Source organism: Chlamydotis macqueenii, chromosome 1 (assembly GCF_036417535.1).
Source record: "Chlamydotis macqueenii isolate bChlMac1 chromosome 1, bChlMac1.mat, whole genome shotgun sequence".
Classification (NCBI taxonomy): domain Eukaryota; kingdom Metazoa; phylum Chordata; class Aves; order Otidiformes; family Otididae; genus Chlamydotis; species Chlamydotis macqueenii.
Window position 1 is genome coordinate 78,741,157 of NC_141556.1, and position 144,179 is coordinate 78,885,335.

General features: G+C 38.5%; 1 protein-coding gene across 1 annotated transcript; it reads left to right on the forward strand.

Moving 5' to 3' along the window:
* The first annotated feature begins 585 nt into the window (after window positions 1-585).
* On the forward strand, window positions 586-103,822 carry ATXN10 (ataxin 10). The gene is made up of 11 exons (XM_086757745.1): window positions 586-710; window positions 7,320-7,511; window positions 10,584-10,666; window positions 30,965-31,061; window positions 32,003-32,167; window positions 45,147-45,227; window positions 50,974-51,139; window positions 56,032-56,140; window positions 58,874-59,043; window positions 87,056-87,119; window positions 102,998-103,822. Exons 1-11 carry the CDS (start codon window positions 586-588, stop codon window positions 103,180-103,182), a joined length of 1,437 nt encoding a protein of 478 aa, XP_086613871.1. The 3' UTR covers window positions 103,183-103,822.
* Window positions 103,823-144,179: the final 40,357 nt, after the last annotated feature.

The following is a 144,179-nucleotide window of genomic DNA, read 5'->3' on the forward strand; positions in this document are numbered from 1 at the left end:
TATGCTTTTTGTTTGAGGGGCTGCTTTCAGGTTCCTTTGACTGTCTATGCTAAATTCAGTTTCATGCCAGTTTAATGAGGCTTTCTGTAGTATCTGGCCATGTCTTTTTATCCTTGGGAAGCTTGATTTTTTCCCCCCATGTTAACTTTTCATACATATGTTTAGAACATACTGAGACACATATTTGGACCATTTAGAGGCAGGTATCTCCAAAGGCGGATGGGACAAGTGGAACGCCGACTCGGGGCCTGCGGTGCACAGCCAGCCTTCACCCGGCTCCCTGAGAAGAGCCGAGGGGCAGCCCCGACGGCCGCTGTGGGCCCGCGGAAGGAGGCGGAACTGACACCTGTCACCAGAGTTTATTTTTCACGGGGAGGGGGGGAAGGCAAGGTTTACGCCTCGTGGACCCACACGGGACACCACCACACCACCCTCCCGCGCCCCGACAGGCAAGGCAGCCATTTTACCGCCGGGCCCCGGGCCGGCCCTGCGGGGCGCAGCGCCTCGCCGCCCGCCCGCTGGGGCCGGGCCGCCGCCATTTCCGCGCCGCGGAGGGGGCGGAGCTGGGCTGCGCCGGGGCAGGCGATGGCGGCGGCGGGAGCGCTGCCTACTGCGGTAGCGCGGCTGGGGCACGCCGTGGCGGCCGCGCCAGAGGCCCGGCTGGAAAGCGTACGGGCGCTGACGGCCCTGTTCCGGGAAGCGCAGCCCAGGTAGGAGGGAGGAGGGGCCGGCCGCGGCCACGTGGGCCGGGGGAGGGAGCTCCGGCGGCGGAAAGCGGCGGTGCTGGCGGGCCCGGGGTGGTCCCTGCGGCGGGGCGGCCGCTCGCCCGTGTGCGTGGAGGCAGGGCTCACCTTTGCTCCCGGCGTAGTCCTGCCCCCCGGGGTGTCGGCTGCGAGCTGCGCTGCGGAAGAGGGCCTCAGTGCCCGCAGAGGAGCGGTCGGGTGCTGCCGGTTCTTGCTGTGAAATCTTTGCCCCCTGAGGGCTCTTCGTGTGGGACACGGGGGTCGCCTGTGGGGTCGGGGCCAGTGGGGGTGACGTGGCCCTTCTCCCCTCCGTTCCCCTGGGGCGCTGACAGTCTGCTCGCCTCCCTGGGCCTGTGGCAGGCCCAGGGTAGGGGAGGAAGGCACAGTGTCTCCCAGTCACCTCTTCTCATTGCCTGTGTGACCCAGCGGGCAGTAAGGTTGCAAATGACAGCAGTTGCCCCCCTAGGCAGGTACACTGGGGTGGGTTGTAGCTGTGGGAGTAGCTGCTGTGGGGCAAAACACCTCAGCAAGTCCCGCAGGGCGGCTAGGAATGAGTAAGACGTCTCTGTGCAAGGCCTTGCTGGGCAAGGGTTTTGTGGCCGTGCGAGGCCGAGGCTTTGGGACGAGGGTGGTGGTTGTGGGCCTTGGTGACTGAGGGCTTGCATGGACTGCGGTGGCTTCAGTGGGCAGAAAGATTGGGTGCCTCTTAGCTTTAAGATAGGGAGAGAAAGCATAGGGTTCCTGCAGAAAGCAAGGGGCTGATATGGAGTGCTGCTGTTCTGGTTAGGTTGAGGGAACCTCTGCAATACCGCACAACACTTGACTTTGGTAAAGGTTGGTTGGGCAGAGGTTCAGCTGCGTGATTTGGCTTACAATAACCGTTTCCACTTTTTGTGGGCATGGCATAGGCTGGCGTGAAGCTTGTGTTCACTCCTTCTAACAGTAGCTCTGTGAAGGTTATAACACATAAGAAAGAAGAAATCAAACTTTTTAGCGTATCATAGAATTGTGGTGGTGGCTGGGTTTTTAAATTTCCTAATACTGTTTTTTGTTAATTAAATCCACATTTAAAAGTCAGGGGCGTAGGGGGAAGATGTACTTACAAATATTCTCTGGTAATCTCTGTGGGTACAGGAGGCCACCTTCTAGTGTTCTTCTCAGTTTCTCTAGGAAAAGAGGAGGACCTGTGCAAATTTTGTGCTTACATGCTGATAATTTTCTTTGTCTGTTTCTTGTCTTCCTCCCTGAAGCCTCTGCTACTGTGTTTGACAGAGGAATAGATACTCCCCAAAACAGCCAAGTTTTGTGGGTGCAGGTGGGCTGGAAGAGAGACACTGTAATTGCCCTTCCAGAAGGACAAGGCTGTAGTGTTAGTTTACATCCTATAGGATGTGACAGAATGGATATGAGAGCAACTTTGGCAATAAATTTGTCCAATTGTGGAATGGTGCTGTTGAACCAGAAGACACAACACAATGGAAATTTGGTATTTGAGGTTGTGATATTCAGTGACAATTCTTTTGTTACTACATGATTGTTCGGTGCTTGTGGTATCAGAATAATGTAAAAATGTGAGTCCTAGTGGTCTGTGATTCAGAAGCAAGTAAAGTGAGGAAAATAATACCCAGACTACGAGACCATGGCGTGAAATGTGGGAGACTTTAATTCAGCCGTGTGCTTTACTTGAGACTTCCAATGCTTTTGAGCAGATGACCTGATTCTTTACTGCTTCCATTACTAATCTACAAAAGGAAGAAAATGGCTTTATTTTATTACCGGGAATATGGTGAAGACAAATATTTTAAAGGCTTTTTAGGGACTCTGCTTACAGGAGTGGAATTGTATAAGTACCTAAAACATAGAGTAGAAATAGAAATACTCAATTGCAAACTTGTGAATTGTTTGCATAATTCCTGACTAATTTAATGGTTTTTGGAGTCCTGGTCTTTTGGACAGAGATGCATTTATGTTTCTAACTCTGTATTCACTAGGCTGTTACCTTGTACAGTTTCTGTTTTTAACAATCAAGCACTTAGGTCTTACAAGGATTGTTCCAGTAATCTTTCTTTTGGCATGGATACATGAATTCTGACTCTTTGTTTTTACTTAACAAGAAAGTGTGCATGTCTTCCTTGTCTGAGAGCTGGGCTACTTTGCTTCTGCTTCCTTTTGTATTACCTGCAGAATATGTGATGCTGAAATCAAGGACACGTGGTAGTAGCAAACTGTGAAGGTCCTGTCTTAGGCAACAAAACATAGGAAACAGAAGTTTGTGAAATATCCACAGAGCAGTTCTGAATTAATGATGTCAAGGGCTGTTTGCAGTAGAAGGTATATTTTTAATCAAAAAGCTACTTAACAGGCTCTTTGCTAGTTTTATAGATTAATATTTAAAGGTTAGGGAAGTAAAATATTTTCTTTTTCAAAAATACATTTTAAATATGTAGCTGCTATTTTTATCTGTGTGTGAATCTTTATTGTACCGCTGGAAAAAGATTATTTTTTTAAAAATGGTGCTAAGCATTGCTGTGGAACAGTTACCTGAAATCACTCTTGACTGGTTTCTTAACATTAGCTAAACACTTCCCACTCTCTTCGCTAATTTGAGAAATCTTGTTTTTATGCAGAAGGATGATTTTAACTAAAATTCCTTTGGAGTACACAGTCAAATTGCAGTAACTTATAAATGCTTAAGCATGAGTCTCATTTACATTTTAAAATAGCATCCTGCTTTACCAAACAGCCTTTAAGTCATTCCTTGTTCATTTGGAATCACAGAATCATAGAATGGTTTGGGTTGGAAGGGACCTTCAAAGGTCATCTAGTCCAACCCCCCTGCAAGGAGCAGGGACATCCCTGACTAGGTCAGGTTGCTCAGAGCCTCATCCAGCCTGGCCTTGAACGTTTCCAGGGATGGGGCCTCCACCGCCTTTCTGGGCAACCTGTTCCAGTGTTCTATAAATTGCATCGTAAAAATTTTTTTCCTAATTTCTAATCTAAATCTACCCCCCACTATTTTAAAACCATTACTCCTTGTCTTATTGCAACAGGCCCTACTAAACAGCCTCTCCCCATCTCTTTTGTAGGCCCCCTTTAGGTACTGGAAGACCGCTATCAGGTCTCCCCGGAGCCTCCTCTTCTCCAGGCTGAACAGCCCCAACTCTCTCAGCCTGTCCTCATAAGAGAGGTGCTCCAGCCCTTTTATCATCTTGGTGGCCCTCCTCTGGACCCTTTCCAACTGGTCCATGTCCTTCTTGTGCTGGGGGCTCCAGAACTGGACACAGTACTCCAGGTGGTGTCTCACCAGGGCAGAGTAGAGGGGGAGAATCACCTCCCTCGACCTGCTGGCCACGCTCCTCTTGATGCAGCCCAGGATGCGGTTGGCCTTCTGGGCCGCAAAGGCGCATTGCCTGCTCATGTTAAGCTTCTCATCCACCAGCACTCCCAAGTCCTTCTCCTCAGGGCTGCTCTCAATCCATTCCCCGCCCAGCCTGTATTTGTGCCTGGGATTGCCATGACCCAGATGCAGGACCTTGCACGTGGCCCGGTTGAACTTCATGAGGTTGGCACGGGCCCACCTCTCCAGCCTGTCAAGGTCCCTCTGGATGGCATCCCTCCCTTCCAGTGTGTCGACGGCACCACACAGCTTGGTTTCATCAGCGAACTTGCTGAGGGTGCGCTCTATCCCACTGTCCATGTCGCTGACAAAGATGTTGAACAGGGCCGGGCCCAGCACGGACCCCTGAGGGACGCCACTCGTGACCGGTCTCCACATGGACATCGAGCTGTTGACCACCACTCTCTGAGTGCGGCCATCCAGCCAACTCCTTATCCACCGAGTGGCTCATCCATCAAACCCATGCCTCTCTAGTTTAGAGAGAAGGATGTCGTGCGGGACAGTGTCAAAAGCTGTGCACAAGTCCAGGTAGATGATGTCAGTTGCTTGTCCCTTGTCCACCGATGCCGTCACCCCGTCATAGAAGGCCACCAAATTGGTCAGGCACGATCTGCCCTTGGTGAAGCCATGTTGGCTGTCACCAACCACCTCCTTGCTCTCCGTGTGCCTTAGCATGGTTTCCAGGAGAATCTGCTCCATGACCTTGCCAGGCACAGAGGTGAGGCTGACCGGCCTGTAGTTACTTGGGTCTTCCTTATTCCCCTTTTTAAAAATGGGGGTTATGTTCCCTCTCTTCCAGTCATCGGGGACCTCACCAGACCGCCACGACTTCTCAGATACGATAGCCAGTGGCTTGGCAACTTCATCCGCCAGTTCCCTCAGGACCTGCGGATGGATCTCATCAGGTCCCATGGACTTGTGCACCTTCAGGTTCCTCAGATGATCTCGAACCTGCTCTTCGAGTACAATGGGCGGTTAAATAACCGGGAATAACTTTTGCTTGTTCATTTGCGTTTTTCTTTTCTGTTATAGGAAGATACTTGATTTCTGCCCAGAAAGATCTGGCTTGAGCACATTCATTTTCTTTCTTAGCGTGCAAGGGAGAGATTAGGAGTTCTGTCTCTTCTCACTGGTATATAAAAATCAATATCTGCTTCCACATTTACAGTGAGGACAGGCACTTCCTTACGTACCTCACATTTGCTTTGTTAAGACAGGCAAAAGTTTAATCTTTGTATTTTACTGAAAACAGTCTTAGATTTTTTTTTTTTAACTTTCAATTTAATATTAAGAGAAAAGTTGTCACAACAGCCCAGTATGTTTGTGATGCAGTTTGACTAAAACTTCTGTTCTGCTGCATAACTGTAAAAAGAGTAGAAACTTTTCCAGGATCAGAATAACTTTAAGGTGTCCTTTTAATGGCAGAGTCATAAGAACACGCATAAAAGTACTTGCAGCTTATTAAAATTTCTATTTTACCAATTTCAAATAATAGAATGTTGTACAGTAGCACATGTCTTGCTCTGACCACTGACTTCTTACATTTTGAAGTTGGGTCAGCAAATGACCGGTTTCATGTGATAATCCAACACATGATGTAGGCAAATACAAAGGAAAGTGCAGCTGGACTGAGAATTTTCCTATTTTAGAATAATTTCAGTGTTTAAAAACTCAGCTGACTAACAGCTAATCGTTCTGTATGGCATCCTCAGTCAATAGAGAAAACATGGCTTTTGTGTGTTTGGGATGGGGCCTGGCTGGATCTTCTTTTGGCAGACATGCCTGTCATGAAGCAGCAGGAGCTGTACCACTTCTTGTAAGTTGAAAGTTCAAGTCCCATAAATGTCCTTTCTTACTCCTTAAAAAAAAAAAAACAAATTCGAAACTTTTTTCTGGTTATATAAGCTCCACTGTTTTCTTTATGACTGAAGGCCAGCTCTGCTTTTGGTTTTTGTTGTGCCACTGTGGTATTTTCCCCTCAGATTTACACCACTGCAAAATGTAGCTTCCCCTGCCCTTGCTCCACCTTGATAATTCTCATTGATGCTGTGGTTTGGTTTTTTTTTTTTTTTAATGTTTTAGTGTAGATGGAGATTGTGTAAGTGTGTTGATTTTGATCAACTGTGAGTTTGTAGAATAAAATACATATTTCCTAGAGATCTGAAATCTAATGTAGTAATTTAATGATATTTGTGTACATTGTTGTATTTCATACAGTACAAGTGCTCTACCTTCTTTGTAAGTCTACTCCACACCCTAACAGACCTTAGTGTTGGATGCACTGTACTGCCAGTAAGATGTAGACAAACATGAAAGTGTCACTATTGGAGCAACAAGAGTGATAAGAGGCTTAGAAAATGTGCAATGTCTCCTTTCTGAACATAAAATCAGAGGAGAGAGTATGAATAGCTGCAGTTTGGAAACATTGTGTGTATCTGTGTGACAGGTCATCTGCAAATGTACTTGTTAGTTCTGGGGAGTTTGGTGAAGCTACACGGTGCAGCAGCATCAACTCTCTTGTCCATTCGTACATTATCTGCCTATGTGCTTATGGTTTTGTAGTGTTGTATGTTTTGATACTCTAAGAAGTGGTGTAGTATTTTTTTTGTTTGTTTCATTAGTTTTCTGCTGAAGTAGAAGTTCTTCTGTTGAAGCCAAGTTCTCCCTTGGCTTTGATTCACACACTTCAGAATGATGCTAGTGTAGCCACAGGCATTCTTCGTGAACTCTTTCTCCCTCTGGTAAAATTTGTGGCAGGCTATTTTATAACAGAGTTTCTGATACCTTCTTCTGAAACATCTAGTGCTAAATATCTAAAGTGTTCATTAAATCAATTCCTGATTCTTAAAACAACACGCAGTGTCATGTATAATTATGATAGCTATATGCATTAGGGATACTCTTTGATTGTTTCTATATTCCAAGGAGCTGTAGGAATGCTATGGCAATCGGCTCCCTCACAGCCCCTTTTCAGAAAAGGCTGGTGGGATGATTGTGTGCATATATTTTGCTCTTTGTACTTGAAAGACCTTGTATACTAAGGATAGTTACAGATTGAATGAAGAAACATCTTCGAGTTTACAATAAGAAGCATAATTGTCATAATATGATGCTTTTTGGTAGTGGCTTTTTTGTTTGTTTGGTTGGTTTTTTGTTCACTACCAATTTATTTATTTCAGAGAAATGGCAGAAGAAAGTCTGTTTCGGAACCTTATGGAAATCCTGATGAGCACCTCGAGTGAAATTGAGCAGGCCTACAAGGACTCCTGTGGATTAGTAGATCTAGACACCTGCCTGCTGCTCATAGCTGAGTGTTTCAGATGTCTGAGGAATGCCTGTGTTAAGTGTGCCAAGAATCAACATGTCATGAGGTATAGTTATGATCCATTTTAACCCAATTAAAAATATAACCATCTGATGCTTGTGTGGTTTTATAGAGAGATTCTTATTTTACACTGCTGTGTTAGTTGATTTGTCAACTGATATTTCCTGCTTGATGCGATCACTTGAAATGAAGCATGCAAGGAACAAAAATAGCTGACCTATTTGTAGGTCAGAGTTTGAGGCACTGCTGAATAATAGCACAAAGTGTTTGTGTCCGTAGTATGAGTTGATTATGCAAATGATATAAGCCTTTTGGAAGTCTGACTGTAGAACTATGCTTTTTTTTTTTCTCTTTGGTGTGTTTATTTTTTTGGATAACACAATGAATAAGTAAATAGTCCTAATTATCAGTTACAGAATTAGTATGGTTTTTTAAGGTACCTTTAGATGTGTCTGGCACTCATGGCAAAGTACAGTGTGTGGAGTTGTGCATATCAACCCTGATAGATATACAGGTAAACTGATATTAATGTGTTAATGAATAATAAGAAGTCAATTTGGCTTCTTAAGTTATTGAGCCTCTCTTTTGTTGCCTGCATCTGTTGCAACATTGTGGGGATGCTTGGGATACAGCCAGCTGTAGTTAACTGAAAAACTGGTGGTCTACCTGCTGGTTTTTTTTTTAAAAAAAAAAACAATCCAAAACATCCCCTCCCCAAGAACCTAAAACCAATCAACCAAAAAACTCCCCCAAAAACCTTCTACAAGTTTACTCGACAACAAATTCTTCATTGTCTAGTATAATCTTAAAATTTCATTGCTTGGGACTTGTCAAATTTGGTTTTATTGTGCTAAATATAATTTTGGCATCAGATAAAGTCACGACTTCTCTACTGGGGCAGAATTTTGTTAATGCCTCAGAAGTTACATGACTTCTCATAGAAAGCATTAGTTTTAGAATAAGGTAAATCTAAGCTCAGGCTCTTACCTTTTTGTTCCTGGCAGTGCTAGCACTTGTGATCTTGTTGTTGGTCAAGGAAGTGATCTGACAGAAAATGTGTATGCTTGTTTATAAATTTTTGCTGGGTGGATGTTGAGCCAGACTGAGTTCCTTAGCGTAACTTACTGTAGCTCCATAGTTACTCATGTTAACAAAACAGAGGGAACAGAATTGCGTGGCTGGGAGTTGGTAGGTTTGCCCTTTTCAGTACTATGACAAATACAACCTAGTTATGGATATCTGAATTCCATTAGAAAGTTAAAACTAATTTTTACGTTCTAATGGAATTCAGATATCCAACCTGCCTCTCAACAAAACTGTGCTCTGTACTGATTATACCTGTGCTGCATACTTGCCCTCACTAGGCAGTTAGCATAGCCTTGCTCATTGAGGAAGCTGATTGCTAATAACTGTACTTTCCTTTAGACCGCAGGAGGCGGAAGGCCTGTGTGTATAGAAAGTTCTCACCATGTTTGTAGCAGTGAAGGACTCAGTGAATCACTCACCGAATACTGTTTTGGCTTTGTAACAGCAAAACAATTTATGCTGCTTTTAATACAGCACTGGGTGCTTTGAGCCGGCTGTATATTAGCCACATGTCTGTGTTGATTTTAAACAGTTACAAATGCACAACTTCTTTAGGAACTAAATGTCCTGAATAATCGGAAGTTGTGAATGGAAAGAAAATTATGTGCCTTGCATATTGGTTTGAAGTGTGCAACATTCAGATATTCCAAAAAAAACGCCCAAATTACAAATCGTTTGGTCAAAATTGAAACTGGTTGTTTCTAGGAAAGAATGCAAAGATTGTAAACACATGGATTGTGTAACAGCTTTTAAACTATTGGGGAATATGAAGCTTTGTTCCTTCCAGGGTCAGTTTTTCTGCTTTGTGTTCTGTGAAGAAATTTGGGATCTGAAGAAACGGGAAATGTTTTTATTTTAATAGATTATATGTATACCAGTGTGCATTGTATATTTATAAATGTATCTTTGGCTTCCCTTCTGTGTTAGAAGTTAATGGGAAAGAGCACATGTTTGTATAGCAGACATCTGCAGAAGACAATTATTCAGCATTCATATGTGATTATATGATATTTTTCAAGTAATTAATGCATGAGTGTGAAGGTTTGGTGGAGATGTTATTGCCATGTTCTGAAATTTCAGCCACTTGTCTTGGCTGATCTCTTCTCAAAAGGCTTGATCACTGAAGTGCAAATGAGTTAAAAGCTGAAAACTTCATCTGTTTGTGCAGTATTCTTTGACTTGTTTTTTTCTCCTGTTGCATGCACATCCTGGTATACATGTTGTCTAGCTCCAGGATTGCTGACCTGTGGCTGCAGAATTATTTTGGCATTTTTGATTCCAAGTGGCTTGGCTTCACTGGCTTATTTTCGCTATCACCCTGTTTTTCCATGTCTGGAAGTGTTCGAGGTCAGGTTGAATGGATCTTTCACCTACCTGGTCTAGTGCAAGTTGTCCCTGCCCACAGCAGGGGGATTGGACTAGATGATCGTTAAAGATCCCTTCCAACCCAAACCATTCTGAGATTCTACCTATGATTCCTTCTCACTAGAGAAAGGATAGATGATTACTTGAGCATCCCTGCTTCCCCCTGAGAGTTTTTTATGTTTCACTTTGAACTGGCCCTGTTGTTCCTTTGATGGGCATCACTAATAACTTTGTTGGTATTTAAAATCCTCAGAGTTTATTACTAAGTAAGATATGTGGACACTTTCCCTGAACACTCAAACTTCAAACAAAGCAAAGTTTTTACACAAATAAAGCTGTGTAAATTGCAGGAATAACCTGCTAATTTTTAACATCAGATTTAGAAGAATAGCAAAAAAAAAGAGAGGAAAGGGTACTTGGCTCTGAAGGTACTTAGTCCAAAATTGCTAATATGCAGGCTGATGCAGTAAAATGTTCCTTTTGCTTCTGGTGGTAGTAGTGTGGCTACTGATAGTCAGGCACAGTTAAGTAGGAGAAACTGCTTTTTATTTCAGAGTTTCTGAAGGTGTTACAGACTTGCTGCTAGCTTCAGTGAAAAGCCTTTTCACTTTATCTGGATGTTTTTCATATCACGTGATTTTATTTTTTTTTCCCTATTTAATAATAGGAACTTGGGTCTCATATCTACGTCTGTCCATTTGATCAAATTGCTTCATGGGATACAAATCAAAGAAGAATTGTTATTGACTGGTAAGGCTGTGGATTTTGTTAAATATATAGCCTGCACTATATTTTTTTTTTTTTAAGTGGGAAGTCTTGCGGTGGTATGATGTCACCTTACTGATGCATTTTTTTTAATAAATAAGCTTAATTATTTCTTGAATTGCAGTTAAGAATTGAAGGGCCTTCTCTTATGCTGCTTGAAAAACATCTTAGCCCCAAGTCTAGTCCAATTGTATTTTCCCTGAACTGTTCCCTATAGATTGTTAAAGGAAAGATATGTGGAAACGTCTTTAAAATTAATCAGGATATTTGAATTGCAAAAAAGAAAAGTTCCTATAATACCTCCATTCAAAATATGTTGTGCTGTTTTACTATCTTTTTATTTGATCTGTGAACATAGTGAAATTAAGAAATAGTCCTTTTTTATTTTGATGACACTTGAAATAATTTATCTGATTCCAGGAAACAGATTTTGGCTGTCGCTTTTTAAAAATTATTTTTTAATGTTTATTTCTGTACTGTAGTTGCTGGCCAGTCAGGGTAATATCTGCCAAGAACTAAGTACTGTACTAAGTACATTTCCTTAATGGATGAGTGTATTATTTTATTTTCATGCAGTGAAGAGAAAATCTGACTATAGAGTATCCTTCCTCCTTAATGGCAGTTATTGCTACCAATTTCTACTGACCTCATTTCACTGGATATTGAGGCATTTTCAGTAATTGTCTTCACAATCTGCATTTCTCTGTGTGTGCATGTGGAGCTTGATACAGGGCACTGGACCCCAGTCTTTACCATCTGTGGTTGCAGAAAGTAGGGAACATTTGGTTTCTTTTGCTACTTCTATTTCTTTTCACTCCCATTACTTGGATGAGGTTTTTACTGGGTTCCTGTTGCTGCTTTTCTATAATTTTGTGAAAGCAAGTGAAACTACTGTCATACGGTAACTTACCTTCAAACACCTTTATGAAGCTGGGAAAGAGCAGTGAAGTCCAGGATATTGTTTTTTTTTTTTTTTCCTTTGGTGCTGTATTTGGCTCAAAATGAAGCATTTCAGGCATGTGACAGTGTTATGCTTAAGCCACATTCACTCCTTCACCTGTTGCTGGAATCCTTCTTCCAGGGAAAGATCAGTGATGCTAGCACAGTCCTTCAATATGGGAGGACCAGAATTAACCCTGTAGGTGGCAAAAAGAGGACTTGCTCAGTGACCATAAAGAGGAGGAACTGATAGCACACAGGAGTGACTCTTAAGTGGTGTGACAGGGTTGGATGGGGAGGACTGGGAAACAGCACAGAGGGCAAGAATATCCTGCACCACAATTGTGAATACTTTCGTAGAGCTGTAAGAGAAAAGGAAAAGTGATGGGAACTAAAATGCTGGTTTTGCCAGGCCTGTCATTGTCCCTCCTAGGGTCCTGGACAGCAGTGGGCTCCAAAGGCTGTCCTGGGGAAGTGGGCTTCCCACCTTGAGCTTTTTCAAAGCATCAGGAATTGTGGTGTGAGAATACCGCCTTTCTTGCAGAGTGGTGCCTCTCAGCATCTGCAGGAGGGTGAGCAGGATGTACCCCTTGCTGATTACATGCATGGCCAGAGGTTTCCCCTTCAGTCTAGTGGCTGCTGACCCCTCCTTGATGGGTTATCAAGTGCATGTGTTCTGCTGCTGGGATCTGAAGAACCAGCAGTGAATGTTGCTCAACCAAAAAGAAAGGAGGGGATGGAACCCAGTAATTTAATTAACTGCTTCTGACTCATTTTCCTAGCCAGAGGATGTTGTAAAACCTCTTTTTATCGCCGTTGAAAATCAAGAGGGGAGCAGAAAGTTTTTAATGACATTTCAATAAAAAGTGTTTTGTGACTGTTATTCTACATAGCTGTTCAACAAATGAGTTTGAGTTATAACTAAAATTTGATGTATTGATCCAGGACAGATGGTTCGTTTGATACTGTATGTAATATTGATCTCATCCAGAAACATCTGTAGTGAGCATGGCTTAGGTATTCCCTTTATGTTAGTACAACAACAACAAAAAAATTATAGACAAGCAACTTGTTGTACTTTAGCCCCACTCAGGCAGCTCAAATACCACATAGCTGCTCACTCCCTCCCTGCCCCCCCCGCACACTCCACCAGCAGGGTGGGGAGGAGAATCAGGAGGGAAGAAAAAAGCAAAACTTTTGTCTTGGGATAAAAACGGTTTAAGAGAACAGCAAAGGAAGAGAAAAAAGAGATGGGGGGGGGCGGCGGAACAGACCCCCAAAACAAGAACAGAATATACTAAGCATGTCATTCACGGTACAATAGCTCACAGAGCATCCTGACACACAGCTTCCAAGTAGCGAAAAACTCCCTCGGTGCTGTCCCCACTTGGGGATGAGCATGACATCCCTTTGGCTAATCTTGGTAAGTTGTCCCAGCTGTTGTCTAACTAATAAGCTATCCTAGCTGTGTCCCTTCCCAGCATCCTGTGAAAATAAACTCTATCCTAGCAGGAACCAGGACACAAGTGTTGCAATGCCTTGCTGAGTGATCTGATGAACTTTGTTCCAAGTGAGAATGAAGCTAGTGCCTGGAGCTCCAGCTCCTTCTACAGGGTATACCTCAGAAGTGAGCAGTTAGGTTCAACTGTGCATTGGTAGGTTGTACTTTCAAAAGCGAGACAAATTGCTAAATTGGACTTGCGTAGCACTGTTGAAACAAATGAAACTCATGAAATTACTAAATGTTACTGTGTTTATTAACTATATTTCTGCTTCATGATTCTCCTTGTATTTCATACAGGAAATCAGCTCACAGGGCTAGAGTAGCATGTATATTTTATTCTTGCAGTTAATTAGGTATTAAGTGGAATATTTCAAATTGTTAATTTGGATATGTGTCCTGTTTCGTCCTTTAAATGACTGGTTGGATTGGATGATCCCTCTTGGTGTCTGTTTTTATCCTTAAGGTATTTTAAATACCTCCATGTTGCTCCCATAGCAACAAAATAAAACGATAAAGAGGTAATGCTGTATTGCAGAGTGCACAACATGAAATAATGTTTAACTTCATATCCCTGTGAAAAATTCCCAAGCAAATCATTGTAGGCTAAAAAAATTGGAAGTTCCAACATTATTGTATTTATGAAGAAGAGAGATTGAAAATTATTTATGTAGACTGAAAAATTATTTTAACATGTTCTGTGGAATGTTTTCACTCTTTTCTCTATTGGTAACTATTAAGACTGGTAAGTCTCTGAGAGGTGTGGTAATTTTTGCTGGAAAGATCAGTGGATAAATCCAGAAATGAATTAAAGTATATATTCTTTGGCTACTCCTGTGACTAGTGTGGTGGCTCTAAGGGAGGGGATGAACTGCCTGTTCTAACAATACATTAGTGATCAAAGCAGCAAAAAAAGAGGTGCTGTGCAAAGTGCTGTGATTAAAAACTGTTGCTAAGATTTGTTCGATTAAACCCAGACTCCTTTGCGTTTCTAGGAGAAATACTTTTTAAAATAGTTTATCTTAGGCCCAAGTGTTACATACATGGTTAATTTGGCTCCTCACTTCAGTATATTTACTGAACTAACTCTGCTGCAAGCTTTCAGCATATCTCATCTTTTTTTTTTTTTTTATGCTATAAAAAGTTAGATAAATTCCTGACTGCTTGTAATGTGGTTGTCCCAGCCAGCTGTGGAAAAAGCTGCTGTTTTGAGTACGTGATATGGCACTAAGGCAATGGGCCAGAAAACCTGAAGGTGAGTTAGTATGTCTGTCCTGGAATAGCTCTTTAAGGCTTCAGATAGGTTTAAAAATAACTAGTTAATTCATACATCTGGCATATAAAGATTGTCCAACCCCACCTGCAAGCCAGCCATCACTGTAATAATAATCTTTCTTTTTAGTACATATATTAAAAGAACATTTTGAGATTGCTGTTTGTCCCCACTCTTCTCTTCTTGCTTCCTAAGTTAGTTTTAGTTGTATTCCATAGCCTAGTTTCTCTTCTTGTAATTGCTTACAATACATAGTAGTAATTTGTCCTGAGTAATTCATATGCTGTAGTACTTAGAGAAGGGAACCTGCTGTAGGGATTTGCATAGTGAAAGCCAACAGCTAGATGAGTGCAAGGGGTTGATGGGCAATGATGCTAAACAAGTGTTTAACCATTTGTAGCCCTTCTTCTGGGCAGTATCAAGACTGATTTATGTCAGTTAAGTCACACGTACTTGTAAATGTGCTTTGTTTTCTTGTTGCTCCAGCAGTCCTCACTCCTTCGCTCCGCAAGAGATAGAACTTCTCAGTCAAGTAGGTAAAAATTCAAGTGCTACACTTCTTGGACAGTATCTGAAAACTGGACTTCATCTCAGCATTCTTAAAACTGCATGTCCTGAAAGTCTAGGAAGTGGGTGATTGTGTAAAGAGATACTTAACCTTTTAGATTATGGAGCTTGAATATCCCTGGTGGGAAGACAGAGAAGACGACAAATGCTGCACTTCTCTCGCCAGTTAGGAGTTAAATTTGAATAGGGATCAAAGATGCAGGAACTGTACCTATTCATGCAGAAATTCTGCATGCAAGAAGGTCCATAACATTTCTTCATTAACTGATTTGAGAGCACAATCTTCCAAGAAATAGCTAATAAGATACTCAGATTTTTACATTGAGTCTTAGGAAAAAAATTAAGTCTCATCATAGCAAGCTTTTTTTTTTTTTCCCCTGCTGTGGGTACAAAGACCAAGAACACTTGCCAGAGGAGCAGACTGATGAAGCTGACAGATGAACTTTAACTGAACTTAAAGCAGACCCAGATCTCTGAAGAGCTAAGAAGTAGTTCAGTATGTTAGGGATTGCAGCAGACATAGGAAATATCCTTGTCAGAAGCCCAAGTAGAAAATCTCCTTCACTTCATAGCGTGTGTCTTGGTTTGGTTGTGGGATTCTTTTTTTTTTTTTTTTTTTTCCTTTTTCCTATGGCAAATCTTAAGCTTCCCAGCAGAATCTAGCAGACCTTTGGGAAGGTATGTTGAGGTTTGTTGAGTTGATGAATCTTTAGATTCCAGAGTGTGAGATCTGAATTTAGGATTCATCTCTGAAATCTGGAAAAAACAGATAGCTTTGTTTCTCCTTAATAAATTTCAGCAAGGATGAACCTGTTTTGAAGCAAGCTTATGTTCGACAGGCTGTGTCCCATTTGATCTTTTCATTGATTCCCACCCCCACTTCATCCTGACAGAAAGAACTTTAATCTTTTTGTTTGTAAATAGATCTTCTCAAACTTTTCACCGCTTCAAAATATTGCCAGTGCTGAAGAATGTGCTTTGAATTCCATCGTAATTGCTTAAAAAGTATTTATGTGCCAAAATACTTTTCTCTCCTTGAGGATGAAAAGGCATTGAATGCCTGATAGATGCCCTGCGTGAGACAATTTGTTGTGCAAGTTCTCTGAATGAGTTGATTGTCCTCTCTGAGCAGATCTGAGTGCAACTGCACTGTATCAGCTGCAGAGCAATACTGTGCTGTCTATGTGTGCCTGAGAGAGGTGCTGTGAACATCAGGCCAGCATTCCTCAGTTCCAGGCTGCTGGTAATACTTGAGCTAGCTTTAAACCACGTAGCACGGGTATTTTTATTGTTATGCTGTGCTGGTGCCATGCCTCTTAAGTTTTTAGGGGTTTTAGCCGACCAGGATAAGGTGCATAAACATGCATTAATGGGAGAGTATTAACAGCATATGTTACTGTCATGGGTAGTCTTGGAGATCTCAGTCAAAATCAGGGTCCAGGTGTGCCAGCTGTTGTACAAAGGTTTAGGTCGTTTGTCACTCTTAATGTTATGAAGTCCAGAAACATTGGGTAAATTATAGTGGATGTTAACCTTCAATGCTTGAACAAGAATTTGACTTTCCTTCCAACTTTCTGAAAAGTGTTCAGGTGTAGTTAAACTGCTACAGATACTCTACTCAGAACAGAACTGTAAACATTCCTTTAAAAGCAGTGATGAAAGATGACTCTATGTACATTTTTTAATACTTCACTTATTATAGTAAATTGAGCATTTTTTGGTAGGATGTTCAGCAACATGAATATCACCTGTTCACACCTTCTTTCTTGAGGGTGGATATGTGGAGAAAATAGGGAATATCTTGTTTTAAACGTTTTTTAAATACTCCAAATGCCATGTACTTACAAGGGAGCTATAAATGTTTCTTGCTTTGGGCAGAAGAGGAGAAACCCTGTGATACTGTTCAGTTGAAGATGACCACAATGAATCCAAAACTTCTTCAGTGCCTTTTTTTCTTTTTTTTTTTTTTTTTTAACTTTTCTTCTGCCTTTCAGTAGCATTAATAATAACTTGCGTTCATCGTCAGTTAGTGTTCTTTAAGTACTCAAACTGATTTGGACCTGATCAGCTATCATGCAAATTTTCTTTTAGTTAATGAAAAAACAATTGCTCTTGACCCATTGCTGCCTTAGGGGTTGATTGTGATCTGGGAAGAAAGTGTGTTGGAAAGTACTTTTTAATCTGTCGTTGCGGAAGAGAAATACTCTGCAGAAGAAATGGCAATAAGTAACCTCGGAGTTCAGAACTCTGTAAAAATAAAAATATTGCTCCTTCATAGAAATTAAAACAAACAAACAAACAAACAAAGGCATAAGGGTGTGTGTGCTTTAAAAATGAGAGGTAAAGAACCTAGGCTATCTATAGCTTCCAGAGATATTATTTCTTGCAAAAGCCAGATGGGATGGAAGCATTTAATCCTTGATGAAATAACAAGACAAAGACTTTCTCTTGAGGTGTGCAGGAGGAGAACATCACACGACAGAGCAAAGAAGAAGGATACTTGATTTCTTTGTGAAATCTTGAAGATGAAGGCATGCTGTGTTAAAAAGCCACTGAATCATAAGCTGTAGGAGTTCATGTAGTACTAGAAAATCATGTTGACATTTCGTTATGAGAGGTCCCTGAAAAGAAACGGGAAAGAGGAGATCAGAAATTCCCAAGAGCTGCATTGCTGCATAGCTTATCCCTTCTAAAAAGTTGTTAATTCAAAGTAATTTTCAAGGATTTACAGAAAAGGAGATGCGTAATCAAATGTTTTTGTTTTCCCGAAGAAGAACCTGAGTAAAACGGGGAGCTTTGAGTTGTTAAGTTTGCAAAAGTATTCCTGTAAACAAAAATGAATGAACACCAGTTAAGTGATTCAAGTGATTTCTACTTCCTCAAGAGAGGCTGGAAGAAATAAACCTTTCAGTTCTGGCCTCACTCAGTGAAACAAAATATAAGATGTTTCTTTGCTCTAACCTGTTCTTAGTTTTGCACTCAACCATTTGTAAATTGGAATTGCACTGGAAAACTGAGACTGGTTAATTTAGAGGCTATGGAAGAGCAGGGACGGTGACGTTCCAAAACCTGACAAAGAACACTAAATTGATTTTCATTTATTCTTTTGTTCTTTTTTAAATGGGCAGCCATGTGTCCATAACCATTTCTTGGTTCTTGTAAATATTAATTTTATTTTTTTTTTAATTTTCTTTCCTAGAAGGGAATGGCAACAGCAATACTGTTACTTTTGGTCCTGTTGAAAAGATTATATCTTGGCAATAGGAAAATGAGCTAGAAGTAAATACTCGGACGTTTTCAGAATGCATCAGAGGGATACCTTTACAAAACCAGTTAGCTTGAAAATCGGGGCATTTAGGGCTTACCTAGTGACATAGGAGCCTATCTATGGCCTGGTTTTGATACTTTGGTTTTTTTTTTCCTGTACCTTATCATTTGGAATGACTGGTCATTCAGCAATGTATTTTAAATTGAAAGGGAAACAGAGTGGTCAACCATGGAACCTAAATATTCTTTAATGAATGCCAATATTGACCAAAGGAGTCTGTCTCTTATCTTCCATGCTTCTCTTTTATTTCCTGTTCAGTATCTTTCATGTTTCTGTTTTATTCTTTAAAAAATATGCATTCTGCTTTCACTGCTTTTTGTAGTTCTTTAATCATGTTGCATTGAAAGGTTTCATTTCCAAATTACTGCTTGTGTTTTATATATGAAAAATAAATATTTAAAAATATAGCTGGAAAGTGGGCTAAAATAGTAATGTTTTCCTAGACAGACACCATAGCAAAGCAAGTATCCAGAGCTCACCCAATGCATTTGGGAAACTGTTGCTACATTTTGTTGCCTGTAGCAGAGGTCTTTTTTGCTATTTGAACAACAAGTGTCTCCACACAGACTTGGTTATATGGATTTGATTGTAATGTGACTACAGTTGGAGAAGATGTAACTTTTAAATTGTATCTTGGTGACTCTCAAACACAATGGCTACTAAATTTAAACTAGCAGGACTAAGGAAGGAAAGTTAATCCTTCCTCTCTTCCCACATCAATGCCCTCTATATTTATCTCTGGAGGAGGAGGCAATTTTTTTTTTTGTTGGGGTTTTGTGTTTTTGATGGTGGTTTGGTTTTTGTTCTTTTTGTGAGCAAATACTGTGAATTATTGTGCTGCAAATTTGTTGTGCAAGTCATATGTTATGTGCTGATTTACATGAAACAAGAATAAGTGATTATAAAGTTTCAACCATTTTACTTGTTGTACAGAGTCAAAACATCATGGACTATTAAAAGGTGACATTTGTCAATTTAAATTCATATTCATATTACCTTTTCTTTTAAGGGAGAGGAAGTGGGAGTGAGTGGTTCCTGAACAGACGCACAGTCGGTGGGGTTAATTCCCAAAAAAGCAGCATGGAATGAGTATGCCTCAGTTGCTTGGAAGAAAAGAAAATTTAAAAATCTGCACTTTAATTCTTTTTTTTTTATTTGATGTTTTCTTTTGCTTACTGTTAGCATAATTAAACCACTTATGTTTTGCAGCTTAAATAAAGCAGATGCTAATTTAAACAGACTTTTTTTGGCCCTGCAAATAAGGGACAGCCCTGATCCGAAGAGTTGCCAGTTTCCATGTGTGATCTTTACTTTGTCTGTCTAGGCTTTTCGTATGGGGGATTTCTGCCAGTACTTTGTTGCCACTGTTAAAGTAAAAACTATAATTACATTGTCAAAATAATATTTATAGTATTTTCAGGGAATAATTGTGGGAGTGTGACGAATATATTATACTCATCAAACTTTTATGTAAACATAAGCATGAGTTTTTTATTTGAGTTATTGGTATTGTTTTTGGCCTTTGTGTTTTTCCAATCTGTAAAAATAATATTGGGATTTTCATGGTCTTTGTAGCATTTGCAGAGTGTATGCCCTAACAATCAGTTGATACATTATCTGGTAGAAGTAAACTGCTATTTGCACTTGTATTGGGATTCTGGTTTCATGTTTCCATAGCTTAAGACAATCCTGTGTTTGTTTTGAGTTTTGCTATCCCCTAATTATTATAGCTCAGAGTATTTTATTACTTTACCAAACAGGAAAGCTTCAAATAATTGGTTTGTTCTCTTGGTACCATTTGGGGTTGTTCTGGTTTTTTTTGTTCCTTTGTGTTTAGCGTATTAGTTTTTTGTTGTTGGTTTTTTGTTTGTTTGTTTTAATTTGAAAGTGAGTCTGAGTGCTTTTGAAAGGTGTCTGTGAGCATCTCCTAGAAACATTATGCTAGGAAGCAAGTACTGGGTTTTCTAACAGTAGACAGTTGCCGCTTTGCTAGTTAATAATGTAGATGGGACTCAGGCATTCTTGCTCCTGGGTGATGGTGAGTTACCAGATATAAAAATACTTCAGTCTTGCCCTGTACTATGGTTTTAACTTTACAACTACTCTGTCTGGAGTTTTTTTTTGGTGAATATTGCCACAGCTTTTTAATAAACTGTCTGTCCTCATAACATTTATGGCAAAGATTACAGCCATGCAAGCTTCACCCTTCTGAAGTATGTCAACCTGATGCCACCTTCTGTGGGATGAGAAGGTTCTCTTGCTTCTCGCAGTTTCGTTCAAAATCCATTGAAGGATATGGAAAGGCTCTGATTTGGATGGGCTTTGTTCCAGGTCTTTGTTCTTTGACATTTTTTTTTTTTCAGAAACTGCAAAATAGGGGGTCAGCTTTTACACATCTTTCAGCTGTCCGCAGAAGGAAAAGAGCCAAACCTGTACTAAGGCGAGTCACACTGATGAATGGTCCTGAGTATGCAAACACTGAATTCTCTTTAGCTTTTATGTGTGTAGTATTGCCCCTGTCTGCAGTGGTTAACTCTTGCATAGTGTCCTAGGTCTCCCACACTTTGAATTTTGTGTGATGCATACAGGGACAACTAACTCTGCGTTGCTGCTGTTCTCCTGGAGGGGTTGTTTTTCTTCACAACTGTGGTCTGCATGGCTAGTACGGTAAACTATATTTATGTAATACAGCAGTAGCTGTCGCTTTGCGTAAATGGCAGTGTTAAGTATTGTTTTCAGCCTGACACATCTGTGTTTGCGCACATGGCTTGGCTGTGACTTCTGGTGTTAATATGGAAACTTCACACATGCCTTAATTTCTTTTTTCATTTTATATCATCTGGAGTGGAATGAAGTTTGAGGAGATCAAGTTCAGATCCATTGAAGAAGAGCAGCTTTAGAACCAGGGATGCTATTTAAATACAACATATTCTTATGTTAAAGGGAGGGGCTAGTAGTGGGGCTTCCAACTTGAGAATAAAAGCTTGAGGAGGGCCTACATCATCATTACTAAACTCTTTATCCTAGAGGAAAATGTAGGATCTTGTGTCCGAATCCAGTAAGCTCTAGCTTTCTCTGTTTATCCCTTGGTAGTCCTATGGAAGGTTGTTACACTCCCTTCTTACTTAAAGACCTTTTCATAACTGATTGAAATATCCTTCCAAGTTTGAATCCAGTGGTTCTTGATGTATTTTTTTTGACTGACTGATTTAAGCTGTGCTGAGCTGAATTAACTTTCTTTACCGTGGACTGTGAGTATAAAAGTGTATTATTGGAGTGGCATGTTGAGGTATGGTTTGAACTAGGGACTGGATCCTGCCTAGCGACGTTCAACTGTCTGATGCTGTTGACGTGGACAGCTTTGGAAGCAGATTTTGGAATAGTGACAAAAAAGCTGGCGCTTTCCAACAATTCAGTGTTTTTTGCACTGATGATCAAAACTGTCCGTAATACTCATGGAGAATTTTTTTGATTGCTCTGCTGGAAGAGAGAGGTGGTGACTGTCTCAGTCCATGCAAATCATTCTGCTTCTTCTAGGAGAGAGACTAGCCTGAGCTGATATCCTTAAGTTGTAACAATTGTAGATCAATGGGCTGCCTTGTAGGGTTCCCTTTTTTAGTTGCTGATAACTGCTTTTAGGGCAGTGTCTATAGATGTTTTGGTTTTTTTCTTGCTCCTGCAATTTGGAAGCTTTCTAGTACAGCCTGCCAAGATGTTGCTGATTTATGACACATGCATAGTGGTTTTACAATGTGGACTGATATCCACTTGGAGCACAAAGGAAACAGGAGTTTGCTGATGTCTATTTAATTAGAATGGTTTCTGGTTACTTTGGTTGAGGCTAGAGATGAACAGTAATGCCTATATTTCTGTGGACCTTTAAATACAGTGTTCTGTAAGCCCTTTCCTTCCTTCCTTGCTCTTTGCTATCCCTTACGCTATTAGCAAATAATGTCAACAAGTTTCATAATGAGGCAGGTTTCTAATCTACGTAAATATATGTGAATGAAAACTTGCAGAAATATCTGTACGTTTAAGATGGTTGCCATTGGTTGACTGTGAAGGTGTGCGTAGGGGGGAAAGTTCTGTTCTATTATGGATGGAAAGTTTGTTGCCTACCTTTTTCTTTTGATGTAAAGGCTGTGGTGTTTTTACTTTGTGCTGACATTATGTGCTGAATCAGCAGCTGCACAGGGCAGCTCTGGTGCGAACAGGGACATTGTAATTCTGATCATCTTACCTTGCAGCAGCTGCTCAGTGGCTGTTTCTAGCTTCCCTCTACGTCAAAGGCCGGAAGAGGAACCAGTCTTTATCTCATAACCTGCTGCTAGACTTTGGCCAGAAAAGGGCAGGTGTCAATTGGATTTGCCAATTATTTACTTTCTGTAATAGATCCTTTTGTTATTGGCAATGATAGACATAGTGCAGGTCATATGCTTCTTCTGTGTGTTATGGCTGTGGTGGAGGAGAAAGAGAAGAAAAAATAGTTGTAAAGATTAAATTTTGTTCTTATGGGATATGACTATATCTAGGTTGTTTTTATCTTGCCCAGCAGGAGTGTCAGGATTGTAAGATCAAGGTGGGAAGAATGGGGCAAACAAAACTTTTAATGCTTCCTAAAGACAGAGCACCCTAAATTTAATGTACAGAGAAGCAGCTTAGCTGTTTTCACATGTACTGAGAGGAAGTGCCTCTACTAAAGAGTCTCCTGCAAAGGTCCAAGAGTGCTGTAGTTCTTCCTCCAGGGAAAGTGAAGTGAGAAGGGGGTGGAAAAGAACTAGAGGAAGATCAAAGCAAAGAGAATAATAATGTGAGGCATCTGCTTGTCTTTGGGTAAACTGTTGCCTGTTTGAATCAAAATCCAAGTAGTTATGATTACGTAGAAGTTCACCGTGGGGTTCTTCCAACCTTTTGATTATCCTTGCCGTGATACAACTTCCAGACTCTCCAGTTACATGACCATTGTTCTGATGGAAAAGGAGGGGACTATCTGTAACTATGTCTTTCCAGATTCAAGCTGTAAGACTTTTTTTTTTTTTTCCATTCTGCAGTATCCTTTTTGCTAGCAGATTTGATCTGGAAGATAAATACATCATGCCTGTCCTTCACTTTTCAGTAAGAATTTTAGGGAATATTGCCAGTGTAGAAAGGAAAAGGTACGATATTTGTACCAGCAGACATCAAGAGGTTTCTCTTTTTTCCATGCTCTGGACGTACGTAATGTGTGATGCAGAAGGAAGTGTGACAAGGCAATAAGAAGAAGCAAGCTGCCTTTATGGATATAAATAAATAAATAAAAATAAATAGTAGTGCCCAAAAAAGTGGATGCTGAAACTGTTGCTGTACATTAATGTGGATACTCAAGTAAAAATACTAAATATAAGTTTACTTGTTGATCTCTGTCTATTGCAAAACCACCATGATCCATTATTAGCCAGATACAGAATATAAATGGTCCAAGGGAAAAAAAAAAAAGCCTGATATCCTTTCCACTGACTTATTAGAAAAAGATCATTTAGCTTTTCTAGGGAAAATGTAAGCACTTCAGTGGAAATTCTGGTTTAAATGAAACAACATCTGCTGTATGCCATCAAAAATAATTGGAGAAATTTGCTCATAATCTTGGTTAGTATTTTACATGTTAATAATTTTTTTTTTAGACCTGTACAAGGTAATGGTTAGATACCACGAATAACACATAGTGGGTGGCCAGTCATTTTTGTTATTTTTCTTGGTTTCCTGGGATGGTTTAAGTCCAGGTTGAGACTCCCCAGTACTTCAAACTTGCTGATTTTGCTAGAGCACTGTCTTTTAAAGAGACATTGTCTGTTAGATTTAGGCTTAACTTTTAGGTTGATTGAAGAAAAAAATTTTACATCCTAACACATGCAGGAAGCTTATAAATGGAGTTCCCAAGTCTGCAAGCACTTACGCATGTTTTACTTCACATAAGAGAGTAATCTCGGGCATGTGTTTTTGCTACTTGTGGGGATATAAGAGGAGTCCCGTTTGTTATGCCTTTAGACTTTAATAGATAATTTATTGAAAAAAATGAACACACTTATGATGTTTACTTTCTAAAAATAAAACAGTGCAATTAAAATACCAGAAGATAAAGAGAATGGTCTTCTTACTGTATTTAATAGGCCTTGCTAATGCTGTATGAGTTGGAATCAGTACGAAACTGATCTCGCATCGGGCAGTGGGCTGTCAAACTGACTTTTCCTAGTAAATGCACAATTTTTAAAAAAAAATCTACCACTATGAGATTTTGTTAGAACTTAATTTGCATCAGAGGCTAATTTGATGAGTAGTCTGACAGTTTCTTCCTGCTCCCTTCAAATTCACTTGTAACTCCACATTTTTAATAGCATGGTGGGGATTTTTCTTGCCTTTGAGTCAAATTCTCCTTTTTAGTAAAAACAAAGTATTGATATTTTGCCTAGCTGTTTATCTCCCAAGGACAGCGTGGTTGTCCAGTCATTGCACATAATGTTCTGTGAATGTAAATGCCAACTAGATCTTCCTCTAGTTGGCATTTCTGAAGGGAAAGAAAGAAAAAAAAAAAAAGAATGTCACTTTCTTTTGGAGGTGGAGGAGATGAGGAGTGTGAACAAAAACTTATTAAACACAACGTTCTTGGTATTCCACAGATGGTAAAATTGGGTTGCTAGTCTGCACTGCAAGTGCAGTATGATCAAGGTGGAAATATGATCAGTAGCTAGACATTCATTTTATTTACAGAAATAAAATACTAAGCAGTATTTTAATAACTTTAAATGACAGAACCCATATATGTATTGTACATTCACTCTGAGTAGTCTAGACAGACTGTTTTCCAAGGAAAATATATTTTAATCAGTATTTGTGGTATGATTCATGGTGGTGAAGAGCCAAATAACTCTTTTTATGACTGGAAGTTGCTTTAACTTGCAACCACAAGGAAACAAGTCAATGACCGGATGATAGTGGTGGAAACTAACATTTTATAGTAATGGAGGTCTACACCTTCTGCTGAGTTGAAGGTTTTATTTTTCCAGGCATGGCAATATATCACAAAACATTCTGCCGTTGTTTACAAACAACCAAAGCTGGTCTGTGTAATGCCTCCCAGTCCCTAATTCAGATTTGCAAAGCTCACAAGCAACTTCAAAGGTGTACAGGCTGTCAGGAGGCTGTGATTTGGTCTAAGTAGTTGTAAGCCTTTGTGCTTGTCCCCAGTATAGCGGGAGCACGCCAGCTAGATCTTTCATGCATAGTTAATACTTAGCAAAGCATTAAAGAGATATATGCACGTTTGCTAGCCTTATGTTTGCAGTCTGGCAGGTGATGTTGTACGGCTTCATACATGCTTTGGTTGGATTTATTTTCTATCTCTATGTAACTCCAGTAAAGGCACAGGATTGTACTTGTAACTATCTCTGTGCTGTCTGCCCCTAATAAAAAAAAAAAGGGACTATCTTCTTATGACTGTTGTAAGCCTCTGCAGCTAAGGTCAAGCTTTTTCAAAGTGTTTGGTGAGTAAGTTCATGGGCTCCTGTTCTTGACTACAGAAATTGTAGCAGGAATTTAGAAGATAAGTCTGATTATCCACCAGGAAAAAACTCATGTTCTGTAAGGAAGACATTAAAATGTGTATGAATATAAACATTTAAATAATACACACTACAGCAAAATATGTTAAATAACATAACGGTTATGTGTAGCAATCTAATCAGGAAAGATACTGGTGGGGAGAAATTGCAGTTAATCTTGTTGGTAGAGACTTACCAGCAACAAACTTTTCTAACTGTAGTACTGGAACTTTAATAATTTTTTTTTTTAATATTATCACCTTACCATGTGGAGCAGAAGGAAAAAAGTGTATTGTATTTTTAAATCATAATGCTTAAAATCTTTGTCCTAATAACTTCAAGGATTTAAGTTTTCATCTAATGCACAATCTGATTCTGCAAATGACACTGAAATTATTTCTTTCTGAGGAGCAAGACACAGCGTTAGGCCTATGAAAGGTTTGTGTGTGTACTTCAGACTGTCTGGGTAGTACTGAAATATAATTGTTAAATGAAAAGTGTACACTAGAGCATGGTTCACTTAGTGTGTTATCATAAGAGATTGAAAGGAACAAGTGGAGCTATGATCTGCTATGATCTTGAAGGTACTGAACTGCTAGAGTGCATTTAAGCCATCCTCGTGCAGAGCCATAAGGTAATAACAGCTGTCTCACCTTTTGCATGGGATAGCATTGAGCGAACTCCGAAAGATCAGTTTATCTGTAGACAAACATTTAGGTACCAAAATTCATTAGGAGAAGAGTGGGTGTTTCCCTCGTACACATTTCTCTTCTATATAAAAAAGTTATTTTTGTAGAACCTAGAAAGTTCTTCGTAAGTTATTGCAGACTGGATGTGAAAGCAACATGTAATGTGAGTATTTGCATTTGCTAAAGAACATTCTGCTTTTATAGGAACCATTGAAATCTCAATGGGGGGAAAATTTCGGCTCTAGGGTCCATCTGTGTATCAGAAGTTACATCTTAGTACATGTAATTTCACAGTGGTTGACCATCAGGTTAAAAATAGTCTTGTTGACCACACACAGAGTAACATTTTTTAAATTAAAATTTAGCTATGCTGATAGCTACAGAATTATTTGTTAAAGTCAGTGTTTATAGACACCAGCAGCTAGGGAGTGAACTTAAGATGTTATATAAATCAGTCCCATGGAAAAGATGTAATTTGTTATAAGTGTATTTCCTAAATACTATGTAATGCAGCTGGAAAGAGTGGCTGACAATTTTTAGCTTTATAAAGATCTGTAAGTTTTCAGGGAAAAAGTGAAATAGTCTTGTCATCTTTTTTTTTTCCCCTTTCTTTTCTTTTCATTTCTTTTATTTTTTTTTTCCTTCCTCTTTTGAGAAAGCACATGGCTTATTGAATGGATGGCAAAATGGTTTCAGCTGGTATACTATGCAATTAAGTCTGTCTTAATTGGCTTCTGGATTTTCTTGCTTTTGCTGTAAGGACAATTAAGTTGTTGGAGAGGAGAAAAGCAGTATCTGTATTGTACAGATTTCTAAGCATAGTCAAATCATATACTGCAGCAGTCAAGCCAAGAAAGGTAAAGCAAAAAAGAAAAACATGGAACTTGAATGGTAAGAAGAGACTTATGTATTTGGGAATGCATTGCTTCATTTTTATTGTAGCATTTAGATTTTTTAACACATGCATACCTTACTGTGAATTAACAGCTCTAGTTTCATTTTTTGGGGGGATTATTTTCTAAAGCATAAATACCAAAGTATAGATTTCCAATGCTAAAATTAAAATTCACTTTAAATTGGAAGCTTAGTGCTAGGCTAGTACATTTTGTCTGGAATTGTCTTTGGAGAGAAACACTGCATATGAAACATTTGCGTACTCTAAGACTATCGGGTGCACCTGTGGGGTGGTGGTGGTGTTGGTGTTTGGTTTTTTTAAGCATAACCGTGCAGATACTTCTGTGATGTGATTTAGAGAACATGTTGTGATGAGCTATTCTAGTTGTGGTGCTCTAATGACTTTTAATGTTGTTTGGCCATCTTTATCATTGGCTTTCCATCTGTGACTGGTGGACATGGCACGTAGAATCATACCATGGTTTGGACTGGATGGGACCTTTAAAGATCATCTAATCCAACCCACCTACAATAGGCAGGGACACCTTCCACTAGACCAGGTTGCTGAAAGCCCCATTCAAGCTGACCTTGAGTACTTCCAGGGATGGGGCATCCATAACTTCTCTGAGCAGCCTGTTCCAGTGTCTCGCCACCGTCATCATAAAAGATTTCTTCCTTGTATCTGTTCTAAACCTACCCTATTTCAGTTTAAAACTGTTGCTACTTGTCCTGTCACTACAGGCCCTGGTAAAAAGTTTCCCTCTATCATTTTTATAAGCCCCCTTTATATATTGAAAGTCTGCAATCTGGTGTCTCTGGAGCCTTCTCTTCTCCAGGCCAAAGAACCCCGTCTCTCTCAGCTTTCTTCACAGGAAAGGTGTTCTAGCCCTTTGATAATTTTTGTGGACCTCCTCTGGACTTGCTCTAATAGGTCCATCTCTGTCTTGTACTGGGGACCCCAGAGGTGGATGCAGTACTTCGGGTGGGGTCTCGCCATATAAGTCTGTCCAGCTTGTTGGAGAAGTCCCCCTTGTTCAGGTGAATCCTGGCAACTCCCAGCCGACCCAACTTCTCAAAAGTAGATCCATGGTCATAGCAGCCAAAACATGAGTAGTCATGCTTCAGTACACGAACTGTATTTGGCATATGTCGTTGACTTGGCGTCACACTAAGTACTCTGAAATGAATTGTAGTTCATATCACAAGAAAATATATTTTTTTTTTTTTGGTAGGGAAAAGGAGTTAAACAGTTGCAGTGCAGTCATGACAGAGCACATGACTGGACATACTGTGAACTAGGTGCTTTTATCTGTAATCCATGCTGCTGGTGTAGCTCAGTTACCTCAGATATTTGTAGAATCACATCTTTCTTTTGAATTGCTGAGATTCATCACGAGATTAATTGCATGGGGAAATGATGCATTATCAAGACATTCTCTCTTTCTACTTGTTTGTGAATAGATACAGTTAATTTTGTCTCACAGATTACCTGACTACCCATATATTGATTTGTGTCCTCTAGTTAAATGAAAAATGTTAACCATTACTGGTTAAAAACAAGCACTTACATGTAAAATTGTTTTTTTCCCATGGTACATCCACAGAATCGTGACCTTTTCCTGGATCCTTCTTGCTTGTTCAGGACATCATGATTGAACAAGGACAATGTTGGTTGCTTTCATTAATACTAACACTCATGTGTGTGATTAATGGAGAATTTGTAGATATTTATTATCATACTATATGTGTTCATAGCTTTTCATCATTGTTACAGTAAGAATGGCAACTTGAAAAAGATCTTTAACTTTTTTCCTAGTCCGTAGTGGTTTTTTTGACAGCTTAGTCTCTAATGACCAAAGTGTAATTGATAGCTGAAAAAGGTCAAGCAAATTTGAGGTAAATATTGGAGTATAATCAACCAATCTCATGTCCCTCTGAAAGATCTTTCTCATAGTACAGAGATAAGGAGTTTACAAAGAGAAATAATACCCTATTCCTAGGATTTGCTGCCTTGTTAGTTTCTTCTAGCAGGGAAGTATTTCCGTAAAATGACTGCTAGAAAAGTAGCATGCCCATGCTTGCTGTCCTTCAGAAAGATTCTGGCTTAGCAGCGTGGGAACCAGATGGATGGGAGAAGCAGAAGCATAATGACAAACAGAAAATAATAAAAAACTGCAGATGTGCAGGGAGAGAGAACAGAGATCTTCAGAACTAAAGCAGAAAGGAGAAGATTATTCAAAATGCAGTATGGACAGGACATATGTATTTTGGGCTTAAAAATATATATATGGAAAAAAAATGTGAGTATTGCCTAAGCCCAAGTGACCTCATTAAGACTTGCTTGCTTTTTGTTCACAAGAGGATGTATGCACAGACCAGACCTCTCTAGGAAATGTAGCTGCCAGCTAGCACAGCACCTTTCAAAGACAGCTAATTTTATATTTTCAGAACCTGGCAATATCAGCCACTTCCATCTGTGACAGACTGCTGTTTACAATAGCCATCAAACCGCATTTAAACATTAAATTTTAACTTTCTTTGTCAACCTGTTAATAAGGGCCAGGCTACTGAGAGCTGTCAATAGCACCCAAAAAGTGTTTTAATTTTGTGAGGTCTGTGGGTTCATGCTTTTGTTTTTCATAAATTTACATCTTTTGGAGGGCTCTAGGATATTAACTTGTATGATGAAATATCATCTTCCTATATTTTAAGTCTGTATTCAGAGGAGGCTGGAATAAATCCTTTGTAGTAACAGTAGAAATCTGCCATATTAAATTCAGTGTTAAAACTGGAGACAAAGTTACTTGGAGTACTGGCTTTAATTTTTCTAAGACAGAAATCAGAAAGTATTGAGCACATCATCATATTGTATAACAATTTGTCCGGCTAAATAGAATTTAATGTGGGTAGCAAGGAAACAGATTCAGTTCCATTGTTCTGGCTCTACCTACTGCAACAAAATTTTCAAGTTGTCTCTGGCCAGCTTAGGGAGGGTGTGTGGAGAGCTCTCTCAGTAGCAGGCAGAGCTGTTCTTGCAGAGTTCAGGCGATGACAGGCAGCCTCTTTGCATTAATTTAATATGAGAAGGAAAGCCACCTCAGATCTGGAAGAGGCAAAATGGCCACTGCCATGTGGCAGCCAGTGGTTCAGCATGGGTCTGCTTCACTTTGTGCTAACTCTAGCTCCAAGCTTTCATTGATTTCAATCTGTCTTAAAGCTCGACAGAGACAATTAGTTCTTGTAATCACTAGTAACCAATGTTTGATATTCATGAAAGTCTAACTGGGGGAAAAAATGGATTTGTTTTGGTTATAATTCTAGAATACTTTGTGAAATTATTTACATTAGAATAGAGAATGTAAATATTTATTTGTAGTAGCAGTGACATACTGCACCAAAAGCTTACTTGAGATGGATTCTGTAGTGCATAACTGTAATGCTGAAGTTTGTCACTTATATGAAATCTATTAGTGTTTCTTTGAATTCCTGTTAATATATTTTCTGGGGTTTTTTTTCAGCTCTTCGTTGTAGTCTCCAGTTTCTTGGAAACATTGCAGCAGGAAATGGAGATTCCCAGAATAGCATTTGGAAGTGTGCTTTCCCAGATCTCTTCTTGTAAGCATGGATGCGGGTTTTTTCCTAATGTAATTTCTGTGGTTATATTCAAATCTTTTATGCATGATAGTTGTGCCTCTACTAGCACCATGAAGTTTTGAAAAATAACTTTGGTGAGAAAGGGATGGTTGAGGCCATATCCTGTAGGTGTTTTTTTTATTAGTCAACCGCAGGGGTCAGGACATTTTAAAACTTGCTTGTTCTAAACTAACAGTAAATTGATTTCATTTAACAGAAACTGGAAGAAAACTCTTATCTCAAATCATAAACTTCAAACATAAGCTTTATTTCAGAGGTATTTTCAAGTAGGTATACTAATTTCCAAGAACATCACTTTTTCTTAATTCACTTTGCTGCTGTGCAGACTTGTCAGTATTTGTGGATCAGATGGAATCTACAAAAGTGACTTAATCTTTGTGTCTTCCAGTCCTTTTGCCCCTCTCCTAACCTCACCAGAATGTCTTCCTGGAGGTTTGATGACATATGTGTAATGAAATATTACAACAATGTTTTTGTGCTGACGTGTGACAATATTGTTAATGTGTTTGGTCAAATTTTTCATAGTGAGCTAATAACAAAGGCACATTTATTCAATTTGATAATCATTCTGTATGTGTTTTTGGAGCCCACTTGTCAGCACTGGATGTAGAAAGACCTTATGATAATAGAAGCAGATTATTATTATGGTTTCACCCAATTTCTACGTCTCCAGTTAGCTCCAATTTAGCATTAGTTTTATAAATTGCCTGTTAAGTTTGATCTTCAGCTAGGAGTTGGATGTTTTTCTTTGCAGATGACTTCTACTCCCTCTTAGGCAGTGACAAACTCGTATTTCTCTAGAAGACAACAAAGAAGAAGAACTGAATGAGCTGAATGCCACTAATCTGTTTTTCCAGGGTCAATTTTAACTTACTCTCTTAACTCCTTATTTTCTCTTGAAGGACATGCCTAACGTACAGTGATGAGAAAATTGTTGCCTATTGTTGTATGGTCCTGTTCACCTGCCTCAATTCAGAGAAAGTGAGAGAACTACTGGATCCTGGGAACTTGACTGTGGCTCTTCATGTCCTGAAAGTCTACAAAGAGCAGTTGGAGTCTGAGTGGTCGTATGTATCTTTAGATTTTTAATTTTTTTTCCCCTCCTAGGGGGGTTAGGTGTTTTTCTAGTGTAAATCTCTGTATTAAAATGTCTAAATTTGTGACACTGCTAAGTAGTAAAGGAAGATCTAGTTAGAAGTTAGTAATTTGGTATAGAGATAATTTTCATGATACTTTCACTGGCTGTTTTGGTTGCTACTAAAATAAGACTACTTTTGTTTTGTTTTGGTTTTTTTTAGCATATAGGCAGGAATTTCAAAATTATGGTCTGTTGTTTTGGTTTTTTAATGAAACAATGTTCTAGAATGCAAACTAATGTATACTAGTGTGCTGACCTGGGGAGATTTTTAAAATAAAGTTAACACAGAATATAGTCTTACAGACTTAGGTTATTGGGTCATGGTAGGAAGACTTGTATGACTAATGCTTGTGAATACGACATAAAACTTTTTTTTTTTTTTAACAGCTCTGTTGTCTAGTGCAACATGCAGTGATTTTTATACTGAAACAGAGAAGACATTTTGTTTGTGAATCTTGCATGTTTCATTTTCATACTTTAAGAGCACCTAATCGGTGATTTTATTCCATTGAGCTTTTATATTTTTTTCTAATGACCATTCTTGTGAATATTGGTTGTCAGTTACGCATTTGAGAAATGTTCTGCCCTGCATCAGCAAGGATACACATTCATTTAATTGTTACATGATGCATTCCAAGGGGGAAAAAAATATAGTTTGTACATTTTTGTAGCATTCTTTTGAAGGCCATGTTTAAATTAAAGATTTAATTTGGAAAAATTGTCAGGATTTTACTAGTTATTGGGAAGGTCTCTAAACAGAGTTAAGATGATTGAATGAAAAGCAAATGTCATTTAGTAGTTTGCTTTTGTACTGAAAAAATGAGTTCAAAGTTTGTGGCTGGGCTTTTTTCATAACCAGGTCACTTTGCTTAGGACATAAATAGTTTTCAGAAAGCAAACTTAAAGTTCCAGGGTCAGGCGATCAGACTTCCATTTCAAAACTGACAAACTGAGTTTTTAGTTTTGGCGTCTGTTGATGTAAACACATGTGAAAGGTTGCTTTTGAGGTAATTGTCTTGATTATCCTTCATTTTCTTTATGTATTGAAGATATGCTGAAATGTATTTTGATTGTGATATGAAAGCCAGGGAGAGCTGGAAGAGATTGTCATGGTGTTAAATTTATATTTTGAAGGTAATTGCAGAATAAATGCAGCACCGAAATAAATGCTGAGGTATCAATTTCCCCGATCTTTCTAGTCTGAAGTGCATTTTGTTGACGTTACAATGAAAATCTTACTTCCACTATGGATGTTTGATGTGGGTGGGATACAGCCTCTCTTCAGACTAGTCTCAAAATTAAAAAAGGGCAAACTTATATACAAGACTATGATGAAGAAAAAGAGACCAGTAGAAAAGGGTAATCCTAGTCCTGCCGTAAGGCAGTTGCAGAACGTTTGCCCACTGATTCCTGTCAGAACACAGAGGTCCTCATACAGGGAATGTACAAAAAAAGCATTGGAATATCTTCCAGGCATTAAGAAATAATACATCTGGTTTTCTTTCATAGTACTTTAACATTGGCTAGTTAAGTTCTCACTATCAGATTTACAACTGAAAGAAAAAGTAATGAGTTTGTAGTGTAAGTTTCTTGGCATTTTATGCAGTCATCTTGAACCAAATTATACATGGAAATCTTTCAATAATATTGGCACTATTTTCAAGTCAACACAGGTAATGTGCACTCACAAGTGCAAAATCTAAACTAAAACGTGTATTGCAACAGTGCACTATCAAGCATTGATGCATCAATGCTCAACCAGCATTATCTTGATAGTGAGAAGGATAATTCCTTGTTGATTTTTCTGTCTCTTTGTAGCTCTAGAGCCTTTTTGTGATTCATCTTGTATCTACTTCCCCCCACTTCTTGATCCACTTCAGTTGTTCTTCTAATACTCCATTTCTTATATCTCCCATGTCAAGAAACACATTTACTCTCTGGTTCTCTCTCTGTTGTTATTGTGAGATAATATTTGTTGTGGTTGGGGGCAATTTAAATGGGAAAATATGTTCTTTCTTCATATTAGATTTTTGTCTTTTTTTAAAATTACTTTCCATCCTGAAAGAAACTGTGATATTTATATATTAGAATACATGTAGTATCTTTGGTCTACTTGCTGCAGAGAAGGAGGTAAAAAAGTAACATTTTCACATCCTTTTTTAATTAAAAAAAAAAAAAAAGCTGGTCTAAGAGGTTTATTTTTCATATTTTCAGTGGAAATCTTCTAGTGTGTACCGTTCCTTACGCAACACTGATTTAAACAGTCTTTTTTTTTTTTTTTTCATTCTGGTTTTGGTTATGATTTTTTCTTTTCCCTTTCTCCTCTCCTCCAGTTAACCATAGGTTAGTATGCTACACTAGTGTAATGCTTTTATCTTAGACCATACATGCATCTTGTGAGCGTGTACTGTATAGTGTATTTCTGTGTAGTTAAAGGTTTGGAAGAGCCTGCGAAGTTAGTAGTCTTGTTACAAGTAGAACAATCATTGTAAAGTCTTTCAGGTTTTTGTTGGTTTTGTTGGGTTTTTTGTTTGTTTGTTTGTTTTTGCAAATTATCAAGAATTTTTTTTCTTGTTATCTTGGAAGTATTAACACAGCATCTATTTCATAGGCAACAAGTTTTTCTTAGTTTAACTACAGAAGATATTAACTTAATCCTATGAATAGCTGACTACATTTTCACAAGGTAGCTGCAGCTTGTACCTTGGATTCTTTTTTTGCATTTTTCTATAATTTTTCCATTTGTAAAGCACATACTGTAAGAGTGTTTACAAGTAGTACACCTGATGTTACACAGCTGAACCTCCCAGTCTAAAGAGTTTTCTCTCTTTTTAAATTTTTTTTAATTTTTTTTTTCTTCTAGAATATTAGAATTGGTTTGTTTTGAGGGCAGTCTGGAGTCTGAAAACCTGTTACTTTTATTAACACTAATCTCTCTACTGTGAAATAAACATGGATGGATAAAAGTGTGTAATATAAATGATGGTATCTTCTGTTGCTTGCTTGCCTTCTTTCCTTATTTCTGTTGCTGAGCAGCAGGAAGCAAGCTAGCTGGCTCTTGTGCTGACTTTCTTGTATCCTGGCCTACCCGAGCAGCTTTCTCTGCTGATTGTCCGAGTTTAGGCAAGAGCTCTACTGATGCCAGCCATGTTGCGTCTAGTTTCTGTAGGAAACTTGTGAACTTTTCACCACTCTCCATTTACTTGTGTAAAGTGCTGCTCTGTTCCTGTGATCAGACAGAGCAGGCAGTGTCCATAAATGGCTTCCTAACACGTACTTTATGTGAACAGAAAAGCTGAACAGTAAACAGGATTTCCTGTTTTGGTAGAAGTGATGTTATTTACCTTGGCAGACGGAAGCTGAAGATTCTTGTCTTGAATGTAAGAACATTATTTTTATAGCAGTAAGTGAAAAGCTAAGACTTGTCCTTGGGTCAGTGTTGGTCCTGACATGTAGTAATGCTGTCTCTTTAGGACAGCTTTTGAAATTGAGTAGATTTGCATGTGCCTTATGCTGGTGATAGCTGTTCTTTCATTAGAGCCTTCTGTTTCTAAAACTTTTTTGGATATTGAATGAATTGCCATTTTCGGCAATTAGGTGTGTGAAAGACAGATGCAGTCATTGCTGCATTGAGGATATGTTTAGAATAAATTTGGACTCCAGTGTATCGCTACTCTTGCTTTTGTGTCCATTTTTATCATTGCATATAATCTTCCTGGTTTAAACTAATTCTTGGTTAATTACCAAAGCACTTTTTTTTTTTTTTTTTTCTTTCCCCTTCATCTAAGAACTGTGTTACTTTCGATACGGAAGAGTATGTGTGAGATACAGTTAGGTAAAAGTGCATAAAAAGATTTCTGTCCTTTTTCTTATGAAGTCAAAACTAAGCTTTGGACGCCTCTCTGGCTGGACTGTAGAAAAAATATTTTGTCAGCAATTCATTGAAAATTTGGAGCTGTATTTCAGTTCTCACTGAAGTACATACCACTAGGATTGCTTAAACGAATTTACATAGCCGCGGTATTTGCAACAGAGCCAGTATTCTGTTGTAAAGATTTGGGTCCCTTGCGCCACAGCTAACAAAGTGCACAGTAACCATTTTTAAGCGGCTATTACGGCATTATATTGCTGAGTCGAAATACAAACTGTTCTTCTTCCAGAAGGTTATGCTCACTGCTGGACTCACAAATGACTGAAATTAAGATATTCTTACTTCTGAAGTTAAAAATATTACTTAATTCCTGCCCTACCTTCTTGTCTCTCAGCTGGAGCATCCGGTTTCGTATTACATGGAATAAAAAGTGAATGCTACGCGTGTTTATTCCTCTTGGCTGGGCTTTCTTGCTGTCAAATGCTGCTTTTAAGTATTGAAAATCTTTCTTTGAAAAACTGGACAAGTTTTGATTATAGGCAAAAATTCACGATTTTATTCTTTTTTTATTGTGCACTGAAATTTATGACTTAATATTCTTCTAAGTTAGTATCCAATGAATTCCACAAATAAACACTTATGATGCTCAAGTTATTTTTGCAGTTGCTGCCATGAACCATTAGGACAAAGAGAGGACGTCCAGGACAAATATTTGTATTTAAGGCATTGGCTGAACTGTAGTCTCTCCCAGTGGGGTCCTCAGTACTCCATTCAGCTAGCACATGTTGAATTTTCTACTCTTCACCCATCACAGGAGGGCAAGCACATCTTTAAAATCTTTTTTTGGTGCTTTGGCAATTCCTTCTCTCTTCCTGATCCCACATTCATGTGTAGAATCCAGTTTTCTGTCTCCAAGCTGGAAAAGTCCTTAGGGAAAGTTCAAGAGGATCCTTTTTCCAAGTCTGATGCCTTTGGCTTCTCCCTCCAGTCTTGCAGCAGTTCTGTAGGGAGAAGGCTTTGTCAGAGGAAATCTGAGATTATTCTGAGCAGTTCCTCAGAGCTCCTTTTTTAGAAGCAGCTGTTGGTAGCGGACCTTTTGCAATTCCTCTTCCGTCTGCCGTAAAACCCTTTCCCAGTTAAAGAGAGTGAAGGAGACATCTTTAAAGGCAGAATGTAGCTTTCTGGAATTTTCCCGTCACATTTGCCTACTTTTTGAATCACGACATGTTCGGTAGAAGACAAGGATATACTGTCAGGGAAGAGGGAATGTCTGAAGTGTTGGCTATGCTGTCTGAGAGGAGTGGGTTGTGGGAGATAAGGCCTCAGTTTAGGAACTTCTGAATCTAACCGGTGATGGAAAGCCAAGCCATCCACTTTCTAAGCAGTTTTTGAAACAGAGGACAGCTATTTTACAGATCAACATAGCGAGACTTAGAGACTATAGGCGCTGATGCATTTTTAAAATGTGTGTGTAGATTGATAGCATAACAAAAATTACCTCAGAACTTGGAAGAAAGGAGGTAACAGTGCTGTGATGCCCACTTAAGTTTGTTTTCATGAGTGATACACTTTTTATTAAGTGTTTTGTGTGGCATGCTATGAGCTAAGAAATAATAAATTTAAGAAGAAAGTAAGTTCCATAAGGAATGCCCTGGTCAAATTTTGTATTCAGTCCTTATACAATCATACCTGTTTATTCAGACCAGATGGCCTGAGGGCTCATTTCATTAAGCTTGTGGTTATTGTAAGCATCAGAAATACTTCTGTCTTCTGAAATCTGTGAAGTTGCAGAATGTAATTCGCACATTTAATAAATATTCTCTTGATTTAAGAACTGATACCTCGTCCTCTTTCTCTTTTAAAAGCTTGATCCTCTAAACTCCGAGATTTTTAAAATGTTGCTACCTTTGCCATCTTTAATACTAGATGCTGAGTGGCATTTTAAAATAGTATTAATTAACATATATTAGACAATGTATTTTAAAACTGCCTCTAAACTTCTAGTCAACACAGCTCCTGAATTTGTTTCAGGCTAGCAATCCTGTAACCTTGAATCCTAGGAACTCTTCTGAGGCTGTTGCTGCTGTTCTGACTTCCAAAAGCAATGATCTGAGGAGGCAGATTGTGTATCTCCAACTGAGGTTCTTCAAAACATTGCCTGACTGGCTGTATACCCCTTTGTTTTGTAGCTTTTGGCTAAAATATTAGAGCAAGACGAAACTGGAAATTTTTAGGACTGAAAACTATTGAAACGTACCTGTCTTGTCCTGAATGTTTGGATCTGTAGTTGGATTTGTGAAGAGTGCCCAGAGCTTGCTGCTCACAGAAAGTTTCAAGGAGTCTGGTGTTACAGAATATACTTCAAAGCGTATGTCTTTGCGAAGACACTGACTTTGCAGAAACAAGTTAGTTTTCTTTCTGTGGTTTGTTTTATGGCATACACTAATTAAATGATCGTATCTCCGTGACGGTTCTTTGCTGTGCAGTAGTCTTCTGGAAAATGTGTTGTTTTTTGCAACATGCAGCTACTGTCTAGGCTATCAGCTTAAGAATTAATACCTTTTAACTTTAGTGAAAAACTTCCATGCTGCTACAGCTTGGTGCATAAGTGACCATCTGTCCTGTATTTAGTCCTGTGACCTTGTCCTTTAATATAGGCTCCCCTTTTCAGGGGTTGGTTATGATCTGTTGCTTCCAGCTTACTCTGCTCGTGATCATAGTTGTGGGATTTGCATTCCCTCTAAAATACTTCCTTGCACATAGAAAGTTTTTAAACCTGTCAACTTCAGTTCTGTTACTTCCAACCTTTGTGATTTTTTTTTTTTTTTCACTCTTTTAGTATTACTTAGCTCCTTTCTATCTGTTCCCTAACAGCAGAAGATCTGTCTCTTCAACTCTGATTGGTCGTTCTTCTTTATGCATCTTTTGGTTCTGCTTCCTCCACCCTTATGTTCCATCTTCTGTTTCTATTCGAAGGGATGAGCATGGTTTTCAAGCCCTTGTGATACAATAATTTATTTTCTATGTATCTTTCATCTTTCCAATACCTCCGTAATTGTATGCTGATTTAATTATTCTGAAGTGTTGACATATTCAATTGAACATATCATAAACAAGTAAGTACATATACTTACTCCATAAACTAATACTTTTTCCAGTGCTGCTTGCTTTCAACAGCTGTTGCCTACCAGAGGATGCTATCTGGGAATTGGACATATCCTTCCTTTAGAAACAAAGCTGGAATGTACTGTTTAGTAACTGAACTGTATTTCCTACTCAATTTCTATGTGAGTACTACGAAGGTCTGAAGAGCCCTCTGTAACAAACTCCCTTGCAGTTTCAAAGGAAAAAGAAAGCACAAGCAGTACCCTATGTCATATGTGCAGTACTCTAAAAAGGCTTGCCAGGCACTGCCTTTTGATTTTGGGGTTGTTGGGTTTTTTGGGGGTTTTTGTTTTTTTGGGTTTTTTTTCGGTAAAAGGTTTTTCTTAAAACATGCAGAGCGCTATGCCTTAGGCTCTGGAAAATTGCGTAGTCTCTAAAAAGTCCTTGCTCTGTGTTTCCCCACACATCCACATCCACTCCCTCTCGGGTTTGTATTAGTCAACAGCAGCAAAGTATGTTACACAGTTTAGAAGCTACTGTATTTAGAAGAGAAACCAACAGAGAATGCCACATGAGATCTATTTTAGAGTATTGAACCTGCAAACATATGTGTTTTGTAAAATAATTAGGAAAAAGTAGTACAAAATTACATTATAATTTATCCTAACCGAGACCAATGTGTATTCTAAAAGCTGTTTATTTTAGAAATACTTTGGTGGTTCCATTAGAGATGAGAGTATAGCTTGTGTCATCAGTTTTTCCAAGTGTGTGCATGGGGCAGTGTAGCTACTATGGAAAGAAAAAACAGGTTGTATTTTTGATTCCTGAAGAGCAAGGAACAAAAAATCCTCCGTTTTAAAATAAGAGCCATAATATACCTTTTGACTTCCAGAAAAACGGTATTAAGAGTGTGGTCAGCTGTTTGGCATTGGAAGCAAGATTTTTCTGAACATCCACTTTCTCTGTTTGAAACCACAGCTCAATGATGACTGTAAAGATTAGGATGTGGGGCTCCCCGGCAATGCGCCCTTGCGGCCCAGAAGGCCAACCGCATCCTGGGCCGCATCAAGAGAAGCGTGGCCAGCAGGTCGAGGGAGGTGATTCTGCCCCTCTGCTCTGCCCTGGTGAGACCCCACCTGGAGTACTGTGTCCAGCTCTGGAGCCCCCAGCACAAGAAGGACATGGACCAGTTGGAGAAGGTCCAGAGGAAGGCCACGAAGATGATAAAAGGGCTGGAGCACCTCTCTTGTGAGGACAGGCTGAGAGAGTTGGGGCTGTTCAGCCTGGAGAAGAGGAGGCTCCGGGGAGACCTTATAGTGGTCTTCCAGTACCTCAAGGGGGCCTACAAAAAAGATGGGGAGAGGCTGTTCAGTAGGGCCTGTTGCAATAGGACGAGGGGTAATGGTTTTAAAATAGTGGGAGGTAGATTTAGATTGGATATTAGGAAAAAATTTTTAACAATGCAAGTTGTAGAACACTGGAACAGGTTGCCCAGAGAGGTGGTGGATGCCCCATCCCTGGAAACGTTCAAGGCCAGGCTGGATGAGGCTGTGAGCAACCTGATCTAGTCGAGGATGTCCCTGCTTCTTGCAGGGGGGTTGGACTAGATGACCGTTGAAGGTCCCTTCCAACCACAATCATTCTATGATTGTATGATTTTTTTACCTTCAGTTATTTTTATATGGCTTATGGAAAGAAGAGCGGACAGAAACTAGTGTTTCTGTGGCAAAGAGTCTTGCCCATGGGCACAGATCTAAAGGCAAAGATGGAACTCCTTGGTAGAGCGCTTGTTGCTTAATTGGTATGCATGTAGTGCAGAAATCAGAAAATGTTATTTTCCACCCCCCCCCATTATTTGGCTGGCAACACTGTCTTTTTCTCTCTGACAGTTTAGGATGTCCCCCACCCCCTTCTTCTACTCTCCAGAAAGTAATTCTTATTTTTAATTCCAGGAAAGTTGGAGTTTTGTTGCAGGTTCCAAGTTCAACTGTGGTTTTAAATAGTACTGAAAAGTGGAAAAGTTTCCTTAATTGTAGAGATCTGAGTAGCTTCTACTTTCTATTTGCAGTAGCAGTGTATTGGCACAGATTTCCTCAATCTTTCAAAGCCCAGCCTCACACATTTATTTATCTTGTCACCTCTTTCTTCTTGTATATTTTATGGAGAGAGGGGAAGCAGGAAGTGATTGTCTTGCTAATCATGTTCCAGTCTTTTCTTGGTAGCTCTTCAGAAAAATGATTCCAAATTTGTGTATAAGTAAAAATAAATACCTTTTTAGCACCTTTCAGATGTAGCTATCAAATTGAATGAGAGTGTCTTCTGAATCACATAAATATTACAGATAATCTGAACTCAGTCTTGTAGTCCTGAGAGTTGACTCGAGGGACAGTATCGTGGCCTGTAAGAAGGATGTGTTCATTATGAGTAATACCTTTTGAAGATGGAAGGATGTTCACTGTGCTTGATTAAGCTTAGAGAGGAGTGTTGTGATGCTTAATACTTGGAGTTGAACCTTTAAATATGGAAATACATCTCGCTTTTGAGTGAGAAGTGCTGGTGTTTGAGTAGGATGAATCATCTAGTTTCTAGAAGTCTTTGTAACAGCATGTGTGTACCATTTGTTATCAAATAGCTTTATACTTATAATTATTTTTAAGTAATTTTGATAGGGTGCTTGTATTCTTGTGCAAGAACAAAAAGTACTTTTGCTTCTAAAATATGTTCTGGTCCCAAACAATTCCTCATGAGGCATATTGCCTTTTTAGCATCTAAAAAGGCTGGTGATAAGGCTTTGAAAGGTTAGCAGTCTGATTTTCTTCTTTTTTTTTTCCTTCAGAATTTGTATGATTTATTATTTTTGTTTGTTAAACAGCTGTAAAAATAGCTATTTTCTTCTTACTAAGTATTTTGGATAGGGTGGCAGTATTGCAGGATGGTGAAAAATGCTTTTGGTTTTGAGATGGGAAGAGAAGTTTGCTGGTCAAATAGAGAAGCACCATGTCTTTTTCTTCTAAAACATTTGTGGGGATTTTCTTCCTCATTTTCTGAAACCGAGGACATTGTTCTCTAAACTTGCTAATGGGATCAAATCAACTTAATATAGAGCATGATATCTGATAATAAAGTTGATTGCTTATACTCGGGCTTTGATTGGAGGAAGTTTAGCGGTCACTTGGAGCATACTGAGCGCAAATGTAGCTTATACCATTTCATCTTGGCTGCTTCTCAAATTCAGTTTGGTACAATGCAGCCCTTGTGCTATTGTGAAGTCTTTGAACTGAACATCTCCTCCTGTATTTGTCTACTATGTAGGCACTTGATTTTTTTAGGATTTTAGCCAAACAATTTTTTACAAGTCAAGAAAATTGGCATATTTAACACTGTTCATTTGTTACTGTGTTACGCTTGCGTAACAACTTTAATTTTCACCATTTCCTTCACTAAATTACAGTGGTCCTCCGTTTATCCTAGTGGTTCTGCTGTTGGCCCCCAAAGAGAGTTTAAATCTCCTACCGAAGTCTTTTGTGTGCATCTGAAATGCCATATTCAGTCAGTAACCCAAAACTGAATATCTTTTTTTTTATTTCAGAGTTGTGAATGGTCTTATTTTTCCTCTTCTTCCCTGCCCCAAATGAAAAACAGGAGAGCTGAGGACTAAAGATATTAGATATAGTTTGCTACATCCTTGCTTAACTACCACCAAAACTTCCATGCATGATAGCAAGAGTTGAAAGTGCTTTATTCCACTGTAATTCTTCTGTTATCTCTTGGTGATGCTCTTGTAAAATGTGCTAGTGCTCTATTCTTTATGGTACAGTAATGCAGGAAGTGGATAAGGTAAAAGAGAAATTTCCAAGGTGTTACATCATGTCATGAAATTAAAAGGGTAAGAAACATATACAGAATTCTATGCTCCTGTATAAGCAGAAACTTTATTCTGAAATACTGCAAGCTACTCAAGCAGTAGAGATCTAGTCCACCGAACATGAAAGATGTGTGGGAATAAATACGAGAGTGTAGATTCAAGTAACTAAAATACAGGGCTCTTACTTTGTAATAGTAAACGCTAGTGTGCACGTAGGAGCATTACATCTTTTTGTGATAATTATTGATTGATTTCAAACTACAAGGGAAATAGTCAAGATTATTTCCTCAAAGTAATGTTAATAATGAAAATTAAGATTTAAATTCATGCTCCCAACGGCAACATGAAATAATTGGGCTTCAGATTGTCTCCTTAAATGCCCTTTTACTGTAATTCATTGCCAGCTGAAATTTGTGTGTTACGAGGCTAAGTACTGTGTTCTGCACAATTCCGAGTATTATGCTTTTTTCTTTTGCAGCTCCATATAAAAGCCTTTGCTTCAACTCAAATCCTTGAAAAATAAGTTGTTGTTACCATTCTGAAGATTTAAGTGTGGATGGATCGTATGCCACAAATTGTTGGTTCAGGAACTGTAGAAGAGTTCCCCTTGACTGCCCTGTTGATGGTTTGATTCAGTTGTTATGGCTGAGTCTGCGCTGCTCAGTTGGAATACATTTGTGCTGTTGACTTTGGGGAAATCTGTAGGTTCAAATTTGTGTTGAGAAACTCTTGAAGCAATGCTACACTGCCCAGAATGCCAATTTTAAGTTGATCGTTACCTATACTATTTTTGCCCCTTGAACGTGTGTACAAATATCAGTTAAAAAAAGCACAGCATGAAATAGCTTTTCTTCTCCCTCCCCCTTTTAAAAATTTCTAGCTTACAGTAACTGAACCAGATGCTGGCGGAGTCCACAGTTACCATTAGAAATATAATAGCTATTAATCTTTTGAACCTCTTGTTCTCCTAATTCCCCAATTGTCATTGATTATGTGTCCAAAAAATACTTAATTGCAGCTGGAAGGCTTCTATGTCATCTTCCTGTTAGCTTTGTAGTGGATTACGGATACACAAAATAAAAGGCTGTCAGCAAAGTGAAGAGTAGGGAGGAGATGGAGAGTATATTGAAATTGCTTGGTGGTCTTATTATTTTAGCTATTCTTTCTCAGTAGCTTCATCAGCTCGGAGGATGCTCTGAGATTTGACCTGTAATTATTTTATATTTAATAGGTAGACACGCTGTTTTAAAAATGCATAGTTTGGTTGGCATATACCTGTGCAGCGTGTATAACACTATCTGTACTCCTAGGAATGTAATTTGAGGAGAAAAATATTTTTACGTACTTATTTTTTTTCTAATAATGCTGAGAGTAGGTGTCTGGGTTGAAATTAAATGACTAGCATCTGCTATTGACTGTTGTGAATGGTGCTTGGGAAGGTGATCAGTGTAAATACTGGCATTAGCATAAGGGTAGACTGACCATACCTACCTGCCTTGTACAGCAAGGAGTTAGATTTGGTGGTCAGCTTAGGTTGCTATTACACAAGGAGGGTATTTTTTTGTAAGTATTTTGCTGCCTTACATCTGACAAAGAAGTTTCCATTTGCTTTGATGCGGTTAAAATTTTTTAAAAAGATAGATTATTTAGGCGCTTTTGACTTATTGGTGGGCTTAAAAACAGTGTTGTGAGAAGTAGCATAGTTCTCAAGCTTGAAGTTTGGCTTTTTGCTTAGATGCATAAACAATTGTATGAGTGTTTTATTATCTGAATTGTGGTATGCCTTTTATATAACTGGCAAAAGACTCTAACCAGCTTTCTTTTGAGCATTTGAGTAGAAGTGTGCTGAATTTATGAGAAATGGTCATTGCTGTATTAGGAAAAATACTGTGGAACAATGCACAATTATTTTGTGACAGTTTGTATCTGTTAGCAGGTAGGACCAGAAGCATGTCATATAGTCATCTACAAGTGAAAATAACGAGTACTATTTGGAGTAAATGTAGAGGCTGGTTTTGTAGCACCAGTAACACTTTTTTTTTTTTTTTTTTTTTTTTTTTTCTTTAGGTTCTTGATTGTTACAGACCATTTGCTGAAATGTCCAGAGCTGGTAAAAGCCCTCTATGCCAAACTGAGCAATCAAGAAAGGTAACCCCAAAAACCAATGTGGCTTTTAGTATTTAGCATTCCATATAGAGTATCCTGTTCACATGATTGAAAAACTGTGTGGTTTCATAGTTGGCACAAAATCTCTAAATACATGTTTCTATGTCAGTAATGGTTTTAAATTGGTTGGTTAACATTACAGCTTAGCCACAACTGGCAGTGATTTATGTAGGGTTGCAGAATCCAGGTTGGCGCCATTACTCGGTAAAGAAATACTTTTTAAAAAAAAAAAAAAAAAAAAAAAGACAAGATTTCATGCCTGTGTCTTGATTTCATAAGGGCACCACACCCTGCAATGTTTTACAGCTGTATTTGAAATGTCCTCAGCTATTCATACTCCTGTTGTAATTACAAGAAATTGAAAGGAAGCCTTTACTAAAGTTGGAAGTGTATCTAATACTGGTTAACAGAACCTAAAAAATGTAAATGTGCAGATGCCCATGATTACTTAATCTTTTAGTATTTCTGCTGCTGAAAATATAAAATGCTTCAATAAGCCTTCACGTTGAAAGAAACTAGCTAGTTTTCTTTCAAAGAGTTGAGTAAATGTAAATGTATTTGGCCATTTCATCGAAAATTACCATTGCTATAACTGGGAAAATGTTAATTTACAATTGCTTTAACAAAAAATCGTGGAAGATAAAAAAAAAATATTTTAAGGTGGAATAATCAACTTTTGGAAAGCCTGTACTATAATTCTACAGCTACTCCAGCTGCTTGAAGATCTTGTTTATGTATTCAACATGGCTACTTTGTTCCCCATTCGCCCAGGTAATCTCCAAGTTCACCCTATAGTTTTTTTCAGGTGAAAGACAAAGCAGTAAGCAAAACTGTCTCTTAATGTTTTTCTCCTGTGTTTTTTGCTGTACTTAAAGCCACAGTGTTGTTATGAATGGGCATACAGATGCTGAACAGAGATTATAAAGAAACAAAAGGGATGTCAGGCAAAGAAAGAGTATATGATAGGTTGAGAACCATAGATAAAATATCATTAATGTATAGGTATGGGATGGAAAACCGGGGATGGGAATGATAAGATAATGTCTTCCTCCTTTATTCAGGCTGACCAAATGGGAACAAATACAAGCTGTGTGCTTACTGTGCCTGGAGGCAGGGGCTCCTTAACCAGTTAACAGGAAAGTCTGTTTTAAGTGAATGAGCTAGATTTAACTCTCTTGGGGGATGTCATGAATGGCAGTTTTTTTGTATGTTTTTGTAATACCCTTGACAGCCAGGTCTGGGTTAGGGTGTTCAGTGGTACTTAAACATGATATAATCCATTTCTTGAAAGGTCTCAGCTGGATTTGTTGCACAGACCATGCTGCAGATAGTGATCGACTGCATCAACTGAAAGGCTTTCAGTGTAGGCATCATACAGATTGTCACATGCGAGACAGCTAGTCACAGCATATTCACTGAATTTATTATCAATCTCAAGAGTTCTGCAAATCTAACTCAATTAAGTTTTTCAAAAACATAATCACAGTACAGTTATGAATTTGATACTGCTTAATTTACTATCAAACATATGGAAGCGGTGTAGAAACAGTCCTTTTGCATCTGAACTATAGAATAAAACTTTTGCCATGGCATCTTCCGGTATAATGTTAGAATACTTAAGAATACATTCTTTTGAGATATATGAGGAGACAACTTCAATTCAGATAAAAACATTTTGACTGTCATTAACTGGAGGAAAAAAAGTAACCATATAAACCAAAGCATAGGGAATTCATTGTTTCAAAATGAGACAAGGAGCCTTCACCGCAAGAGTTGCCGCATTGGGTGTCCAATAAGGCTGACTAAGTCTTATAAATGAAGAAAGGACAGATGTGGTATTGAGGTGTCTGGGGAAAGCAGCTTGAACTCATGAATATATGGTAACTCTCAGTTACAGTATTCTCTATCATGCATGTTAAATACACTTACTTGAAATGTATTTACTGAAATGAAATTAACTATGCTGAGAAAGTTTGTGAGTACATACGTTAGTGGCGACTCTTAAAGTTGGCAGTTGCCTTAGATAACCAAAGTGTATGCAGTTGCATAACCGCAGTTATTTGCACTATTCACAGTATTCGCACTATTCAAAGAATTTCCTGTAATTGAAATATAGTGATTTGTGATACAGTGGCCATGGTGCATGCCATGAAGTAGTTCCTGTTGTTGAAGTGGATCTGGAATCTGAATTTTCAATTAAAAGACAAATTCCTGACTTCCGGACAACTTTCATTTCCAAACAAACTGAAGCACTTTGGTGTTGCATGTCTGAGTTTACAAATGGCCTGAAATAAATACTGTGATAATATGATGAGCTTTTTAAATGGTATTCTGGCTTTGAAAAGTGTATGATGATGTCAGAATGTCTGCTGTTTCTCCGCAAGTTATTATTACAGAAACATATATCTATGGTACTGAACCAAAAGATTATAGATTCTTGAATTCTTTGCCAGATTTCAGATTTCCCTGCACATGTGTGCAAGTATTTGGCAGAAGTGTTTAGAAAAAGCCTGCTTTGCTTTAATCCAAGTTAGCCTTGAGCATGGCAATATAAGCTAGTGCCTTGATAGTCTTAATGACATTGTAAAATCTTCAAAATGAGTACATCTGTGTTGTCCCTTTTAAGAAGGGGTTTTGCTTTAGTTAACAGCAACAAAAATGCAACTGAATAGCAACTGAATAGCTTCAGGTGTTTTTAAGATGCTCAACTACTTGCAACTTTAGTTTTGATTTTTGTGTTATTTCATGTCAAGTGTTCTCAGTGAATGATGTAGCCGTTGATTCAATTACCAGCTGGGAAATGGACACTCAAGTACTGTAAGTGGCACCGCTTCTTGGTTATGTTCAGCTAGAGGGCTGGTAATGTCAATGTTGTGTGTAGATTTTTGTTCTTGGTAATGCTCACAGACACAGAATAGCTGAAGGTAGCATTGGATCATAGTCCTTCACAAATGTACCAGTTTTCATTCAGTAGGATGCTTACAAGTATCATTCGAAGATGAAAGAATTGAAAATTTTGAGGAAGGACCTAATTTGTCTCATAGAACCATTGCTGTCAGTGAGGTGTTTTGGAAAAGAGAAGTCGGAGTCTCAAGTGTCTGGCTCTTGCTGAGAGGTTATAAACTGGGCAAGCTTGATACAAGAATTGTTTGGAGATAATAAAATAGATATAATTTTACAATACTATTTTTAGACATGCTTAGCAGGCGAAGGCCTTTTTTTGTTTGTTTGTTTGTTTTGTAATAATGACCCTCCAGATTTAAACTGCATTTCAATGTTGTGATTTATTTGCAGACTATAGGAGACAACAAAATGTTTTACTGATGACTGCAAAAATTTTATAGTAGTTGTTCTAAGTTCTTGCCAATTTGGTCAGCTTCAGAAAGAACTGGCTTAAGTTTGACTGGAGGGGGGGGAGGCAAATGGTTGACAAAATTCTTCCTAAGTGGTGTCTAAAGGAAAGGAAGATGACATGGCATAACCATTTCCAAATGGAAATATAATCATAATATACAAAATTATATGTTAGATATTGAACAGAGTGTTGCAGGTATTCATGATGAGACATACTAAAACTGGTACTCGGTTGTCATATCTGTCATACTTAGCTATAGGCAAACAAGTCATCTGAATGGCTAAACAGTTGTGAGATCATTTAAAACAAATGAGCAAATTGTGTGGGAGAACTAACCTGGAAAAATTTGGGTGAGTCTTGGAAGAAAACTGAGAGAAACAATAGAAGAAAGGAATGTAAGGGAACTTGCACCAGAACAAAAAGCATTGCTTTCAGGAAATTGTTGGCTGAATGGCAAGACTTGCTTGAAATTCAGGGGAAGGATGAGCATGTCCTGAATGACTGTGCCTGGAAGAAAACTCAGGAAAACAATTTTGACATGAATGCCTAAAGAGAACAGAAAACTTTAAAATACCACCTGTATGTATTTCCTTTTAATGTCAGTCCTGTTTCTCTGGAAGGATTATGGTTGTCTGAAAGGGCACCGATTATAGTGCAAGAGGAAGAGTAATGCAAAAAATTTCCCTTTTGGCAACAATTTCATCTCACTAATATGGTTTATGGAAGTGTGTGGTGACCCTCCAACTTCTTTGCAGAGTGATTTCCTGTCACTTTTAAATGTGTATTGTTTGGATTATTGGTGCAACAATAGCTGACTGGAATTCTGGTGTGCAGGAGATAATATTTTATTAGAATAATTCCTGTAATCATAAAGTCTGTGAGCAGCTTGTTTTCTTAGCTGAGCATATGCTTGAAAAGCTCTAAACTTGGTAAAAACTGGCATGTAAAATCTAGCTCTGTTTTGGGGATGAATGACACGTCTGTGCACTTAACTTGATTTTTGTATAGTAAGCCAAATCTGAAAGCCTTCGTTCAGTTAGGGATGTTGGGTAACTGGACTCTGGTAGTTTGTAGATGGGCGAGCCTGTGGTACCCAGCTGTAACCTGCAGAACAAACAGAATGACTGTTCTGTGTCGGTGCTCTGTCACATATGTAAGCGAAGCCTGTGAGAGAGGTTACCCATGCTTGACAGCCTTCTGTCTGGAGTCCACCCTTTCCCAAATGTCTTGAGTGCATTTCTGTGCTGCTGTGTTGAAAAAGCTTTTTGTGTTTATTCGGATAATTGTTTCATGCAGCTGTATTAATGACATCGAGGGTTGAGTTTAGCAAGAACTAAGTAGCTGTTATGTGATTAATAGGAGTGGGTTCTTGGAGGTTAATAAAGCAGTGACCGTGCTTTTTCCATAGAAAAAGACATTTCTCTTCCCCTTGTGACAACCTGCTTGGTAAATTTAAAAAAAAAAGAAAAAGCATTTGAACTGTTCCACATGTTTAAATGCCAGTTGTTCCATCTGAATTGCAAATATTTTAGTGAAAGAAAACCCTGAGCCTGCTCTTGAATTCATTCAATAAATAGCACTCTTTCAGGTTGAGAGAATTACAGTGGGACTTCACTAACCCATGTGCTCCTCTGTGCTGGGGTTGAACAGGGAATCTGTAGGAGGGCCTCTGTTCCGTTAAAGTCCTGCTTCCACAAAATACTCCCAGTTTGCCGTAACAATGTGAAAGGATATCAGAAATAAAATGACATTGAAGCTGTTAAAATAAACGACTCAAGTACGTTTTATAGAGCAGCTTCATTATGTATCCACTTACTTGCTGGTTTAATGCACTGAAGAACTCTTAGTAGGTATATGAGTAATTAACTTGGATTTACTGTAGTCCATCTAGTGGCAATTACAAAACAGATGTAAAGAACCAAGTGTGCATACGAATTTTTATTTCCTCTGTTTCTGTTCAGAATTGGTTTGGGGTTGGGGAGGAGAATTAGTGAAGGAGTACGTGCAAGACAAGGGCCATGAAAAGCTGATATTTTCAAACAGGAACTGTCAAATAGTGTGTGTTTATTTTGCTGAGCTTGACAACAGTTTTAAGAGCTGTTTTGGTGGAAACTAAACTTGAGAAAAATATTGACTTGACTGTCTGGCCAGTTTGTGTTAATTGAATGATGAATTAAATTAATGGTGTGCAGAAATAAACCAGCGAATAGCAACTGATTACAAGTGTTCGTAAGACTTGCTAATTTTAAAAAATCAGCTCTGTTACTAGCATGCTAATTGTTTGTGTAATTTTTAACAACTATATGTCCTTATTCTATGGATAATTCTATATGGCTTAGTGAATTTGATTAATACGTTGTTTTCTGATTCTAGAGTTACTTTATTAGAGCTGATAATGGCAAAAGTAAGTGAGAAGAACCCAGTTACCAGTGAAGAAATGAATGTGTTCATGAGACATGCTGACTTCCTTGCAGGCTGTTTCCAAGAGAAATGTGAAGCTGTCCTGAAGTTAACTTCTGCAACAGATGCAGAAGATGAGGTATGATGGATAAAAAACATTATAGTACTACTAGTATCTGAAGTGGTGAATCTTCATTGCCACTATTACCCTAGTTGTGCTTGTGTGCATTGTCAGTTTATATTGGGGAAGCAGTGGGAGAGTTCGTAGGAGAATCTGTAAGACAGCAGGACAGTTTTGCCCGTGTGAGTATGACAAAGAATGTGGTGCTTTGAGATAGAAATAAATCTACAACATTGTTAAAGATCTCAAAATGTTTAAAATGTTCAAGTTGTCACATGTTTGAACGTTTTATTATGTTCTTACTAGGGATCACTTCTATAATTTATTTGGATTGTAAGTTACATTTTATTCAAATATGAATCAAAACTTTAAATATTTATTTTATTTATAGGTGGGAAGCAGCATCTCTCTCTCTTTTTTTTTTCCCCTGTGTTAAAGTTTGTTTGTTTTAAACTTAAATAAGTGATGATAACTTGATGATTAATATATCAAGGTCCCGAATACTCATTCTTTGAAAATGCATTTGGCTGCTTGTAAGGCAGGTGTTCCTGATCTGTTTGGGACCTGGGACATCAAGTTCTGACTGTGGAGAACTGTGGTGTGTGTGTGATTGGCTCAGTGCAGGGAAGCTGTCTGAAATGTATAGTGATCCTCCCTGCAAATGAGAGCTTTTGTTACTGACTCTTCCCCATTTCCCAATGATTTGGGGCTCTCTGGTGGAACTCAAATTGCTCTGACAAGGCGGCACTCCAGGGGCCAGCTATTGTCCGCAGAATCAAGTTGCAGAGCTTGATGGGCTCTTAGTGGCAGACAGCTCTTGTCTCCTGAGCACCCAGACACTTGCCCCAACTCCAGTCCACTTGGAAGAAATCTGTTATTGCTTCAGACTTAATGAACTGGTTCTATTGAGGATGGCCACAATGAAGTCCCTTTGCAAGCTAAATAGGAAGGCTTTTATGGGTCACAGATGGTTTGTGGGTTGCACTTTGGGAACCTCTGATGCGGAGCTAAGTCCTGGATGGCCTTATTTTATTTCCTCCTTTTGAAGTATCTAAGAGTTGCTGGCTACTTGCCACACCATATAGTGCAGTAAGGAGGTTCAGGCTATCTAAGGGTAGAGGTCTTTTCAAATAATCTGGTCTTCTATTTTTCTTCTTACTTTCAACAAGCTGCTTGAAGATCTAACAGCACCTTTGGGAATACAGAAAGCAACTTGCACTATAACTTGTAGTGACCTTATTTGTGCTGTGTTAGGTCATCATATTGTAAGCAGGCAGCGCGAGGTCGTATTGATTTCAGTTCAGTTCTTGATCTCTCTCATGTAGATAAAGTGTTAATGTTTTCAGCTGATTTAGGGATGAGTTTTTGTTTTGGTTTTTTTTTTTGAAAAAGACAACTAGCCATAAACTAAAAACTTGAGAAATCTGTTTTAGTCAAACATAGAATTAGTTAATCACTGATTCTCACTAATTAATCATGCTTGATTTCAGAAGTGTAATTTATTTATTTTCTTAATAAGATGTTTTAAAAGATACTTTTAAAAAAAGTCACATCTAGCTTCTGTCTTGCCAGGTGAACACAGTGGTATGTTGAAATAATATTACCCGATATACATGTAGATGGAAGCATTTTGTTGTTAAAACAAAATTAACCTCTAATAGTTTCAATTTTAGAAACTCTTGACAATGACTGTCATAACTAATTTATTATCAAAGTGAAAAAATATTGATCTTCAAATGCTTTTATATCATAATGTTACAGTGTTGTACTTGCTAATTTTTTGTTTGTTTGTTTAAATGTGCACAAAAATTGTAAATGTGTATTGAGAGGAGCTATGAAAAAAGATCTTAAAAATTGCTTTGTGAGGAGGCGATAGTTGGATACATTAAGAAAAGAAGAAAAAAAAAAACCAAACAACAACCTACACAGTAATCTCTTCTTGTCTATCCAAGCAGCACAACTTCTCTCTCCCTGCCATTTTTTCCCCTCCTGTTTGCTCCATGCTTTTTCTTCCCTCCCTCCATTTTTTTTTTTTTTTTAATCCTGTGTGGTTACTTTCCAAGTATTCTGTGGTTTCAGTTCTTGGAAAAAAACATTTGTTTGGGCCTAGCAGAAGGAGGTCTCTGTCCAACTTGAAGGTGCTGGGACAGCAGTATTGAGGATATTACTGTATAACTTATGATGCTTGACACTGACTTTTTATCCTTCTCTCACATAAATATGGTGTATGATAAGTTAAGTATCACTGGTGGGAAATGTGAATCATTTAATGAGCACAAAAATATAAGTCATAATAACTGAATAAATGGAAAGCAATGACAGGTATATTTTTTTTTTAAAAATGTGTATATATGCATATTGTGTGTATACATTTATTCATAACATATGCCTGCCATGGGAAAAGAGACATTCCAGCTCAAATTCATAAAACTGTTTCATTTCTTACTAGAAATGATAAAAAATTGCACAATTTTTTTCTCAATTATGTAAATATTTTAGTTTTAGCTTAAGAGTTGTACTTAACTGAAAAAAAAATGCAATTGTGCATGTGGAGTCTGTCATGAAAAATGCTTTAGGCAACCTCTGTGATATTAAACTAAACTCTGCCTGGACTCTTCTGTGGCCCTGAAGCTCAGTGCCTTGGTCAGGCTATGTCTGTGCTAGTGAGCTGACTTAGCCTCCAAAACTGGGAAGCCACATTTGAAAACTGCTTTTTGGGAACAGTCTTTGAACTGGCCTGACTCCCAAAGTGTTGTCTGGGTGTCCCATCCACTGTTCAATTTATTGTATGTAGACACTGCCTTTTTTCCCTAAGGAGCCTCAGGTCTTGTAGCTTCCATCTCAAACCAGTGAAAAGCTAATCATATGCTTCTGCAGTGCTTAAACCAATGTTTAAAATAGCTTTTCCGTTATAAGCCTGACTTCAGCATCAGTTTGCTTCCACTAACTTTCAGCCATACTTCCAAAATAAAACCCTTCCCTGCATTTTAAGTTCTTATTTCATCTCTTTATAAGGAACAGCTTTTTTGACTCTTTCTCAAAATATGTTTATTTAAAACCTCTTTAATTATTTCCTTATTTACTCTTCAGATTATGTCCATATCAGGATGGCTGTCAGATTTAAAAATATTTTTGAGTTTGAACAGCATCTTGTTGCTGAACTAAAAAAGGAAGTTTCCTGCTTTATTGCCTTTCTTTTGTACAGGTGGAGGGCAAAAATAAAAAAATAAGGAAAGCTGAGATGGGAGGAGGGAACTCAACCAGAGATGTTTAAACAGTTTTTTGAAAGTAACAAGTTTCAAATGTAGATAAGAATTTGGGGGTTCTTTTGTGCTTTTTAAGTACTCTATTCCTTTTCTCAAATCTAGATGGAGCAGTTGCTGAGCTAAGACAGATGGTGGGATAAGAGAGAGAACGAAATCGTAGCATAAAACCCGGAGAAGAAGTATGTAGAAGACAGTGAAGAAAGGCATTAAATAAAGGGGGGAGTGAAAAAGGATAAGAGTGAGAAAGGAAAAGCCATACCTTACAGTATCTGCTGCTACAGAGCTTTGGAGTAATGAGGTACACATAGCAGCAAGGGCCATTGTACCTTACTGGTGTAATTTATAGTTGCCTACTGATACTTACGCACTTTACAACTGTGAAGCAAATAACCTTGTCTTATGCACAGGTAAAGTGTTAAGTGTATGAGCTGAAGAGGCTTTTGATTAAGCTACTGTCTTGTAACAATGCAAAATGGCTTCAAATTGTAAATACCTGTTTACTTTCTGTGAATTACATTGGGAGTATTCTTAGTTTATAACAGGACAATGACCAATGTGTTCAGAGGCTGGTTTTCTGCTGTCGAAAGCAGTTTATTCAATAAACTTAGGGCAAGAGCTGCACCTCACTACACCTGTGTGAGGAAAAAAATGAAAATGCAGCTTTAAGACCTGGACCATATATCATTTGTTGTCTTCAAGGAGCATAGGAAGGAGCAAAGAATGGATATCATCGTAGTATCTAATTACTGAACACTACTGTTGATAATTTCAAGTATGTTATATTGATTATGGATTTAAAAATACTATACTATTGCTAAGTAAATATCTCTTTGTCCTGGACCAGACAAGACAGGAATAGTTACTGTGACCTATATCTGAGCCTTTTCAAGGCTACTTGCAGTTTACATACCACGCCTTGTGTTGAATCATCTTGCAGTCACAGTCTGGTTCTTGAGCAATATGTGATGTTTCAAGTTATGCCATTTGCTCTTAAGGTAGTTTCTGTAAGTGCTGGATTGTGACTATAAGCACACATCAACATAGTCTGTGAGAAAAAATAGTTCTCTGCCTGAATAAATAATACGCAAATAAAATTGTGTGTCTCATACCTAACCAAAATGCTGCATCTATGATCCCAATCCTATTTACCCAAGAATAATGTAAATTCTCGCAGCCAAAGTTCATTTGACCACAGAACTTTACAGAATTCCTGCGGATAACAAATTGGTGTCTTGCAGGCGGTGTTTGTGTCTTTAAAGTGGGACGCTCCTAGTGAATAAACTCAAAGAAAACATTTATACAGAAATAATTTTCTCAGCTAGTAATTTTCTGCATTTCTGCTTTTGGAAGCTACTGTGTTTTTGTTAAAATTTTATCCCTTATGGCTCTGTTTTGGTTTCCCCGTGATTTTTCAGGGCACATGTAGCACTGTTTGACTGTAGAAAATAAATTATTGCAGTGTAATACATTACTGTTACTGTAGAAAGATGTCCTTGTTTTATATAAATTTATTCTTGGCAGTTTAGAAGACCTGCAAAGATCCTGAGGTGCTGAGAGTTCCCGTCCTCTGTTTAGATCGTTGGTTTTTGTGTTCTTATGGTATCCTTCATAAACCATTTTCAGAAATATAATTTTCTTTTACAGGAAGCGCTGGTTACAATTCGTCTTCTTGATGTTCTTTGTGAAATGACATCCAACAGCAAACAGCTAGAACATCTACAGGCTTTGCCTAGTTTGCTTGAAACAGCCATAGGTGAGTGAAAAGCCACAAGGTTTATTAACTGTTGGCTTGCTCCAAATCATGTTGCTCTGTGGATGAAAACATGTTTTTCACAACTGGTGGTAATTATGATTCTGACCTTTTAATAAAATAAATAAATAGGTGATTGAGTTAATCTACATTTTCAAATATTTGATTTGTTCCTGGAATTTTTCTGCTTCTCTACTTGCTCTGTTGGCTCCAGCTACCCAACAGAGCCTTGATTCAACTGTCAGCAATGCGCTATTTATACAGTAAGAGTTGTGCAAAGGACGGCTACTTCCTATGTTCTTCCACTGGCTGAATGTGTGTGGAAGAATTTCCTCAAGAAGTAGAAAAAGAACTTGTCCATGCCTGTTCCCTTCTGTTTCCCAGTTCCTGAAAACTGAAACGAAGTACAGTTTGAATGTTCTTAACCAAGTTCTGTTTGAAAGAAGATTTCTTCTGCTAAGAAACAGCAAGCGAAGGGCTGTATACAAAATTAAGCTAGGATGGTCCAGAGAGACTCTATCTACTTGACAAGGAAGGAGGAGGAAGTATCCATATACTGACCTGTGCCTTCGTAAATCTTAACACTTTCTGAGACTGATGTATGCCACCATGTTCTGGGAAAACTGTAAATGTATACAGATTTTAAAGAGAAATATGTAGTATTTTGGCTTAAAAAAAAAAAAAGGAAAAGACTGAAACAGCTGTTAACTATGACTGTTTTGAGATTTTTCAGAGGGTCCTTGCTGTAAAAAACAAAACAAAACAAAAAATCAAAAAGACCAGCCAAAACTTTATTTTTGATGACAAGTTCATAGTTTTTACAGTAAGATGACTAACAACAGGATCTATTTTGTGCTTGTGTGTGTGTTTTGAGGAGACTCAAAGTTATGCATTGTATGATCTGAATCCTCATATAAGTCTTTCAACTTAAAATGAGGATTTCAAAGAGCTGCAGATCAGTTAAGTTTAGAAGCCTATAGGCCTGTCCTCCTTTCTCTAGCTGTGTGCAAACTGACTTTTCTCCACAGCTGTCGCCAGGCTAGTGAAATGGGTGCAGGCTAGAACATTGCTACCAAGTGCATCCTACTGAGGTGTCCTCTGGTTGAGAGCATGGGTGACATCCCAGGAGCAGTTGCTGTGCTATGTTGATGTTTGAGAGGAGCACTGTTCTCTCTGGGTGGGCATCATGCACGGAAGGTGGCTGCTTTTCTTCCACCTTTTCCTGTGCCTCTCTTTCCAAGTAGGTGCATTGCTCATTGCATTTTTGTCTTCACTGTAATAAAATTTGAAGAGTTTTATTCACTTTTTTGGTGGCTTTTTTGTTTTGTTTTGGTTTTTGTTTTTAATCCTTTTGTTCAAGGATCCCTCTTAAGTGCAGGCAGAAGGTTTGGGAAGACCACGGAATTCCCTATTATGTGTTTGTGTGTGGGAAAATAATAAGACTATAAGGCAAGGAAGCACACGAAGTGAATGCCATGAGAAGGATATGAGACACTACTAATTTTTATGGATTTACAAAAGCGAACAAATTTCTATTAAAGAAGATCGTGTGAAAGGTATTTTATGATTATGTTTTTTTAGGGGCAATCAGGAGATTCATTGGGTACTCCTGGTTCAAAATATGAACAAATATAAGTGATAGCTCTCATACAGGAGGCCTCTAGGCCCTATTATAGTTTCATATTTAAAAAAAAAACCTACGAAAAATTTAGGCTCTTTATCAGCATAAAGATTTTTTTCTTCTCCTGTATCAGCCATCTGAGAGTGAAACTATAATATGAGGCCCTATGAAGTTTCTTCTAATTTAAGTCCAGGAAATCAAGGGCCCATTCCATGATGGATGTTGTCATGTGTAGAGCAGGAGGAGCATAGGGCTTAATTACAGCCTTGTGCTATAACTTGGTTTTGCTCCATCTTTATTGTTCCAATAGAAGTTGCATGAAGCATTATGGGGACAGTGGCATGCCAGGCCATTTATTAGTATTGCAGGTTGCTTAGAGGAAAAATACCTCTTAATTTTAAAATATAGGTACAGCTTTTAGTGAATTAGTTTCTCAGCTGTATGGGCTTTTGGGTATTCATATGATTTCAACTTTTCTTCTGGGTGTGGTCTCTGTGGAATGTTGTTTTCACAGCTTTTAATTGCCCTTCTCCCTGATTTCTCTCTGGAGTATTGCAGGAAAAATCCTAGTTACTATAAACTAGCATTCACTGTGTAGTAACATTAGTATTTCTCAGTTGACAAGATTATGGTACTGAAGGATTTGTAAAGATGTGTCAGGGTGCTAGATGTACTTGAAATCTTTTCACATACTACAGAGCTAGGAACAAACTGGAGAAAAAGTACTTCTTGGATTAGTATGTGTTGCTGTGACAAGTTTGAATTAAAGGAAGTTTTCTAAAAACTTTGGTTTCAGAAATATATTTACAGTGCCAGAATCTTCAATAGCCTGCAAGTTCTGACTCTTCAAGTAGATACTGAGAGCAACAGCCTTCAATCACTATAGAAATGTGTAAAAAGGATGCAAAAATACCTCCTGACCATGGCACGGCCTCATATACTTATACTAGCACAAATGAAGAAATTAAGAAAACTTTCAAAGTTCTTTTGACGTATTGCTGAATATTTGAAATTACATTGATTAACTTTGAACCTAACAATTAGTAGTGGAGCTTTGTGCAAAGTGATACTAATTTTTATGCCGTAATTAATTAAAATATTCTTGTGTTCTGTAGATACCCTGAGATTAACTCATCTTGCTGGGAAGCAGGCTGTAAATATTTTCACTGCCACACATACTATGACAGGGCAAGAAGAAATTTCACATCCAGCTGTGGGTTTTAAATCTCATCTCATTCGTTTGATTGGAAATTTGTGTTACAAAAATAAGAAAAACCAAGACAAGGTAAGTTTATACATTTTTCTGGCAGAACTCTGACACGTGAACAGATGTGTATGCCTGACTGTGACTTTACTGATGAAAATATGTTGTTGATCTACAAATAGAAATTAAAATTGGTCTTGTAAAGGAGTTACGGTTGTTTGTTTTTTTTCATGTCTCTGAGTTACTATAACAGGTATGTTAACTTTTTAGTAACAATGTGATATGTGCCTGTCTGTCTTTTGCTTCAGCCCTATAGACTGTAAGCCAGTGCCTAATTCCTTTATTGTTTTCACATTTGCACTTTCTTTGAAAAGAAAATGTCTGAGGCTAAACCTCAACTTCAGTTTGAAGGGGAATGGATGGAAATTGTTGCATAAACTTAGTTTTTAATCTTTGATCTAATACTTTTTCCCTCTTCCACCTCTTAAATTTTTTCATGCCACTTGAAAAATGTTGGTCTGCTTCCATCAAATAATTTCAAACTTTATGTTTAGAATTCCTCTATGTAAAATTAGTTTTGTTTCCACAATGAGGAAAAAGAAGGAACAGCATGTTTTTAACTATGAAACCCTTTTTCTTAGTGTGATAAAAGATGTGGCTTTCCTCCAAGTCTTGTTAGACTAATGTAATTTCAACAAGAAAAGCAGTCTTGAAATAATATTGTCTTACAGCTCATCTGAGCACTTCCGAAAATCAAGTAGGTTACATTTCTCATTTGGCCTAAGCAACCACATGGTGTATTTATGGTATCCTCAGCTTCATGAAACCTTTCTGTTTCTCTAGTTCTTCCTTGTGAGTTCTTGTTATAGAGAAACCCTCTGTCGATTCCCTTACATTCCTTTTCTCTTAGAAGTGTCTGTTGTTATGGCAGCCTTGTCCTGGAAGGAAATGGTCTTGAGCAGACTTGTTAATGACTTTGAACAGGGAAATTTGGGATTCTTTTCTTTTCATTGTTTTATTAATTTGAATCAAAGTTTTCACCTGATCACAACAACAAAATTACAAACATAAAAGAAGGGTATATTGAAGAAAGTATAAAAGATATAATGGAATATTCTTACTTCTCTCTTAAGGTGCTCAATGTCAGCAAGTAGCAAAGCCACAGTAATTAATACTGAGCTATCAAGACACTGAGTAATGAAAAATGAGTCTCGGATGGAAGCTTCTGTTTACTAAATACTGTTTTTGTGATTACTTCATTTTGGAGTTGGACTCGATGATGCTTATGCATCCCTTCCAACTTGAGATATTCTATGATTCTATTATTTTGTACTGGTGCTGTCAGATTTGTTTTCAGTTGCTGCAGTGTTTATCAAGTTAGACATTTATAATGGCAACTGAGCATTTTCATAGTGTATGAGGGGAGCACCTCCTTTTGTTGAGTTTTTTTTTATTTGTCTGCAGGACAGAGAAATGGAAAATCTGAGGAATGCTAGCCTCTTTGTCTAACAAATGCTAATATGATCATATAGATGGGAAATATAGTAATGATTCTTCCTTTCCCCATTCATATTATGTTATATAGCAAAGGGTTTTAATATTTCTGAAAAATATTAATCCTGTTAATCACACTTGCATAGCTCTGTCTCTGACTCGTTATGATGTAATATGTGTTTGTGTAAGTGAAATACATTTTTGTGGAATACCATATGATAATGGTGGTGAGGGGGTTGCTTTCATTTTGAAAGGGTTGATTTACTGCTTATTGTTCACTTTTGCTGGGATTTTCAAAGGCCCCTGGAGCAATTAGACATGCAGGCTTAGTGTTTTCAATGGAAGCTGGGTATTAACTTGCCTTGAATTGCCTGCACATAATAGTATTGCTTTATGCTGTCTTGAAAATTACTTAGATTCTTGTGTGTGATATCATGGAACACTATTTGAGTTCTGTGGAAACTTTAGAAATGCCAATATTATGATATCCTGTCTGTACCTTCAGTTTATTTAATACGTTTAAATTAATTCTAATAAATGCACTTGCCATTTTTAAGGCAGTTTCCATACATAAGCGCATGCTTGTGAAGACAGGGAAAGCAGCCCATATCCTTGCACAGATGAGAAAACTAAAGTTTTGAGATGGGAGTGAATTGTTCCAAGTGTTGGCCTGTATCAGACCTAGAACTGCATGAAAGCGGGGTTAGTTCCTGGGTTCCCACATATCTCTTCAGAGTAGTATCTCACAATATAGGTCTTGTTTTATATCCGTTATTGGGTTTACACAGAGTTTATTTTTTATATTCAATCAAAAGTAATGTAATACAGGGTAGAATGTTTTATATAACAAGCCAGCTAACCAATGCATCTGAGAGACCTTGGGCCTTACCATTGACTGCTACTTTTGTGGGACTTACTGTGTCAATTGCAGGCACAAGTTGAGGAAGTGGCTTTCCCTTTAGTTGGTTTAGCTGGTTGCCTGCCATGAGAAGGTCACGCATCACTTGCTTGAATAGTTCTGACTCTTCAGTTAACTGAGGCTTTCACACTTGTTTTCTGTAGCATTTTTCTGAAATTTCCAGTCCCAGTAGATCTCTTTTCCCAGTAACAATGATAATGTGTTAGTACATGGAGTAATAGAACACTAATAATAATCAATAATAACAAATATAGCCCCTGTTTTTATAATATAACCTTAGTGCTTTGTGTTGTTCTGCCTGACTTGTTCTGAAAACGTAAGTAGTCCCCAAAGACTTAGGGCTGGAATGGTAGCTTGGGCTAAGTCCTTTGAGTGAACAGAGTTGCATGACTGTCTTCAGGAGCTTCTTCAAGAGTCAAGTGACAACCAACTTGTTCTCTAGGAGGTGGGTCTTGAGCCAGCCTACACCTCATGCAGTGCGTGCCTCCTGAAGTAGGATGGTGCAGTCCTACTGTATGGGGCACTCGTGAGAGAGTTAAAGCAACAGAGAATGCCTGGAGTGGGAGAATAATTTTAGAGGACTGGTGCGTTGGTTTGTTGGCAGTGGTGAGAAATTATGTAATGCTTTGAAGCAGACAAATATCTTACTAGTGCTTTATTGCTTCTTCACTCTCTGTTTAAAACTATTCTTTGTTTTTAAAAAGCATTCTTTAGCTTGTACTTTGTTAGCAATAAGAATGCATTCTTTACATCTTTTCTTCCTCACAGTTTTGTTTACACTATTGTGATGAGTTCTTAGTCTATCAGGGAGTGGGCAGATGTTTAAGGCGTAAACTGAGATGCAGTTATTAAAATGGGTCTTGTCAGGTTTACTGCCCACTTGCATATTCTGTGAGGCTGGATGGGTTGGTATTTGTAAGAAAAGTGTCTGATAAAATGTTCATTTTGGGCTGATAAATTTTGGATATATGCATGTCCTGAGTTGCACACACTGTCTCATGAAGAGAAGAACAAATAAAAGTGCTGTGCTTAGGATAAGAAGTGTTGAGGTAGTTCTGTGTTGAACCTGCCAAGAGCCTGTAGTGGATGTGCAGTTCTCCTATGCTTTCTCTCTCTGCAGGAAGAAAAGCTCTCAAGAGTTATTGTCATACATGTGGGACAGTCCTGTGGCTGGTATTTCAGTTCTTGGGCCTCCTTCACAAAGATGTCTTGTGTGTTTTTATTAAATATACTGGAAGGAAGGAGATGGGTTCTCAGGCTGAGCAAGGAGTAGACGTTTTGGCTGGTAGTTGATGAGTGAACTTCTCAGAAGGAAAAAGTGAAAATTCCTCCATACTCCCCTCACCTTGTTTGTTGTTTTCATGCCGAGAAGCTTTAGGCACTTATTTTCTACTCTCACTTCTAGAGCTATAAAGTGGTGGATTCAGCCCAGCTCTTTCTGCTGGTTTAGTAGAACTGTTCTAGTAAAGAATAAACCTTATGAAAGAAACCTAATGAGTAAAGTATAGAGGATGTAATCCTTTATTGTAGAAATGAAACAAATACAAAATAGGTCGTAGCAATTAATCTGCACCTCCATTTCTTTGTCGATTTACAAGAGTATTTATTGGAAAGTGAGATGACTAATTTCTGCCTTATTGTGACAGATAGCACTGCTCTGCACAACCTTACTACCTTTCACTAGAACTGTTGTTTATGTTGTTAGGTGTTTATGCAGTGTGACATGTTTAAAATACTTAAATTAATTGCAAGTGTAATCAGTACTTGAATAAGCGGAATGATGTAGACCTTGCTCTGCATTGTTTCCCTTCCTCTCCTGTAAAGAGAAAGGAATTACATAGTCTTCAATCACAGAACCTTGCTGCAGTTAGTAAACAGGAACTTGAAAGGAAGCAGAAAACTTGACAAAGTTTAATTGCAGTGTTTATTCACTATTCACTTTAGTTCAGTATTACCTCTGAGATCAAACGGGGGAATCAGCTGGCAGAACACTGGCATGCTGAGATCAGGCTGTACTGTGGCTTTTTCAGATTCTGAAAGGAAAAATTGTGCTATTTCTGAAAGAAAGGTTGAGCCTAACTTAGTAAGAACAAAGCACTTAGCTTGGGTTTGCTACTGTAATCTGATTGTGTTGGCTTTGCCATCTTTAACTGAGTCTTGTTACTGACAGGATAGGTAGTTAATTGCTACCTGCTTGCTTCATCTACCAATGTGACTAGTATGCTGGGATAGTTTGATACACACCGAGAGATCTCTGTTCCCTGCAGAAGAGTGAATACACACAAGTATATTTTTGAGGTGTCTCTTTTTCTTAATCAGCCTATTAAAAGCAAAACTGATTCCCTGAGGTAAAGAGGGAATACTGGAGCTGCTGATAGGCCCAATGATAGGATACTAATCTTGGAATGTGTGTGTTTCATTGGCAAAGTTGTTCTGGTATTTATATGGGGGAAGAAATTTTAAATACAGAAATTTTAAATACAGAATTGTACTGACCTTTCTTACCTAAATGGAATCACTCTGAGATCAACAATTTACAAGGGTAATTTTTTTCACATGTCTGTTTTTTGTTTGAGGTGGCAGAAATGCTTCCTCTAATGTAATTGTATTGGATTTTGTCAGTGCAGAGTTGAGAAAGGAAGTATTTTGAGAGAAAAGAAAAAAAAAATAAGCTTCTACAGTTAAAGTTAATAAAAATAGCAAGCAACAGATCTGCCTGGATATTGTTTAATATGTTTAATATAGGTTGGAATTTTTTTTTAATATATCTAAGCCAAATTGTTTTATATGAGACTAGCTCCTTAATTTGAAGACCGTTCTGCCTGAAAGAATGAACAAGATTTTACTTGTTTGGAATTCAGTTTTCCATTCTTCTTTTTACTGGGGCAGGGTGTACAGTGATTCCAGTTAGAATACAGTTAGAAAACTATGCCAGCATCCATAGATCAAATTGTCACCACTCAGTTCCTTAACTTAATCTTCTTATTCTGGTGATTATAAAATAGAAAATTTTAAATCAAAGACAAATACCTCGTTTTATTGAACCATTGCCTCTTTCTCACCTGAGGTTTTCAGAAAGACTCTATGACCTTATCTGTGCTTTTTCTTCAGAATTAATGTAACTTCTTAAATAAATTACATTCTTCCTGGCATGGCAGGATTTGGAGTTACTTGCATAAAGAACATCCCACGTTTATCTGCATATGCTGTTGAGAGTGGGAGGAGAGAAGTAAACCACTTTGGTTTCTTCATTAGAAACCTGCATAATTGTAATTGTTATATTCTTCTGATGTTAAACATAAGTCTGAAATGGAATAGATTCTTAGTTTAGAGTTGAGCAAAAAAGGAGGAGACTTTTGGATCTGGATGGTCTGAAGTGGTGAGCTCCTGCACACCTAACTGTAAAGTTCTGAATGGTTTCCACTGTTTGGATGGGGCTATTCCAATATTGTAGCTATCTCTATGTTTTAATGCTTTTCTAGATAAGGACAAGCATTCGGGATGTTGCAGGACTGAGCCCCTTAGTTGGTAAGTTTTGTCTAGGTATAGCACTGTAAGTCAGCAGTAAAGCTTAAAATGGACTTTCTCACAGAAGTGCTTTAAAAGCCTAGATTTTGCTGTGGAACTGAGATCTCTACCCAACTAGTATAGAGAATACTCCAAGTAGAAAAGTGTCTTGTGGTTCAAGAGTATCTTTAATCAGTTGCGACATATAAGGTAACTGTTTCTAGTCTTGGTCCATTATGGATTTTATGTTAGTCTTTAGCTCTGTCACAATCATGAATCCTTAATAAAGTGCCAAGATTTTCATCAAAGTGTTAGACTGTTAAACAAAAGAGAATCATCAGATCTCTAAGTAATGAGTAATAAAGAGTTGGTGTGGGTTGTTTTTTTTTTTTTTTTGCTCTGAGGTCTGAGGTGCATGCCTGATGTGGTATGTTTTGTAAAGTGCTAAGTTATTTTTATAACAATGATGTGATTCATTTGTTGTTACAGAATAATACAAAACTTTATTCTGTTGTGCTGCTTCTTTATAGGCAACAAGTTAATGTTCCCTCTTTTTCTGCTCCTATTCCCCCATCTACTCCACCAATTTTAGGCAATTGATACAGTTGATCCAGCCATTCCTTGTGACTTGTCCAGTTTGACCAATTTAACTTGAAGCCTCGGTCATACAGTGCATTGAAAGTTTTCTCTTGCAAGGAACTTAGATGCACTTAGGTACAGTCAAATTTTCATAGTAAAGGTAATTTTAATAGTGCATAAGCTATTTTTTGTTTAGGTTTTATTTTAAACAGCTTCCAGTTGATATTTAAATTGCATACTACATAGAGACATCTTCACATATCAATCGTCTGGGTAGCCTCACTGATTAGGTGAAGGCTGACATATGCACAGTATCGTGCTTCCCTTCTGGTACATTATTGGCCGACTTCATGTGAAGGATTACCACAATTACCGTCTAACAGATAAAGGAGTATAAAGATCAATCTGTATATTATTATGTTCTCATGAATCATAGGCTGGGACTTAGACCAAACCTTGAATATACATAAATGCAAATTACATTGGTTTCTGCCAATATGAAGATGTCTGTAGAAAGATGATTTTGTGCAACATATATTTGCCAAAAACAAGAACAAGACTTGGGCATTTTGGAGTAGAAGAGAGATTGTGGGAAGAGGATTATTCCTGTGAAGATCATAGTGTTTTAAATTAAGATGTTGGATAGCTCTAGAAATTAAATTAATTCTTTTGATTTATAGTGGAGAGGGAAGATAGGAAAGAAGTAAGATGACTAGATATCTTCTAAGATTTAAAATTAAAACAAGCTGTCTCTACATACATTTCCAAACAGTCAGTACCAACTTACAGGCTTGTTGGCCTGTTCTTGACTCTGAGTGGTTTGTTGAACCCTATTTGTTGTTGAACCCTGTTACCACTGTGGCGCAGGACAGGACTCCAGCCCTTTTTAAAGGAAAGCTCAGCACACTGTTGTCAAACAGCCATCTCTAGACCTTTTTCAAACTCATAGTAATTCTAAGTGTTGAAACTGCATCTGTAGCATTGAGATTTAATGTGCCTGTTTAAGATGACCAGCTCATGGAAAAATACTTATTTTAAGCCAGACTGAAATATAAAAAGAAGGTATTGACTTTTATATGAAAGAATTCTCAAATGTTCCTGTGACTCCTTTCCTGGTCCGGTGGACTGAGTACTATTATCGTACATTTGGCAGACATGAATTAAACTTGGTGTTCACCAGAGAGTGTTTTGTACTGATGCAGGCTTTTTAGACTTGTCAGTTTGCAGAATGGTCTGATGTAGTACATACCTGAAAGATGTATTGTGTCGTAGTCCTCACTGCTTGGAGTGATTTCTGTAATACCAACGTGAGGTTGGTATACCTATACAATGAGGGCGTTACGGCTGTACTGCGGCTATCGCAGGTTATTATTAGTGTGTTACCTCCTTTGTAAAACAGAGGAATGTTCTCCTGGGCTTTGCAGGAACTTTTTTTTTTCAAGAATAGCCTCAAGATCTGTTGGGCAAATGCCCTGGTTTAAAGCCCACTGAAATCAGAAAATGTCTTTGCTTTCCTCAAAGATCTTTGATCAGCCTTGTCATTTCTTTTTCCAGGTGTGTATGTTGAGGCCTGTAAAGATGGGAGGTGATGTGCCCTACTTCTAGAAAAAGGAGTCTAGGAGTCATAACAACTTTTTCTTTCATTTCTCCAGCTTAGATTCAGATGCTTTAGTAAGACTTGGGATGTTAAGGTTCTAGTAGCTTGCAAAATATTCTGAGGTCTTCAGATATTTTGTTGTTGTTGTTCCATATATCCTTCTCAGTTAAGTGAATAGTACTGTATCAACCAGAAATGTTTCTTGATAGTTTACTAGGAGGTGAAGAACTGAGTTTGTTTAGGGTACTCAAAGTTAGGAAAACTGTCACTAAATAACCACCCTCTGATGTGACTAATACAATATTTTAAAAAAGGTTCAGAAGACATACTATACTCTGTATTGCAGGAATGGGCTTTATCTGTGTTTCCTGCTTTTTGCCAGAGTTACTGATTGCTGGGGGCAAGACCACCATATGTGGAAGAATGTCTACCTTTCTGCATAGTTATTCTCCAGCTCAAGTCTGAGCTGTTAATCTAAATTCTTTCCACTTTTACTGGTGTCAGATAGAAGTGACATATATTTTTCCGTTACTGTAACAAGGAATTTCATTAGTTTTCTATGTTGTTTTTCGTTGTTCTAACCTCAGCATGAACTTTGAGTTTCCCCACCTTTTCTTAACTGCCATCCCACATATGATTTCTTTCTTTTTTTTTTCTTTTTTTTTTTCTTTTTCTTTTTTTTTTTTTTTCTTTAAAGCTGCACCAGACTTCACAGTGGACTGATGTTGTAATGCTATGAGTGTTGAATGTGATCCTTTCTGGATACATAAAACTTTCTCTTTCTTTCCACTTACAAGAGGTTGTGTTTGCTGTTTTAATTACCCTGCAAGGGACAGGAATTATTAATCTTTTCATCTGTTTCCTGGGTAGTTACTAAGTCTTGGTTATTGTGAGATACTAATGTTTCTCAGCTTGTGTTTTTATGACAATCCTAAAGTTTGTAAACATAGAAAAAAAATATTTTTCTGTTTTGATAAATGTAGAGATTTGGCCATCGCTACTTGTAATATGTTAGTTCAGTTGATATTTTGGAAGCAAATAAAATACTTTCACTGAGGAAATGATGAAACATGGCATATGTGATAGACTACATTCAGAGTGAAGAGGATGTGAAGGAGACTTTGTGTGAAGGCTCGTGAAAGGGGATGGTGGAAGATTGCTTACCATTGATCAGCAAGCAGGATGCTGAACACATGACCCTGAGTCCCGATAAGTAACTTTCCCACCAAAATCAGAGAAGCATTGAGCTAGACAGAAGCTTATGAATGCGCTTACAGAAGTCTCGTGTTCAGTTTCTGTTTCATCACAGTGGGGTTCAGTTACTTAACTCCGCCCACTCCTGTGACAGCCCATCGTCAGGTTCAGTAGAGGTGTAATGTCTTGCACGTTTCAGATTGGCTTTGCCTTATCAAAACAGCAGCTGTGAGCCATCAGTTCTCTTTGCCTATTTGCCTTCAAGGCAATATGATTTGTTACCCGCCCTGAAAATTGTTTGCTAAAACTCCTGTTAAAGCACATGAGGCCATATCGAGCACCTACTCTTCAGAAAGAGACCAAGTGTTTGGTTTTCTTTTTTTTTTTTTTCCTCCCTTTCTCCTGTTTTCCTTTGTGTCTAGGAAGAGAAAAAAAAACTGCACTGTCTTCTGCAGTTTTGAATTTCTGCCATTGGGTGATGCTGTTTGTTCTAAATTGTAGGCCTGCAGTGTTCTGCTCCTTACTGTTCAGCGTGGCAATGCTTGAGCAAAGTTTGGTGATGCTGGTGCCTAAAGGGAACCAAAGTACTCAAGTAGGCTCATTTTTTAAAAGCTGCAGAACCAGGGGAGGGGGCAGGGGGGCAGAATCCCCATCCTTGCTTTTTCTATTTTTTGATTGTGCTATGTTTGACAATGAGAGGCTACCTGGTTGAGTGGTAAGCATGGCTTTTCCTGCATGCCATAATCATGTCGGGCCATAGAGGAAATGGGTCTGCTGAAATTGTGCACCATTTCCAAAATAAACAGTCGTCTCCAGGATTGCTTCCTTTTCACTAATTTACTACCGAGCTTCTAAATATGTCCCCAAAGGGGGATACCTCATATATTGTAGAGAGTGATGATATTAAAATGTCCGGATACTGAAACTTGTATTTTCCTGTTGTTTTGGAAGTTCCAAAGTCTTCTTTAGAGCTTAAGCATCATTCAGATTTGTAAAAGGAAAAATGCCTCGAAAATAGTTCTGATCCTATGGAAGCAAATTGGGATATTAAATGACTCTGCAGTGGCTTGATTTTACTACATATATTGTGTTTTGCTGGTGGCAGCAGTAACGCAACATTAAAGAATATGAGATACAGTGCTAAAAAAGTCTTATATTTTTCCTCACAAATGAGTAATTACACCAACAGTTCATGTGCTGTATTTCTGGTGAAAATTTAATTTCTAATCTACTTTGTAAGTCAAAAATAGCGGTAAAAAAATCTTCTTTCTAGGCACTTGAGAAGTTTTTACATCTCAGATCCTTTTTATATGTGTGTATTGCAGTTTTTAAGATTTGAATCTGTTGGCTGTGGTTTATGCTTGAGAAATAGTAAAGAATGGAAAAAGGGTGTTTTGTTTTGACACTTGCTGAAATGAATTGATGTACTGATGTCACATTAGTGTTACGGTATATCATTTCTTTAGTATATGGGCATACAAAAGCCTAATTCTGATTTGGTTTTGTCATTTCTGCAGCAAGAGGGGATGGACTATGATTAATGGCTATAAATTTACACTCTTCAGATCATACTTATATAAGTGGGAAAACCCCCATACCTCACTTTTTTTCTGCATAGGCTTCCTGACCCTTTAAGGGTAAGGGGACAGTGGGAATGGAAAGATTGAAACAACAAGGACTGCGCAGGTGACACACTTACTGTTCCTCTGTTACATATTTGAACAGGTTAGTGGGGCTGTGACTTCTCCATGGCCATATAATTGCTGGAAGCAGGGAGTGGAGAGAGCTGCTGCTCTGGTGCTGAGCTCTTGGTGCTACTTGTAGACCTCTTAAAGGCATAGCTCTGGATGGAGGAATGTCTTGTCTGTCGTGGAGCACAGGTTGCTCAGCTCAATCTGTCTGTCCACTTAATGTATATTGAGCAGGAAAACAGCAATTAACTAGATCTGAAAAAAAAAAAATACTCAACTGTAATTCGTGTTAAGTGTGGAATTACATTCTTGTATCTGAGACGCAGGTAGCTTGTGAAGGGCATTCTTTAAAAGTTAAAAGAAATGTGTACCACAACTGTGCATTAATGTTGACTGAGGAACTGCTTGTGGTAATGCTGATAAATTAATATTATTAGAATAATAAAGAATAATAAACAAGAATAGATTATTCCAAGGAGGCAGGATTACAAAATAATATTATGAAAGCCAAAGTCCTTCCTTGCCTGTTGCTAAAGGTTTAATAAAAAACTATTGCACCAAAGCACATTCTAGTTAACATTCATTGTTCACTGTGTCCACAGTCTGCTCTTTTGTTCTTAAACTAGACATTTGAAAGAGATTTCCGTTGCACGCTGTCACAGACTACCTATTAAGTAGTGTCTTCACTAGGTGAGCATGTGCATGTTCATTTGCTTGTGGGAATGAAGGAGGACTGGAAATGAGAATGCGCAGGTCCATGCAGGCAAAGGTTCTGCTTGTTCAGCTTTTACTTGCAGGATTCCATTGAGTTATCTTTTCTGCTTGAAATGCAGGGCTCTTTTAAGAGCCCTGATCCTGTTACAGTGCTGCAATAATATAAAAATAAGTGATGATCACTTTTGCATCCTTTCATTAACTATAGATTAACTCATCTCCTTGCTACCAACAGCCAATAATTGGAAGAAACCTACCTAGCTTTTCATGTCTTCTTTTATTTATGCAGTAGTAGAACAAGTGAAGAGAGAACTTCTTGTAGTCTTTAAGGAGACTTTAGAAAAGTATCTGAGTTCTCACATTGTTTAAGGGCTTCATAAATAGTGAGGATCTTCTGTATTTTGAGGGAGAACAGACTTAATATTCCCTTTACAGTCTATTGATATGTTTATTTTGGCAATTCACATTAACTATGATTTTGGAAAAATATCTATGCTTTAATTTAATGAGCTCAGTATTTCCATAAAGAAGTGGCAAAGATAAAAATTGCCTCATTAGTGAGCATTTAAATGTTTAAAACTGTATGTCTTCAAGTTCACACATCATAATTGCAATCAATCAGACTCGTTCAGATTGTTATGGCAGAAGTGGTTTGCTGGAAGAATTTTGAAGGGACACTGACCAAAGATCTAGTAAAGACACTCGAAAAACAATTGATTTTAGTTTAAGTTCCTTGAATGGGGCACCACCTCTATTTAGCAGTGGGAGCAACATCAAATTACTGTGTTGTGATCTCTGTGCTGAAAGTCAGAGCACCAAAATGATGTTGAATTAATCCTGCCTCGTTTGTGAAATGCAGAATGAGCTAGATTTGCAAAAGCCAAGATGATGGCTTATTAAGCTTTAGTTGATTAGAAACTGCTAGCAAAACTCCTTCCATATTCCCTCCAACCATTTCCACGGGAAAATACCACAGGACTGGTTACTTCCTTCACATATCTTGATGCTAAGCTCTCCTCTAAGGAAAGAAGCAAGCTGTGCCTCCAGTATGATTTTTCTTCTCGTTTGTTAAATCTTTTTCAATTGGTGGCAAGATGTTGTCTTTTGGTGTCTCCCAAAGAACTTTGTTAAAAAAATGAGCTATAGAGAAGTCTTTATGATGTGAAAAGGAAAAAAAGAAAAACAACACAGATACTTATAAAAAATTTAGTATGAACATAAATTACATGAATTTAGAGGCTGAAAAATCTTACTTTGCAAGCCAGCAGTACTTTGAACACTACAAATGCCAAAAATGAGTCTTGAACAATGTATGTATTCCACTGTGCAATTTAGATATGATACAAACCATGGAAATTATATTCCCCTGATGACAGTTTCCTGAGGAAGGGAACACTCCGTGTAACAAATCTGTTTGCAATACAAATCAGTATAACCAAGGCTGTTGCAGTATTTTAATTTGAGTTTGAGATTCGTTCTTGTGTAACTTCAGAAATATAATTTTGCTGCTTTTAAGTGTAACAAAACATTCTAGATTGTTGAGTGCCCCGAAGTAAAAATACTCAGTGTGTTTCATATCAGTCCAATATTTTTGAGGTGATATGTGCAGTATTTCAGATTAATGTTTTAAGTTACTACAACCTGATACTTCAAGTGAAATATTGAAACGGAATTTAATATGACAATTTGCTTAATCTTGAAAATAAAAGGTTTTGTATTCTTCACAAGCTAAAATAGGTATTGAGTTGCTCTTTTTATTCTGTATGTTTTAGCATTACAGTCTGCTTTGGTTTGATGTTAATCTTACCTATGACAAAACAAGGAAGATTTTGATTTTGATCTAGAAGTTACTTTTTTAGAGTGCAATTGTGGAGCTCAGTGAATTCATATTGAGGTTGGCAATATTTCTGTTGAGTTTAGTAAGGGTAAACTGCAACATTTACCTCCAAATCTATTTTTTCCCCTGCCTTTTTAGAAAAGGAGGGGTGCTACCCGTAGAGCTGTTCACGGCGTGGAATTTTCCATAGGAGAGTTTCCAACATCTCTAAAAATCCTTTCACCCTTTAGTCCAGCAAAGTTAGGGTTGTGCCTTTGGCTTTGGAAGCATTGAAGGGCTTTATTTCAGGCAATTTTTCAGTATTGTAGTTATTTAAAAAAAAAAAAAACAACAAAACAACAGTGTTTTGCCTACCACAAAAATGGAAACAATTCAGAGAAAATTAATGATAGAACTAGTGAGTTCCCCTGAACTTGGGTCTATCTTATGTTCCCTTGAGCTTAATTAGACATCACTGCCTTGGTATTTTCCAGTCAGGTCTATTTAGTTGTCTCAGCTCTGCCTGTTCCCCACAGTTTCAGTCATGAGAAGCTGATGCAATTTGAGAGGACATTCACTATTGCCAGTTCTTCTGGAACTTGTGATCCAGTTGTAGTACTTGGTGGTTGCAAATGTTGCCTTTTATTCCAGCTCCTGAGTCGTACAATTTCATGAGCACCTCACCATTTAAGGCATTTTTGAAAGTGCTTCTAGAATTTGTAGCTGCTGAGAAAAAAAAAAAGAAAAAATTAAAATGCTTTTTTAATTTTAAAAGTAGAAATGACATTTTTAGTACCCCTACAATAGATCAATGTGGTGGCAGCTGATTGAGATTCTGATTCAATGCTTTTTCTCCTCTCACCTCCTGACCCACCATTACTGTCAACCTGCTCCTGCAGGCTTTTCTATAAAACTGTCGACCTGTCCCTTTGAAAATCAACTTCAAAGAAAGCAATGTTTATTAATAAACTCCTATAGAAGTTTTCTTTGTTCTTTGAAAAAAAGGCAATAAAAAATAGCAACTCGTTGATCTTGAGAATTTTTAAGAAATGTTTCTAATTTTATGATTGTGTTTATTTTTGGTACAAATTTCAGCTACTGAAATGTATCCTCCAGGTCTGTTCATAGGAGATCTTTTTTTCTTTAATGAACTTACTAGGAGGAGTTGCATTGCATGTGTAAGTTTCCTTTTATCAAGTTTTAATAACATAGTGTATATATGTACTTAATGTAGAGTAGTGAAACTGTCTTGAAACAAGAACTCTTCCTAGTTTTCAGTTAGAACCAGCAGTGTAAACTTCAGGTACAGACCTGTAATCAAATAAATGGTCTATTGCAAGAAAGGAAATAACAATATGAATAAAGCTAAGCAGAACATTTAAAATCTTATAAACAGTTGGCTTAGTGCCTGAGGATATATATACACACATCTTGTTTTGCACAGTAATATTTTCATGTAAAGTGACCATATGAAAGGATACATTTATTACAGAATTTTTAAAACAATTTGAACAACACCTTTACAAATTTTAAAACTTTGAATTCTGTTCATCATGGATATATTTGAGTTCAGCTAGAAGCTGTGAATTTTACTTTCATAGTACCTGCAGTTGCTATTACCAGACTGCAAGACATTTAGAGACACAAATACTCAAAAAAAAGTCAGGTAGTTGTAATTTAGAGGTAAATTAAGAAACTAGTATGCAGTCTCCTTATGTACAGCTTCATGTATCATCTCGCTCAATAGCCTGAGGCATTAGCAAGCTTTCAGGATGAAATTTAGTGCTAGAGCAGGCATACCTGAGTTATTGTGTATCATGCATACTAAATATATGGCTTTTATAGACATATAAATCACAACATGAGGATTTTTGTGTTTTCTAAATGTACAGTTGATCTTAATCTCAACAAGGTGGCTAAATTTATCTTAATGAGAGAATCTGATCCTGTGCAAAGGTTATGCTTTGTGAATCATTAAAAGAAAATGTGTATTCTTAGAATTTCAGGTAAATGTAGGGCCTAATTGCTCAACTTTCTGTAAGTCTGGATTGTCAGCAGGGAAACACAGTCAGTGTCACGTGAGGCCCTGGCCAGTCCCTAGTGGATACAGCAAGATGTGTTAGGGATCATTTCTAGCCTTGAGGCAAGTTGGAGAATTTGGCATGGCTCACATCTGCGTGACAGCATTCTCCTTTATGGGCTTATTTTCCTTCACCTTCATCTTCCCCCACCAAAATGAAATCACAGGACTGCCTTTCCCATACCTCTCCTTGGGAAGAGCCCATAGCCTACACTATGTACCCAACCATTCCTGAATGTCCAGAGGAGTGCTAGTTGTCATGAGGCAACAGCCCCTCAGGGACCATCCGAAAAGCACAGCAAGAAAGGGTGGCCACAAGCCAGGGCTGAAGCCTGGCGTCTTGGCTCTGCATCTCTTACTAGTGCAATTAGAAGCTCTGCTGAAATGAGTTGGAATGAACCAAGTTTGATGCAGCCTTCAGACTTCACTAGTGTGGTGTTCACCTAAGATGAGGTTGATGATTCTTTTTTTCCCTTTCACCCTATGTTCCTTCCTTTCACTACGTCTCCTGTAGTGATTCTTGTACTTAATTTGATCACAGTAAGAGGAATTAGACCTTGGGTCCCATTGGCTTGGGCCATGGGGACTCATACCTCAAGACATTGTGTGTAGGTAAACCTTTGACAACTCATTGCTAGTTCATTTGCAGATCTGCCGAATTGCAGCATGTGGTTTTGAAGCTGCTGTGCCCTGCCACTGTATTGGCCTCATGACATTCTCTAGTTCCTAACCTTTTCAGTAGTTTGTTTTCCTTGAAAATAGTTTTCAAAACACAGATAGCTCTGAACCTGCAGGGGAGGTTTGTTAAGTATTGCATTTATCTGTTTGTCAAAGGGTGCTCAAGGGGATAGGTATTCAGAGTCTGCAGTGGCATTTCAGAACACAGTTGAACTGGGTTATGAAGCAAGTGGACCATGTCATTTGATAACAGATTTCCTCAGCTATCATGGGGTTGCAGTGTAAGGTGCAAGGATTTATTCTGCTCTTACATATTGATATGTTTGTAGATAACTGCTGGAAGGGGATCAAGTACTGAACGATTACAGTTGTGTAACCTAGAGCATAATTTGCCTTGCTTTCTGAATCCTTTTGTGGTTTACCGTTGGCAATTCAGGATTTTCCAAAACAATAATGGAAAAGTTATGAAAACTTTATGGTGTCAGAATCACACTTTGTAATGATTGTCAGTGGGAAAACTCTAGCAGTTATTTTTAACTGCAGTTATGTTAGCAAATGGGGTTGCAAGTATCAAGAATGATGAACAGTTATTGAAAGATCAACATTCAGATTTCTTTTTCAATTAAAAATGAAACGCCACTGCTAGCAAAGTCCTGGAATTGTTGAGGATTTGGTTCTGTTTGTATAAAAGCTGTAAAAAGGCGTCAAACCAAAGTAAAACCGTTTTTGTTCTGCAGTGTGAGGAAAATGAATGCTTAAATAGTGTGCATGCACAGGGATTTCCCCCACTTATTTAGTTAAGCTGATCAAGTATAACACTTTAATGCAGCTCTACCAGTTTACAAACCTTAGGTTAAAATTTTTCTCTTTAAATGACAGGAAAAGTCTGGTCTGCCATCTTCCCATATACTTTCCAAGTTTCATATTGGCATACAGTGCTGCTAGCTACTCCATAATAGGTTGGCAATTCAAAACATCTTCATTAGTGCATACCTACTTCTTATTAGATGACTAATTTATATAATGCACAGCTGATGAGAAATAAAATCTAATTTTATTTTAAAAAATCAAATTTATAAAATCACATTTGTTGAAATAGTGATTGTTTTTCACAGTGTGTCATAAAGCGAGAACGGACACATCGCATTACTTTTTAACTTGAATAAAGCATCTCTTAATGTACTTCAACACTTTTTCCATAGGAAAGTGTTTCTCTCATGCTGCAGCTTTCCTTGCATTAATACTATGACATATTTTAAATACGTCAGTGAAACTGCTTACAAAGAATTTGTTTTACTTTGCACTACGTGCTTTCTACAAAAGCACAATACCAAAAAGAGGCATAAGAAACTTAAATATATAAACCTCAGCACCTGTCAGTCAGTATGTTAGTGTTACGTATGAAGGAATGGTAGGAGGTTTTAGTCGTTGTTCTTTCAGGTAATATGGGCAGAAACTGATAGCTGAGTATACAGAGCTTGTGAAAGGATGAAAAGAGGACCTAGTCCTCATTAGGAGGTTAAGCTGAACACTTCAACCTTCTCTTACCTTTCCTGAATGTTCTAGCAAATCCTGGGATTTACTTATGCACTGAGCATTGAATAAATAAAAATTGTACTGAATTTGGTTATAAAATTACTTGGAGGAAGAAATGAAAGGGCTTTATGGGGAAGTACTTAAAGTAGGATTGATAGTTTGTACAGGATTATAAAACTAAACAGAAGCCAATGAATTCCTTTGGAAAAATGAAAGGAAGTGTACTTGCTTGGCTTTGTATTTGAAATGACATGCCCCCTGTTCTATTTTGGATGAAGAATACTTTGTGACTTTCTGAAGGTATTATAATGGAAAATGTAATTGGGAAGAAGATATGAATCAGTTTTAGCAGGACAGTGTATGTCTAAAGCATCTTTCCTCCCAACATGAGACTTGGTTTGCACCTACATGAACCTCCTTTTAAACCATCCCCAGCAGGGTGTATCTATTGCTCTGCAGTAAATTGAGACCATATCTATTAGTCCTGAAACAAAGCCCTTTGCAGGGGGCTTGGACTAGATGACCTTTAAAGGTCCCTTCCAACCCAAAATATTCTACGATTCTGTTGTAATTGCAAGATTTGGCAGTGTTTTTTTTTTTTTTCCTTCCAAAGGACTTTAGTTTGGTTATTTATATATTTCTTGAAAAATGTAACATTTAATGTAAAATGGAGCATGAAATTGGCATTGCTGCGTGAGAAGTATTATTTACTGCGGTATTAAGTGATGGAGTTGTATGGCTGGCTGCAGACTTCTGACGGCTTCCCTCACTGCTCTGATTTAAAAGACAAGCACCAAACACCATTAAACTGTCTTCGAGCTTTAGTAGTCAGCAAGGTTCTGCAGTCTACCATTTACAATTTCTATAGAGTTTTAGAAAGGCATTTTACAGTCCTTTCTTGAAACACTTGCTTTATTTTGGTATGCTTTAACCTAGTGAAAAATGTAATTGTCATCAAGGATAGCTTTGTACTTAACATGTAATAGAGTGCATGTCCTTTACACACGTACTAGAGAATTAATGGCTTGTTCTTTGACCCGTCACTAAAATCTTGGAAGCTCTGCATATGAGGGAATGTGGAAGCAGAGAATAGTGAATGCCATTAATAATGTTTATGTGCTGTTTTCAATCTTCAAGCCTACAAGCTTTCTCTTTTTTGTTTTTTTTTTGGTTTTTGTTTTTTTTTTGTTTGGTTGGTTGGTTGGTTTGGTTTTCTTTTTCCCCCTTGCCTCCCTTGGCTGTGAAGTTTGAGGTGATAAAAATGTACTTAACTTATTCTTTACAGTTCTTTAAAGAATTTTATCACTACTAAAGTCACTTATTAATTGCGGTAGGAAACTCTGGGGTGTGTCATCGTGGGAAACTGCCACCACTTGGGTGGTTGTGGTACTTTGCTTTTAATCTTGAGTCTGTCCATGCACTGCAAGTGCTGCAATTCAGTGTGGCATGCTGTTGTATTTAACTGCGGAATTTTACCATGAAATGCAACAATCAGCAGCACAAATCATTGTACCTTTTGAAATCATCCTAGATCTTTTCTCATACATTATTTTCATCATTTGACTATTGTTTGTTGCTATATTTGCCACAGATGAATTTATATGTTTGACACTGAATTTTTTTTAAACCCTTGGTTCAAAGTGAAATAAAAGGAGAAAGCTAAATAATGCTGGACACAACAAAAGTCATCATTTGAGCACAGGACATCTGATTGGCATTTATTTTTGCTAGCTGAATTCAGAAGTTTCCAAGGAATAGATGTAATCCCTGACGTTGGGAGTGGAAGCAGTTTCGGAATACGGTGGTAATGTGAGAGAGTGATGACACACGTGGCCTCAGTGAGGCTGTGTGTTCATCAAAGGAGGATATGAATTTGAATTAATTTTCCTCCTTCTCCAGTTCCACTCAGTCTCAGTTGTAAGCAACTGGCAGTTTTCAGGAATGTTTCAGCTGAACTGGGTTTCAAGGAGCAATTGGAATTGATAGAAGGTAGAAGCAAAGCAGGTATGCAGGCTGTTAGGGAAGAAATGAAGTAAGTCCCAAAGTCGACATGAGTAACAAAGTGAAGAGGTTAATAGAGCGACACAAGACTATTGTGCTGATTTTTGGCTAGAAGAGTGTGTGATCCTGTGTAGAACAGTAATGAGGAAATCTTCAATAGAAACATTCTGTGGTAATCTGTTTTTCTATCCATGTCAATAATTTTTGATATTGGGATATTTTATGGAATGGTTGAAGTTTTATTCCACAAGGAAAGCTCTTTCAACGTAATATAAAATGAAAAACTGAAAAGACACCCCCCCTCCAAAAAAAAAAAAAAAAAAACCCAAAAAACCAAAAAAACCCAACCCGGTACATGCAAACAATAAAACAAGCCCCTCATTTTAATTGAGAGATTCTTAAAATGCTTTGTTAAGCTTGACATGGAAAACAAAAATACCATAGCCACCAAAACAGTGGCAGCTTGCCAAAATGACTTGGAACTTCCTATTACAATGATGATTATAATGACTTAAATGAATCATGTGACTTACCCAACATCTATCTCTATGTTTTTTCAGAACTTTGGAGTAATGTGAAATCTTTGGTTTTCATTCTATTTTGGAACAAAATACAATTCTGAAATGTTTAGTATTTTTTGAGTTGTGTCCTCAGCACAGTTCTAGTCACATAGCTAATTCTTACATTTTATTTCCTTTAACTTCCTTTTTTTTTATTCTGGTGAAAGAAAAAAAAAAGGTAACATCTTTTATAACAGTGATCCAAAAATCAGCAAACTAAGACTGTCTGATTACTGGGTTTAGTGGACTGAGATTAAGATAGTGAGTGACTATAAGTAGAGAGGCATATACTATGTTGATGATGTGAATTTGTACAAATTCAACTAATATAAAGCACAGAGGTTTAATACAGGATAATGCTTAGCATCATTGTTTTCTCTTACTCCTGCTACAGATAGGCAAAGACCAAGTTAGCAAATATCGGGTGTTTCAAGCAAAATTCATCTTGCGTTGGACCTTACTTTAGCCACGTTAAGTAGCAGATGTAAACCTAAAAAGAGCTAAGAGCCTGCTTCTCACAGCAGCATCTGTTTGTTACTGAAAAGTGGTTTCTGTTTCAGGAACTGTAAATAAGTGAATGATGAAAGTGGAGTTGTTTAAAAAACAAATGAACCAATTGTGTTACTGTCTCTTGCGGGAACCTATTCTGAATTCTCAAGTGTTTATATTATCATCTCAATGGCTGGAAACTCCTGTGTTTTGCTCTTGGAAAGACTAGTGGAAAAAAATATTCAGCAACTGAGATGGCTTGTTACCCTCTCCTAGTAGCTGGACACTTTAGCTTCTGCTTGTTTTGGCTCAGTCCTTATTGGTACCTTTTGTGCTTTCTTCTCTTCCCTTCCGCCTCAGTAAGGCCAAAACCTTCATCTTCTAAACTAGTTTCCTTTGGAGAGTTTTAGGACATGACAAAGGAATCTCATTTTTAGATTCTACAATTTTGTTAATTTTTTTTTCTTTTTCTAATCTACCAGAAAGATGCAAGGGAGAGTTGAAATAAACCTTGCATCTCTCCAGGAAATAATGCTGAAAGAGGGAGAATATATTTGAAGTTAATGTAGTAAGGGCAAAAAGTTTTGTTGCCGTGATTTCTGAATTTCAAACATTAAAATGTTAAATACATGCTTACCTAAATACTGTAGTATTCTGGACACACTGCCTTGACTGAAATGAACGTAAAGGTCTCTCTTCGCTCTCAGTCATTGACGCTGGTGCAAGGAGCTCTCAAGCTAGCTAAGCAAGTCTGCTGTGATGTCCTGAAGAAAGGAGCCTCTGTCCACAAGTATTTCAGTAGATCTGCAGGATGTGGTGAACTCCAATAATAGACTTGATTGCCACAAGCCACAGCTGCCTCTATTCTAAGCCAGAGTGCCTGTAGTCTGCAGTAGACCTAGGAATCCACTTAGCACTGAGGGATTAAAGTATGCTTTTGTCCTTTGAAGTAGAATCTCCTGTGCATCTCCTGTCACTTTTGCTGCTTGGAAAAACAAACAAAAAACTCCCAAACCAAGACTCACAAATGAACAAAATGAAATAATATTTTTCAGCACTGTCATAGTTGCAGAGGAGACAATTTGTGAACCTAACCAGCTGATATATTCCTACTCTTGTTAAGCTGCTCTGTTACTCAAATTGAATACTGGATTCTGCCCAGATGTCTAATCACTAATTATGTATCTTGTTGAGCAGATCTTGGAAGAAAAGTGACTCCTGTTGGTCAGCCTGTTTGGTGGCAAAGCCTTAAGGATATATTTCTCGTTATGTAGTCATCATGTAGTTCTTAAGTTGTATATTCAGAAGGAATAAAACTTAAATGTATCTTTAATGATGACAAAAGATTGGCCACAAATCCCCAATGTGTATTTCATTGGATCCCTTCTCTTTGGCGTAATTTATTGTAATATGGTTTGGAGTCTGAGAAAGTCATGCAGACTTAGAGACAGAAGAGACTCAAAGGGTCGTAACCATTCACCTGTCCAGAGCAGAACTGGTTAAGAGCAGAGCATGGTTAAGATTTGTCAGGTTATATGTGGAGACTTGTAATACTGGAGACTGTGCAAAATTCTTAACTTTTTACTCTAGAAGACATGAAGTCTTAGTTTTGTACAGTTGAGGAATAATTTTTATTTACTCTCACACATTAATAAAAAGTTATATAAGTTTATAGGAATAAATTTGTGTGAACGATCTGACATCTGAAATAGAAATTATTTTAAGATTTCTCTGTCATATGAAGTCAGTGAATATGCAGGATTATTCCAGCAATGAGCAAGAATCATAAGGGTTTTTTTTCTATAACCGTTTCTGTTTGTTACATAGCCTCATAATTTGTTTCTGACAACTTTTTCCGTCTTTATAATCAATAAAAGATTGTATTAGGGTAGAAAAAATCTGGTCTTGAACTAATGTGAGACAAAGAATGGACTTAGGCTTCTTTCCATGGTCTTAGCCCTTTCATTTTTGTTGGAGTGAGATGGAAGAGTCTTAGACTTGCACAGTCGTTCAGACTGGAAGGGATTTCAAGAGATCTGTAGTCCAACTTTCGGCTCAAAGCTGAATTCAGAGCAGGTTGCTCAGGGCTTTGTCTAGACAAGTTTTGAAGTCCTCCACGATGCCCACAGTGTCTGTGGGCAACCTGCTCTGAAATATGAGTATCAGAAATAATGTTATCCTCCTAATTTTTGCATCATGAGAATCGGCAAATAGGTAAATGGAGAAACCCCAAGTACTGCTCCTGAGAGGGGAGGTTGGGCAGTGGCAGCTTAATCCCTGATCCACTGCAAAGTAAGGCTGGTGTTTGGCAACCGATCAGCACACCTGTACCTATGAACCATGTGCTGCTACTGGTGTGTTTTTCAACACTTTTAGCTGTATGACTGAACTAGGAGCATTGCAAAGAGTACAGTGAAGGAGCGAAGTCTATGATAATGTGAAGTTTGCCAGTTTTATTGCTCCCAGAAACCTTTTTAAAGTTACATAATGTGAACTGAAAATTAATACTCTGGAGCTAAATGGACAGACTTTTTCTCTCTGCTGATCTGTAACGAATGTTGTATCTGGAGTTTTTCTATGTAAATGGTTCCACTTGTTCCTGGTTTTTTTGTGTGTTTCTAGAGTATGTGTTTCCCACCCCCAATTGCTTTTTAAACTACGAATTTGTCTTTCTGTTTGTCAATGTACTTGCCAGTAGCATGTAATAATAAGAGCAACTGTTAGCATGGATGACTTCTACTTTTGAGAACGCATGTCCTTTTGCTTATCTATAGTTAGACCAAAGGAAACTTCTAAGAAATAGAAGCATTTCGGTGGCTGAAACCAACACATTCCTCGTTCTGCCTTCTGCATTGGTTGAACATTGAGAATCAATCACATTCTAGTGAAGAACAATTTGTGTTCAAACTGCTGTTACGTAAAGGCATAAATGTACCTTTTGCATAATACTGTTCTTACAATTGACTGGGTAACGTGTTTAATGCCTGAAGTGTTAATGCTTCTTTGAAGAGAGCATTTTTGCTGGAGATTTTCTGTTACTGTCTGTATAGTTATCGGACCTGGAGATTGTAGTTGCATTTTACTAGGTGTATGCAGATTTCTTGTTCACCAACAAGCACTGTCATGCTCAGAGAATTTGCATTCTTACCTGTGAGCTTGGCTCCATTGCTGCTAGAGGGAAAGATTCAAGAAACAGTCTACCATTGATTTATACTTTCTCTGGGCTCTGCTTTAAATGATTATGTTAATGATAATTACTTCTGTGAATTTCATAAGAAAATACTGGAAAATTATTAGAGGTAATTCTGTTCAGACAGATATCCTTAATTATGGTAGTGACCTTATTTGTATATTGGTCATTAAACGTGAATCAAGCATAAAAGCTTTACTATTAGTCTGAATATAATTGCTTATTACGAGAAAAAGCATTGCTTTTTCCTCAGGTCAGACATGTCCTAAACCATCCAAATAAAACCCTGTATTGTTCCTTGGCCGTGAGAGCAGTGGGTATATATGGTCTGGGTTGGTTACTTTCATAAGCTCTTGTTTGTTTAATATTTGTGTGGCATCTCTGGCTAGATGGGCTTCTGTTTAGTGTGTGGTTTAAGTAATTGAAATAAGTTGTTAAATTCCGGGTACAAAGAAAGAGAAAAAACTTAGTAGTCACTTTGTCAATGGGGCAGGCGTTTTCTTTCAGGTGTAATAAATTTACATTTCTGACTGGCATGATACTGATCTTCGTTATGTTTCGAAGGCAAGTACAGAAAACAAGTGAGACAGCTCTATAAAACTGTTGTGAAAGAAGTCTGTCTTAACTAGCAGAGACGGACATCTGCCTTTGAATGCTGGATGTTCTATTTTTCTGCTTTTTAGAAAAAAAAACTTCAGAAAGTGACACAATAACATTAGAGCAAAATTTTTGATACTGACATGGCTGAAGCATTAGAGATCACTAGCACAGAGCTGTATATTTTTAATTTTAAACTTATCTTAAGTAAACTTTTTGTAATTAACTTAAACGTGGTCGAGATTTCACCTTGCACATGGACTGTGGCTTAATTTATTGTTTCAGTGTAGTTCAGAATAAAGCTTTATAGTTCTTCATAATAAAATAACCTTATAAGTTTATTAAAGTCCAGTGCAGTTCCATGTTATTGGTCTGCTATGTTGTCATAAGGTAAATGGAGAATAGGTTTAGTGATCTTTTGTAACACAGGCTAATATGAGCAAATATGTTTACAAGACAGACATCAGAACTGTTCTATTCCTTAGTTTCTGTCTGTATTTTCTTTTGAAATCTGGATGGATTACTGCCAGTTTCACACCAGCCACTACATGTTTTCTTCCCAGAATATTTTTTGCACCTTAATTAAAGTGAGATTTGAGGCTTGTGCAGTATTGACTCCTTTCCCAAGCCCTGCAAAAGATCCATTGCCTTACTCTGCACTGGGCATTTCTCAAGAGAAAAACTCTGAGGCCAATAATTGGAAAAAATCACTAACCTCTTGTTATTGGGCAATATAGTTCCAATAAATCTATATGAGAGGTTAAGACCTAGGGTGATGGTTTCTAGATACTTACAAAATCTGCTAGTGTGAGAGATTACAGGCAGATGAGAGTGAGAAGATTTGAGAGACTCTCAGCATGCAAGTGGGATAGCATGGTGGGGGACAATGATTCCTTCCTTTGACTGTGGCACTCTCATTGCAGAAATGACTGCGCTACATGCAGAGCAATTACAGAACTGCCTCACTTTGCAGCCCAGATTATTACAGTACACTGGCATGAATTTTAGGTTACCATAAAATGCTATTTCAGTGGATCTCACTGGTGGTTCAGGAACAACTGGCATGGACTGAAAGTTCTCAAGCAGTGGTTGCTCAGGAATTGGAGTTCTTCATCTCAGAAGTCGCTCTGAGAAGTCTATAGATGTGTCTTGAGTGGGCACGTTGTAAGGTTTCTTTTCCTTGCTTCATTTCACTGTGTAAAGTGAAGTAAGTCACGGGTGACATACTAAAGCTGGCGTACTGGTACCAAAAGCTATATCTAACTTGGTCAAATTATATGTGCAGTTTAATTGTAAGCTGTTCAAGAGACTCTTGGGGTGTAGGGTAGTTAGCAACTGGTCTTTACATTAAGGTATCACTAAGGCTGTGGTTTGTTGCTTCTGTTCACACTTAACTTTGAAGGAATCTCATTATATCCCTACAGTAACTTTTTGAAGCATGTGTGGCTTTTAATTAAATTTTTTCCCCTGAATAGTTAGCTACTCTGTTAACCAAATGTCTCGTTTGAATCAAACTGGAACAGATTGCATGGTTTATTTCAGTTGACAGCACTTAATCTAGATTAATTTGTACTGTTCAATGTTTCACTGATGGAAAATAAAAGGTAAAATTGTAGGCATATCAGAGTATGGCTACAGCATAAAAATCAAAGAACTAACGTTTCCCAAGTACGCACAAGTACTGTATTACTGAAAGGTCACGGTTTGTTCATGCTTTGAAGTATGACATCATACATGATGCATGACCTTTGGAAAACACACAAAAATCTTGTGGAAAGAACAGATATTTTAAAACCTCCATTATTAACTGTATTTCATGTAGGTACAGTTACGTGTGTTAGCACAGATGTGCCAGTTAGGTCTTAAGAGCTAGCAATGCTCTTTGCTTTTCTTGCGTTTAAGCCTTTCTTGTTTGTATACCCGTCTGTTACTGTTACTTTCTCATGTTACAACTTGAGACTCTGCAATAAGATTAACTGAAAATGAACTTGTTAGAAAGATGGGATGTGCTCAGATTTGTCTCTGAATTCAGTTTTACTGATCAGTAGTCTGTTTTGGATTTCACGTCTAAATCTCTTCCTGCCCAACTTTCCTCTCATACCATAGAACTTGCATTTCAGAAAGCTGATCCATCCTGCAATGTAAACTTTGTGATTTGCTTTTTTTACATGGTACATAAAAACACATCTTATTCTGGGCAAAAAAAGATGGAAGAGAGAATCCCATCATCAAGCCACAACCTAAATTGACGTTCTGTCTAAATTCCTTTGCCCCACTAGTTCTTGGTTTGAAATTAAATTTTAAGGAATTAAAGAATTTAAGGTTTGGACAAGTACAGTTTGGCTATCACAGGATCACAGAATGGTTGAGGTTGGAAGGGACTTCTGGAGGAACCTCTTATCCAACCCCCTTGCTTAAATGCGGATCAAGTTGCCCGGGACCATGCCTGGATGGCTTAAAGCATATAAATAGTATATGGGTGTAAGTGTATAAACAATTAATCCTCATGCTCTCAAGTCTTTTTAAAACTCCTTTTGTAATTAAAAAAAAAAAAAGCTTATATGTCTTAAGAAGGTATTGCCAAGGTTGAAATCTTGCAGATAATTTAGAACAGGTTTTCATTTAAATAAGTAACACTTTCTAAAGTCATAAATATGCATGATGGTGTATGGTGTTACAGTGTATCTTGGAAGTCTAGATAAATTTCTTATGCAATATACTTTTCCTAAGGTAATTATGCAACATATTTATTGTTAACATCAGCTTGTCCTGAGTTCTTAGTAATGTGAGTGTGTATGTATGTATGAGTCTATTAGGATTATACGTTATTATCTCATCCACACACACAAATGTATTAGTGTAATTTGTGAATTCACATGTTGAAATATATATAGAAAAAAAAAAATACAGATCTCATCTCTACTGGCTTGCTAATAACATAATGGATAGCTTATCAAAGGAAAAAAAGTCAGTGGCTCTTACTTGATGTAAAGAATTTGTGCTTAGGTACATACAGACAACACGTTTGTTTTGAAGGTTGAATAGATACAGAAGACGTGGCCCCATGCTAACTTGTGTGCATGCGTATATGTATTTTTCAAATATTATCTTTTTTTTTTTTTCCCACTGAGTAGTTTTTCGTGATTCTTCCTCTGGAAGCAAGCGTGAGCTGTCAATAAGCATAACTTATTGTGAGACAAGCACAACGCAGAAAATAACATCAGTCAAATACATGCTAAATGAAGGAGGAATGTGAAATTAATGTCTACTTGTTGTTACTATTTTGTGATACTTACGGCTGATAATACCAGATTTACTTTTCAATTTATGTTAACATGTTTAATATTTGTGAAGGAACAAACATCACTGTTACGTTTTCACGTATTTCTTGCATGAAACATCATTAGTATTGTTGAGTCATCTGTTAAATTAAATTTTTGTTTTTATTTAGGTTTATGAGTTAGATGGCGTCTCCTTGATCCTGGACAACTGCAGCATTGATGACAACAATCCTTGTATCCTTTACAAAATAATTCTAATTATTGAATATGACTCATAAGAAAAGGCATAGGGGTTTAATATATTTATGCTAGCGTCGCTTTCACTTGGTACCCAAGTCTAAATGGCCTCATGAGCTTCTAGGTTGTATTTCAATGCTTGGTTCAGAAGTGAGCAAACTCATAAATATGCTTTCGTGAACTGGATTCAAAGTAAGTTAAACTGTGGTTATATTCTGTTTCCTAAAATAATAAATATTACTAGTTTACAAATGTCAACTCAGAGAGCTAACAGTGATAGAAATCTGAATTAAGACTGTGTTTGGTCATTGCATCAGATCTCGGAACTTTTGCTTCAACTTAAATCTGTTCAGTAGACTGAAATAAGTACTCCATCAATTCTATACGCTTATTAAATCTTACTGGAGAACTTATTCTAAGCACAGAGACAAGACTAGCAAGCTGTTGGAAATGTGTATAATTGAGAGAATTAATGATGCAGATTACTGAAATTTTGGGGAGATTTTAATATAAATGACATTGTGCTTCATATTTGGGATATTTTTTTCCTGAAATTTAAGAGCAGAGACTTTCCAAGATAGATTGCTGTTTGAGGGAAATTTCTTTATATTGAAGATAAACAGTTGTTAAGCAGACTTAGCCATCTCTTCAAGAACTGCATAGTAATCCTCCTAGTGTGGTCAGTGGGTGAGCTGTTATTTTCTATCATCTAATCATTAGCTCCTTGTAAGTTTCCAAAACCTGTATCTGGAAATCGAAGGCCTTTCCTGTCTAGAGTAATCTCAGCTCTCTTATACTGAACATATGAAACAGATTTCTGAAATTAATTTGTCAGAAAGAGCTCACTTTTTGACAAGTATCATAAAAACAACAAAAGTTGTGAAAATGTTATATATTTTCATAACTGTGTGCTGTAGAACATCATCTACATAAAAATTGATCTTAAAAGGATGAAACAATGCGAGGACAGATGATAGCAAAACGTTAACAAAATGGGTGGGGGAGCAATGAGTGTTAAATATTTTCTGAGTTATTCACTTTGTTGCTTTATATGCAAGGCTTTTACGTTTATCAGTATTCCTATAGTTGATGACCTGGCTGTGTCTCTTGACGGTGTACCAAGTAGCAGAGTTGGACTTCCATAGTCTGATGGTGGGAAGGGCAGGAAAAGTTACCTTTCCCTAAGCAGAAGGGAGAAAGAAAGAAGACCAGAGATTTCTTTCTAGGATTAATATCTCATTTTAGCTGTTAGGAAGAGAGGATAAAGCTTGAGGGCTTCAAAGGGTAGAGTTGTAATTTACGATCTTGTATGAAATGAAAATAAAATACCGTGGGAGCCTTTACTGCATTTTGGGCAATGTGGAACTTCTTACACCTTTTGATACAGGCTGACATTTTATGGCTGTACTATAAACTTCTTACCAGAAGATAAAACTTTGCTTACTTGGTTTTTAAAGACTTACTAGACATAATGACACCTCTTAATATGAGCTTTCAACACTGATCCATAGCGTACAGTTTTCAGGTATATGAACAAGTAAGTAGCCGTTGGGCAGAAGGGGGAACTAGCCTGCTGTTTGCTGCATCAGCTTTTGGAGCACAGCTTCTGCTACAACTCTGTTTCTCATTATGACCTAGAGCTATTCCAGGTGCTCTTGTGCTACATGAAGTTAATGCTCCCCTGCTTCTCTCCTTTCTCTAACATTCCTCGTCTTCTGTGTTCTCAGCACACCTTAGACAGAGAAGCAGAAGAGGGGTTTGCAGTTCTTATCTGTTCTACTTTCATCTCATTTGCAGCATATTGTGCTAATTCTAGACACCACAAACCAAGTCCTTAGTAGCATGTAGGTGCCTGACTCCATTGCATAACATTCCTCTGAAGCGGTGTGACAGTTTCTCTCTTCCCTCTGTGCACCCAGTCCTGTCTGGCACAAATGCATTTTGTGATGCTTGTAAACCAGAGCAACGCTCTTACTAGGATTTGAAAGCCTACTTGCTTAAAACTGAAACATCTTAAAATTGCCTGTGTTGTAACTTTGTGATCCAGAGTGAATATCTTTTGTCTCTTTTCAAGGAAGATGAATTAAGAGGAAGTGTTTAGGCAGCTCTTGAGCTAGGTGCTGAGAGAGTTGTCGAAATTCTAGTAGGATCACTCAGTAGTGCTGCAGTTTGCCAAGATGATGTAGAAAGCTGCAAGGGAAAGCTCACTGTAGCTCATCAGCCAGAGTTCCTTCAAGGGACTGATGTCCAGAAACTTCTCTTCATGTTCTTGTTTCTAGTGTCTGTTTTTGTGGTTTCAGACTGTGTTACTCAGATTTCTCCTTGGATAAAGCTCACTGGAAAAAGTTTCATCCAGATTCCTTTTATATAAGAACTTCTTAGATTTCTAAGTAAAATCTTTGTAGATGCACATTTTTGTTTGAGCTTTATCTATTTCAGAGGCACCTAGGCTCTGCAGTCAAGATGTCACTATGTTTTCTGTTGAAAACAGAGTAGATACACTGATTTTCTACATTTTAACAACTAAGTTCTGCCTCCAAATTACATGTACAAAATTTTCCAAAGAAAAATGTAACTTCTGTGGTAAAAGTGGTGGGATTTTTTTTTCCCTGTCTGGATGGAAAAAAAAAAATTCCCTAAAGTATGCAATTCATCAGGAGAAGCTGGACTGCCTTGTTAGATGTTAAAAGAGCTCTTTATTACCTTTGAGAGGAGAAATCCTTTGATAGATCTTTTTATTTGTAGTGTATGGAAGCACACTGAGAGAGGAAATGGGTCTGCTCTTATCCTAAAATAAAATCCTTTGTAAACCTGTCATTACCTTAAAATTGCATCCTTTGAGATCCTAAACAGTTCTGTAATGTGCATAGAAATATCAGGAGGTTCATTGCTTTTGAGATTGCTAGCTGAAGTTCAGCTGACATGTTTGCATTGCTTTAGCTTTTTGGGTGTGAATTAGTCTTTCAGTGCCCAGTTTGGGAGAACTGTTATCTTGTCTAATTACATCTCAGGCAGACTTGTATCTTTTACATTTATACTAACAAATAGTACTTTTTCCTTCAGGATATTTCATGACTAAAAGCAAAGGACAACCTTGTTAGTAACAGACATAAAGATGATCATGGACAGTTAAGAATAAATTTTCTGTACCTCTTGCAAAGATTATTTGAATTGGTATCTTAAATTTTCAGCTACTGTAATTTTCTGTGGTTCCACGTAAATTCAATGGAGGAATGATGAAAGATGTCACATTTCCAACTGTTAGTTGTCAGGTTTTTAGCACAGGGGAAAAGGTAAATAGAATGAGACTAGAGAGATGCAGTTCATTGTAGACCTTGGAGTCTGAAGAGAAGGTTGAATGTCACTTTAAATTGTTCTATACCCTTTAAATCCTCCATCTGGAATTGGCTGCATCCCAATCATAGCTGTCCTTCTGTATTCAGAAGAAAAAAGGTGTTTCAGAATGCAAGTGGACTCATTTGCCTTTAGATTAAGGAGAGGTTCTTTCATGAGATAAATATTTGGTTTTGAAAATTCAGTTTCTTATTCTACTTCTGGAAAGTTGGATGTGTTGTACTTTACTTATGTAACCTGTGTTTAAAAACAAATAAATTAAACCTGCCACAGAATAGCAGACTGGGTTGGAGATGCCTATCTGGTTAATACCAGTAAAAAATTTACTCCTGCTTTTCAGGTTATTTGGGTTGAAAAGGTATTCTAACTCAAAATACCTTCTATCTTGCTCTCTCAACCACCATTTTCCTCATCTCTGACAGGCTCTAGCATCAGACAAGAGCCCTTCTTTTTGTTCTCATGTTTTACCTCATCCTAAGCTCTTACTGCTCCTTCCAGCTTCATTTCTGACCATTCACAGATTCCACTTGCTTAAGGCAAACATAAGGAGGGAGACCGGCCCATTCTTGTCAAAAGACTATTGAGCCTAATCTTACCAAAAAAGGTACTTATGAAAGACTTCAAATAAACTAACCTATTTATTGTTAAAAACAGTTTACCTTAACTAAGGTAACTAAGTTGTCTGGTTTTCGCTCCTTCCTAACATTTAGGCTCATGAGTAACCCACAAAGATGCAGGGGTTTTTTTCGTTTTTTTTTTATAATTTAATGACTGTCCTTAAAAATATTTATTACTCTTTTGGTGAAAAAAAAAAAACATATCACCCAAAGTACTACAATGTAATTAGTAGCTGTTAGTTAAACTGGTAAAACTTGAAAATCAGAAGTGAAGTGCAGTTTTGAAGATTGAACATTCTTGGTTTCTCAGGATGCTTGCTGATCTTACTCTTTTGAGATTCTTACAGTAGGCCTCACTGCACAAGTAGATCTGAAGTCTACCTGGGCTGAACGGAAGTATTCTTTGGTAGATGGCTAATGTTTTGCATTACCACAGGTTGCTGCTGCAGCAGCCCTTATTCTTGGACGCAGAGCACTGTTAGAATCTTATTTTCTGTAAATCAGTACTGATTGTCACTGTGACTTTAATAAAAAGGTTAAATAGTACGCTTGTAGTGACCTAGCAGTGGTTGAGGTTGGCAGTGGAATAATGGGACTTGTCAGCACAGGTAAAGAAAGAGATTTGTTGGTCTGAACCTTTAGGTTCCCAGTGCCAAAGACAACACGAAATATCAACTGAGTGGCAACCACCTACCATAGCTGGAACTAGAATGAAAAAAATTCCTACGTGCTGAGAATTCTTCTTGAAAACCCTGGACAGAGAGAGAGAGGAGGATTCTGGTTTGTGGCATATGCACAAACCTTAGCTCCTTCTCTGTCTTACAATTATATTCAAATGAACTGGTCAGACTAGAAACTGGAACAGGTACAAGTGTGGTTATTCACTGAGCAAGAACAGCCTCTGAGAGGGGCTTATTTCTTTCACCTTATTCAGCAGACCAAATCTTATCCTGTTGCTGCAAGTTACTGTGAATTCTTTGTAACTGTATTTTGTTAGATCCTAAAGGAGCCCAGGGGTCTGTGTGGCTCACAAGGGAATCTCTGTGTTGGGGTTTTTTTAGCTGCAGTGATGAGCCAGTTCCTAAATGATTCCTGAGAGTCTTCAACCTTCTTGTTGTTTCTCATGAAGAAAGGGGAAAAACATAGCTATTCCCAAACACTGTTTTTGGTTTTATTTGGGAGGGTCGTCTGTCCACCAATGCCTGTTTCTGTCGCTATACATCAGGGTGTCTTTACACTCTTGAAAGAAGCATTGGAAGTAACCGGTCTTGCTCTTCCAGAAGTGTTACTGGACTAAAGAGGTCTGTATTTCATTCTAAGTAGGATTTTTCTGTACAATATTGAGTAAAGTCTCCAAAGTGGGATTATTGTAAAACTCTGAAGGGAGAGGAACTAGGGGCGTGGTCCCTGTTGAAAAGGGTACATGAGGAATTTGTGTAACCTAATCCTATTTTAAATCACTCTCGACATTGACTTCATATCTGAAGAGTTGGAATAATACAGCTTCCATATCTTAATCCATTGTTTATCTTTTCTGTATGTTGTAAACTCTTTGGAACAGAACTCACCTAGAGGTGAAGAACCAAGGAAAAACCCTACAGCATCAGGATTAGGCATAGTGTTTGGTAGATTTAACTTCTGACTCAAAAACTGCACTTCTGAAATGTTTGTTGTAAGAAAGTGTTTACTTTAAAATACAAACACAGATGTGAAGCTTTCTTGTGAGATAGTTCTACATCTACTAGCTGTATCAGTAATCCACACTGTTGCCCCAAGAACAAATTTTCTCTTATCAAATGCAAAGTTCTCATTAACATTAAAAAGACTAAGACCACAGGAGCAACGGAGTGTGAAGCACAGGAAAAGACACTCTGGGAAATGAAAGTGCTGTCTCTTTTTTTTTCTTTCAGAAATCAGCACATTAAATTTTGTATTTGAACATTTAACAAAGTAATAATTCCTAATGGTATATTTCAGGTTGATGATTCCATAATTTCAGGATGCAATTTATTTAGTGTATCTGCAGGATGATTAAAATACTGAAATTCAGAGTTTGGGGGCAAGGAGGGGAGTATTAATTTTCTTGAAAGTATATAAAATACTAAAGCAGATTTACAGAGATGTAAATATGGAGTCTGTTCTTCAGTATCTCGTTTCTAAACAGCTCCTGTAAGTGACAACTGCCAGCATGTGTGATGTACAGGGTCCCTCTTTGAGCTGGAGAAAGTTTAACAGAGGTATACAGAATGCAAGAAGGCTCTTTCAAATGTTACATTATAATATTTCTAATCCCTTGAGAAGAGTAATCTCTGTAGACACCAACTCATGCATGTAGAAGTAAGGAATTAAAGTTAATAACTCTGTTTCTAAACCAAATATTGTCATATTTGTCCTCTGCCCTAATCCTCTTGGTGGATTTAAATCCATGACAGGCTTGAATTCTTGAAAGAAAGTGGATCTTTAGTTACCAGGAGCACCAAAAAGAAAAAGAAACTGAGAAAATATAATGTTTCATTGCTTTTATAGCTCAAACAGCTTGCTTGATTTTTCTGTAGACTTTCTTTTAAAAATTCCCCTCTGGGCTCAGACGCAACACTAGAAATTCGAGACCCAAAGGTTTTTGTTTTTTTTAAATAAAGCTAGGAGTGGTTCAAAAATATTGTTGAGGATGGAATGCCTTCTACAACCGCCTTACCATATTTCAGTCTGTCTTCTTGACATTGTTTCTTGCATGCCTCCAAAGAATATTCGGATGTCGTATGGCCAATGCTTTGCATAATATCTTTATTCTGACATTTTTCTGTTTTCCAATTTTTGGTCACTGTTATTAAAACAATCTGTAACTTTGGCTGGCAAATGCATTGTCCTATATCACTCCTCCTGATACTTAAATTGTTTTCCCTCACTTCCCCAGACCTTTGCTTAGACTTTGTTCTTTCTATTTCTGAAATTATTTCCAAAAATCTAACCATTCCTTTCTCACTAAGGATGTATTTGGCATCCATTCCACTGACCTTGTTGATTTGTTCTTGTCTCTTGGTGTCCTGAGATTTCTTCAAGGAGATGCAACCATTTCCTGAAATTGTAGTAGATATAATTACGGCTAATAGCTGTTTTGCAAAACATGGGAGAAAAACTTTAGCTGGTTATAATTTAGTTGCGTCTTTCAAAACACCCATTTATTTAACTGTTGTTGTTTTTGGTTACACACTGGACATCATCTGGTATCTGTGAGACTGGAACAGGAGTTTTATTTACCTTCATTGTTTTGATTATTTGTCATAAAGTGACATTTGAAATTAGCAAGAATGGCAGGGGTGGGAGTTATGCCACATAAGTTATTCAGAGACCCTGAAACTCAAGTACAATGCTGAAGGATAAGCTGGCATACAGATCCTTGTTGAATCTATATAAAAAGATTAATCTCTAGAGATTATAAATAGAAAAAGAGCTTCTGTCCAAATTGTGAGTCAGCTTATCTTGTCATCTACTGTAGAGTGATAAATTATAATTAGATTGACCACATCTCGGGTATTAACTAGGTTGGATTTTTTTAGTCTAGTGCCAAATTTTTGACAGTTTTATTTGACTTCTATAATCTCCATCTTAAAGTGTTTTAGAAAAGCTAGCTATTTCTACACGTATACATATAAATGCACGAGTTTATTTCTGTGTGTACGTAGATCTTTTTTCTTTACATGTCCAAGGAAATTTAAAATTACTACAGTCTGCCTGATATTTAATCAGTTTGTGAACACAATTACCATCCCCCTGTGCTTTAGTGCTTTATATCTCAGTGTTTGCAGTAGATTTTAATAATAATTTGATCCATGAGTTTCACCTTAATGGAATTTTGCATTTTTTTCCTGGACTTGGGAAAAGAAGATAAGCTAAGACATTTTTAACAGTTAGGTAACAGCAATTGAAGCTTTTTCTTTTTAATGTAACAACCTGCTAACTCACTGGTACCTCTTATAGATAACAAACAGATTTAGTTGTCATGATGTCTTGAAGTGGGATTAGTGTAATAGAAGAGACAGTGAGAACAGAATATTGTAACTGTGGAGCATTAGCTTAAGATTGATCAAGAGTGTGATTCTTTCTGTTTTAAAACCAGATGATTTATAGTTACTCATAGATTATGGGTTTCTATTAAAAATGTAAGTCATAATTTAAAAAAAAACATTGGCAGGCTGAGCAGCAAGAATGAATGTGTCATATTCATGGTTTTAAGCTAGTATTACAAGTCTGAGTATAGGAAAAAGTAAAACAAGCTAGAGGTTATGGCTTAATTTTTTTTTTAACATTCTGTAAGTTTTGGCATGAGGGACATTATAATAAAAATAGCCTGATATAGCTGAACACGTACTATGACTTTTGTAGCTGTGGAATACTTGACCAAAATTTTGTGTTTAATTTCATAGTATACTAAGGTGTGCTGGCATTGTGCCTTTAAGTCCCACAGAGCATGAGAGGAGGCACATAAAATATGGATTAAGTGTTGTTTAGCTGGCAGTCTATTAAAGACTAACAGCAATCTGGGTATATAATACTGTTCAATGATGTCTTGTGAATCTGTTAACCTAGAAATACTAGTGATTTGGGGAGAAGAGTCCCCATGGTGCTCTAGGTAAGAAATGTCTTAGTAACCCAAATTGCTGAAGCAGTAAACAACACTTTAATGAACATTGAGTACCGTTTAGCTGGACGTCACAGAAGTGAGTATGTAGTTAAAAGCAGTCAAGCCTTGGAACTAAAATGGACCTCATGGAATCATAGAATACATTCAGTCGAGAGGTGATTCTCCCCCTCTATTCCACTCTCGTGAGACCCCATCTGCAGCCCTGAATCCGGCTCTGGAGCCCCCAGTGTAAGGAGGACATAGACCTGTTGGAACGAGTGCAGAGGAGGACCACAAACATGATCAGAGGGCTGGAGCATCTCTCCTATGAGGACAGGCTGAGAGAGCTGGGGCTGTTCAGTCTGGAGAAGAGAAGGCTACGTGGAAACCTTATAGCGATCTTCCAGTACCTAAAGGGGGTTTATGAGAAAGATAGAGACAAACCCTTTAGTGGGGCCTGTTGCAATAGGACAAGGAGTAATGGTTTTAAAATAGAGGGAGGTAGATTTAGATTAGATATAAGGAATTTTTTTTTTTACAATGAGGATATTGGAACACTGGAACAGGTTGCCCAGAGAGGTGGTTGATGCCCCATCCCTGGAAGCATTCAAGGCCAGGCTGGATGGGGCTCTGAGCAACCTGATCTGGTTGGAGATGACCCTGCTTCTTGCAGGGGGATTGGACTAGATGGCCTTTAAAGGTCCTTTCCAACCCAGTCTATTCTGTGATTCTATGAAAAGGTGTGAAAATACCTTATACATGAAGCAGAACTGACAGACTTGATTTCATGAGTGACTGACCTGTGGTTGTGTGTGTTCTGTGCTGACGTGTTGGGCAAAAGAGGTATGCTTTTCTGTTCTGGTCTTAAGGTATATTTGTTGGCCGTAGAAGTTTAAATGGGTGAACTTTCACTGAAAGTTATACATGAGATACAACATGCCTGTCTGTTGATTATACAGAAGATAACAGTCCCATTTTAAATAAACCTGTATCCCACAGGGATTAAGAAATTAAGAATCCATTAAGAAATGGATTCATTATTACAGATGATGGGTAGAACATACAGATACTGGTATAAATACAGGTAGCTAGAAGGATGGTGTTCGTCTGCTAAAGGAAGAGCTAACTACTAGTGTGGGAGGTTAGTAAAGACTTGGATACTGGGAAAAAATATTTAATGTACAATTATTTTCTGCTATCTGTGTTTCCTAATTTCTGTAGGCTGTGAATTGCAGAGAATGTTGCCTTATTATTGAAACTATTTTGATTACTTTAAACTGAGTAATTTTGCCCCTTTGTCTGTTCTGAGATTATATAATTTGAGATCTTTCTCCGGCAAAGCAATGTTCTTCTACAGAGTGGAATACAAGTTGCAAACCCAAGTTCAGGTTTTTGGGAATATGCTTTCTGTCTTTATCGGAACATTTTGTGCAAGCAAATTTTTATGGGGAGTGCTTGCAGTAAGCATCAGCAGCCTACCTGGGTCTTCCTGTCCCAGTAAAAAGCAGGAGGAAAGGGCTGGCTGCAGACGTCTTATTTCATGCATGTCCAGTGAAGCTTTGCTGCCACGTTGTGGTGGATATCGAAGCTTGTTTGGTGGTGGATGGTCCAACCCTCCTACTGATCGATCTCTTGGACCAGGTGAGAGTTATCTGTAGCAGAAATGAACCTGTGCTTTAGGTTCCTCGGTGTTACAAATCTTACCTCTAAAAGGTGTGATGAGGAATAAAATGCCTCTTCCGCTATCCAGTGGTGCCTTTCCACCTTGGAGGCTTCTAGGTTAGAAGGGTTGTGCTGTGTCTGCTCTGCAAGAGCCAGGTCAAGCAAGGGATGGAAGGAAGGGCATTCCCAGCTGATGCAGCACTGCGTGTTTCTAGCTTTTAAACCCGGAATGTGGTGACTGCAGTCGTAGGTGATTAATAACTGCTATGGAATAAATAAAAATACAGGCAAACTAAATATTGTGGACATTTTTATTGTAACTTCTAGACAGAGAATTTTAGGTTTGTATAGTCTGAATTCCTGAAGTTTTCTGATGCTGATAACTTAATGTCAGGTATAAATAGAGTCCGAAGCATTAATTCTAAAAATATGAACTAGCTTCTTTAAAGTAAAGAAATAAATTAAGATAAAACCTTTAGTTCTTTACACTTTCTGTGATTACTTTTTTGGTAATGTCTTAAGCACAAGTAAAACTTACATAAAAAAGGTAAAGGAGGTATAAGGAATTGCTATCAGCTTATACAGCTTCTAGGATTTGAGAAAACTACTAAAACCCCCAACAGGAAGAAACTTGGAGAGCTTTGTAAGCAGTTTGGCTCACCATGAGGGACCAGAATCTTGACTGTCTACTACGTGTGGTCAGTCACAGCATATTGATCCAAACTGTGCTTAACAGTTGCGGTAGCTGTCTGGAGAACTCTCTTAATGGTGAGAAGAATTATCTTTAAGTAGCTGTGAAAGAAAAGTACTTAAAAGGGCTGATAGACTTGAAGGGAAATCGTTTATGTCTTTTCAGTATGGTCCAGTCAGGTCTGTAAGTGGAAGTGATTCTTCTATCATGACGCTTTAGTATTTCATTCTACAGAAGTTCTAGTATTTCATTCGCTACTGAAGTTTTAGTGATAATAGGATTACTTGCTGATAGCCAGAAAGAAATGTATTTAACAAGAACTGTATTTTCATTATCTCTGGTTTCTAGCCTTATAGACCCTGTTCCAGAAAAGCTCTTAGAGAAGTTGGGTGGCTTTAGCTGTTGCATGAACAGCCTGTTTGACTATGGTTCCAACCCAAGTGAGCTGTCATTCTTGATAAGGTTTTATATCTCTTCCTGTATTTGATACAAATTTAGTTAATACTTAAGTATTAAAAAATCTGATTTAAATGAGGTAATGGAATTGGGCAAAGAATATCCTCTTTTCCTCATTGGGCCAAATGACTCTTGAGGAAGATTTCCTAAGTAGTCGTTTAATTACTGAAAATCAACTGTGGTGCAGGAAATTAACTGGGAAGTAAAAAAAAAAAAGGTATCTATGTTATATAATAAATCAAACCATCCACCAAGGATGTTATATTTAGAAAATCCTTAGTATTAATAACTATAAAGGGGATTTAAGAAAACAAATGTACATGTTTTCTTTTCCTTGTCACCACACTTCAGTGTCCTGTATTAGTTAATGATAATACTTAACTTTTAAAATGTACTACTTGCCTTTTTTAAGCTACATACTTTCAAGATGACTTACGCATTGCTGTATATCTGCCTCATTAGATTCAAACCTTATTAATAATTTTATCTACTGTCTTTCATCCACAGAAACTGAATTGTTTTATAGAACAATTCATAGGGGTCCTGATGGCTGCAATAGACTTGCCAATAACATTTAATCCAAATTGGACCTTCTGATATGAGAATGAAAAGCTGCAATACTCTATTTGGGAAGTGGTTTGTAAGTCCTCCTCTCCAGTAGTGCATCACAGTAAGATATTGGTTAGTGACTCCTGACAGTATGTGGCTGTATTTTTACACACCGTTAAATGTATAAAACAGTCACTGAGCTGTTGCTAGCATTGACTCTAGCAACCTCGTGTAGCAGAATCCATACAAAAAGAAACAATAGAATTGTGAAAAGTTCCCTTTGCAGTCAGTGGCAAAATTTCCACAGGATTTAGTGGCATAGATTTTCATGGTTTATGCTGATTCCAGATAGTAAAATTTTTCATCCTCTAGGGCAGATTGCTAGCATATTTTCTCCACCTCTCTTCCTTTCTCCCTGTATGCCCCCCTCTCTGACAATTGAAGTTACAACCCAGAGTAGTTTAGATGATCAATTTTAAATTGCTGTATATGTTACAAGTATGGAACACAGAGCCAGTTGATTCAGTTTTGTTATTGTTCTTATAAGTCAAAATAACATAGGAATCCTATAGCATACAGTACTGATGGATTTTGAAAAAGTGTTGCTATAAATGCATAAAAATGTTGACTTTCGTTTCCTAAACACAAGTAGTCTAGTAATGAATCTCCTGCGAAATGAAATGGAAGTTTTTCTTCCTTTTGTGTGCTTTCTGCACTGTGACAGAGATATTGTAATCTTAACTTCCTTGTCTATAATATTAATTAATTTGAGAGTGCAATATGTCCTCTTGGAAAAATCTAGACAAGTCTACACAATCAGATCTACTGTGTGTGCTGCATTTATTTTCCTTTATGCAGTTTCACAACAAACAGGCTCATGCTCTTATTTGTAGTAACTATGGAAACTTTAGAAGCTCTCTTTCTAAAGCTGAGCGTACAATAAAGTGCTTAAAGTGTTGGTAGGATTAGAGACTCTAGAATATGTTTAATTTTCTCTCTAAGTCTCTGTCTTTGGAGAGGAGCAAGAGGGTAATGTGAATATTAGCTAGGGACTAGCTTTAATCTCTGCTGACACTTAAGTCTGTCTAGGTCTGCACACAGCCATCCAAAGGTCTTAGCCTCACACAGCATGCGAACAAGGGAAATAATGCATATTCATGACTGAATTTACAATGGAAAACCTACATCCAGAAAAGAGTTTTTGAGTGAGTGAAAACGTTATTGAAACCATTTTGCAGTTTCAGCTACAGTAGTCAAAGATAAATGCCATAATGATGATAGAGTTCATAAGATAATGGGGATGTCTTAGATATTATGTAAGCATGAATGGATATGATAATAGGAAAACATCATTTGCTGTGGGGTTTAGCAGTGATTTTATGCTGAAAGACATAAAGATGATGGTAACGGGATTATTCCCAAGACTAATACAGGAAAAAAAAAGTGAGAGTACTTTTTCTCTCTGTGGCACTTTGCGTGATTGAGAACTGTCACTCTTTGAAGATAACTTTTTTTTTTTAGGAGGTATTGTTTTATGCAAGTGCTGTATTTTACGCAGAGCTGTATTTTAGAAATACAACAAGAGAGGTCTGCTTCTCATCCCAGGAGCAGAGCCAGGGAGGGCTTTTAGCATGTTTCTCACAGTCTTTTGGGAGAACTGCTTGTTACTTTTTGGCACTCACAAAAATGCCCGAAATCAGACGTCGGAAGATCTGTTAGGTATCAGCATTTGTTCATCTGCGTTCATCAGCTTGCATACTTTATTATTCTGAAATTTATTCTCACCATTGGAGCTGATTATTGAGATTCTGCTCATATAGGATTTTATTTCTTTGTTATTTTATTGTTGGTTTATATATTTAAATGTAATCCTCAGTGAAAATAATTCAGTTTACGTAACTTGGCACTTGTCTTTTCACTTAACTGTAGTGGTGATGCACTGACAGAAGAGAATACATTGATAGTCTCTGTACTATTCACCACTAAGACTTTGATGTGATACATAGTTATGTTATTTTCTTAATTTCTCTCCTCTGTTATTACCCTACCTGGATCCAGCCTTTGGCCAGAATTTTTTTGATGAAGGAGGTGTGCAGCATATTATCTGACAAAGTCTGAAAAATACTCTCAGAAAAAAAGCCCTGTAGTTGTTACTGCTTTGCCATTTTTAATTTTAATTTCTGGGCTGCTTGAATGTGAAAATAAATATAAACTGCTATTAAAAGGCAAGTGACTGTTACACTGCATGCCAGTGCAAGATTGTTCCCTAGCATGTATGTTTCCTGTGATGTTTATCCAAGCTACTCTTCATTTAAAGCCTTCATTCTCTGTTGAGGATTCATAGTGCTTTTTATTTCAGTCCTTTCTCTATTCTCTTCTGGCATCTGAGTAGTACCATGGTTAGACATGGCTCAAGCTTTTTTTCCTAGTCTCCTGTATTCTCGATTTATCACTTCCCATCTTTTAGAATGTAAGCTTGTGAAGACAGGACCAGATCTTATATTAAAAAAAGCTGCTCCTGCTACATGCTGCTGCTCATCCACATTGCCTGGTGCATCCAACAGCCCAGCATGAGAGACTGCCTTTGCTGAACGAGTATAAGCCTAAGGGGGTAGTTGGAGGTGGCAGCAAGGTAAGCACAACAGTTAGTGCATGGTGCGCTGAGAAAACGGCAAGGCTGCTACTGTAAGAATGTGCAAGCACTGGTACTTGGTTTTCCAAATGCTATCATGATAGACTGCGTAAGAAAGTCCAGTTCCTCTATTTTATTGCTTTGTCTGAAGTTCCCATCTTCCACAACTGAGTAGTTTTGCCCTCCAGTTACCCCCTGGCATAAGAACACTGTCTTATCTCTCTGCTTAGACACTGTCCAACCCAAAAGACGTCAAGGAGATGAGTAAATTATGCATATTCTTCTACTGGATGTGAAGCTACATGTAGTAAATAATTGGTGCCCTGCAGGCAAACCACTTTTGTGTGATTCAGAATGGCTTGCCTCCTATATGGGTAACTTGGGAAAGATTGTATCATAATATAGCTTTTCAGCTGCAGAATTGGGACTAACATCTCTGACACTTCATAAAATAAACACTGTAGTTCACTTGGAAGATGCCTGACTGATAATCCTGGGAATTTAAATCCTTTGTCTGCGGCCCTGAAGTGTGCCTCAGTCCTGGCCTCAAGGGACCACCTTAGAAGGTGAATGAGTTGCAGCTTGTGCCCATTTAAACATGAGCAGGAGCTACCTGCTGGTGATCTTAGTGCCTGTTCTGTTGGCAAATTTGTAAAAGCACCCAGGCACAAAGAATTGAGTTTAGGTAACGTTAGAAGTTGAGTATTTTTAAGTGTCTCCAGTGTCTCTGACATTTTGTGCTGTTTTCAGTTGTTAACCTGGGTAAGATGTGCTTCTCTCTTTTCTACATGTCTTCAACTTGTACAGTGAAAATAATAGTTATCTACTTTTCTTATACCTGATTTACAGCCGATTCTGTTTGCCAGTTCTTGAAAGTGTAGTGTTGATGTGTTCAGATCATAAACACAGTGACTTTTTTTTTTTTTTTTATCTCACTAGGAAGATCATTGGAACACTTCAATTAACTGTAATTTTGATTTAAAACAATGTGTCCTTTTAATTCCTGCAGTTCCTTTATGTTCTGGGGGGTTTTTTTGTTGTTTTGTTTTTTTTAATTCAAACCTAGTAAACTTGCCTGAAGTTAATGGATATACTTCATTTAAACTTAAATTACCTCATATACAAGTATTTGCAGGTTCAGAGTCTTAGCCTGTAAATGTCTTACTTTTTCAAACCCTTGATTTCTACTGTTTTTCTGTATTTGGGGGGCGGGGGGGGGGAATGCAGTAGTATATTAAAATAAGCATTGTTTAATCCTTAAATGAAGAAATGACCCTTAACTTTGTCCAACAGTTGTGAACCAGTGGGCGGTATATGCTATCCGAAATCTCACTGAACAAAATGAGAGAAACCAGGAGCTTATTGCGCAGATGGAGGAGAAGGGGCTGGCAGACAATTCCGCCCTTGAGAGTATGGGTTTAGAGATAGAGAAACAAGATGACAAGTTAATTCTGAGATCTGTCAGGAAAAAGCCCTGATGAACAAAAAAAAAATAAGAACAGTCAAATCATTGAAAGAACATTTCTCATCTAAAATATTTTTCCCTGCTCAGGCAATCAAGATTTCTTCAGCTTTAGTTCCAGTCTGCTGGAAGTGTTACACTCATTCTCAGAAAAACTACCAAATGATACTTCTGCCTTGCTATTGTAAACAAAAGGACACTTAGAGGTTTTCTATAATACCTAGGGAAATTAACCTAGGGAAAAAAAAGATCCTTCTTTTCAGATGATTGAAATTTCATTACTTTCTTGTTTCGTTAGTAGAAGGATATCATGCGTGCGATATTGAGTTGTTATAATTTCCGTTGCTGAACCTGGAGATAACTATCATTAAAAACTCAACAAAGAAATAACTGCTTTGCAATCTGCCTTCTCTGTTTAAAAGATCTGTGCTGAGTCAGGGCTAAACAAAGTAGGTTACTTGTTTTCAATCATAGTGCTTAAGCATCTGTACTTACATAAGGATCAGTGGAACATTGGATGTACATAAATATTTAGTGAATTAAACACAGCATGCCTTCTGTGTATTTAAATTATTAGTAAATTGTCTTTTCTACCTTGTTACCTTTCAGTCCTCATGACAAGTATATTAAAAACAAAGCTGAAGCTGTTGTGGCAACAGATGCTACATTCCTTTGCACTGGGGCATGTCTCTGTTTTGGAGACTCGGGTGTTTGTTTGAATTTTATTTGTTCCTTTGGATGGTAAGTCAGCCCACTTTCCTTTTATTTTGCACTTCTCATGGGTTTTCTGAACTCTGGCAGACTGCTGAAGAGGTAGTTTCTCACTGTGATTAATTCTAGCAGTTTCTTTTCACCCCTCTGCCTTTCCAAAACATTGACAAAACTCATTTCCAGTTAATTAATTCAAGAGAGGCAGAAGAATGGAAGGCCCTGCCTCTTCATTTTGGGTACCCTCCTATATTGTTGTTGGACCCTGCCACTGTGGAATGTGGCATGAATGAGATAGGGGAAGGGGGGTGAAGAAAGGGAGGGGGGGCACAGTTAACTCTCTGTGTGCCATAGTTTTGCCCTGGTAGCCAAGAAATACAATCCTCCATGCATAAGGAAAACAAGAATTACAGCTTAATATTACTACTGCTGGTGTGTCATTGCTGTCATTTGGTTATCTGCAGCTGTGTCTAACAGGAAGATCCCAGAAAAGTTAAATTGCTCATGTTGCTGTCATCATTAATCCCATTCTTAAATGGAAAAGCATATTTATGTCCTAAAACTGCACGTACACGTAACAGACACTCAACCATGTGCATCAGGTTTTGCTCCTCCAGATCATTTTTTTTTTTAATTTAAAAATGAAAAAAACCCACATGGTACTTTGAACTATGAGAAATGTAAAGTAATGCTTAAAACTGATGGGGAGTGTAGCCACAATACTAAGAGCTTTTCAATTTAGCCATCAGATTTCAGTGTCTACCATGGTGACCAGGTGGGACTACGGAATTCACCTAGTGGGATTTTAGTCACCTGTTGGTTTTAAAGGCAGCGATATAAAACTGCTGTCTTTAGCCATTCTGTTAAGTAAAGCATGTATATAAAGGGATAATGGCACTAGGAACAAAGACTATAAGTTTTGTTGCTTGTAGTGACTTCTTATTTTAAAAAGAAATGGGTGAGAAAATAATTCTTTGTTTTAGCAAAGAATAAATGTGAATACAAGTAAAGTGTTTTATTTGCTTTTTAAAAATAATTTGACAGGAACATTTCGGAGGACAGTAAAAACTGTTGTGCTTAAGGCTGATTTATAAAATTATTTCTTGTACAGGTAGGTGCCTTTTGCAGGCTGAGTGGAAAAGGATGTATGTTTTTGGTTCTTCTTGAGCATATGGTCTATCAGATTGTGGTTTCTCAATGGTTTCCATAAGCCTTAATTCTTGTGTTTAGGCCAGAATTCATTTAGCAGTTTAATTACTGTCTCATAAGATTTACAGCTCGTTTTGTTTGGGTTTTTAATCTTAATCTCCATAACACAACAGAAATTTTTATTGGGAAGGCTGCATCATTCAACTTTAAAAGGAAAGAATTAAATTTTTGCTAACAAGGGGGCATCAAATGTAATAGCATCTAGAAATAAAGTGAAATAGTTTTCAAATCAGTCATTATAAAACCTTATTTTAGCACCACTATTTAGGAAACTCATGTTTGATAATTTAACAAAAGGAGGGAAAAAAAAAAACGTAATTATCCTGAAAAGACAGTGAACTTTGCTTAGGGAAAAAATGCAAAGAATTTCCTTCTATTTAGGCTAATAAAGAGTTAAAATCCTGTTCACAAAGCAAATCCAGAAAGATCTTTGGTTGTGGAAAAAGCAGTGGGAGTCCCTTTTTCTTTTTAAGCAGTTGGGAATAGAGAAGAGTCTTTTTTATTTATTTTTTTTTTAACTTGATGGTTGTGTACCTACCAATAGAATACACACAAACCCATAAATATAAGCCAAATAATAACAAACACAAATAAATAAAAGGGTTTTGTGTGTTTCAGTACATAATGGAGTAATAGTTGTGTTTTCTGAATGGGAAATGTAGGGCTTTCACAGTGGAGAACATGCTGATTACTGTATTGTGAGTGGCTGGCTTTTGATTTTCCTAGATGGATTAATTCTCAGAACACAAGAGCTTCCCTGTCCTCCCCCAGTGGAGTCCCGGTTTCCAATGGGCTTGTTTTATATGCTAGGGGATTAATACAGCACAGCAATCAGTCATAAAAAGCAAGCTTTATTGAGTTTGTAAAGGGGCAGAACAGTCAGATCAAGTCTTGTGACCATCTTATTGCTTTCGAGTGCTTTTGAACAATAGTGATCAGATCTTTTTTTAAGGTCTATTTTTTATTAAAAGCGAATAGAGTTAGTTTTTCATGATGAGTGGATAGATTTTTAAAAAGCTTTCTTGCAAATTGTGAGAAATAAGCTTAAATGTTTGCAAAGTTCTGAATTTTTACTGCTCTAATAGTTTGGGTTTCTTTTGCCTAAAGTGCTTGCAAAATACATTTTTAAATGCAACCAACAAAAAATAAAATCCCAGGCAGTTAGTGCCATTGTCACAATCTTTGTTTAGCGGTTGATTTTGTATTTTGAGGTTGATGTGGGTGCTTGCATAGTGAGACTCCAAAAAAACTCCCCTTTAGTTGCAAATGAAGAAGTATACCCAAAATTGCCTTAAGTATTTGTTCGTACCTAGCCTTATCTGTATCATTGTTTTATGTTGACTTAGAGTTTGCTATCATCTTACAGTACTCTAAGTAGACTTTGCGTTAAGTGTTGGGAGGGCAAAAAAAAAATTTATGAAGTAATGCAGAAGAACCGAATTTCCCTTGCCTTTTCCCTTCCTTCTTAAAATCCTTGAGGCTTCCTTCTGCCATGTGCACCCCTCCGGTACCCGAAGGTGGCAGCGGCGGGCAGGGGTGGAGGGGGGCCCGCACCCCGCCGGCCGGCCCGGTGCAGCGGCGTGGCTGAGCGCTGCAGTCCTCGGTGCTGTCCAAGGTGCTGACAGCACTGCCCATCGCTCTGCGGGTGGAGAGCTCTGCAAAGCTCCCGTGTCCTTCAGGTGGAGAGCGGTTTCTGAGATTGGTTGCCACCGTTTTCCTAATTTCCTTTAGCGTTCCTCTGCAGTATGTTGAGGTTGCAGCTGGGCAGTAGCATCTGTGCTGGTTTTTAACTATACCCGGAGACACTTGTTTCTTACTGTGTTATATGTGGAAGATATTTAGGTCTTTGTTTTCTATGGGCAGACCTCTTAGCAATGTCTCTGTTTAGAGTTAAATAATACTTTCCATGTTAAGATCGGGTTCCAGCTGCTTATAGCTTGGCAAAATCATAACCATTCAAGTGGAAATTTTCCATGTTACTTTAGGCTTAATTGGTTTCTTTATGGGAACTTTTTCTCACAGTCTTTTCTGATATGATCCAGTAATTTTTGAGCATAAGAAACTGGAATTGTTTTTTGTGTTTGTTAAGAGTAGCCCTGAAATAATTGTTTAAAATACTAACTATTCTCAATATAAATGAGGGTTATGCGTTTTCCTCCTGTCATAATCCAGTCCAAATTTGACCACTGGAAATCCTTAGTTTTTACATTGTGAGTATAGGCTTGTCAGAGCTGCGCTACTAGATTTGATGAATTTGCTTTTGCATTGTCTTTGTTCCAGTCGTCAATCTGGGGTCTGTACAGGGCATTTTCAAAAGCTATTGCTCCTGACTAGTGTGGTGCTGGCAAAAGAAATCAAGAACTGGAAGATTCTCTACATTTCTCTTGAGAGCTGCTTGCTGGTGTCCATCTAACCTGCAGTAAGGAACTGCTGAGACTAGAGATAGCAGCAGCAAATAAAAATGGATCTCAGAGGGTGAGAGAGGGAGTAATGCAGGTAGTTGAGATCCAAGAAAGAACTTCTAGAACATGGGGAACACATTATTAGTCTGTAAGACAAACATGGGAGTATGATTATTTTGCATCATTCCTTCCAGACTGACAGTTGCAGAAGTTTTCTAACCAAAAGGCATCTTTTAGGGAGAGCCTTCCATCTCCAGACTGAGACCAAAGCAATGTATAGTTTCACCCCAAATTTATTTTGGACAGGATTGGCAATGTGCTTCTTTTAATTGCCTTACAAGAGTCACGTATGCTCTGCTATCTGGCTCAGCTTTTTATGCAGCCTTATAGCTTACTCTAAAAGTAGTACATAATTCAGAAAATACTTAAATTGTTAAATTGAAAACAGAAAATATGTCAGTAAATTTTTTTTAATGTCTTTTCGTAGGAAAGGAAAAAGCAGCTGGAGGTAAAGACTGATGAAAGTCCAGAGCATTTAAAATTAACCTAATCCTATTCTTGCTTCATGGCATCTCAGTTCAGCTCAGAAGCACAGCTAATGCCTCCAGGCATCACCAGTAGTCATGTAGAGAGATCGCTGAAGCTCCATTAGTAAGATGCACTGTAATTTACACTTGGTCTTGTTTAAACTTCAAGTGACTTCCGTAACGTTTTTATGCTAAACTTAAAAGTTTCCTATCATTTTTGAGTACAAGCAAGCATAAGTTTAGAGACTCAATCACACAAAAGGGATTTTTCACTTTGTCATTCAAGAAGTATGTCAACCTGTCTGTCCACTTGTGGAGTTGTTAGGCAGTGCCTTTAGTTTTGGTGGGGTGTTCTGTAGTAATCCAAGAGTTCTGAATATCTTAACACTTTGACATATGTTCATAGTCAATATTTGTTATAAGATGCACAGTCTGATCTGTAATTTGTTGTTTTTGGTTTTTTTAATGGGATGATTCTTAAGAGGTTTTCTTCTCATAATGTTTTGAAAATGTGATCAGAGTAGGCACAAAAGCTATGTTGCCGGGGAGTGGGGGGGGGGGGGGGGGAATCTCAAAAATACATCTGAAATGTGTGAACTGAAGAGACTTCGCAGCAGTGGTGTTAACTCTAAAACATAAGCACAGTGAATATTGGTGATGATAACTATGCTACTGTTGACCTCCTCTTCAGAAATACATGTTTATGTTGTATTCACAACATAATAATAAGGAAAAAATATGGATTACATAATTTATCTTAAATATCAAGTGCTAACTCTGGGTAGAGAGGGGAATTTCAGCTATTAGCCTGAACAATTTGGTTTTGAAATTCTATTTACTAAAAGTTATTCTAAAGCTGAATCCTTCTATTATTACATACCTTTAAAAATTTGTCCTTTGTGAGCTATTTAATGCTTTGTAAAGCATTTTCTTTTGTTTTCATGATAAATCCTTTATATATTGCTTGTTCTAAATATATTTAAACAACTTCAGTGAGAAACCAGTTTAACACTGAGCATTAGCATGTAATGTATTTAACATATTTCTTGCAGAACAGATCATGAAACTAGTGGATGTGGGCTTTTGTAAGATAAAATGCTTATGGGCAAATTGAGGTGGAAATAGTGAAGTAAGCAGTCATGACAAAGGACTTTCTTGTGGCTAATTACTTATATAATTCACAGCTTGACTAGCTAAACAGTAAGTGATGATCTCTTCCCAGTAGTTTCTGAAAACATTTTGTTATTGGAAGTGTCAGGAAGTAGAGCGATGCCTAGGAAGAACAGTGGAAAGAGCAATAAGAACCTGTTAGATTCTGTCTGGAGTTGTGGTCTCATGTTGCAAGATCAGTGTCCTGTACTGGGCTTTGCAATGTTTTGTTTTGGTTTTTTTTTTTGTTTTGGTTTGGTGTTTTTTTTTTTGTGGGGTTGTGCGGGTTGTTTTTTGGGGGAGAAGTGGGGATAAGAAGAATCCATTTGCTGCTTCAGGTCACCTATTCATTAACTGTAGAAGTTGCCTACATTTGCTACAGAACTTTTTCAGCTGTTAATGTTGTATGTAAGAATTAAAGTGGAGGAAGGGAAGAGCATGCTGGAAGAGTATATCAGAAAGGCTGACTAAAAAAGGTTAGGCCTGGAAATACAGATCTAAACAATCTCAGTTGTTTATGTTTGGGGAAAAAAAAAGTTAAGGCAAGCCTTGCAGATCAAAGCTGTCTTGAAAGGGCAAAGATAGCTTATTAATTTGAGATGATGTTAAAAAGGAAAAAAAAAGCAGGATATTGTTGATAAACCATTTAAAAATAATATTTTCCTACACATAGGATGTAGAGAGGATGATAATTCTGTTCAATTCCTTACCCCTTGTAATCTGCACCATGTGTTTCTTTTTTTTCTGTACATCATAGACTGTTCCTACTTTTGATTAAGACTGAGGTTCAGTAGGCTGGTTTGTATGAAGAAGACAAAAAAAAAGTACAGTATTGCATGTGCACTAATAAATGAGAAAATGTTGGGCCAACCATATTAATGAAAAGAAACATACAACTGTCTTGAATTACCCCATGTTCCCCTTCAAACTCCTGGTGCAGTCTTTCTGTCCTGCTTTTTATAGGCCCATCATGATAGGTTCTGCCAGAAGTGTTAGTTGGTCAATGAGACTGAGCTCTGCATCAATGGCTGCCTTCCAGCCTGGCTCAGAATACTTAAGATAAAAGATTTAAACCCGGCTTCTCTGTGAGATATATGTGTTCCCCCTGTCTGTGGTTTCCCTCAGTTCAATTTGAGATTCATTTTCGCAAAATGTTCTGAGAAGTCTTGGCCAAAAATGTCAACAAAACCACTTCATAAGCGAATAGTGGAAGAAAATGCCTAGCTCCTTTCTGGGGAAAAAAAAAATCATCCTTACTGACTAATACCTGTGAGAAGTCTCATCCTTAATGTCAAGTCCTATCAGCTGGACCAATGGGCTTAAGTACATCAGTTTTGTCACTCACTGAGGGTGAAGTGCATGGATAACACTGTTACAAATCACCAAGGGATTTTACTAATATCATTAAAATTACGGTACATTCTTTGTCATTCTGAACATTTGTGTATCATCCAAGTCTTTGCAGGGTGGCTTCACTTTCTTTTCCTTGCCTTGTAAACTCTTTGTTACGGGAGTTGTTCGTTACTTCGTTTAGACAGACCTTGGCACCTGTTCTCTGCTCTCAACTGCTCTCTGGGCCAACATTAAATATTATTTAATAAGAGGGTTTTTTAGCCACATATTTTATATAGTGGTGCGTTTCCAACCTGCCCATGTTTGTTTAATGATATCAACGTGTGTCTGAAGAGTGTTCTTCTCAATTCTGTGTTTTTCATTGTCAGTGCTTTATTCGAACTTGCAGCCATCTGTTGTAAGCCTGCACTCCATGGGTTAAAGTGTAGTTTGATATTAGAACAAGCTTTCATTATGTTTTCCCTCTTTCCCCTTTTCCCCCCCCGCCCCAATTTGGAACTTTAAGCTCTCTAGTTAAGCTATGGTGGCCATAAACAGGTGCGTGCTTTACAGAGGGTCTCATTCTGTGGTTTCCACTGGCGTCCCTGGCCTTCTGAACTCCCCTTTGCTACCTCCTTCCCCCTCAATAATTTTTTATGAATGATAGCTTTTCAACACCCTGGGAACAGCTTGTTGGGAAAAACACTCTTCATGGGGTGCAGTCAAATCCTACACATTTCTTCAAGGGAGTTTTATGAAAGGAATGGTACTGTGCTGCAGGTATGACGTATGCGTGGACCCCCTCTCCCCACTCACTCTGCTACCCCCTGCCTCTATGATTCACTGTGATAAATTTGCTTTTTAATAATGTCAGTAGACTCTCACAACAGGTGCTTCTCAATTAAAATCCACTTTGTTTAAAAACTGGAGGCTTGTTTAACTGAGCCCCTGGTGAGAGTTGTCAGATCCCAGGATAGGTGACAAAAATAGATTGGTGGACCTCTGGAGTTGCATTGAAAATACCATATCCCGGGGTACCAGAGGGCAGCGTCACTCTTAAAACAAATCTGCAAGTTTGAGAAGCCCTGGGTGGAATCCCTGGGAGTTGTCACTTTCAGAATGGGGCTTTTTTAAATCCATCTTTTAGCATTTTGTTTTGTTCCTGCTACCCTTCTCACACCCCCACCCTCTTCCCCTTCTTTCTATTAGTGATTTAGCTAGTCAGAAAATACAAAGATAAAAGGAATATTACTATGTTTTCCAAGAACAATCTCTCTTTCTTTAGCATTCTAATGATATTTGCAAGAAGTGAATTGAAATGGTAAAGTGGGGCAAGGGGAGGAGGTCTTTTACATTTAAAAAAATAATAATCTTGATGTGTTAGAATAATTTTTTTTTCTTTATTTTCTTTTTAAACAGAAAGGAAAATTTACTTTTGGGTGATCTGATCTTTTCCCTGCCCTTTTTAGATGTGTATTTTTAGCATTTTGAACACATGTAATGTCCTCAGATATTGCTTACCAAAGCACTTTGAAATAACTATAGAGGGTGGATGGGATGACTCAGGGGACTGGTAATTGAATATGGAGCCTTTTCACCTCGAAGTCACTAGTTTGAATCTAACCCAAGTTGCTAGCGACCTAGTGGTTACCCTCAGATGGCTGTTTAGTGGCCTGTCTGAAGTGAGTTGGTGGTCTCAGTCCAGCTTTTCGCAAACAGCTGTCCACATCACAGAAACCACCGTCACAGTTAGTACTAATTAGCAGCCTTGTTGGCAGTATCGGTAAGTGGGGCGAAGGACTGAATTAGCCATCGAGCTGTCTTCTGCTGTTAGAGGTGGTCTCTCTGAAACAGAGCCAAGGCACCCTGCTCTTGGAGTCTTGCAGCAGCAGCAGCTTAGTTTTGACACTGGATTTTGTGTACATGTGTATTTTCTCCCTCTGGGGAGACTGCAACTTTTCTTACTCCTGCGATACGATCAGAGGGCTGGAACACATCTCCTATGAGCACAGGCTGAAAGAGTTGGGTTGGGGCTGTTCAGCCTGAAGAAGAGAGGGCTCCGGGGAGACCTTATAGCAGCCTTCCAGTACTTCAAGGGGCCTACAGGAAAGATGGGGAGAAACTCTTTAGCAGGACCTGTTGTGACAGTACAAGGGGTAATGGTTTTAAAATAGAAGGAGGTAGATTCAGACTGGACATAAGGCAGAAATTTTTTACACTGATGGTGGTGGAGCACTGGAACAGGTTGTCCAGACAGGTGGTAGATGCCCCATCCCTGGAAACATTCGAGGCCAGGTTGGACGGGGCTCGGAGCAACCTGATCTCATTGGAGATGTCCCTGCTTCTTGCAGGAGGGTTGGACTAGATGGCCTTTAAAGGTCCTTTCCAACCCAAATCATTCTATGATTCTATGATATCAGTCTGTCAGATGTGTGCCCATTTTGGTTTAGTTTTGCTTTGCTTTCTGTAGTTTATAGATTCCTGGGTTCAGGGGCATCTCCATATCTGGTGGCTGGACTTTCCCACAAACCCTTTATCAGTTAGATTAGTCCCTTACCATCTCTGCTAAATCTGCCACCAATAAGATTTTTCACATTTCAGTCCATTTGTTTCTTCATGGCAGGTGCACCAGTGGTAGCTGTCAGTTGCAAAAGCTTCCATACTATCCCCATTGTTTTGTAGTCCTCTTTTTGAAGCATTTTTACATTTTTATCTCTCCAAGAAGTTTTGTTCTTTTCTGAAGCTAAACCAAAATGTGGCCATGTGGGAAGTGTAAGGAAAAAGTAGATAATTTTTACCTTTAAAGTACCTGATAGCTGAAAAATATAGTCTTGCAATAAGTATCTTGTATTTTGGGAGTTTTAGAGCACAACCCTCATGTGAAATCTGAATGGTGCATTATTGGATTCCAAAGCCCACAGAGGAACATTCTGCTGGTAGTAAGATTTTGGATTGATGCCTAAGTCTATCTGTAGTAATCCATTTGCAAGATCACAAAAATTTCCACGTTTAAAAAAAAAGTTGAAGTAAACACAGTTTACAGTATTTTAAGCTAGCAGTTTTTTCCCTGAAAATAGGGAATTCAGTATGTGTACTCTGAATTCCATGCAGGGGAACAATAGTATCACAATTCTAATTAAAATACTGGGTTTATTCTTCACAAGTACTAAACTAAGCCCTGTGGGAGCCCTTTTCTGATTTTTTTTTTTTAATCTTGAGTTTTAATGTTAAAAGTGGTTTCTGCAAAAATAAATATTCCCTCGAAGTATTGTCAGCCCAAATATGAAAGCCAAAACTGAAGGTAACAGTAGTGACCTTATTAGGTTTGTTTTTTTTTTTCTTCTCTAACATGAAAGAGATGGCTAAAATGAAGAGCACAAGTAGAAACAATTAACGTAGCTTTTAAAACTTTTGATTCCTGGTATTGGTAAAAGGGTAAGGAAGAATCTGTATGTTAGAGGATTTACTTATTGCCTTTTGAGGAGGAGGACAGGGTCGCAGCTTTTGGAATCTGTGGTTTAGGTTAGGGTTATCATCATGCTACGCATTACCAAGTAACTAGTTAGGCTGACTACCATTTCATGGTTTCTATTTGTGCACTGATAGATGATTAGACTTCACTGGGACTGGATCTATGTTGTGCGTCTTTCTGGAATATATGGAGGGTTTTTTTAGCAAGCAGGAGGGTATAAGGAGGCTGGTGGGAGAGCAGTGCTCCAGCTGGGAACAGCACAACTGGAGGAGAAGGGAAGCCTAGCTCAGGGCTTTCTCTTACATTTTGGATAAGCTTGGGAAATTAACTCTTCTGAGCTGATTGGAAGAGGATCTACAAGGAGAATCTCACATTGTCTGGTATCTTGAGCAGTCCAGAAAAAGAGGCAAAAATGGTTGCCGTTTACAAGTTGGGAAAAGTGAATTAAGCCCAGCAGGTGTTTGAAGTGATTTGCCTCAGTTGTGAAACAGATGTATAGGTAATCAGGAGCTGACACTGGTAGAGCGTCCCCTCCTTAAAGCTCAGGCAGGAGGGAGCACTGTACAGAACACTGCCCTAAAAATGTGTCTTTGAGTAAGTATTCTTAGTAGAACTACTGCAAGTTTGGAGGAGATTAAATCTTCTAAATAATGATGGGTTTACGGAGGAGGTCATGCTCTCCTCTCATGAAGGAAGGAGATGGAAAGAACTGAAGTGGAAACAGTTGGCAAGGCCACTCCGTCTTGTTGTCACGGGAGTGGCAGGAAGGAGGCCTCCAAACAAACTGAAGCCCCAGGAGTGAGGCAATCAGCATTTCTTCCTGCTCAAATTGAATTCTTGTTCAAGGCATTTCCAAATAAGGGTTAGGAACTGAGCGCTGCAACCGCAAGATGACAGTGCAATGCTGTTGAAACCAAGACTCCTTTTTCCTTTTACTTAAAATAATCTATGTCCAGCCATGAATCAAAGCGCCTCTGTAACCTGCTGTGCTCTAAAATAGACTGACAGAAACCTATACAAATCCTCCTGAAAAAATAAATTATGAAAAAAGCTTTAGCTGGCAATTCCAGAGTAAGAATGATCAGCAAGTTGCACTGTGAAGTTAACATGGTTTTAATCATGTGCTGCTTATTAATCTCAAGGGAAAAAATGCCACGATGTGTCTGTTGTGTGAGTACAAGACACACAAAAATCACATGATGAAAGTAATTTTTGTTTAATGGTACCAGTAAAAACAAAAAAGAAAAAGATAAGGAGGAGCAAAATTTCCTGCCTAATATGAGTTTGCCTGAGATCAGTGGAGCTTTACTGATCTACACCAGCAAAAGTCTTCCTTGTTACCTATAGCCTTGAAGCCCCCCTCTTTAGCTTGCCAATGTTACAGCAGCAAAGAACCGTGGAGTGGTTGTTGAGATGCCTCACTGAAGTAAAAAGCAAACCAATATGATACTGAGGAAAAGAAGGAAAGAGCAACTTTAGCATTTAAGACTGGGGCATTGCTGTCAGGGCATCACTGAGTTGCCAGTACTTGAGCCCACTTTCACTTTGTAAGAACTTTTAAGTATTTGTGAAACCTATCAGTGATATTTTCATTTCAAAAGCTATCTAGTGGCCTAAATGTCCATACCCAATAATTAAACCAATAAATTCAGAGTCCAGTCTTTAAAGTTCTGAGCTTCAAATGCTGCCACTAGTGCATTATTCATGAATTTGTTTTTTCCCTTTGATATCTTTCTATGGTGTGATCTATATAGCAGAAAAGAACCCACATCTGTCTTTTTACACCACCCTGGAAATTCCTGTGGGCAACCAAAAAAGCCAGCCACAAATAACTGCTGGGCTACCAACAAACATAATATCTGGAGTGCCTCCACCCACCTGCCATTGGGCAGATTTCTAAATCTTATTTGAAAAAGGGAAAATTCAGATTGAGGTGGTGGGAGGAATAGAGGGAGGGCTGGGGGAAAGGACCCATTTGAAAAACTAACCTGAGATTAGCTGAACTAGTGTAATTGTTGGTTTGGGGAGAGGGGCGGTGTTTAAGTGTAGTAGGTTACATGTGGGCCCTGAGCTGAGCATCACATCATGACACAGTGCATCTCATTGAATCAGATCAATTGACTCCATGGGATTTGGGGTTGAACTCTTTTGTGCTAAGAGTGGGCAGGTTCTTCTGAGCTGCGTCTTGAGGAAAGGTGGGCAGAAAACATCCCTTAAACTCTTTTGAAAAGTCAGGAAAAATTCTCCACGTGGATACTGGGAGAGGCTTTAAATTCGATTTCTGCCATAGCCAGTGGAGGCTGTCTGGTCATTCTCAGTTTAACCACGGAGTCTCTTTACATTATTACGGGCCTTGTTGGAGTTACAATTTCCATCGGTTTGAAAAGCTTCTCAACACATCCAAAGGTGAATTCCTAATCAAGACCTTCATTCACCCCATTTTTTTTTTTTTTTTAATGCATGTACCCAAACCAAAGCAATTGCATAGCATTCTCAAAATCCAGGTAAGGAGTTATGTACTGAGAAGCATTCAACAATGTCGTAGTTTAGCCCTGATCGGGACCAGACTACGCAGTCTCTCTCTCACTCCCCCCACCCTCCAAGAGAAGAGGGGGAGATAATATAAGAAAAACGGCTCGAAGTTTGAGATAAGAACAGGGAGAAAATCCTTAAAGTTACCATTATGGGCAAAACAGACTCGACTTGGGGAAAACTATTCGTTTATTATTGAAACCAAAGGAGGATAATAAGAAAGAGAACAAGATAACTTCCCCCCACCCCTCCCTCTTCCTGGGCTTAACATTACCTCTACCGCCTTCCCCCATCCTGAGCGGCACACGGTGAACAGGGAATAGGGATTATGGTCAGTTCATGACACGTCGCTTTACGTCGCTACTTCCTCCTCAGGGGAAGAACTCCTCACATTCTTCCCCTGCTCCAGCGTGGGGTCCCTCCCACAAGCTGCAGTCCTTCCTGAAACTGCTCTGGCGTGGGTCATTTCTTCCACGGAGTGTGGTCCCTCTAGAACCGCTGCCCCAGTGCGGGCCCTCCATGGGCCACAGCCTCCTTCAGGCATCCACCTCCCCTAGTATGGGGGCTGCAGGTGGATCTCTGCTCCTCCGTCAGCCTCCATGGGCTGCAGGGGGACAGCCTGCCTCACCATGGGCTGCACCATGGGCTGCAAGGGAATTCTGGCCAGGAGCGGCATTACTCCTCCCCCTTCTTCACTGATCTTGGCATCTGCAGCTGTTCCTCTCACAAGGAAATTCTTCACAACTGGCTCAGGCAGATGCCTCTCAGGTTCTCTTCACATCACCCATCTCTTCTCCTCTCCACTTCTCCTGGTTGGGCCAGGCCGAGTCGGGCCCAGATGGCCACCCAGCGGGAGGCCAGAGGGTGAGGGCCCCAAGGCGCACAAAGCTTGCGCCTCCCCCTCTCTGCACCTGCTTAGCTTCTTTGTATCTCCTTCTTTTTTTTCTGTTTTTCCCCTTCTTAAATACGTTATCACAGAGATGTTATCAGGGAACATTCTGCTACCATTCTGCTGGCCTTGGCCAGCAGCGGATCCGCCCTAGGCCCGGCCAAGTCCACCAGACAAAGGGGAAACAACTTCTAGTAGCTTCTTACAGAAGCTGCCATGGTAGCCCCCCTCACTAAATAACAAGCTGAATCTCTTTGCATCTTTGAGAAGTGTGGAAAATAATCCTATTTCTTGAGTTCATCCTGCGTTCACCTACTTGATTTGCAATTTCAGTGAGCTCTTAAATGCTGCTTTGATTATACATCTCGCACTAGTGCATCTTCCATTTTTACATGATACATGATTCAAAAAATAAAGCCATAGTGCAGATGGTACAAAGATTTCATTGTCTGTGAATAATTTTTCAGGCAGGTCATTGTATCTGGTTTTTTGAGCCTTTAATTCTTGGTGAGGTAATTTCTCCCTGATGCAGATCATCTTATGTACTGGCGTATACCGCACTTAGGTTGACTTGTCCCCTTGGAAGTTTGTTTCTCTAGGTAACTTTTTCCCTCCTAAATATGTTCAGTTTTTTGACAAATACTTCTTTCTTTTTTCTTTTTTTTTTTTTTAAGTAGTGTCTCCTAATCATTTTTTATGAGGAGATATTGACATGTGCTAGGATCTTATGGCTAGGAGGTAATATTCTCCACATCCTGGACCCCTTAAAAATAAAAATAAAAAATTTTTAAAAGCTTTTAAAATGTTTTTCTTAGTCTTTCTCTTAAATCAGAACCCTAAAAACTTTATTTATTTTTTTCTAAATCACTAAACTTCCAATTTATTCATATCAACTGAAAGTCTAACCAATTTTTGGATTTGGGGTGCCTTTTTGGTTCTTCCTGACTTCCTCCATCGTTCTGTTTATCCTTAGTGCGGAAGATGGCCACAATTCCTCCATTTCGTGCAAATTAGAGGTAGCGCTGGGGTCCCTGGCAAGTTCCCAATACAGGTCTCAGATGACTTAAATCCTTCCCGTGGGTACATCCACACATTATTGAGCAATTACATTCTCTTGTGGCAGTCATCTGTGGAATAAGCAAACTCCCTCTATTAGCCACACAATGATATCATGCACCATAAATGCATGCTTGGCCTCCATTGTGTCAACAATCAGTTACATTCTGAAAGGAAGAAATGCGAATACAGTTCTAAAACTACACTGAGTAATAAACAGGTCAGTTTTATTACCTGTTTCTCGCTTGAGTGGCAAAATTAAATTTAATTTTAAAGACTACCATAAAAGGAGAAAGCATACAGGTAAGCTTAAAGTTATTATTTATTAATTGTAAACATATTATTAACTTCTGGGATAGAGAGTGCAAAGGGAGGGCGAAAGAGGAGAGTGATTTACATTTAAATCTTTTTTTTTAACTGACTAAATGAAAACTAAATGTAAATATAACTTTCTCATCAATAACTTTTGCAAGACTATGCCATACATTACTGATCATTCATGGATCTGCTTGCACAATATTTATGCAACAAGATGTCAAGTAATGCTCTGTTGAAAATTAGGAGCTCTCTGATTAGGCAGCATAGTGTTCAGTTAATATTGTAATGAGTTTGATTTATTTTTTTTGCTTCCCTCCTTTTTGAAAACACATATGTAAATGTTTTGTAAAGCTTTGAAAACTTTGAAGGGCAGAGTGTATCTAAAAAAGTGACTTAACTTTCTGGGTACCCTTTGATAGCATACACTCGCTGTCATTAATCAGATAGTCTGTGCTTGAATGCTTCTGTCAGCCTTCGTGTGTCTGTGTGTCATTCAGTGATGTAGTTGAGGCTGATCACTCTCACCAATACAGTATTTTAATTTGCTACCCTGTGAAACTACATCCAGCGATGCTTACGTAATGTGAAGGCCGGCTTCCTGTACACATTCAAGATGGGATGAGACTAGCAAGCAAAGAAACCCAGAAAGTATTCTTACACGGGAGGGAATGGGAAAGGTTTTAAAGCTACCTACTGTCCGCAGATAAATGTAACAGCCACCAGGTGGGTTGGGACCTCTGAAAAGGAGAAGCCCAACACTTTCCTGCCTGGGTCACCCTGAAGATGGAGGTGGGCAGCGCTGGGTGTCCTACAAGCAAGGTCAATCAGGGGTTGTTTCCCATAGACCTTACATTCTGGACAGGTACAGAGCACAGATCCCAGTGTGCTTTTCAAGGTTTTAAAGTATTCTGTCTGGATGAATGACTACTCTTTTCTTTGTCATCAGAGAATATTTATGACCATCGAAGCAAGGCTGAGTTCCTGGAGACGGGATAACGCGTGGCTTTAAGCTGCCAGACAGAGTTCCTTTTGGTGGTCACACCAATGTTTTTTCATACTCCCACGGACACCACAACTTTTTTGGATAAGGAAGAAGATGATGGAACACAGATGAGGGAAAGAAATGGCCTCAGAGAACTTGGATACGTGGGGGTATTTTTACCCTTTGGGGTTTTTTCTTCCTGAATTTCAATGAGTGACTTATTGGAAACTTCTTTGGGTTTGAAGTGTTTTGTTCTTGTTCCACACACACAAAACTGTTTGGGGTTGTTTTGTTTGTCTTTGTTTATAATGCAGCTGAGATAGGGTGACTTTATATTTTTAAAATAGAAAACTGATGCCTTCTGAGGGAATGGGGGGAACAGAGGAGGACTTTACTAGCTGGAAACGTGGGTCATGCCAAGGACAACTTGTTGCTGTGAAAAATGTGTTGGAGATGGAGGGGGGAGGATTTTGTGGAAGCTGGTGTGGAGGGAAGAGCAGTGCTGCTTCTCCTTCAGTGCCCGGTCAACTGACCATTCTCCAAATCCTGGACCCCAAGGGTTCCTCCACTACAGTCACATATCTCATTTTATTTATTACTCTTTTTTTTTTCCTCTTTCTTTTAAGGCAAATCCTAAATTAAACTCTTCAAACCCACAACATTAGCAACTGTCAGGTACTGCATGCCAAGCAGATACCTCTATTTCATTCACTGATGTCCTGCTGTCTCCTATCACTCCCTTAAAAAAAAAAAAATCTGGTCTCATTGTTGAGGTAAGAAAGTCAATGGGATTACAAATCCAGTTGTGTGAATTGCTGCACAGGAGAACTCTCACAGAAAATGTTCAGCATCTTATCCCTTCTCATTTTAATCATTACTGGAGCCTATGAGGCACTATGAATTCAGGAGCATGCTGTTCTGAAGCCTGCTGCCCAGCACACCCAGGTGTAATAGCAAATTATCAGAGAAAGAAATTGTCAATAATTGTCAGATGTGTTGTGGAACAGGAGGATAATATGCCAATGGCAGAGAGTCTTCCGGGGGTTATCAATCAAATTAACAGCATGAGTCTCCATACAAGACCTGTTTCTTTCCACTTTATGCTTGGTAGGAAGAGCGCAGTCCTGTTTTCCATGTTGAGCAACTACATTCATGAGCAGCATGAATAAGGTATTCTGTTTTTTCAAAATGATCACCTTGGAATAACTTCATAGTTGGAAATTAATATTTCCTCAGCATCTCTGTGTCTATAATACGAAGAATATGGCAAATCCTATGACAATGGAAGGCATAACAAAAATACTGACAAATGACCACTGTAAAGTAAGTCTCTTTGATAATCCTCTTTTCCTTATCTGCTGTCATTGCCATTCCACAGCTTCCTCACTTTTCTATGGGAACTGGTCAAACAGGAGACATGGACGAGAAATAAGTCATAGTATTGAAATAAACTCCGTTATTCTGAGATTTCTGAATAACACATTCCCACTGGTGCTGGTGGGGTTCAAATACAAGTTTGGATAGGCTTTGCTAGCTCCAGCTGGTGGACTCAGAGAGAGAGAGAAAAGGTGGCATATCTTTTTTTTTCTTTTTTTTTTCTTTTCTCTTTTTTTTTTTTTTTTTTGCATATCTATTATCCCCTAATTTTGATTTTGTTGTTCAGAAATAGTTGAGATTTCACATATTTTAACAAGTTGAGCAAAGGTATGTTTTGTGCAAATTCACTTCAATCATCAGCAGATGCTGAGGGAGCCAGAAAATAATGCTGGACAGGGCAGTATTACAGTCGTTCTTTCTACCACTTCCTTTTTAACTGATGTAAACAAATGCATGTTTTTATGTTCTTTCCCTTGGGAAAGGGAGAACACTGAATTCAAATGATCAATATGTGGTTTTTCCATGGTTACTCGGGAAACTTCATCCCAAAAATCTTTTTTAATCATAAGTTATCTGGCATCTATTGACAGGATCCAGCTTTTCATTTTTGGTCCACTGTAAGTTATGGAATCTGGCTAACAGGAACAAATCTGGGTGAACTGGTTTATGGAACAATAAACGCAGGTGTGTGTGTGTGTGTTTGTGAAAATTAAGGAATTTTTAAAGGGGAAATAATCACTGTTTTTAAAAAGGTGATTAATTTTAAATTTTGTATGCACTGTAGATTTCCATATTCACTTCTTGCTCTGGACGAACATTTTTCATGGTTTTTTCATTTTTTTCCTCAGCATTTTTAACAGATTTGTGGAGGCTGCGATTTCTTTTCACTTAGCAAGAACCTCTGGTATCCTGCATGTGAACGTGAGGTGCAGCGACCCATTTTGGGGTGATCAGTGCCAGAACATGATGATATGCAAATTCCTGGATTATATTTTTAGTGTGTGCTTTGCAGCTCTAGACAAATTATATCAGGGAGGCTTTCAGAGAGACACATGTCTGGTATTTATTTCCCATTGACACGCAATAACATGAAGTGGTTAACAGCCGGTTGTATTTTTCTCTATCCCTCCTATACAGGCTTTCAGTTTCCATGTTCACAGTTATCACAAATAAAAGGTGAAAGCTTTGGGGTTTTCTTCACTGGAATTTAAGCTCTACAAAAATATATTTGCACAGATTACATTTACTGCATGGTTCCTCCAACAGCACTGGCAGCTCACTCCTGCAGCTGGAGCTGGCTGGCTGAAGCTGCTGAGCACCAGGGTGAGGGTGGACCTTCCAGACCGGATAGGAAAGGAGTTTCTGAACCACAAGTACCTTCAAGAGGCTAATGGACAGAAAAGACTCACGTACCATGCTTAGTTCAGCAGCTATGCTGCCAGATGTGCAGGTTTAGCAAATAGATTGTGAGGCAGATTGTGTTCAAGAGGTTGGGAGGAGGTGGGAGGTCTGTGGGGATGTGTTCATTGAACTCTGGCAAGAGGTGGGCCGTCAGTGCTGTGTGTCTGAGAACAGTGGTGGAAGGGGCTCCTGGGCCTCCATCCAGGTTTGAGGTGGGGTTAGGTCTTGTGAGGCCGAACATGAGGGCTATTGGAGATAAAAACTGGTCTTTTCTAATAGTATCGAGACCTCTTTTAGTAGAGCGTGGTGAGGACAAACAATATGTACAGGTACAAAATAATAATACATGTTGGAAGACACAATAGTCTTGCGGTTCAGACAGCGGATAGGAATCAAGAGTTCTTGGATCAGTTTTTGACTTTGCCACAGACTTCCTGTGTTACTTTCAGCCAATCACTTAATCTCTGCATCCACCATCTGTGAAACAGCAAGGCTTGGAACAGTTTGTGTCTCTGAAAGCATGTATCTAATTTAGCTGTTATTATACAAGTTAAATATTAAGGAACTGTTACATTATCATAGGATAAAACCATGCCACATCTATTTTCACTGTGAACTTTGTTCTTTTGCTGTTACATTGTTTTTCAGGAAAAACAATGTTTTCGCTGTGTAAAAAATAAATTAAGCAGAAAATCACGATATATGCTGTGAGAGCCATACTTGTAGATCTGATGTCTGACACTGAAATAAGAGCTACACATTACGTGCCACTGAAAGGACTTCAGAGCTGATTGTTCAATAAAATGAAGCACAGGTCTGGACATTGAAAATCCACAAATAACATCAGGCTCAGTAGAGATCAGCCTCCCAAAGCTGTCTGAAAAGTTCAGCAGCTCGTATCTAAATGTAGACACTCCTCATCCACTTGTCAACATGCGTGCTACTCTGAATTCTTTGTTCAAATTTCCATTAATATTCTGTGTCAGAGAAGGGAAATAACTTAGATAAGATCAATTTTCAAACATGTTTCTTCAGGAAGGAACTGAAGAGCAATCATGAAAACTACCTCCTGGAATGTAAAAATTCTGATCTTTGGGAAAATAAAGGAACTGCTGTGTGAGATGAAATATGTCAGTGTATTTGGAGAACAGGTGAGTTTGTTTGCCAGACTTGACTTGTTTGCAAACTTGAAGTCTGTCTTTTAACGTGTGTAGTCACTTTTGTGAGGAAGTGCTTCCACATGTAAGAAACACTGATTAAAGTCAAAGCAATTTACACTGATCATATTATGAAACATGGAACCTTCCTGTGACACCTGGCAACATGTCTGTGTAGGTGAAATGAGGGGGACTTTGGAAATGGTCAGTATGGGTTTAATAATATTTTTCAGTATTCATTACTACTATGGGAAGGGTTAATTACCTAGTAGAAGACTGAACTAGTATATCTACACAGCAGAGCTGATGGGACATCTGTAGCACAATTGTAGATGCCTCAGCTGGCAGGGAAGCAGGCAAAGTGTGGCTGTACATGTACCATTCAAAACCAGCAGTCTGACCAAGACAGCTCTATCCGTATCTTTGTTCTGAGAAGTAATTTCACAGCATAAAGGCAGGTTCCAAGGGGTGTAACCCTGAAAGGCATGTCTCGTCTCACCTCTTCCTCCCAGCTCCAACCTAGCCATGCAAGCTAGTAATAATGACCCTCAGCATTTTACAGAATTTCAAATATTTCACCTGTGTTGTTTCTGTATTGTGGCATGCACTGATGTCTCATCCCTGAAACATTTGTTTTGCTATATTAAGTACCCTGTCTCAGCTATCTCACCTTGCTCTCTGGATTTTTTTTGGTGTGAAATACCCTTTGGGAAAAAAGGCCTCTCCTTTTTTATTTTTTTTTTTTTATTTTTTATTTTTTTTTCTCCACTGAGTGTTTAATATGGTCCATGTACTATTTCAGACTGGTTATGAGCAGCTCCAGAGCAATGTTTTTGGGAACTTGTACTCTGAGATCTATAACGTAGGTATCTTTCCAAAAACTCTGGAAAGCATGCCTGGAACCTTTGGAGCTGGGAGGTATTCTGTTGGAAAATCATTCACCTTTAGACGGGGGCGGGGGGGGGAGGGGCGCGGGGGAAATCCATATTCTTTGGATGGCCATTTGTAATGCAGGGACTGTTACAAACTTCAAAACCAGAGAGCTCCTTCAGCTTCTGAAACAGCTGCAGATTTGCACAGTTGTGTTCTCTGATGGTTTGGCACAGCTTTAGCAATGCAGAGCCTTGCTCCAAGGCGTCTTTGTATCCCTGCTTTGTCTGCTGGGACAAATGTGTGGGGTGATGTCTTGAACCTACCATGAATTACTTGTGTGCCTTGCTGCAGTAGGATCTTCCACAACATCTGTTATGTTACTTCTGATAATAGAGGTTACGGTTTGTATCACTGAGGTTAATTCATAACAGATCTGGCCACTGCTTGTATCGTTCTGAGCAAACTTGAGTATCCAGAGTCTGAAATTCTTGGGATTTTTTTGAATTTCTTTCTGTGGAAGTGTCAGGAACCAAACACCATTAGAAAGGAGGCAGAGTTCGAAGTTAGGTAAATTTAAAATTTCAGATGGAGGTCTGCTACACTTCAGGTCTCCAGTTGGAGTTGCACAATCAGAGCCTTTTAGCCACCCAGAGCCCTGGAACAGTAGACAAGGAGCACCAAGGTCCCCTCTACGGGAATCTCATTGCCAGTAACAGCTTGATTTGTGCAGTAACCTTCCAAAGAAGAAGCAGAAGTCACCACTTGGAAGGACCAGCCACACTTTATACAGTAGTAGTGTAATATACTTCAGAAAACGTGTTATAATGGACCATATGTGATCTAATACGTTCTTTCTACGTGTTTTCTCTGATGTATGTGCTGAACCTTAAGTACCATATGACACTAAATCCACACTATAAGGCAAAAGGCTTCATTTTACATTACTCATTCGAAGATCAAACAAATTCTGTGCCTGATAGTGTCTCTGACAGTGGAAGGCAACAGAATATTTTAATTAAAAAGCTAAAGGAAAGCACTAATAATAAATGTTATCTCACCAAAACCACAGTCATCTCCCCTGCAGCTACAGGATTTGCCAAAAAAATGAAAAGCCATAGAATAATGGATTAAAGATGCTTTCCGGCCTGGAATCTTTAGACAATACATTACCAAAACATGATTCTCAATAGGAATATCGTGAAGACCATCATAATTTAGAAAGCTAGCCAGCAGGCGTTGGATTTTTCTTTTTTTTCTTTTCTTTTTTTTCTTTTTTTTCTTTTTTTAATCGTTGCAGGCTGGCAATACTTCTCTCCAGATGTACCATTTGGCACATTAAGCAATTCTTTTCTTAGAAGGGGAACCTATGGTTTTGCCATGTAATGCAAAACACCAATGGAATCACTACATAAGCAAAATGCCAGTAATGGTATAGTGGTCCAGCCACAAACACTGGTATGTTAATTTTGTTTTATTTTTCCCAGTGTGTCATCTGTAGTACTGTATTTTGTATCAGGACGATGGCTGGACTGTTTGGTATCAGATTTTAAAGTGCCTTTTCTGTGAGAGATTTAAGCTAGGAAACTAATGGTTTTGATGCTTTAAAAAAAAAAAGACGACTGTACTTAATATGGATCAAACTATCATTTTAGCCTGATTCTGGAGACTGGGCCAAATTTTCCCCTCAATTATAGCTGTTCAACCTTTCAGCTGTGTGCATGTACTTTTGATAATGCCATACAAATACATCGGAAAGCAAGTAGTTTATTATAAGGCTGTGGCTTGCTTATAATTACCACTGCTTCCTAAGACTAACTGTGCCTTCAAATAAAATTTTGATTTATTTGTAAGTAAGGAGATGAAAATAATTATAGCATATTCAGTTTGCATATGGAAGGCAGTGATAGGCCTCCCAGTCTTCCATGCTGTCTTAGTTCTCCAATGGATCATCAGATTGTTTAGTTCTTGCAAATGCAGCAGTAGTAGCTATTATGTTGTATCTGCTGTATTTCAGCTTACTTTTTGAATTTGTTCTATGCTATTGATGTTATATGGAAAGGAATAAAAGTTGAAAAAAAAAATTTGTTTTCTGTTCCTTTGTTTTTCTGGCAGCAGAAAAAGTGGCGAGGGATTATGGTGAAAGTTTTTATCCATCATCCCTGTTTTTGCATGCAGAAGCAGAACATGAGTTGTTCCTTTTTTAAATTTTACTTCTCTAGATGAATATGGGATTTAACCCACATTTTTCTTCTGTAGGCTTTCTTGAAGGCCATCCAAGATAAGGGTTTATTTGTATTAAGTGCTGTTCATATGGACTGCAAGGCAACCCTTGCCCAAGCATGCTTCAGTCTAAAGAGCAGGAGAAAAATTTGGGGGAAGGAGGACAAGTCAGGGTAGACACCCAAGGATGATGATTTTCACAGGTCCATGAAGCACGTCAGCAGGAATGTGATGAGTTTTTTTTTCTACATCTCCCCCATAATACTCAGGATTGCTGGAAGCTGAGAAGGAATTATCTCAAGCAGGATCATTTTATTCTTGCTGTGTTTCTCATACACCTACCCCAGGCATCTGCTGCTGGATACCATCACAGGCAGGATACCGGGTTAGGCAGTTGTTTGGTCTAACCTGACATGCTCTTATGTAGTTTCCTAAGCTGGGGTCTGTTTTCTCACCCATCTTGTATCAAGTAGTCACAGAGCTTGTTCCCTTTTCCTACTGCCTTTGCCCTGCTGTAATGCTTCTGATGCCATTAGTTGTGTTTCTGGTTTGAATGCTGAAAGAGAATTGTGGCCATAATCTCTCATCAGCTGGCCGCAAAACACGACAGATGATAGGCTGAATTCCAAAAAGTGAGAGCGTACCCTGTGTTCCCATGACAATCCAGCTTCTTGCTGCATTAGACCAGTCTTGGGCATGCATGAGGTCCAGAGTTCCCCAGCTTCCTCTGGTAAGGACCTTCATGTTGGTCATTGGGAAGCATTCTCTGGATGATTATTTAGAGACTCGGGATGGTGAGAAATGCCTTTTCACCTTGCACAAATTGTGACAGCATTACTGTAATTTCCTTGTCTTGCAAGTGAAGGACAGCCAAGGAGCAAGGACAGTCCTCGCTTCCCTCTGCTGCTCTACATTGACTCTTTGTGTATTACAGAGAGCTTCTTCCTGTTGATCGGACTATCCTTTCCCCTGTCTGAAGCTTTTTGAAGAATCTCTGCACTTCATGCAAAACATCCTATTTTCAGTTCCCTGTATGAGGAGGGGGCAGCACTTCCCATGGGACCAGAGCCACAAACAGCAGGAAGACTACGTTCCTTGGAGCTTTGGAGTCAGGGGACAAAAAGGAGACTGGCTACGCAAATAACAAATTCTTCCTTGGCAGGGCTGCTCTTTGCACTGGGGGAAAGGTTATCACCTCGGGGGGAGAGCAGCAACATACTGCCCAGCCTGACTCCTGGCTTGGGTTCCCTAGTATTTTTCTGTTTGTTATAACAAATATCCTGTAATTCAAGCTCTCCAGAGGTGGGGCCAGACTCTACTCAGTAGAGTTTCGGTAGATAGCAGGTTTCTTTCGATTTAATATGACAGGTGTTTAGTTTTTAACTGGCTCCTGCCATTCACTGCAGATCTCACCTTTCCTCCTCCCAAGTTAAATATGTTAGTTCTGGCTTTTGCCCCGTCCACACAGTCTGAAAATGACAGCTTCTGATTGCCCACACATACAAAACAGTGGAAGATCAACAGTAAAAAGATTTCTGTCCAAGTTTCTGCTTAAATTAGGTAGTGTGGCCTTTCCAGTTTGATTAACTATGTAATTAATAATGACCAGGTGTGGCAGGGTAGGCACTTTATTCTGCCTTTTTTCTGTCCCATGAATGCTGGGAAAGAATGCAAGAAAGGCACTTAGTTGTGAGAACACTTTCCCTCTCCTGTTGGTTCAGTTCCTAAAATCTAGTCATGTTTTACACCCCTAGGAGAAGGAACAAGCAAAGTTTCATTATTTTTCTTTGGGCCTGTAAAAGCTAAAGGCTAGAGGATTTCTGAAAGGAAGTTAATCGTCACTCCTGGTCAGCTGCAGGAGTGAAAAGGTTGGTGCTAATGCTGTGCCCTGTTTTGCTTTTTCTATTTTCTTTTTTTTTTTTCTTTTCTATTTGAAGCAAATGACCCAAGGCAAAACATGGCTGTGAAGGTTTACAGCTACTCTTGGAGTTGAAGTAGAGAATGTCACCACCATGTTGCTGTCAGCTCTGCCATGCTGGTAGGGCATGAGGGGGAAACAGGATGCATACTCAAGGTAAACTACTTTTTTAAAAGTTACTAGCTAAATGTTTCAAATCATATTTAGGATTTTCTCACTCCCATTTATGTTGCAGAAGCTGATCCCCTCCCAGTTGTAGTGTGCCTGGGGTGGGCAGATTGAGGTAGACTGTGAGACTACTATGGGACTGATTCTTCTTTGAGGCAAATATGTTAAATAGACTTAAAGTTTGAATTGATGTGTGAATGTAACTCAAAGCACTGGCACTGCTTTACTCACCAGTATGCTATGAGTAAGAGGGCATCCCTCAAAGAAATGTTGATGAGGCTATCAAAGTGTGTAAGTCTTTTCCCTGTGGCACACCATCTACTCTTCATGTTTGCTTTGTTTTCGTAAGTAACTGAACTTACATATTCTCCATTCCAAAGTCCATTCCATTTTTTAATACTTTTCAGTTAGAGGTGGCTTTTCATGCCTGGCTGTCATCCAAATTGCATGTTGAAGGCATTTCTGAGGAAACTTGACATTTTAGAGTGTTAATAAAGTGTTGCCTGCTAAAATAAAGCCAGATTGGTTTAACAAACATTAATGCTAAAGTGTATGTAAATAGTAAAGGCTGAAATGTCAAAACAAATAAAGATAATTTTAAAATATCACCCTGTGCTGAAGGTATGTTGGTGACATTTCATGAGCTATTTTAGTGAAGACTATTAAAAATGATGCATGGCTATATGCTGAGTATGTCAAGCTTCCCTTCTACTGTTGCTATTTGGATGTCAGAGGATTCTTCTATAGTCATACAAACTAGGATATGATGTTATTTTCCTTCAAAATCTTCCTTGAGCCTTTGCTCTGCAAGAATGCCTACAAATAAAGTTTTGTCTACAGCTTGTTGCAGGTACTTTCACAAGGTCGTTCTCCTCCTTTGTCCCTGTGCATCTTTTGTCTTTGTCTGCTTAGATCTACATCTTTTATCTTGACCTCTTTGATTGAAAGTTCTCTGATGCAAGCACCAAATATACGTTCTGTCTGCATACAGTACCTAGATTCCTGTCTGTAGTTATTGGTCACACTCCATACATTCAACAGCATATCGTACTTCCTTAAGAGGGGAGTTAGTTTAGTCTTTTATAAGTTTAGTCTTTTATTTGGTATGTTAATACAGCTTTGGCACAAAAGCAGCAGTCCCTTCACACGGGGTTTCACCTAGAAGAAGAGATTGCAAGCTCGTTGATAGGGCGTACTCTGCAGGCTTTCCTCTTTACCTCTGCCCCGTGCTCTTCTACAGTGTACACTGCTTTTATCCAAAAGCCTTGGGGCTCTGGGCATGATGTGCAAATTGAGATTGTTGGTGCTTTATGCTTCAAGTTCTTCAGGATTTTAATAGGTCGTTTCATGAAGACTAGCAGAGAGATCAGGAAGACAATTATTCTGGTGCTGATTCCTGAGTCGCTGAGATCCAGTGGGTACATTTTTCTTTGGTTCATGTTATTCACTCACAAGTATTTTGCTAGTATGTTGTTGCTTCCCAGATGAATAAAACCTTTAAAGGCTTTTCATATATTAGCAAAGAAACTGGATTCCAGTAACATCAAGGCAACCTTTACCACTTTTTAAAGGTGCCTTGAAGAGCATGTAAAATTAAATTTTACACCAGTTTTAATATTATTTCATACTACTAGGCTCTACTTTAATATCAAAAGCAACTGTTGAGTGAGGTTGGATTTGATGTAAAGAATAGCATTATGTCATCAGAAAGGAAGGTGCTGCTTAACCACTAAAATCTTTTTAAAATATTTTTCTGAGTAGCTTTATTACTAATTATACTACATAAATTCAAGAGTGGAAATTTGGTTTCCCCATCGTCATAACTTGTGTGTCTAATATTATGTGCTGAGCTTTGGAGTGCAGCCGAAGTGCAACTCTCCCTGGAAATTTCTGTTTAATATAATCCCATTTTCTAGTTAAACATTTCAAATGAAATATACTGAGCAAGAAAAAGAGGACTACTTTATCTGGAGTACCCTATAGGCAGAAGATTGCCTGAGGACTTCCTTATTGAATGTACCTTATCTTGCTGTGTATCCAGTATCAGATCGAGTTGGAGTGTAAGGTACCTCAAGCTCTGTTTGGTTTTCTTTTTTTCCTTTTTCTTTTTTTTTTTTTGTTTGTTTGTTTTGTTTTTCATCTTCAACTACATGGATTAGAGCTATTAAGATGTTGGTCTAAGTCACAAGAGTTTTGGAGACCGGAAATACTTGATTTCAGTAGTTGAATTTAAAGTTATCTGAAGATAAATATCTCTTATCTAGATGGTGTGTAAATTGTACATTCATCTGATTTCCTTTCCTTACTGGATATCGTTTTCCCTTGGTGAGTGGTTCGTTTGGCTTCCTAAGCAGAACTAGACAAACTCCAAAATCACTTCATGCTTTCAGTGAGCTGTGCCACCTTTCTCTTTTTTTATTTTCTTTAATCATTCTTTTCATGCTTCCGGAACGAATGAGCTGCAGTATTGCAAAAGTTTTACTATGATCTGCATGCTTGTCTCAAACTTCATACCTTAAAATTACTGTGTTTGCTATTCAGCTATCATGTCTCTAATAATGCACACTTTGGGGTTTGTGATTTCTAACGTGACTGCAAACATTGCCTTTCTAATGACACCTTGTGTTGGATTAAAGGATGCAAACACTAGAATTGTGAAAACTCGAGGTATATACCCTTACCGGTCTGGGGAGCTGTAACGTACTGCTGTAAATACAAGTTTTCCAAAGAGAATACCTTGCCGAAGTCCTTTATTAAATGGCTATTTTATATTGCTGAATAGTTTGTGCAGAGCCTAAAGCTGACTAAATTACAATGATAGTCCAAGTTTACACAAGGATGTAAATGGACAGTGTGTATAGTGATGGACACTATACTTGTATGGACATTTTTGCAAGAACTGTGTATGGAAACACATGCATATTTGTTCTAATAGCAAGTAATTATTGGTAATATTCGTAAATATCAGTGATATAATAGTTAACCCAATGCTTTCCAGAGGACACCTCTACTTTGAAAAGTCATTCTGAAAAAATGTCACCTTTCCTCCATACCATTATTGCTTCATAACATACCATTATCGCTCCATAACACACCATTATCAGCAAATACCTGATAACATATCCCTATATGCTTGCTGTTGTGAAAGAAATTAATATTTACTAGTTTTATTTCTGCAAGCATTGCCAAACTGTACAGCTATCTCAGTTTTGGAATAAGTTTTGGCATTGTTATCTATTTTGCGGCTGTGGTTCCAAATCTTGCCTTTAATTTACCCTTGTTCCACCTTACAGGAAACAGCAAGTTGTCCACATTGCATTGAGGGCAGAGTTTGGCTCCAGGAATCTCTGTTACTGGTGGTGCTTTGTAGGCCAAATGAAAACAAGTTCGACTTCAGTCAGAGTCCAGGCTAACTTTTCTCAATTTGGCAGCCATAAGTACCATGCTGCTCAATAAATTGGTATGAGGAAGGATTGATGCGCTAATGTTGCTAGGTTGACTCTATACTTTCTGGTCATGCAATTGAAATTGGAGGGGGAGGGGGAAATATTCTCCCAGCAGCACTAACTGGATCTTCTTGCAATCCCTACTCATTCTCTGCATGTGCAAAGCTGGCAGTTCTATCTTACTAGGACAAGGCGCATAGTAAATACTGCACAGAGACACTTGTTTTCATCACAATTCTTGATTTTCAAAACTATGAAATTAAGAGGCTGATGTGTTCTCCTTTGAAATCCCAGATGAAGGCTGGAGGTAGGAAGTGGAAGTTTGGTACCACCCACATAAATCTCAAATAATTAATTTAAAGCAACAGGAATTTGGAGGGACTGTACCAGCCAAGAGCATAGGAGTAGTCTCAAAGCCACATGAAGCTACCACTGCTTTAAATATCTGTCTCAAAACTGTGACTACACTGATGTATAAATTTACCAGATTGATGGACTTTGAAAAGCCTCATTTTCAATGGTAGTCATATGGAAAAAAAAAAAAATAATGGGTCAATACTCTAGTTCTGTGGCCTTTTGTACTATTATTTCTACACGATACAAGGGAAAATCTCCACTGCTGTGTGGCCTTCCTGAGTAGGAATATTGATACACTTCCAGTTAGGCTGAGACAACGATTCACTTTTTGGTGGCATTTGTGCAGTCTCCCCTGCCAAAGTTGTGCAGCTGCTTTGTATTTCATCTCAGGAGTAACATTTCCTTGAAACCAGTATTCAACAATCCAGTGTGTAACTTGGAGCAGGGGGAGGGTATCCTCAGTTTCATTAAAATCATATCCAGGACTTTTGTGGAGGAAAAGACTTGGAGAAAGGGAAGAAGCTGGTGTGCTGTTAATGAAAACTTAAGATTCCTTGCAGAACGCCACTTTCCTCACAAGGCAAACACCAGAAAGAGGAAGAAGTGATTCTTTGGTTTCTGATTTCTGTGGCCCTTTGAGCTGATTTGCAGCCGTGAGAAAGGTGCCAATATCTTTGTATTGTTTGGCAGGGAAAAGATTACCTTGTAACTCATCTTGTCTGGCTATGGCCTGGCACTGGATCATGACCAGGTTGATGGCAGCCTGACAGTTTTAAAAGAATATGTTGGCATTTTATGAAAAGGGAAGTTATTACACTTGAAAGGAAGTAAAAACAAAAACAGAAAACCTACGCTTGTCAGTTTTATGGCAGAGAGGCAGTAAAAATTCTGGCATGTTACTTCAGCCAATCCCTGCAACAAATTACTGAACTAAATTGATTACAAAATCAAAGATGAATTTACATAAGCTTTTGTGTTTTAGTTGCCCTGCTCCTACAGTGTGTCAGACACTCAAAAGAGTCAACCCCATGCTCCTTATAGTTAAAATTAGTTTACAGCCTAAATTTAGATGTGTGGCAGCAAGAAGGGAGCATGGAAAGAAAAGAAGAGCATGGGAAGGGATGGGACCTCCTGGGTCATTGGCTCCAGTCCCTCCCAGTCTCAGGAAACCACATTGTGTTACCCTCTTTCAGACTGTGTTACGATCTTGTGACATACCATTAGATGATACAAAAGATTGGGGGTTAAATTTACAGATTTGTCCCAGTCTCCGTTAGCCATTGGATTGGACCCATGCTGAGGCTTATCACAAGTTTCTGCTGGTGGCTGTGTTTTACAACGAGGAGATGTGCCAGGGAGCAGGGGACTGTAGAGAGCAAAGGCAGCGATGTTAGAGAGCAGAGCATGGAGAGAATGAGGAGGATTCAGGGGAGCTCTTCCAGCAGCCAGGAGGAGCATGGAGTCAAAAAAAAATAAGGTTTCCAAACATTATTTCTCCTTCTGTTCCCAACCTGCTGTCAGAGGAGTGAAAGTAAATCGCTTCCCCCAGGTATGGCGGCCCTACAGTGGAGCCTCGGGAGAGCCGAGGAGGCCTGGGTGCTGGGGGCAGGGTGAGCTGGTGCCTGGGGAGCCCCATGCTGCACCCAGCTGGGTTGCTTTCTGTTCCCATGCTAGCTCAAGTATCCCTATGTTTTGCGATATGTGCTTGGAAATCCTTTCTCATGTCATCCTTCAAAGCCCTTCAGCAAGTATCTTCACCTTCATGCTCGTGTGGGAGTTCAGTATATGAATAAGGCGTACAAAGAAGGGCTCCTTGGCGAGCGCCACGGCCTCAAAAGCGGTTGTGAATTATTTTGCTTTGTCAGTCAGAACTGTAAACTGCAACCGTATGGCTTTAACTCCGGCGAGGGCTGAGTGGAGTTCCTAGCATTATAGCGTGTTTTTACTCAGGCGACGTAGCCAAAGCAAACGATGAAACCAGACTTCTTCTTGTGGTCAGAAAGAAACAAACAATTTGTTTTGATTGAAGACTCGGTGCTGTGGAGAGGCCCAGAGTTATGAGCAGCTGCATAGGAAGCACAATGATATGGGCTGGTGGTTGCCAATATGAGTTACATCCATTGCAACTGAACCTGCGGCGTGATGAGCGGCTGGAGTGCTGAGAGCAAGAGTGGCAGCTGAGAGAGCGAGCTCTGTCACTTCTGGCAAGAGGGAGGACTCGACCAAAGTGACCTGCTTTTCTTAATGCCAATCAAGGTTTTAAAGTATGGAATGTAATTGCCTGAATAGATGCATATAATCTTCAGACTGACAGTAATTTTCTACAAGAGTTTCCTGTTCCCTCCCAAAACAGCACGATGGCGAGTGCATTGGGTCAGTAACACATGCTATTACACCTTCAGAGAATCGATATTGCTTATGCCTCCATCCCTACAGTGCCTGCATCCTCTGGACAACGCAGCCTTGTGCTGTCTGAAGCTGGCAGCTTTTTATTCTCTTTTGTTTTTCTGTGGACAGGACTTTCTTTGTGCCTGAAGCTGCAGCTCAAAGCAGTCACTACCCCATCTTAGTTCTGCCCAAATGGCACTGGTGTCTCCTGTTCAGCTAAAGCTATGGAAGATGCAACATGCATAAAATCACAGAATCATAAAATGGTTCGGGTTGGAAGGGACATTTAAAGCTCCTCTTGTCCAACCCCCCTGCAAGGAGCAGGGACATCTCCAACCAGATCAGGTTGCTGAGTACATTTGCGTTTAAGAATCACTTTGGCTCAATTTAGAAAATTTATGTAAGGCAGAGGTCTTGGTGAAGGAGTTCCTCCCTTTGCATTTCACTTTCAGGTGCTTTCTACTTTCCTGTAATATGCTATTGGACCAAAGCGGGAACCTTTGTCCAATCTCTGTGAACTCACTTTGCTAGTTTTGTGTGATAATATAAACTACAGTGAGATGGGTGAACTGAGCTAAATATAATGTCGCTGTAGTAGTTGGGCCTCCAACACTGGGAACGCACGTTAGCATATCTCTTAGTGCTGTAGTTCTCCTTTGACTTGTTTATGATTATCTCCTTTGAAATATGAGCTTGAAATTGAAATGCGCTTGCAGTGAATTTTTGTTGCACTTGACAGGGGCAACACTGAGCATGAAAGTTCCTCAGTAGCTAATGGTATAGGTGGAACCTGAAGCACATCAAGTGAATACTCCTTATTTATGGCATGTGTGCAGAAAGCAGAGCTGTGATTTGAACACTTTCTATTGCAAAATTCACTGGGAGTTTCCTCCAGAAATAGTTGTGAGCTCAGAGCAAGTAAACGTGCCCTCGTGTGTTGACAATGTTCTGTGGGAAGGTCACCATTGTTCCTTCCTGAATGCACCTTTGAGATTGGATTTTGTTGGGTTTATGATGTAATTTACTCTGAACCGTGTCACATTTAGAAATAGTCTCTGTTGTCATTTGTTTTGAGAATTTCATTTGTTTTGAGGATTTCATCTAAAGCTTTGTTTGGGTGATTCAAACTTTAAAATTTTCTATTATTTCATTTTGCAGGGTTTACCAAATGTGAATATGTTTTCTTTAGATGCTAAAAACGCAGTAGTTGTGTTTGATATTGAACTCAATATAGGAAACATATTTTGGGTGTGCTCAGGTTCTGTAAGGGATTTTAGGCCTAAGGACTCCTCCTAGTTTGTGATTCCCAAACAGGTTTTTGCGTGACATGAGAATAAAGATTCCCTTTTCTGATGAGAAGGTTGCAATCCTGTGCAAGCATAGTGGAAAAACTTTAGGTACTTAAGTTTTTTTGTTTTGTTTTGTTTTGTTTTGTTTTTTACTGACAAATATTTTGCCTAGGCAGTGTGTTTGTGAAAGATGTGTTCAGATCCTGAGAGCCCAAATTTCAGCTCAGGAACATCAATGCTTATGTTCAGACTTCGTCTTTTATCATGGGCTTGGCAGGGAAGGAGGGGAATATCCGCTCCTTAGTGTGTCTGTGCTTAATTCCTGTTTTAGAGATGGAAAATTAATAACACTTCTTAACCATTCAGGGCTATTTTTAAGATGAATATTTGAGCAAACAAATAGCATGGTAATATAGAGGTCATATATGTGCTTTAATACAGTAAGCACACAAGCTTCTATCTGTCAAAATTTCTAGTTTTAGAGGTGTAGTAACTTGAAAGCATAAGTAAGTAGAAGAAACAGAGCTGCCCTTTGAAAATGAGATTTGTATAAAGCTGTGTTGAAATTGCTTTCTGGGAATTTCTGCAGAGTTTGTCATTAAGGAAATTATTTTATTAAAAGTGCTAAGTTTTGCTTTAAAGTCCTTAATAAGAACTAAACCACAAATAAATGAAGTTTAGGGTCTGAATTTACTTGCAGAGGTCTACAATCCAGTTATCTGTCTGTAAGTCAGCTGTTTGTCTGTCCCTGTAAATCTGCGTGATGAAATATGGCCAAGACTGGCAAGAGCCGTGTATCGGGATGGGAATTGCCTCACAGGCCACCTTGCTGCTCCAGAATACCATCAAGCTGTTCAAATAAAGAAGAGCTGGGACAATGCAACAGCTGGCTGAGATGAGCATGGGAAAGAAAAATATGGTGACAGCAGATGCAGAAGTGACTCAGTGTGTTGGCATTCCTTTCTTTTCAGTGCAAGGACATGGGAAAGGACTTGTCACCAACAGAAAGACCCTCTCACGTTCTATTGTGGTGAAACCTTCAGCCTCCAAATAATACCACGAGTTGTGTGTTTCCAGATGTAATTGGCATACGCGCATTCTCACACCATGGGAATTTGACTTCATCTTCTCACCCCACAGCCTTGGCGACTCAGAGATCTTCTGTTCTCCTCTGGCAGAGGGTTGGGGGTTTGCTTATTTTATGTTTTCAAATGTGCATTTCTGGTAAGTTACTTTTCCTTTTAGTATTAAATTATGCAGAGGCTTAAGTCCTTCTTTTGTAATTGATTAACAGAAACTCATTGATAAATCTTTAAAATGAGAAAGTTTTCTAATTTCCATAGATTGACTGCACTATGGGATTAGGAGACCCACCTTGCACCTCTAAGTGTCTGCGCTCAAATGTTTAGTTTAGTGTAGCAAAGCTAATTCCAGGGGAAAAGTGGAACAAAGGAAGAAAATAATGGTATTTCTAAGGAAAAAAAATGTAATATATAATAGGGGGCTTTATCCATCTGTATTTAACATGAAAGCCTGTGTTGATTAGAGGCTTTGTGAAAAGTTGATTTTCCAGTTCAGCAAAACTTTTAGAAAAAACACTTGCTTCAGGTCAACTGCAGCTAGTTTCCCTCCTTTTCACTCATTAAAATGAAAAGCAAGTGTTCCCACTTCATTCAGCGTTGAATGACCTGTTTGATCTAAAGCAGAGCTTCTCCCAGAGCTAGGTCCTAGCCACTAGACTCAGGAGGATTCTTAATTTCTGTGGCTGCCATGGTTCTTTAGGTCACACATAATTAGACCCCAAAACAAGGAAAGCAATCTGGGGTCCCACCCCTAGATGGATGTCTAACCACTGGGATGTCAGGGCTTGTAAGATAAGTTTTCATCAGCCTCTTCTGAGGAGCAGCTTCACTTTATATGAGATATCTGTTGAGCCAGAGAGTGAGACAGGATGTTGATCCATAGCTGATGGAAAGGGAAGGTCAAAAAAACAAATCCTCCACCAATTGTGTAAAGCAGAACATTGCCACATGGTATTAAGATGCTCTCTTAAACCATAGAGTGATGCTAGCTGAATGGGTAGAAATGGGTCGCTAGATTAGATTCACTGTTTGTGGAGTAACTTTTCCGAAGGCCATAAATGGATGGTTTAATCACAATGTTAGGGAGGGTTTACTTTTTCAGTAATGATTTTGATTAATTTTATTATAACATGTTTCACTTTTCAGTCTAGTGATCTTCAATGCTAGTAGAGTGGCTTCAAAAATAGAAGAGAGAAGGGACAGTGTATCGAGGAGTGTGTCCAACCCTTATCCATAGGGAAGTGTCACAGAGTCTCAGAGCTTACAGAGCAGGCAAGACAACATTTTTATGGTCTTTTTTTGAAAAACCTGCCTTCTGCAAGTTTGGGAAAGAGAACTCTGCACATCTTCATGAGGAAGCAGTGGTGCTGAGGTGGTCTTGTCATAGCCAGATACTTTGCTCTAGATCCTTCACATGTGATCACATGGGTTTGACATTGAGCCCAAGAAGGTATGAGATCATACCCTGATCTCATACCATCTGTTTAACAGATGGATTTGTATGGTAAGGCTAACGATTAAAAACCTGACTCCACTTAGGTCAGTGGTATCAAGATTTTACCCATGATTGGAGAGGGAGGAGGGAAAAAAAAAAAATTGTCCAAAGATAGGTTTCCTAAATCGCTGCTGGGAAAGCCTGTAAGCTTCAGAGCTTCGCTTACTGTTCTGTCATTTGGCTGATAGTTATTTGTGCTCAGCCTTTGGGCAGAGTATTTGATCTTTATGTCTAAATCTGTGTGTTTCTTGGTGCAGACAGTTAAGATATGTAACTGTTGAAAGATATGGAGGAAGTACAGCTCTTATTTCTTACAAAACTGTGAATATTATTAACTTAGCTGGTGTTGATCAGGATCCTATTGGTACATATCTGTTCTGTAATGAATCTAGCACAAATATCAATCATGTTCATCGATAAGTTCAGATGTTCTCTTCGCTCCACTAGACCAAATGGTTAGCCTGTTTTCTTGTTGGCTGAATGTGTCTGTGTTCTTTCCTCCTCTTTAAACTCCCAACAGCACATAAATCATCCCTGCATTTCTTTAACCCACAGAATACGATTGTTCTACCCTTACTGAAATGTTAAAAGTAGTTTGTGGACTGGAACATGGCTGGGTGGGGCACTGTTCAGTTTCCAGCCTAAAATCCGGCAATGGCTTCTAAAATATAGTCCTTGATAGATTAAATCCAGCTGTAACACAGGTGCACTGAGGCTGTGCAGCAAGGAAGTTTACCCACTTATAAACTTCTGCCTATGTGCGTCATTAAACCAAGATATTTTTGGTTCTCAAATATATACTTTTTTGTTTTTTGATTAGGCAATGCAAGTGGTCTTCATTAAAGCCACAGACAGCAGAACGGTTTCATGTAAATTCATCTCTGTAACTGCAGAAAGACAAACCCAAGTATCATAATGCTCCGATTCCTCCCCATCCTGCTCATTCAGCCATTCTTATCATTGGGCGTGAAGCCTACAAAATCTTAATTGTTTGTCTAACTTGACACTTTAATGTCCAGTCTGCACTGGAATTGTTTATGTGGAGTTACGTTTTATTCATATTGTCATTGGCTCTGAAATAGGCATGGTATCACATTAGGAAAATGGCCTAGGTGGTTGATTTAGTAGAAAAGTTGTTTTGAGGTGGGATGGTGTATTTATGTGAGTGATTTTATGTCCAGATCCATACTTCTCTTGTCTCTCGGGTATTCTGTTGGGTAAATAATGTATGCAATAAACAGAATTGCTTTATAGCCTGGAAATACTGACTACAGTGTATAACTTACCCACATTTACTGCACTTGTGGTTGCAGTGCTTTTGTTAACTGTCATCTGTAACGTGTGAGTTTTCCAGCACTGCAAACATGGCATGTCCTCCTGCGTACGTAAGTACTGAGAGACACGCAGACATACCTTAATGCACCTTGGAATGCAACGTTACTGAATCATTCCAAGAGACACTTTCTGAAGCTAAACTGATCGTCAGCACTGAGGTTGCTCTCTACTCTGTCCCACGTCCTGTGACATTACCTCCTGTCTTTCTGAGCAGTGAAAGAGGGGACTGCTTGGGAAACCCAGAGGAGTCGCAATCCCATTTCTTCTTACTGACTCTAGCTGGAGGTGTGGCTGATAAGCGAGGGGAAGGAAAAGCCAGTTAGATCCCATATATATTTTTTAAAAAGCTATCTCTTCCGACGTGTGTAGTGGCTGTGGAGTGTGCAGCCAATCATGGTAAGGATATTTGTAAGCTTTGCCATAACCTTTGCTGGCTGCGAGACAAAGCTTGTCACCTACAGTGGCTCTTCCTTGGATTGCAGCTACAATCTGGACGCATAAAGCTTAGCACTTCCATAAAGACTAAGGGTGGAGAGAGGTGGCAATTTTATGCAGCTATCTATTTCCATACCACTGCTTGCTGCCTTTCTGATTATTCACTGGCCCCTGAGCAGGACAGAAGGAGAAAGCACATGCCTGCGAACAGACATCCCCTTGAAATTGCGTATTTTCCATTAGATACTTCCCTTGTTGCTTCTCTAAGATTATTTAGATTGACAACAATGTCTCATATTGGTTGTCCTTACTGTATATGCAAGGATCTCTCACTGGAAAATCCTTGTTTCAGGTCTTTTATTAGCCATCATGATTTCCATGATGAGTGACCAAATGTCTTCCTGGCCCAGTATTTTGTCTCCAGCGTGGGCATTAATGGGTGCCAGTTGTAGCACTGTGTTTTCCCACAACACCCTCCCGAGTTCCAGCTGTCAGGGGCATAGGTACTTCCTCAGCCAGAGGTTCAGCCTGCACTACTGTTTTTAATAGCTGCTGACAGAGGTATTGTCCGTGGATTCATCTGAAGTCTTTTTTATCTCAGTCCAAAAATCTTCTGTATGAGTGATGTCTACAATTTAGTTATGTGTTCTGTAAGAAAGTACTTTCTCTGTTTTTAAGCTTACTATCTGGTCATTGCATTGGATATACATTTGTACTGTATTGGAAGCAAGCTATTCTAATAGGATTGACTTTAATGGGATCCAAAGAGAAGTGAAATTTTCCATGCTGATTCAATTACAAGTCTAGGACCTATGTGCTACAGATTGTTGAAGATCTTGAACATGCTCAAGAAGATTTTACAGTCACTGCAATGCTTCTACTTATAAGTTGAAAATGCAATAACAAGGGTATATCAAACCAAAAGTGCACATAGGTCTTCATCAAGCTGTCATTGTCTGAATTGCAATTGGTCTAGAAATCCCATCTGGTAATTTATGTTCTTGTGAAAAAACACTATGAGGAATTTTATGCTCCAAAAGAATCAAGCTTTCTCATTAATTTTCATTCAAAAAATAATGCTTTCAACAGGGGTATGAACTGAGGAGCAGGAACTGGCTAGTGGAGCCAGTCCTTTCCTGGAAGGCATTGCAGCATGAGACCTGCTTAGATTCAGACTCTTACATTGTGCACGTGCTTTATGTGACAGTTGACAGGATTGTGATCAGCCACTTTAAATGTATTGAACTGATCCCTGATGTTTCTGACATCAGCAAACATGGAACTTTTGCTCTTGCAGCAAAGAGGCTTTTAAGAGCCTTTTGTTTTAAGGACATTTTACTTGTTTACCATGCTCTGCTTTCTTGTGTTCCTGTTTAAAAATACAATAATGTATGGTTTTAAATTACATTACATTAACAATAATTTTTCTTTCACTGTTTCCATAAATTCCTTAATCTTGTTGCTGGGAATGCAAACTTTTTTACCTGTCCTCAGCTGATACATAGTTGGATCTCAGCAAAATTCAGTGTTGTAAACCTTACTGGCTTAATCACAAGTCATTTATAGTAATCTGTTGTTCCCTTCTAAACTGATCCAATCCTAAAATAGAAACAATTATCGGTAACCATCAACCAATCCAGTTGCTCATACACAACATAAAACCAAATGATTTTGTGGACTGAAAAAAATTTGGCCTCTGACAAAAAGCTGAGTCTCTGGAGAAATCATAGAATAGTTAGGGTTGGAAGGGACCTTTAAGGCTCATCTTGTCCAACCCCCCTGCAAGGACCAGGGACACCTCCAACCAGATCAGGTTGCTCAGAGCCCCGCCCAACCTGGCCTTGAATGTTTCCAAGGATGGGGCATCTACCACCTCTCTGGGCAACCTGTTCCAGTGTTCCACCACCCTCCTTGTAAAAATTTCTTCCTAATGTCTAGTCTGAATCTATCTTCCTCTATTTTAAAACCATTACCCCTTGTCCTGTCACAACAGGCCCTACTGAAGAGTTTTTCCCCATCATTCCTATAAACCCCTTCTAGGTACTGGAAGGCCACTATAAGAAGGCTCCCCAAAGCCTTCTCTTCTCCAGGCTGAATAGCCCCAACTCTCTCAGCCTGTCCTCATAGGAGAGGTGCTCCAGGCCTCTGATCATCTTTGTGGCCCTCCTCTGGACTCCCTCTGACTGATCCACATCCTTCTTATGTTGGGGGCTCCAGAGCTGGATGCAGTTCTCCAGGTGGTGTCTCATGAGAGCAGATTAGAGGGGGAGAATCACCTCCCTCAACCTGCTGGCCACGCTCCTTTTGATGCAGCCCAGGATGTGGTTGACTTTCTGGGCTACAAGTGCACATCATTAGCTCATGTCCAGCTTTTCATCCACCAGTACCCCCAAGTCCTTGTCTTCAGGCCTGCTTCAAATCACTTCATCCCCCAGCCTGTATTGATAGTGGGAGTGGCCCCAGCCCACATGCGGGACCTTTCATCCTCACGAGGTTCACATGGGCCCACTTCTCAAGGCCTCAGGTGTGTCAACCACACCACTCAGCTTGGTGTCTTCTACAAACTTGTTGAGGCTGCACTCAATCCCACTGTCTATGTCACTGATGAAGATATTAAACAGTACTGATCCCAATATGGACCCCTCAGGGAGAGCACTTGTCACCAGTCTCCATCGGAACCATCTGTGTGGGGCATCCCTTGAATGCTCTAGGGCTTGAGATTTCTGATGTGAATCAACGCTGCCAACTCTTGTCTAAAAGCCACTTCTCCAAGTACTCTTCAGTCCCACATATGTTTTGATTGACATCTCCTCTACAGTAATCAAGCCCATAATTTGTTAGATCATTTTCAGAAAAATGTTAAATCCCAGTACCTGACCCTCATGAGTAATGACAGCAAATAGTGATGGATGTGAAAAGTTGGACTCAACTGAGTTTGGTCCTACTCTAGATCAAATTATTAAAAGATAATAGCATAATCTGTAAGTGACTGTTATCTCATACTCGTATTTTCAAGTTCATGAGACCTCCCTATTCCTGGACAGATTTATAGACTAGCTGTGCATCAGTTGTCCTTCTGACTGTCCTCTCACCTGCAGAAGTCAGATGTGCTTTTTCTGTGTCCTGATAACAGTGCAAATACTTTGAGGGTATTTCTTTGTTTCTGATTTGTTTGCATCCTTTTATTTTCTAGCAAACAAAGAAGTTATTTTCCCATTGTAACTTATCTTCCCTTCTGTTCTAGGAGCACTGGAGTGAAGACCTGTGGGGCATTTTTCCTGGCAATGCTTGTAGCTTTTGAATGATTTCCCTTTTCTGTCAGGTTTTTTGTTTTTATTATAATATTTTCCTGTGATTTTTACCCTTGAGTCAATCCTTTAATTTTTTTGCACCATCAAAACTATTGGCCCCTTTACAAGGGGCTGGAGAGTTGGATTTTGATCCAGCTCCACAACTGACATTTTGCTGTAGGCTGTAGATATTAATATTGTGAAAT

Coding starts and splice junctions, on each gene's coding strand:
- ATXN10 (XM_086757745.1), top strand. CDS start 586: ATGGCGGCGGCGGGAGCGCTGCCTACTGCGGTAGCGCGGCTGGGGCAC. Junction 56,141..58,873: donor TTTGCTTGAAACAGCCATAG/GTGAGTGAAAAG, acceptor TGTGTTCTGTAG/ATACCCTGAGATTAACTCAT. Junction 87,120..102,997: donor CATTGATGACAACAATCCTT/GTATCCTTTACA, acceptor TTTGTCCAACAG/TTGTGAACCAGTGGGCGGTA.